The sequence below is a fragment of the Scyliorhinus torazame genome, chromosome 14 (genome assembly GCF_047496885.1).
Source record: "Scyliorhinus torazame isolate Kashiwa2021f chromosome 14, sScyTor2.1, whole genome shotgun sequence".
In the NCBI taxonomy this organism is placed as follows: Eukaryota; Metazoa; Chordata; class Chondrichthyes; order Carcharhiniformes; family Scyliorhinidae; genus Scyliorhinus; species Scyliorhinus torazame.
In genome coordinates this window covers 204814799-204956260 of record NC_092720.1, presented here as the reverse complement: position 1 = coordinate 204956260, position 141462 = coordinate 204814799, and the positions used below count along the sequence as shown (strand labels likewise).

The 141462-nt window shown below is 53.7% G+C and overlaps 1 long non-coding RNA gene across 2 annotated transcripts; it reads right to left on the bottom strand.

Annotated features, from left to right (window-relative positions):
- Positions 1 to 33031: 33031 nt before the first annotated feature.
- Positions 33032 to 109316, bottom strand: LOC140390371 (uncharacterized). Of its 2 annotated transcripts, none has more exons than XR_011934624.1 (4): positions 108983 to 109316; positions 104043 to 104151; positions 46723 to 46988; positions 33032 to 34161 (listed from the first exon to the last, which is right to left on the bottom strand). It is a non-coding gene; the product is annotated as an uncharacterized lncRNA (long non-coding RNA). The 2 variants fall into 2 exon arrangements; XR_011934623.1 differs by having other exon boundaries at positions 46723 to 46976; positions 108983 to 109314.
- Between the last annotated feature and the right edge of the window lie 32146 nt (positions 109317 to 141462).

The following is a 141462-nucleotide window of genomic DNA, read 5'->3' as shown; positions in this document are numbered from 1 at the left end:
TTTACCCATCCTATCCATGTGTTTGTCAAGATGCCTTTTGAACGCCGTTAATGTATCTGCTCCCGCAACCTCCCCTGGCAACGCATTGCAGACACTCACCACCTTCTGCTTAAAAATCCTGCCTCGCACATCTCCTCTAAATTTTGCCCCATGGACCTTAAACCTATGCCCCCTGGTGACTGACCCCTCCACCCTGAGAAAGAGTGCCTGCCCATCCACTCTATCCATGCCCCTCATAATCTTGTGGACCTCTATCAGGTCACTCCTCAACCTCCGTCTTTCTAATGAAAACAGCCTGAGTCTATTCAGCGTCTCCACATAGCAGGCCAGGCAACATCCTGGTAAACCACCTCTGCATCCTCTCCAAAGCCCTCACATCCTGCTGGTAGTGTGGCGACCAGAATTGCGTGCAATATTTCAAGTGCGACCTTACCAAGGATCTATGCAACTGTAGCATGACTTTCCAGTTTTAATACTCGATGCCCCGTCCAATGAATGCAAGCATTCCATATGCTTTCTTGACTACCTTGCCACCTTCAAAGATCTGTGGTCCGGCACACCCAGATCTCTCTGACTTTCTATATTCCTAAGAGGTTTGCCATTTATGATATATTTCCCCTCTATGTTGGACCTAACAAAATGCATTACCTCAGATTTGTCCGGATTAAACCCCATTTGCCATTTCTCTGCCCAAAATTTCCAACCTATCCATGTCCTGCTGTATCCTCTGACAATCCTCAACACTATCTGCCACTCCTCCAACCTTGGTGTCATCCGCAAACTTACTTATCAGACCAGCTATATTTTCCTCCAAACCGTTTATGTATACTACAAACAACAGAGACCCCAGCACAGATCACTGTGGAACACCACTAGTCACAACCACTAGTCACAACGACCTGGAAGAAGGAACTGAGGGCACTTTAGCTAAGTTTGCAGATGATACATATATATGCAGAGGGACAGGTAGTATTGAGAAAGCAGGGGGGCTGCCAAAGAATCGGACAGGCAGGTGAGCGGGCAAAGAAGTGGCAGATCGAATACAGTGTGGAAAAGTGTGAGGCTATGCAACGGAGGTATAGACTATTTTCTTATAGGGAAAAGGCTGAGGAAATCAGAAGCACAAAGGGACTTAGGAGTCCTAGTTCAAGATTCTCTTCAGGTTAACTTTCCGGTTCAATCGGCAGTGAGGAAGGCAAATGCAATGTTAGCATTCATGTCGAGAGGGCTAGAATACAAGACCTGGGATGTACTTATGAGGCTGTACAATGCTCTGGTCAGACCCTATTTGGAGTATTGTGAGCAACTTTGGGCCCCATCTAAGGAAGGATGTGCTGGCCTTGGAAAAGGTCCAGAGGAGGTTCACAAGAATGACCCCTGGAATGAAGAGCTTGTCATATGAGGAGCAGTTGAGGACTCTGAGTCTGTACTTGGGGTTTAGATGGATGAAGGGGGGATCTTATTGAAACTTGCAGGATACTGCGAGGCCTGGATAGAGTAAATATGGAGAGGATGTTTCCACTTGTAGGAAAAACTAGAACCAGAAGTCACAGCCTCAGACTAAAGGGAGGATCCTTTAAAACGGAGATGAGGAGGAATTTCTTCAGCCAGAGGCTGGTGAATGTGTGGAACTCTTTGCCGCAGAAGGCTGTGGAGGCCAAATCATTGAGTGTCCTTAAGACAAAGATAGATAGGTTCTTCCTTAATAAGGAGGCAGGAGTTATGGGGAGAAGGCAGGAGAATGGGGATGTGAAACATATCAGCCATAATTGAATGGCAGAGCAGTCTCGATGGGTCAAATGGCCTAATTCTGTTCCTGTGTCTTATGGTCTTATGGATGTGGAAGGGTGTATCCTTGTAGGAAGACCTAGAACTAGGAGTTCACTTTTTAAAAATAAGAGCTGACCGTTTAAGACAGAGATGATGAGAATCTCTTTCTCTCAGAGGGTTGTGCGTCTCTGGAACTCACTTCCTCAAAAGGCAGTGGAAGCAGAGTCTGGGAATATTTTTATGGGAGAGGTGGATAGATTCTTGACAAACAATGGGGTGAAAGGTAGAGTGTAGGCAGGACAGGTTACAATCTGACTGGCCAGGATCTTATTGAGTGGCTGAGCAGGCTCCAGGGACCAGGGTGGCCTCCTGCTGATCCTTTTTAAAAATATATTTTCATTAAGAATTTTTCAACAACAATATTTTCCACCTTACAAACGACCCCCCCCCCGTAACAAAGAAAATAAAAATAACTCGCGTGGCAAGACATGGACATGGCAAGTCAATAAAATACAGATTTTGTACATTGGATTCTTCCCGTACATGTCAGGTTCCGGATCATTCATGTGCTTTCTTGCTCACATGCCCCCCACAGGAACCCTCCTTCTCCCCCCCACCTCCCTCCCCTCCTCCCCCCACGAACGATGTCCCCCCCTCACCCCCTCTGGGTTGCTGTTGCTGCTGTCCGACCTTCATCTAACGCTCCGCGATATGATCTCGGAACGGTTGCCACCGCCTGTAGAACCCCTGCGCAAACCCTCTCAAGGCAAACTTTATCCTTTCCAACTTGATAAACACAGCCATATCATTTATCCAGGCCTCCACGCTGGGGGGCTTCGCCTCCTTCCACATTAGCAAGATGCTTCGCCGGGCTACTAAGGACGTAAAGGCCAGAATACCGGCCTCTTTCGCCTCCTGCACTCCCGGCTCGTCCACTACTCCAAATAGTGCTAGCCCCCAGCTTGGCTTGACCCGGACTTTCACCACCTTAGATATTGTTCCCGCCACTCCCCTCCAGAACCCCTCCAGTGCCGGCATGACCAAAACATATGGACATGGTTCGCCGGACTTCCTGAGCACCTCCTACATCTGTCCTCCACCCCAAAGAACCTACTCAGCCTCGACCCCATCATATGCGCTCTCTGAACCACCTTAAATTGTATCAGGCTAAGCCTGGCACACGAGGAAGAGGAATTAACCCTACTTAGGGCATCAGCCCATAGCCCCTCCTCAATCTCCTCCCCCAACTCCTCCTCCCATTTACCCTTCAGCTCCTCTACCAAAGCCTCTCCCTCTTCTTTCATCCCCTGGTATATCGCCGACACCTTGCCCTCCCCGACCCATACGCCCGAGATCACCCTGTCTTGAATCCCCTGTGCCGGGAGTAGCAGAGATTCCCTCACCTGCCGCCTCACAAACGCCCTCACTTGCATGTACTTGAAAGCGTTTCCCGGGGGTAGCCCAAACATCTCCTCCAGCTCCCCTAAGCTCGCAAACGACCCGTCAATGAACAGGTCCCCCATTCTTCTAATCCCTACCCGATGCCAGCTCTGAAATCCCCCATCCATCCTTCCTGGGACAAACCGATGGTTGTCTCTGATCGGGGACCACACCGAGGCTCCCGTTGCACCCCTGTGCCGATTCCACTGCCCCCAGATCTTTAGCGTTGCCGCCACCACCGGGCTCGTGGTATACCTTGTCAGCGAGAGCGGCAGCGGTGCCGTCACCAGCGCCCCCAGGCTCGTTCCTTTCCAGGACGCCATCTCCAACCTCTTCCACGCCGCCCCCTCTCCCTCCATCACCCACTTATGGATCATTGCCACGTTGGCTGCCCAATAATAACCACCCAGATTCGTCAATGCCAACCCTCCTCTATCTCTGCTACGCTCCAAGAACCCCCTTTCTTATCCGCGGGGTCTTGCTCGCCCACACAAATCCCGTAATGCTCCTGCTTACCCTCTTAAAGAAGGCCTTGGTAATCACAATTGGGAGGCATTGGAATACAAAAAGAAATCTCGGGAGGACCACCATTTTAACCGACTGTACCCTACCCGCCAGCGAGAGTGGCAACATGTCCCACCTTTTAAAATCCTCCTCTATCTGTTTCACCAATCACGTCAAATTAAGTTTGTGCAGTGCCCCCCAACTCCTAGCTACCTGAATCCCCAAATATCGAAAGCTTCTTTACGCCCTCCTCAACGGTAGGTCCTCTATCCCTCTTCCCTGGTCCCCCGGATGGATCACAAAGAGCTCACTCTTTCCCACATTGAGCTTATAGCCCGAAAAGTCTCCAAAATTCCCGTAGGATCTGCATTACCTCAACCATCCCCTCCACTGGATCCATCACATACAGCAACAGGTCGTCTGCATATAGCGACACTCGATGTTCCTGTCCCCCTCGAACCACCCCCTTCCATTTCCCCGACTCCCGTAACGCCATGGCCAGAGGTTCAATTGCTAATGCAAACAGCAGAGGGGACAGGGGGCACCCCTGCCTCGTCCCTCGATACAGCCGGAAATACTCCGACCTCCGCCGGTTCGTGACCACACTCTTGCCACCGGGGCTTTATACAGGAGCTTAACCCACCTGATAAATTCACCCCCGAACCCAAACCTCCTCAACACTTCCCAGAGATACTCCCACTCTACCCGATCAAAGGCTTTCTCCGCGTCCATGGCTGTCACTATCTCCGCTTCTCCCTCCACTGATGGCATCATTATCACATTTAAGAGCCTTCACACATTAGTGTTTAACTGCCTACCCTTTACGAATCCCATCTGGTCCTCGTGAATCACCCCGGAACACAGTCCTCAATCCTCGTGGCCAACATTTTTGCCAGCAACTTAGCATCTACATTAAGGAGCGAGATCGGTCTATATGACCCACATTGCAGTGGGTCCTTATCCCGCTTTAAGATCAAAGAGATCATCGCCTCCGACATTGTCGGGGCAGGGTCCCCCCCCCTCCCTTGATTCATTGAAGGTCCTTACCAGCAACGGGGCTAACAGATCTACATATTTCCTGTAGAACTCCACCGGGAACCCATCCAGCCCTGGGGCCTTCCCTGCCTGCATGCTCCCCAGTCCTTTAACCAGCTCCTCCACCCCAATTGGCGCCCCCCCGACCAGCCACCTCCTGCACCTCCACCCTTGGGAACCTCAACTGATCCAAGAATCGCCGCATCCCCTCTTTTCCCCCTAGGGGCTGGGACATATACAGTTCCTCGTAAAAGGCCTTAAAAGCCTCATTCACTTTCCCAGCACTCCGCACCGTAGTTCCCCTGCCATCTTTGACTCCACCTATTTCCCTCGCTGCCATCCTCTTACAGAGCTGGTGTGCCAGCATCCGGCTCGCCTTCTCCCCATATTCATATATCGCCCCCTGTGCCTTCCTCCACTGTGCCTCTGCCTTCCCTGTGGTCAACAGGTCGAACGCCGTCTGGAGACTTCGTCTCTCCCTGAGTAGTCCCTCATCCGGAGCCTATGCGTAGCTCCTGTCCACCCTTAAAATCTCACCCACTAACCTCTCCCTTTCCCTGCCCTCGCTCCTCACCCTGTGAGCCCTGATGGAGATTAACTCTCCCCTGACCACCGCCTTCAGCGCCTCCCATACTACCCCCACCTGCACCTCCCCGTTGTCGTTAGCCTCCAGATATCTTTGAATACACCCCTGCACCCTCCCGCACACTTCCTCGTCTGCCAGCAGTCCCACATCCAACCTCCACAACGGGCGTTGGTCCCTCTCCTCCCCCAGCTCCAGCTCCACCCAGTGCGGGGCATGGTCTGAAATGGCTATGGCCGATTACTCCGTTCCCTCCACTTTCGGGATCAGTGCCCTGCCCAAAACAAAAAAATCTATCCGGGAGTAGGCCTTATGTACGTGGGAGAAAAAAGAAAATTCTCTGGCCAAAGGCCTGGCAAATCTCCACGGATCTACTCCCTGGTGGGACCGGCCCCATTCTGTCTGGGGTCGTCTATGTCGGGTAAGCCTCCCATGTAGTATATTAAATTGATGCACTAAGCGTCAAGAACCACAAAGACATGTGAGACTTTAACTAAGGCTTTAATATACTACATGGGAGGCTTACCCGACACAGACGACCCCAGACAGAATGGGGCCGGTCCCAGAAGAGGGTTCTTATACGTAACTCCCGGGGGAGTGGCTAAGGCGGAGCTCTCCGTGGCCAGGTCGGGTTACCTACCAGTGACCGAACCTCTGCAGAGCTACAGTACAATACACAGTATTACAGGGCCACGTTACACACAACTATTATATACTATGTACAATGGTAGGGAAGTACAGTGGTGTATCACCACACTCCCCCCATCTGATCCATAAACCCCCTAAGCACCTTGGCCGCAGCCGGCCTCCTCCCCGTCCTCGATCTGGAACGATCTAATGCTGGGCCCAGCACCGTGTTAAAATCCCCACCCATTATCAAGCTCCCTACCGCCAGGTCCAGAATGCGCCCCAGCATCCGTTTCATGAATCCAGCATCGTCCCAGTTTGGGGCATATACATTCACCAGTACCACCTCCGTCCCCTGCAACCTACCAGTCACCATCACGTATCAGCCTCCCTTGTCTGCTACTATGTTCTTGAGCTCAAATGACACCCGCTTTCCCACCAGTATTGCCACCCCTCTATTCTTCGCATCCAGCCCTGAATGGAACACCTGTCCCACCCATCCCTTCCTTAACCTGACCTGATCTGCCACCTTCAGATGTGTCTCCTGAAGCATGACCACGTCTGCCTTCAGTCCCTTTAGGTGCGCGAACACTCGGGCCCTCTTAACCGGCCCATTTAGGCCTCTCACATTCCACGTGATCAGCCGGATTGGGGGGTTACACACCGCCGCCCCCCCCCCCCCCCCCCCCCCGTTGACTAGCCATCTCCTATCTTAGGCCAGTCCCGTGCTCGCGCCTCCCACTGCCTCGTCCCCCAGGTGGGGAACCCCCGCCCCGACCACCTTTTCCATTTTCAGTTCCCCCTCGGACAGTGCAGCAGCAACCGTAGAATTCCCCCCCCCCCCGCTAGATCCACATCTAGCACCTTTGCTCCACCCATATTACTTCAGTGAGTCAGCTGACCCCGGCTTCCCCCGCCTTCCCGTTGATCTCCCCCGTGTGGGAGTCTCTCCTCCTCCTTACCTTCCTCCACCCCCCCCCCCTTTTGGCGCGGGAAAAAAGCCCGTGCTTTCCTGAGCCAGCCCCGCCCCCTGTGGCGCAGCTCCTGTTGCGGCCATCATCCGAGTTCCCACATCCCGGAGTCTCACCTCCCTCCAGGACCGACGCCCACATTCCCCATCATCATCATTTTGTCTACAGACAGGAAAAAAGGAAATTTTAGGCATTTTAATTAGAACTCTACCCACATCCCCATCCATCATCCCACCCACAACATTTTCTTTACCCATATTTACAACCCAATATACAACCACATCCCCTCAGTTCGAGTCCAGTTTTTCCGTCTGAATAAAGGTCCAAGCCTCTTCTGGCGTTTCAAAATAGTGGTGTCTGTCCTGATAAGTGACCCACAGTCGCGCAGGCTGCAGCATGCCGAACCTGACTCTTTTTCTATGCAGCACCGTCTTGGCCCGGTTGAAGACAGCTCTCCTCTTTGCCACCTCCGCGCTCCAATCCTGGTATACTCGGATCACCGCGTTCTCCCATCTGCTGCTCCGCACCTTCTTGTCCCATCTCAGCACAATTTCTTTATCCACGAAGCGATGGAACCTTGCCACTATCGCCCTTGGCGGCTCATATGCCTTGGGTCTCCTCGCCAGGATCCGGTGAGCCCCTTCCAGCTCCAGGGGGGTCGGAGAGGCCTCCGCACCCATCAGCGAATGGAACATCGTGCTCATGTACGCCCCGGCATCAGCTCCCTCCACTCCTTCGGGAAGACCCAGAATCCGGAGGTCCTTCCTCCTCGACCTGTTCTCCAGGACCTTAATTCTCTCGGCGCACCGCTTCGTGCGCATCCATTTTTACCGCCAGGACCTGGATATCGTCCTCATTGGTGTTCACCTTATCGTTCACCTCAGAAGCTTCACCGCCTGGGTAGTCTGGGTCTCCTTCAGCCCCTCGATCGTCAACAGCATCGGCGCCAGCACCTCCTTTGTCAGCACCTCCACGCATCTCATGAAGAACTCCTGCTGGTCTGGCCCCCACGCTGCTTGCACTCCGCCCACCGCCATCCTCCTCGTTTTGTTCTCTGCTCCATGGCCTCTTTCCTCGTTGCTCCACCACTGCTCCCTGCCAAATATTGTGGGGGGGGAACCTCACTGCTCCTTCCCACACGGGATCAGTCAAAAAAAAAGCTCCGTTGGGGCTCCTCTGGAGAGCCTGAAAGTCCGTTTTCGCGGGATGTGCCGAAACGCGCGGCTTAGCTCCGCATCGCCGCAACCGGAAGTCCGGTGGATATATTCTTGACAAACAATGGGGTGAAAGGTAGAGTGTAGGCAGGACTGAGGTTACAATCTGACTGGCCAGGATCTTATTGAGTGGCTGAGCAGGCTCCAGGGACCAGGGTAGCCTCCTGCTGCTCCTAATCCGTATGGTGTCGGGCGGGATTTTCTGGTCCTTCGCGCCGCCAGGTCCCACTGAAGGTGCACCCCCCAAGGTGGGTTCTCCGGTAGCCATCTTGGACGCCGGAAAACCCGCCACGGTGCTGGGCCCTAATTGAATATCTCAAGGGATCGATGACATCTTCCTGTTCCCGTGGGCGGGATTCTCCAGCTGCACCCGCAAGGCGACCGGAAATTCCCGTCCGCGGTCAATGGACCTTTACAGGGTCCACGTACCGCTCGTGGCGATCTTCCGGCAGAAGAATCCAACACTCTATGTTGGGAAAGTAAAAGGACTGGTTTTGTTTGCCTTCTTCCCATTGTCCCACTTTCAACTCAAGGGTATTGATTCCAATGGGCATGTCCACTGCCTATCTCCCTCCCACTTCACTCAGCAGTTGGTATATCACAGCCTCTCTCCCCACTTTAAATACCCCCTTCCAACCCCAGCTTTTAGTGGCCCTTTATGAATTCTCTGCCTCCGTGCTGCATTTTAGAATACATTGTTTGGCAGAAGGAGCTTTTACAAATGAAGTCTGTCAAACGTTAATGAAACTAATCTCTGCCTAACCTCGAGGTGCACCATACGTACGTCATTCATACGATGTGGCCTCAACGCACCAGTTTTACTTTAATAGATAATAGAAATTATGGGCAGAGTAATCCTTTTGAAAGACTATGGGCGCGATTCACCAAATGGGATCAAAGTCCCATAGCGAGTGCGCTCAGCGGCACCTGCAGTGCTGAGAATCACATGGCTATTCAACGCGACGCATGTTGTATAAGGGGCCGGAACCCACGGCCGAGGCCACACATAGCCGGTTTTGTAAAGTGGGGAGCTCTGCTCACCAGAACTCCACAGTGTAGCGAGAGATCGGGACGGCATTTGGAAATGCCGTCCCGATCTCCAAGGCCCCTGAAGCAATCCCCGACCTCCCCCGCACAACCTGAACACGCTATGGGAGGGCCCCTCAGCCCCTCCCGTGACCCCCCAACACCCACACAGGGCACCCCCAGCCAGATCGCGCAAGGTCAAAAATGGCAGCTGTCACTGCCACCTGGGCACATTGGCAGTGCCATGCTGAGACCCAGGTGGCAAGGTGAGGGTGTCAGGCTGGCATTGCCAGGGTGCCCAGGTGGAACCAGCAGGAGGTGAGCCTTAGATTACAGGATGAAATAGACAGGCTGGTTGTTGTGTTGGGTGTTCTGATTTACAAACAGGCCAACAATGCTGGAAGTGGTGCAACGCTATTTTATTAACTACTCAACTATAATAATACTGTAAACGTGGGTGTAGGCAATACCAGCTTATCTGTGGACCCTGTCCTATCACAAGCTAGGTGAGGCACTCAGCACATGGTGAATGTCTATGATGCAGGCTGTGAGCTCTGTGCTCGGAGCTGGCTGCTGCTAGAATGAGCGGGAACTCTCCTGTGTCCTGTCTTTATAGTGCGTGTGCTCTCACTGGTGATTGGCTGCGGTGTTGTGTATGCTGGTTGGTCCTACTGCATGTCCATCAATGTGTGTGTGTGATTGCACCATGATATGCTGATGTATATCATGACACTGGTTAGATGGGCAAATGGTAGAAAATCACTTGAAAAAATGAAATGCATTTTGGGAAAACTAACAATGCAAGGGAATATGCAATAAATGGTAGGACCCAAGGAAGTACAGAGGACCAGAGAGACGTTGGTGTGCATGTCTATAAATCGCTGAGGACAGCAGGACAAGTGGATAAGGTGGTTAAGCAGGTATTTGGGAAACTTGCCTTTATTAGGTGAGGCACAGAATATAAGAGCAGGGAGGTTAAGCTGGAGCAGTAAAAAGCGCTGGTTAGGCAACAACTGGAGTACGATGTGCATGAGGCTATTCATAAAGGGCCCTCTTCTCAACCTTGCCCCTCGCCTGATCCTCAGGTTAACTCACCAGTAGTCAACTCTTCCCCCTCAATGGGGACTGTGGCGACTTTACCTTTACCTTACTGTGAGTTCTGGTTGCCACATTATAGAAACATAGAACATTACAGCGCAGTACAGGCCCTTCAGCCCTCGATGTTGCACCGACCTGTGAAACCATTCTAAAGCCCATCTACACTATTCCCTTATCGTCCATATGTCTATCCAATGACCATTTGAATACCCTTAGTGTTGGCGAGTCCACTACTGTTGCAGGCAGGGCATTCCACACCCTTACTACTCTCTGAGTAAAGAACCTACCTCTGACATCTGTCTTATATCTATCTCCCCTCAATTTAAAGCTATGTCCCCTCGTGCTAGACATCACCATCCGAGGAAAAAGGCTCTCACTGTCCACCCTGTCCAATCCTCTGATCATCTTGTATGCCTCAATTAAGGATGTGATTGATCTTGGTAGAGTGCAGAGGAGGTGTACCAGGATGGAGTCTGGACTGGAACGTTTCAGCTATCATGAGAGACGGATAAGCAGAGATGCTGAGGACCTGATTAAGGTGTATCAAATTCTGATGGACACAGATAGGGTCGATAGGAGGAAACTTTTTCCCTTAGTGGAGGGGTTGGCAATCAGAGAGAAGAGATTTAAGGTAAGGGGCAGTATGTTTAGACGGGATTTCAGGAACAGCTTTTTCACCGAGAAGGTGGTCGGAATCTGGAACTCACTGCCTGAAAAAGGTGGTAGATGCGGGAAGCTTCACAACATTTAAGAATTATTTAGATGAGTACTTGAACTGGCATAGCCTATGAGGCTATGGGCTAATGTTGGGAAAATTGGATTAGAGTAGATAGGTGCTTGATGGCCACCTGGATATGGTGAGCTGAAGGACCTTTTTCCATGTTGTAAAACTCCTCGGACTCTACTGACCGTGATATTAAAATGTTTGTGTGTGTCTCTTTCCCATCTTTGTTCTTTTCACCTCTCCTAATGCAGGCAGAGCTCCTACAATGTCTCCTTTCGGTCGCTCGATGTTTGACAGCAATATTAAGTCCCATAACCTGGGCAGTATTTCTATTGCGAGACCGAGACAAGGTGAGTAATAAGTGGCAATTTCCCTTCTTCAAGACCACCCTCACCCTCTCTCTCTGCTGAGGATGCTAAGGTTTGTAAGAACAGATTTTAAATTAATTATCCAATTAATTTATTGAGTAATATGATTTAGAATAGATGGAAAAAGGACTAGGATGTTTTACTACCTAAGAGTTCTTTGAGGATGGAACAACCCGGATGAATAAGGGAGAACCGGTAAATCTAATATATCTGGATTTTAATAAGATATTTGATGAAGTTCACAGAAAAGTTGACCATACATGTGACGTGTTCATGGTAATATGTTAGGATGGTTCGAGATTCGGCCAACTAACATGGAACAAAGAGTCTGGATAAGTGAGTCATTTTCAGATTGGCGAACCATATCTAGTGTAACACAGGGATCAGTGCTGGGGCATCAACTGTTTAATATATTCACAATTTGGGTGAATAGACCAAGTATGTTGCAGCCAAATTTGCTGACAATGCGAAGATCTGCAGGAAAGCAAACTGTGAGGACACAAAGAATCTGCAAAGTGATATAGATACATTCAGTGAGTGAGCAAAGAATTGGCAGATGGACAACATTGAGGGAAAATGTAAGATTGTCCACTTTGGTAGAAGAATCACAAAGTAGAATATTATTTAAATGGAGAGAGACTGCAGCATGCTGCATTGCAGATGTCTTCGGACATGAAAGGTTAGCCTGCAGGTACAGCAAGCAATTGGAAGGCAAATGGGATATTGGCCTTTGTCACAAGGTGGATGGAGGATAAAAGTGGGAAGTCTTGCTACAAGCACACAGGGAGTTAGTGAGACCACACCGAGAGGACTGGTTTGGTCTCCTTACTCACAAAGGAATATGTTTCAAGGTAGTTGACAGAAGGTTCACTACGCTGAGTCCTGGGATGAAGAGGTTGCCTTCTGAGGAAAGGTGGAGTAATTTGGTCCATGCTCTTTGGAGTTTAGAAGAATGGGAGGTGATCTTATTGAATCTTATAAGACACTTGACAGGGTAGATGCTGAGAAAATGTTTAACTCATTGTGGGAATCTCAATCTTTGGGGGCATAATTTCAAAATAAGGGGTGTCACCTTGAGACCAAGATGAGGATAAATTTTGTTTCTCAGAGTCTCGTTAATGTTTGGAATTCTCTTCCGCAGGGAGCAGTGGAGACTCGGGCATTGAATACGTTCAAGGCTGAGTTACACAGATTGTTCACCTACAAGGGGGATGGGATTTATGGGATACAGGCAGGAAAGTGAAGTGACAGCCGCAATCAAATCAGCCATGATCTTAATGAATGGCGGAGCAGGCTCAAGGGGCCAAGTGGGCTACACCAGCTTCTATTTCTTATGTTCTTAGCTACTTCATTGGTGGTAAAATGCTTTTAGGTGCAGTCACTGTTACAATATAGGTCATGTGGCAGTCAAATTACACCGACCATGATCCCACAATCAGTATTGAGTTATTGACCAAGATGGTCTGCTCTCGCAATATTGTCTGAGGGAAATAAATAAATCCACACAGAGGAGAACTGCCCCATCTGACCTTCAAATGATGCTCTGGGACTTTTTACACACACTCGAGAGGACATTCTGGGGCTTCAGTTTAACATTTCAGTGCCTCGGACAGTTCACTATTCACTCAGTCGGAGCTGCAGCCCAGGTTTTATGCTCAAGGCTCGGGAGCGGGGCTTGAACCCACAACCTTCTGACTACAGGGGAGTGCAGGCAGTACCTGCTGTGTTATCCAGTCGTAAGGGATGCCTGCATCAAATCCACTGCACGGGCATCACAGGAAGGCAGGTACAGGCAGGTGTGATTGTGACATTCGCCAGTGATGAACTATCGGGGCAAAGGTAAGAGTAGATCATGTGCCAGAGGGCTGCCCTTGTTCATGAAAATCACACAGCAAAAGTTAGTACCTGTAGGAGCATTGGTCAGCTAAACTGCATTTATTTCAATACAAGGAGTCTGATGGGTAAGACTGATGAACTCTGAGGGCTACGCGATCCAAAGGCCACACTGTACCCAAAAAGCAGACTGGCCGAGTGAAGACTGGAGACCCCACTCCCGGGATCTGCATGTACATGGCTCACAATGCTTCATGCAATCTATCGCAATTTCACAAAATGTTGCATTGTAAATTCCGCCCATTGTGGGCGGGATCATTTTTTAGCAAATCTGCTTTTTAAAGCGAGACAACTAGTCTCACTTCACTGTGTAGATTTCTGAGGTACCCAATGCGTGCGATCAATCTCTCTCACCTCGGAGACCTCGAGCCAGCACCTTTCAGCACTGGTCTCCACAATGTGGGATGAGGTTGTATCCTAGCATTTCTGGAACCCTGGCATTGCCATCCTGGCACCCTGGTAGTGTCACCTGGGTACAAGCTTGGCACTGATCAGGTGGCACTGCCTGATCAGTGCCAAGCTTGGATCTGTCAGGTTGGATCTGTGAATGTGCCAAGCGAGCATTTTATGTGCACTGGCGAATTTGGGGGAATTGGGCGTCACGTTGGGGATCGGGATGCCATTCAACATGCTGTCCCGATCTCTCGCTGCACTGAGTTCCGGTGAGCGGAGGCCTCTTATCTTACGCTCGTGCTGTTTTATGGCCATGTGTTTCTCAGCACTGTGAATGCTGAAAACATGCAGCTCCACGCGGGCCCTGTGGAACTTTGTTCCCTTTTAGTTGAATCGTGCACAGGGTGTTGGTCAGCACATGGGATTATGATGTTATTACAATCACAGAAACTTAGTTGAAAGAAGAGCAGGACTGGCAGCTGAACATCCCAGGGCACAGAAGTTTCAGGCGTGATAGAAGGGAAGGTAATAGAGAAGGAAGGATTCCATTATTGATTAGGGAGAACATCACAGCAATACTCAGGGATGATATCTTAATAGGTTCCTCAAATGAAGCCATACGGATAGAACTTACTAATAAAAAGGGGGTGATAGGGTGGCACGGTGGCACAGTGGGTAGCACTACTGCCTCATGGCGTCAAGGACCCGAGTTCAATTCCGACCCCAATTCACTGTCCATAAGACACATGAGCAGAATTAGACCACTCGGCCCATCGAGTCTGCTCCGCCATTCAATCATGGCTGATATGTTTCTCATCCCCATTTTCCTGCCTTCTCCCCATAACCCCTGACCCCCTTATTAATCAAGAACCTATCTATCACTGTCTTAAAGACACTCAGTGATTGGGCCTCCACAGCCTTCTGCGGCAAAGAGTTCCACAGATTCACCACCCTCTGGCTGAAGAAATTCCTCTTTATCTCAGTTTTAAATGATCATCCCTTCAGTCTGAGACTGTGCCCTCGGGTTATAGTTTTACCCACCAATGGAAACATCCTCTCTATCCAGGTCTCATATTATCCTGTAAGTTTCAATAAGATCCCCTCTCGTCCTTCTAAATCCAACGAGTACAGACCCAGAGTCCTCAACCGTTCCTCATATGACAAGCTCTTCATTCCAGGGATTGTTCTTGTAAACCTCCTCTGGACCCTTTCCAAGGCCAGGACATCCTTCCTTAGATACGGGGCCCGGAACTGCTCACAATGCTCCAAATGGGGTCCGACCAGAGACTTATACAGCTGCAGAAGTAAATCCTTGCTCTTGTATTCTAGCCCTCTCAACATGAATGCTAACATTGTATTTGCCTTCCTAACTGCCAACTGAACCTGCATGTTGACCTGTAGAGAATCTTGAACTGGGACTCCTCAGTCCCTTTGTGCTTCTGATTTCCTAAGCCTTTTTCCCTTTAGAAAATAGTCTATGCCTCCATTCATCGTACCAAATATGCATAGCCTCACTTTTTTACACATTGTTATGGGCCAGGGTTTAGAGAACCCCAAAGTGTATCATGGAGTTCACCTGACCCACAACTTTTAATAGATTGTGGTATGGGGAGCACACGGCCCACTCTACAGGTGTGGTACAGCAGAAATGGAAAGTGTTTTTTAAAGCAAAACAATGTTTATTCTATGAACACAAGTGAACCTTTTTAAAACATACAGTGAACATCTTAGCAACCATCAATTCAAATACAACCCTCAAAGAATACAACACTAAGTAATGCTTACACAGTCCTTTTAATACCCAGAAGACTTACAAACAAACAACCTTTTAATAGAAGCACATCAGGTTCAAGTCACTACTGAGAACATTTATAATTCTGAATTCACCAAATGATCAAGAGATAGTCTTTTCATGACAGAGAGAACAGCAGTACACCTGCTCTGTCTGGCTTCAGCTCCAACACTGAAAACGAAACCAAAAAGACACCGACACACCCAAGCTTTCCTCAAAGTGAAACTAAAAAACAGAGCCAGAGCTCAGCTCCACCCACACTCTGACATCACTGCAGTAACATAAGCAGCCAAACATTTCTTAAAGTGACATTCTCATGACAACATTGTATTCCATCTGAGACTTCATTGCCCATTCTCCGAGCCTGCCCAAGACCTTCTGCAGACCCCCTGCTTTCTCAAAACTACCTGTCGCTCTGCATATCTTTCTATCATCTGCAAACTTAGCAACAGTGCCCTCAGTTCCTTCTTCCAGATCGTTAATGTGTATTGTCGTAAGTTGTGGTCCCAACACCTACCCCTGAGGCACACCACTAGTCACCGGCTGCTATCCTGAAAAAGACCCCTTTATCCCCACTCTCTGCCTTCTGCCAGTCAGCCAATCCTCTATCCATGCCACGATCTGACCATTAACACCATGGGCTCTTAACTTATTTAACAGCCTCTTATGCAACACCTTGTCAAAGGCCTTCTGATCAGAATAGACCATGTCCACTGGTTCTCCTTTGTCTAACTTCCTTGTTACCTCCTCAAAGAATGCTAACAGATTTGTCAGACATGACCTTCCCTTAATGAAGCTCTTCTGACTCAGTCCTATTTTATCATGCACTTTGAAGTACTCTGCAATCTCATCTTTAATAATGAACTCTAAAACCTTACCAATGACCCAAGTCAGGCTGACTGGTCTATAATTTCCACTCTTGGGCAGCAAGGTAGCACAATGGGTAGCACTGTTGCTTCACATCTCCAAAGTTCCAGGTTTGATTCCCGGCTTGGGTCACTATGCGGAGTCTGCACGTTCTCCCTGTGTCTGCATGAGTTTCCTACGAGTGCTCTTGTTTCCTCCCACAAGTCCCGAAAGGCGTGCTATTAGGTAATTTGGACATTCTGAATTCTCCCTCTGTGTACCCGAACAGGCACCGGAATATGCCGACCAGGGGCTTTTCACAGTAACTTCACTGCAGTGTTAACGTAAGCCTACTTGTGACAATAAAGATTATTATTATTAGTCTTCTGCCTCCCTCCCTTCTTAAACAGGGGTGTTACATTAGCCATTTTCCAGTCTTCTGGGACCCTCCCTGCCTCCAGTGATTCCTGAAAGATCACCACCAATGCCTCCACAATCTCCTCAGCTATCTCCTTTCGATCCCTGGGGTGTAGTCCATCTGGTCCAGGTGGTTTATCCACCTTCAGACCTTTCAGTTTCCCCAGAACCACCTTCTTAGTGATGGCCACCACACTCACCTCTGCCCCCTGGCTCTCTTGAAGTTCTGGTATCCCGCTGGTCTTCGACTGTGATGACTGATGCAAAGTAATTAGTTAGCTCCTCTACCATTTCTTTGTTTCCTGTTACTACTTCTCCAATCTAATTTTCCAGTGGTCCAATGGCTTTTCCTGGCTCTCCATAACCTTTTATACATTGAAAAAAACTCTTGCTAGCTTATTTTATATAATTAGCTAGTTTACACTCATATTTAATCTTCTCCCCCCTTGCTTTTTTAGTTATCCTCTGCTCGCTTTTAAAGGCTTCCCAATCCTCTGGCTTCCCACTAATCCTCACCTGTTGAATGCTTTTTCTTTTGCTTTTATGTTGTCCTTGACTTCCCTCATCAGTCATGGATGCCTGCTCCTCCCTTTAGCATGTTACCTCCTCCTTGGGATGAATTTCTGTTTATCCTCCCGAATAACCCCCAAAAACCCTTGCCATTGCTGTCCCACTGTCTTATTTGCTGGGCTCCCCTCCCAATCAACTCTGGCCAGTCCTCCCTCATTTCTTTGTAGTTACCTTTATTCAATTGCAATACCAACACATCTAATTCCAGCTTCTGCCTCTCAAACCACAAGATAAATTCTATCATCTTGTGGTCAATCATCTTGCGTTCAAGGTAGACGATCCTGACCTATACAAGAAATCCAGGTACGACCTCCGCAAAGCCATCAGAGATGCCAAGAGAGAATGTCAAACCAAGCTAGAGTCACAGACAGACTCTCGGCGGTTGTGGCAAGGACTAAACAACATAACGGGCTACAAAGCGAAGCTGAACAGTATCTCTGGCAGCAGCGCACCCCTCCCCGGTGAACTCAATGCTTTCTATGCTCAGTTCGAGCAGGTAACCAACAATCCGCTGTTGAGTACTCCAGCAGCCCATAATTCACCCATGACCCACCATCACAGCTTCCAAAGTCAGATTGGCCTTCCTGAAAGTGAACCCTCGGAAGGCGACGGGCCCGGATAGGATCCCTGGTCATGCACTCAGAGCCTGCGCGGACCAGCTGGCAGAGGTATTCGCGGACATCTTTAACCTGTCCCTACTCCACTCCGAGGTCCCCACCTGCTTCAAGAAGACCACCAGCATACCGGTTCGAAAGAAGAACCAGGCAACGTGCCTCAATGACTACCGACCAGTGGCTCTGACTCCAGTCGTAATGAAGTGCTTTGAGAGGTTGATCATGAAGCGCATCACCTCCATACTCCCAGTACGCCTTGATCCACTGCAATTCGCATACCGCTGCAACCGGTCCACATCAGACACTATTTCCCTGGCCCTACACTCATCCCTAGAGCATTTCGAAAACAAGGGCTCCTACATCAGACTCCTATTTATTGACTACAGCTCCGCCTTCAACACCATAATCCCAGCCAAGCTCATATCAAAGCTCCAAAACCTAGGACTTGGCTCCCCACTCTGCAACTGGATCCTCGATTTTCTGACCAACAGACCACAATCAATAAGAATGAAGTGGAGATGCTGGTGTTGGACTGGGGTGAGCACAGTACGAAGTCTTACAACACCAGGTTAAAGTCCAACAGGTTTGTTTCGATGTCACTAGCTTTCGGAGCGCTGCTCCTTCCTCAGGTGAATGAAGAGGTATGTTCCAGAAACACATAGATAGACAAATTCAAAGGTGCCAAACAATGCTTGGAATGTGACCATTAGCAGGTGATTAAATCTGCAGATCCAGTAAGAATGAACAACAACACCTCCTCCACAATAGTCCTCAACACCGGCGCCCCGCAAGGCTGCATACTGAGCCCCCTACTCTACTCCCTGTACACACACGACTGCGTGGCAAAACTTGGTTCCAACTCCACCTACAAGTTTGCTGACGATACGACCATAGTGGGCCGAATCTCGAATAACGACGAGTCCGAATACAGGAGGGAGATAGAGAATCTAGTGGAGTGGTGTAGCGACAACAATCTCTCCCTCAATGCCAGCAAAACTAAAGAGCTGGTAATTGACTTAAGGAAGCAAAGTACTGTGCACACCCCTGTCAGCATCAACGGGGCCGAGGTGGAGATGGTTAGCAGTTTCAAATTCCATGGGGTGCGCACCTCCAAAAATCTGTCCTGGTCCACCCACGTCGACGCTACCACCAAGAAAGTACAACAGCGCCTATACTTCCTCAGGAAATTAAGGAAATTCGGCATGTCCACATTAACCCTTACCAACTTTTACAAATGCACCATGGAAAGCATCCAATCGGGCTGCATCACAGCCTGGTATGGCAACTGCTCGGCCCAGGACCGCAAGAAACTTCAGAGTCGTGAACACCGCCCAGTCCCTCACACGAACTTGCCTCCCATCTATTGACTCCATCTACACCTCCCGCTGCCTGGGGAAAGCGGGCAGCATAATCAAAGATCCCTCCCACCCGGCTTACTCATTCTGCCAACTTCTTCCATCGGGCAGGAGATACAGAAGTCTGAGAACACGCACGAACAGACTCAAAAACAGCTTCTTCCCCGCTGTTACCAGTCTCCTAAATGACCCTCTTATGGACTGACCTCATTAACACTACACCCTGTATGCTTCATCCGATGCCAGTGCTTATGTAGTTACATTGTATATGTTGTGTTGCCCTATTATGTATTTTCTTTGATTCCCTTTTCTTCTCATGTACTTAATGATCTGTTGAGCTGCTCACAGAAAAATACTTTTCGCTGTACCTCGGTACACGTGACGATAAACAAATCCAATCCAATGCCCTCTAAGGGTTCCTTCACCTTAAGTTTCCTAATCAGGTCTGCCTCATTACACATCCACAATCAAGAATTGCTTGTTCCCGAGTGGACTCTACAACAAGCTGCTCCAAAAATCCATCTCGTGGACATTCCACAAATTTGTTTTCTTGGCATCTACTACCAACCTGATTTTCCCAGTCCACCTGCGAATTGACGTACCCTATAATTATTGTAATATTGCCTTTCTTACATGCCTTTTCTGTCTCCTGATTTATTTTCTGCCCCATATCATGTACGGAGTATGCACATTCTCCCAGTGTCTGCGTGGGTCTCACGCTCACAACCCAAAGATGTGCAGGGTAGGGTGACTGGCCATGCTAAATTTCCCCTTAATTGGTAAAAACTAATTAGGTACTCTAAATTTATTTATAAAAAAAGTAAGGGACTCCGAACTGATCCCTGCTGAACACCAGAGATGCACTGCTGAGGCTGTATAAGACTCTTGTCAGACCCCATTTTTGAGTATTGTGAGCAGTTTTGGGCCCAGTATTGAAGGAATTTTGCTGACCTTGGAAAGTGTCCACAGGAGGTTCACAAGAATGATCCGTGGAATGAAGAGCTTGTCGTATGAGAAACGCTTGAGGACTCTGGATCTGTACTCCTTGGAGTTTAGAAGGATAAGGGTGGATGTTATTGAAACTTGCAGGATACTGCGAGGCCTGGATAGAGTGGACGTGGAGAGAATGTTTCCACTTGGAGGAAAAACTAGAACCAGAGGATACTGTTATGGGCGAGGCATTTTCAGAACCGCAAAATGTATCACGGAGTTCAACCAACCTCTCCCTTTAATGGATTTGTTGCTTTTCCTAGCATACGGCTTTTTCCCTTGGTGTGGGATTACAATTATGGACACGTGGGTTTTTAAACGCAAAACACTGTTTATTCCATGAACTCAACTTAACATCTTAAATAAACATTGGATCTCTTAACACCCCTTACTTCAAAGATAACTCAGAAAATATTGCAACAGTAAATAACTCCTTAAAATGTTCCTTCAAACTTCCAAGAGACTGAACACCTTTAAACAGTATCACATCAGGTTAAAGGATATATATATTTTCTGTAGAATGGCAGAGATATATTAGCTTGGTTGACTTCAGCTCCAGCAAAACAGCCAGGCACTTTTAAACTGCTCTCAGCAAAACCAACCAGGCACTTTTCAAACTGAAAACCAAACTGCAAAATGGCTGAACAGAGCTGAGCTCCACCCACTTTATGTCAGCACTGTTTTCTTAAAGGTACATTGCTTAAACATCCAGTTCTTAAAAGCACTCTCGCATGACAATACAATCTCAGACGAAAGGAACGATCCTTTAAAACAGAGATGAGAAGGAATTTCTTCAGCCAGAAGGTGGTGAATCTGTGAAATTCTTTGCTGCAGAAGGCTGTGAAGGCCAAATCACTGAGTGTCGTTAAGACAGAGATAGATAGGTTCTTGATTAATAAGGGATCAGGGGTTATGAGGAGAAGGCAGGAAAATGTGGATGAGAAAAATATCAGCCATGATTGAATGGCGGAACAGGCTCAATGGGCCGAGTGGCCTAATTCTGCTCATATGTCTTATAGTCTTACCACTGGACAATGTCTTCCAGTCACAAAAACAACCTTCAACCATCACCCTCTGCCTCCTACTAACAAGAACCAACAAAGCAAAGAAATATACAACAAATGGTCGCACCCTAGAAAATAGAGAGGATCAAAGGTTTCTTTTGTGTGCAAGTTCACAGATCTCTGAAGACAGCAGGGCAGGTAGATAAGATGCGTAAGAAGGTCTATGGGATTCTTTTATTATGGGACTGTCTATGGGACAGCCTTTATTAACCGAGGCATTGAACAGAGAGATTATGCTGGGACTGTATAAAACGCTGGTTAGGTCCAAGCTAGAGTATTGTGTGCAGTTCTGGTCACCACACTATCAAAAGGAAGTGTTAGCACTGGAGAGGGTGCAGAATAGATTTACCAAGAGGTTGCCTGGGCTGGATCATTTCAGCTATGAAGAGAGGCTGGATGGAGTGGGGCTGTTTTCCCTGGCGCAGAGAAGGCTGAGGGCAGACCTGATTGAGGTGTATACATTTATGAGGGGCGTTGATAGGGTAGAGAGGAAGATACTTTTCCCCTTACTGGAGGGGTCAATAACCAGGGGGCATAGATTTAAAGTAATGGGCTTAGAGGGGGCATGAGGAATAACCTTTTCACCCAGAGGGTGGTTAGAATCTGGAACTCATTGCTTGAAAGGGTGGTAAAGGCAGGAACCCGCACAACTTTTAAACAAGTATTTAGATGAACACTTGAAATACCACAGCATCAAGGCAATGGACCTTGCTGGAAAATGAGATTGGAAGTTAGGTGATTGATGGTTGGCATGAACACGATGGGCCGAAGGGTCAAGAGCCGTGCTGTAAAACTCTATGACTCTCTCTGTGACTCTTAAAATAGGACGAGGAGGATGAGCAGGGGGAGAGTAAATTAGCCAACCAATACTAGGATAAGTATTGGAAAAAGTGGCTTTCATTCCACTTCCTCATCTTTTGCAACCTGCAGTAATTCCTTTCCCCTTCTTCCTGCAGCACCTTGTGAGATTTGAGTTACAATCTCCAACCTTCAGCACCTTGTACATCAGGACCACATGGGCACAATTCATGACCGACTTCTCTGCACTTGTCCTTTCTGGAGTAAAAGATGCTGCCACATCTTGTCAGCTGATGATTACCTTTTTTTTTGAACAATTTTATTGAAGTATTTTTTGGCATTGTAAACAGTTACAGATAACAGAAATGCGCAAACATCAACATAAAACCAATACTTCAATCAAACCATACTGCACATGCCCGCTCCTCTCCCCTAGACACTACCCGCCTATTTATCCCTCCTGCTCTGCTCTAATCTCCCCCCTCCCACCCCCTCTTCCTCAGCCCCTCCCCCTGCTGATGTTCACTCTCCCGCGAAGAAGTCGATGAATGGTTGCCACCTTCGGGCGAACCACAGTACAGATCCCCTCAAGGCGAACTTAATTTTTCCAGACCCAGAAAACTTGACATGTCCGAAAGCCATAGTTCGGTCTTTGGGCGTTTTGAGTCCCTCCATGCCAGCAGTATTCGCCGCCGGGCTATTAGGGAAGCAAAGGCCAGATCATCTGCCTCTTTCTCCCCCAGACCCCGGGTCTCCCAAAACCCCGAAAATTGCCACCCCTGGACTCATCACCACCCTTGTTTTCAGCACCCGGGACATGACCCCCACAAATTCCTCCCAGTACCCCCTAAGCTTAGGACATGCCCAAACATGTGAACATGGTTCGCTGGTCCTCCCGCACATCTAGCGCACTTGTCCTCTACCCCAAAGAATTTGCTCATCCGAGCTACCGTCATGTGGGCCCGGTGAACAACCTTAAATTGAATCAGACCGAGCCTGACACATGTTGCGGTTGAGTTTACCCTACTCAGAGCTTCCGCCCATAGCCCGTCCTCCATCTCCCCGCCAAACTGCTCCTCCCATTTGAGTTTCAGTTCCTCCGTCTGGGACTTTTCCCCCTTCGTGAGCACCTTGTAAATATCCGAGACTCTACTCTCTCCTCCTTCTCCTCTGGAGACTATTCTGTCCTGGATCCCTATTGGCGGGCGGCGTGGGAATGATGGAACCTGTCTGCGTACAAAGTCACTCATCTGTAAGTACCTAAAGTAATTTCCTCTTACCAGCCCAAATTTCTCCTCCAAGCCCCTCAAACTCGCAAAGCTCCCCTCCAGGAACATATCACCCGCCCTCCCCACCCGCACCTGCCGCCATGTTCGAAACCCTCCATCCATGTTCCTGGGGGCAAAGCGATGGTTATCACATATTGGAGCCCAGACAGACGCACCCAGCCGCCCCCCACCGCCCCCCTCCCCCCCCAGATGCCTCCTCCACTGGCCCCATATCCGCAGGGCCGTCCCCTCTACCGGGCTGATGGGAGTGCCTGGCAGGCGACAGCGGTAGGGAAACCGTGGCCAGGGCTGCCAAACTGGGGCCCACTGAACGAAGCCGCCTCCACTCGCTCCCAGATAGACCCCGTACCCACCATCCACTTCCTTATCATGGCTATGTTAGCCGCCCAGTAGTAGTTGATCAGATTTGGCAATGCCAGTCTCCCCTCGCTACTGCTCCTTTCAAGCATCGCCTTCTTCACCCGCGGGGATTTTCCCGCCCAGACAAAGCTCATGATGATTTTGCCAGTCCTTTTAAAGAAGGACCGTGGGATAAAGATCGGGAGGCACTGGAAGATGAACAGAAATCTAGGGAGGATTGTCATCCTTGCAGTCTGCACCCTCCCTGCCAGTGACAGCGGGAGTGCATCCCATCTCTGAAACTTCCTCTTCATTTGTTCCACCACCCTAGTCAAATTTAACTTATGCAACCTGCCCCAGTCTCGTGCCACCTGTATCCCCAAGTACCGGAAACTTTCCTCCACCAGCCTAAATGGCAGCTCCTTCAGTCTATTCTCCTGGTCCCTTGCCTGCACCACAAACATCTCACTCTTGGCCATATTTAATTTGTACCCTGAAAACCGGCCGAACTTCCTCAATGTTTCCAGTATATTTTCCATCCCGGCCAGTGGGTCCAGCACGTACAGGAGCAGGTCGTCCGCATAGAGAGAGACCCTATGTTCCACCCCCCCTTAGTCATTCCCTTCCACCCTTTCGCAGCTCTCAACTCCATCGCCAACGGCTCTATGGTCAGTGCGAACAGCAACGGGGAGAGTGGGCACCCCTGTCTGGTCCGCGGTGTAGTCTGAAATAATCTGACATTATCCTGTTCGTCCTAACGCTAGCTTTTGGGGCTGGTACAATAGTCTGACCCAATTTACCAGTCCCTCCCCGAACCCAAACCGCCCAAGCACCTCCCACAAATAGCTCCACTCCACCCAGTCGAAGGCCTTCTCAGCGTCCATTGCCACCACTACCTCCACCTCCTTGTCAGTCGGGGGCATCATGATCACATTAAGCAATCTTCTCAAGTTAGCTGTCAGCTGCCTGCCTTTCAGAAACCCTGTCTGGTCGTCCCCAATCTCCTCCGGTACACAGTCCTCAATTCTAATCGCCAGGAGCTTGGCATCCACATTGATCAGGGAGATTGGCCTGTATGACCCGCAGGATTCTGGGTCCTTGTCCCGCTTCAGTATCAGCGAGATGGTGGCTTGCGACATCGTCGATGGCAGGGTCCCGCTGTCCCTTGCCTCATTAAAACCCTTGTCAGGACCGGTCCCACTATCTCCGAGAACTTCTTGTAAAACTCTATTGGGTATCCATCCGGTCCCGGGGCTTTCACCGACTGCATGGCCATTAGGCCCCAATACCTCCTCCGCTCTAATTGGGGCCCCCAGCCCTTCCACTAGTCCCCTGCCTACTTTTGGGAAGGCAAGTCCATCCAGGAACCTTTTCATCTCCTCCGGCTCTTCCGGGGGTTCTGAAGTGTACAGCTTACTATAGAAGACCCGAAATACCTTATTCAGTCCTGCCGGGTCCTCCACTCTGCTCCCCTCCCAATTAACCACTCTACTTATTCCCCTGGCCGCCTCCCTCTTCCAGAGTTGCTGCGCTAGCAATCTGCTGGCCTTCTCCCCATGCTCATACGCCACTCCTCTCGCCTTCCTAAGTTGTTCCACAGTCCTACTCATGGATAGCACCCCCAGTTCCGCCTGCAATCTCCGTCTCTCCCTGAGTAGGTCCTCCCCCGTGGACCCCGCATGCTCCTCGTCTATCCGGTGAATTTCCCTAACCAATCTGTCCATTTCTGCTCTGTCCGCCCTGACCCTGTGAGCCCGAATTGAGATCAGCTCCCCCCCTCACTACTGCCTTCAGCGCCTCCCACAGGGTCGCTGCTGAAACCTCCACCGTATCATTCACCTGCAAGTAATTTTGCATACACTTCCGCAGTCTCTCACATATCCCCTCCTCCGACAACAGTCCTACGTCTAACCTCCATTGCGGGCATTGGTAATTCGCCCCCCCGACCTGCAGGTCCACCCAGTGCGGGGCATGGTCCGAGATAGTGATTGCCGAGTATTCCGTATTCTTTACCTCCCCTACACAGTCCCTGCTCAAGATAAAAAATCAATCCTAGAATATACTTTATGAACATGCGAATAAAATGATTCACCCCTTCCCGTCGGCTGTCTGGCTCTCCATGGGTCCACAGCCCCCATTTGCTCCATGAACCCTTTCAGCTCCCTTGCCATTGCTGGAAGTCTGCACGTTCTGGGACATGACCGGTCCAGCCCCGGGTAGCTGATGATTACCTTGACTATGCTGCGATTGACTCACTTCGGTTTCACTGGGCAACAGCAAAAGAAATGCCTTTCTTAGATAGGAGGCTGGGAGGGAGTGAGAGAAATGAATAGAAACCTCACTCTCTCTTTCTCTTTCAGTTAATCCAGGGTTTCTTTGGGAGACGAGATTGATCACTTTTCCTGTACTGCAGTACCGACCTTCTGTCCATAGACAGCACTGCTGCACCTTGAGGAAGACTGGGCCAATTGCCGGCAGAAATGACAGGATTAAATAAATGTTCCTCCTGACCCACAGGAGCGAGGAAGAGTCCCAGATTTAGGCCACACTGTTCAGTTGGACAGATTCACCAGGGGTTGTGGAAGCAGAGACTACAACCGTTCTCAATGTGCCGAGCCTACACTGCATAATAGGAGCAGTGAGGAAACACCATAAAGATACTCCGAATGCAGGTTCCTCTCCAACCTCGCCTGGTCTACAGCAGATGTGTCTCTGTACTCTATTCAGCACATCCTGGTCACCAGGGTCTGAGTTGACCAGGCTTACAGAGCCTTGTGGTCAGTCACTTGATGGTCCTCATGCATACAGTCCGTGCATTCCACAGAGCCAAGCAATCACTTTACGGACACACCTCAATTCAAAGAAACTTTCAAAGAGGAAAACCACCAAAGGGGCTTCACACGGTGCATTACTAATGCAGATGTGCATTAATGCACATCTGCATTAGTGGAAGTGATCCAAAGAAGGAGGGGTGTAAGGGAGGGGCGACTGTAATCCTGGTCAAGGGTTTCAAGGAAGATCTGAAAGGAGGAGAACGAGATGAGGGGATGTTAGATGGGAATTACATTGTGTGGGACCTGGACCAGTGAAGGCGTAGCTTCCAAAGGTGGTTCGAGGAGGGGTTGGGGGAATGCGTAACTGGGCAGAGTCAAAGGAATGGGCTGTTAGGTGGTAGAGAGACAATGGGGAGAGGGAGAGATGAGGCCATGAAGGGATTTAAACACAAGGATGAGAACTTTAATGTGAGGCACTGGGGAACCAGGAGCTGTCAGTACAGCGGGGTTAATCTCAGCAATAAAGTTACATCAGATTTATGTGGGAGCTGAGGAAAGGAAGATAATCCAGCACAAAATATAAACTGCTCTTAAATCCTTATCCAAATAAAGAGATTCTCTCTTTTTTTGTCTCTGATTTCTTTTGCTGATTCCTAAATGTTGAGACATTTTTAGGGACTGATATTCCTGTTCCAGGAGCATCTGAACACAATGTTTTTATTTTGTGGGGGGTGTGTCCGACTGATTTTCCTGTAGCCGCTGCACCCAGGCACTGGGTCAGGTTATATCTTCCCCTCTGAATATTTTTCTTTCCTATCTGGTCAAACATTCAATAGTGAGGAATGTGTAACCCATTCTGAAACGTGGAAGAGAAACAAAATATTGACCTGCAGACATTACCAGTGATAATTGTGTGTGTGTGGATTTCTGTGTATATTGATGTGTCCCTGTCTGAAATAAATGGACAGTGAATAAATATTCGGGCTCTGTGTTGGAAATCTGTGGAATATTATGGGCTTCCCTCGGCACAGGAACAATTCTCACTGATAAAGCCTTTCCCAGCGCATGTTTCCCGCTGGCTGCCCGTTAATTGACCAGCAAGTGTGGTATCATGGGCGGGATTCTCCAGTCCCGTTGCTGCGACTGGAGATTTGGCTGAGCGCCAAAATTTCCATGGTCATTGGCAGCGGCAGTGAAGCAGATCCACAATGGAGAATCCGGGAGCATATCCTGGGGCCGATCGCGGTCTGAAGTTTGTTGTGCCCACTGAGTGCCTGGGCCAGATTGATGGGAAATTCAGGCCTTAATCTCCAATCTCACTGTAAACTCTCTCTCTGAATGGTCACATGTGGAATCTGCCGGAAACTAGTGAAGGTGCTGTGCCCATAACAGATGGTTTGTCATTCCAGTGAGCTTGAGAGGCCGTAGAGATGGCTGGGAAAGGCCATGAGTAGTGGGTGGACGAGTCAGCGGACCCACATGGCGAGGGGTCCCCAGCTACCCCAGACAGGAGACCGACAACCCAAACAACGGCCTCCCCCCTCTCCAACCCCGGCCTGGAGTTGGGCGTAAGACCAAGGAGCTGTTGGCGATGAGGGAGGTGATAAAGGTGGAGATCCAGGTGGCAGTGACGGAGGCGTTGGAAGCTCATGGGAAGACGATTCAGGAGCTTGAGAAGGCGTCGACAGACCAGAGCGACAGGATTGTTGCTCTGGAGTCTGAAATTTAAAGGTTGAGGGCAACCCAGGGAAGCCGAAAGAGGAAGGTCAAAGACCAGGAGAGCCGCCCCGGCACCGAAATATACGGATCGTGGCACTGCCAGGGGGGGGGGAGCGAGGGCAATATGGTCAGGAGAGGCAGCTTCCCCAAACCGCTGGAGATTGACAGGGCACACATTGTATTCCATCTGCCAGACCCTACCCCATTCACTTAACCTATTCAAATCCCTCTGAAGATTTCCGGTATCCTCTTCACTTTTTGCTTTAACACTCATCTGAGTGTCGTCTGCAAACTTGGACACATTGCCCTTGGTGCCCAACTCCAAATCATCTATGTAAATTGTGAACAATTGTGGGCCCACACTGATCCCTAAGGGACACTACTAGCTACTGATTGTCAACCAGAGAAACACCCATTAATCCCCATTCCTTGCTTTCTATTCATTAAACAATCCTCTATCCATGCTACTACTTTACCCTTAATGCCATGCACCTTTATATTATGCAGCAAATGTTTGTGTGGCACCTTGTCAAAAGCTTTCTGCAAATCCAGATAGACCACATCCATTGGCTCCCCGTTATCTATCGCACTGGTAATTGTCATGTGAGAGTACCTTCAAGAAATGGGTGTTTATAAATGGGTATGTATATAAATATCTGTAGTGAGAGTACCTTGAAGATATGGGTGTTTACTACTGCAGTGATGTCAGAGAATGGGTGGAGCTGGGCTGTCTGTCAGCTTTTTGCTTTTGTTTTAGGCTGTTTGCTGCAGGGTGTGTTTTAGTTTCATTTTCAGAGCAGGATAGCTGCAGTCACAGCCAGAAGGTGTATGAGTCTCTCTCTCTGTAATTTAAAAACTGTAAATCGATCCTTTGGTGATTTAAAACTAATAACTGCTCTCAGTAGTGACTTCAACCTGATATGCTTCTGTTTAAAGATTTGTTTTTAAGTCTTATGGTTGTTAAAAGGAACGTAAAAATTACTTAATTTTGTATTCTTTGGGGGTTGTATTTGAATTAATGGTTGCTAAGATGTTCACTGTATGTTTTAAAAAAGGTTAACTTGAGTTCATAGAACAAACATTGTTTTGCTTTAAAATATACTTCTCCATTTCTGCTGTACCACCCCGGTAGAGTGGGCCGTGTGCTCCCCAGACCACAATCTATTAAAAGCTGTGGGTCAGGTGAACTCCATGACACACTTTGGGGTTCTCTAAACCCTGGCCCAGAAAAAACGTCCTAAACAAATTCCACTAAATTAGTTAGGCAAGACCTGCCCTTTATGAACCCATGCTGTGTCTGCCCAATGGCACAATTTCCATCCAGATGCCTCGCTATTTCTTCCTTGATGATAGATTCCAGCATCTTCCCCACTACCGAAGTTAAGCTAACTGGCCTATAATTACCCGCTTTCTGCCTACCTCCTTTTTTAAACAGTGGTGTCACGTTTGCTCATTTCCAATACGCCGGGACCACTCCAGAGTCTAGTGAATTTTGGTAAATTATCACTAGTGCATTTGTAATTTCGCTAGCCATCTCTTTTAGCACTCTGGGATGCATTCCATCAGGTCCAGGAGACTGGTCTACCTTTAGCCCCATTCGCTTGCCCATCACTACCTCCTTAGTGATAACAATCATCTCAAGGACCTCACCTGTCATAGCCTCATTTCCATCACTGCACCCGTTTCCAACCCTGGCTGGTCCGACACCCCGAATATGGCCTCCCGGGGGCCCGGGTCCAGTTTCACGTGCACCACGTTACAAATTACCCTAAAAACCTCCTTCCAGTAATCCTCTAGCTTTGGGCAGGACCAAAACATATGACCATGATTAGCGGGGGCCCCCCCTGCAACGTTCACACACATCTTTTACTCCTTCAAAGAATCGGCTCATCCTCGCCCTCGTGAGGTGTGCTCTGTATACCACCTTCAGCTGTATCAGCCCCAAAGTCGCGCACGAGGTGGAGGCGTTCACTCTCCGGGGCACCTCACACCAGAACCCCTCCTCCATATCCTCTCCCAGCTCTTCCTCCCACTTTGCTTTGAGCCCTTCCAGTGGTGCCTTCTCCTCTTCCAAAGTAGCTCCGTAAACCGCTGACACTACCCCCTTCTCCAGTCCCCCTGTCGTCAGCACCTCCTCCAGCAATGTGGAGGCCGGCTCCACCGGGAAGCTCTGTATCCCCTTTCTGGCAAAATCTCGAACCTGCATGTATCTCAACATTTCCCCCTGCTCCAGCCCATACTTTGCTTCCAGTTCCTTCAATCCTGCAAACCGACCCCGAAGAAACAAATCTTTTAGTGTCTTAATCTCCATCTCCTCTCATTTCTGAAAATTTCCATGCCACCTCCGTGTCTCAAATCTGTGGTTCCCCCGAATCGGCATTTCCCTTGACCCTGCCCCCAACCCGAAGTGTTGGCAAAACTGCCTCCAAATTCTCAATGAAGCTATTATTACCGGACTCCCTGGCTATTTCCCCAGGGCTATCGGGAGCAGCACTGTTGCTAGTGCTTTCAATCCCGACTCCCTGCACAAATCCCCCCCATTCTGACCCACTGGGAATCAACACCCCTGACCCAGCTCCGCACCTTCTCCACATTCGCTGCTCAGTAGTACATCAGGTTCGGAAGACCCAAACCTCCTGCCTGCCTTCCCCTCTGTAGCAGCACCTTTCTAACTCTGGCCACCTTCCCTCCCCAAATGAACAAAGTAATCCTTCGCTCAATCTCTCTGAAAAATGCCCTTAGCAGGAAAATCGGCAGGCATTGAAAAATAAACAGAAATCGTGGCAACACGTTCATTTTAACCGCCTGTACCCGACCTGCCAGTGACAGAGGGAGGCCATCCCACCTTGCCAGATCAGCTTTCACCCTTCCCACCAAACTATAAATGTTGTACCTGCACCCCCCCACCCCCAGGCAACCTGCACCCCCAGGTACCTAAAGTCAGTCCCTGCCCTACGGAATGGCTGCCCCCCATCCCTGCCCCCACCCCCGGCCGAGACACCACAAAATGCTCACTCTTGTCTAGATTTAGTTTGTACCCCGAGAAAGACCCAAACACTTGAAGCAGCTCCAATATTCCCCCTATCGACAGACTCGGTTCCGACACGTATAACAGCAAGTCAGTGACATATAAGGACACCCTTTGCTCTATCCCCCCTGCACTATTCCTTTCCATACCCCCGAACTTCTTAATTCGATGGCCAACGGTTCAATTGCAAGTGCAAACAGCAGGGGGAACATAGGACATCCCTGCCTAGTCCCACGGTGGAGAGAAAAGTATCTCGAGCTGATGTTGTTTGTGTGGACACTCTCCCTCGGCTCCTTATATAGTAGCTTTACCCAGTTCACAAATCTTGGTTCAATCCCAAACCGCTCCAGAACTGCCATTAAGTACCCCCATTCTACCCGGTCAAACACCTTCTCAGCGTCCAATGCCACAACCACCTGTTTCCTTCCCCTCTGCCGGTGCCATAACGATGTTCAATACCCTTCTAAAGTTTTGAAAAGAGCCGCCTCCCTCTCACGAACCCCGTCTGATCTTCACCTATCACCTTCGGGAGGCACTCCTCCAGCCTACCCGCCAGTACCTTCGCCAATACTTTTGCGTCCACATTCAGAGGTGATTATGGGCCTATACGACCCACACTCCATCGGATCCTTATCTTTTTGTAGCAACAGGGAAATCGATGCCTGCCCCAAAGTTTGTGGCAGCACCCCCTTCCCTATCACCTCTTCAAACATCCCCACCATCAGGGGTGCTAGCCTATCCTTGAATTTTTTATAATATTCCACCGGAAACCCATCCGGCCCTGCCAACCATCCCTGACTGTATCCTCCCAATCGCATCCGTTATATCCTGCTCCACTATAACTCCTTCTAATGTAGCCCTGTCCCCCTCCCCTTGGGTCCTCCAACCCATCTAGAAATTCCTGAATCTCACGGTCTCCCCCAGGTAGTTATTTTTCATCTTAACTTTTCTCCTAATTTTCCTTGTCCGTGTACCCATATCTTCATGTAACAACCTGCTGCATTGCTTTCCATTTATGTTTTTACTTCCCATTCTATTCCGTTTAGTATTGCTGGGCCTATTCACTGAGCTCCCCTCAGTCACTGTACCCTGTACTGTCGCCCTTTTTGATTTTTGACTGTGGCTTCTCTGCCTTACATTTCCCCCTTACTGCCTTTTGTTTCTGTCCCTGTTTTACTAACTTCTGACTTCCTGCATCGGTTACCAACCCCCTGCCACATTAGTTTAAACACTCCTCAACCGCTCTAGCAAATAACACCCCTAGGACATCAGTTCCAGTCCTGCCTGATGTAACCCATCCAGTTTGTACAGGTCCCACCTCCCCCAGAACCGGTCCCAATGCCCCAGGAATCTGAAACCCTCCCCGACACCATCCTTTCAGCCACGTATTCATCCTATATATCCTGTCATTTCTACTCTGACCAGCACGTGGCACCGGTAGTAATCCTGAGATCACTACCTTCGAGGTCCGATTTCTTAACTTCCTTCCTAGCTCCCTGTATTCTGCTTTTAGGACCTCATCTCTTTTTTTACCTATGTCGTTTGTACCGATGTGTACCACGACAACTGGCTGTTCACCCTCCCCTTCAAGAATGTCCTGTACCCGCTCTGAAACATCCTTGACACTAGAACCTGGGAGGAAACATACCATCTGTTATGGGCAAGGCCTTTTCAGAACCCCCAAAAATGTATCATGGAGTTCAACCAACCTCCCCCTTTAATGTATTTGTTGCTTTTCCTAGCACACGGCTTGTTCCCTAGGAGTGGGATTACAATTATGGACACGTGGGTTTTTAAACACAAAACAATGTTTATTCCATGAACTCAACTTAACATCTTAAATAAACATTGGATCTCTTAACACCCCTTACTTCAAAGATAACTCTGAAAATATTGCAACAGTAAATAATTCCCTAAAATGTTCCTTCAAACTTCCACGAGACTTAACACCTTGAAAAAGAATCACATCAGGTTAAAGGCTTTACTATTATGAGTTTAAATCACCCAAATGATCCAGAGATAGTCTTTCATGGCAGACATCACAGCACATCCAGCTCACTGCAAAACTCAGACACTCCCCAAGCTCTTTTCCTCCAAACTGCAGCTCTCTGGAAACACACAGACACACACTAGCTGCTTTTTCAAATGCAAACTTCAAAATGGCTGATCTAAAGCCCAGCTCTACCCACTCTCTGACATCACTGTTTTCTTAAAGGTACATTGCTTAAACATCCATGTCTTAAAGGTATTCTCACATGACACCTCCCCCAAGAAAAAAAAAATCAACCATCAACTTCAAGATGGTTTCATTTTTCACTTTTGCACCATCCACTAAGAAATGTACACAGTAAATATACCTTTTCGTTTTTAAAAAAAAAAAACACATGCAAACAGGTATAATAACATAGTCCATTTTTCTTTGTTCTTCTTCCTCCAACCGAAATACTTCTTGATTGACAGTCTCTTTGAACAAAGTCTCTGCACGAGCCATCCATTCCTCTACTCCTCGGCATTTCTCTTTAGAATCAGATACTTTAGTTCAACCTGACCACAGAGTCCCTTGCAATTCTCCAATACAGGAGCATTGGTGATCACAGCTTTCAGGCAGTCAAATGCCTGTTGAAAGTCCGCTGTCCATTGAAATTTTTTAGGTTTCTTTAGCAAGTCCTTCAGTGGAATAATCACGCCACAAAGCTTTTGCACAAAGTTTCGATCAAATTCATTCATATTCACCGCATTGCCTCCCTTCGTCTTGAGGGTATCGGAAACTCCTCAAGGAAAGTGATTCGGGCTTCTCCAAATTCACTTTCGGCTAGGTTCATCACCAAACTAGCCACCTGAAGTCGATCGAAGAACTCCATACGATGTTTTAAATGTTCTTTCCATGTCTGGAAGTTGGAAATAAAAGCAGATTGTCCCACTTTAATGGTGGGACAGGATAAGAGTCCACTCTTGTAACTGCATTCACCTTTCTATAGTCCACACATAACCGTTGGGTACCATCTGGTTTAGGTACCATCACTATGGGTGAGCTCCATTTACTGCAACCCACTTCAATTATGCCATTTTTAAGCATACTCTCAATCTCTTTGTTAACCTGTGCCAATTTTAAAGGATTAAGTCTATATGGATGTTGTTTGATAGGAACAGCATTTCCCACATCTACATCATGTATAGCCATTTTAGAACTTCCCAATTTATCTCTACAAACTTGCCCATGTGATACCAATAACTCTTTCAGGTCAGTTTGTTTTTCCTCTGGAAGGTAACTTAACAATTCATCCCAATTTTTAAGAACATCCTCATTTTCCAATTTAATTTGAGGTATGCCAAATTCACAGTCATCTGGTTTTGGATCGTCACTTCAGTTAGAATCATTAAAACCTCCTTTTTCTCTCCTTCCCTTTCAAAGTACCTTTTAAGCATTCTCACATGACACACTCGGTGAGTCTTCCTTCTGTCTAGTGTTTTTACCACATAATTCACCTCACTTAATTTCCTTTTAATCTGATACAGTCCACAAAACCTAGCTTTTAAAGGCTCCCCTACCACTGGTAACAACACTCAAACTTTATCCCCACTGGCAAAACTACAAACTTTGGATTTCTTGTCCGCTACCCGTTTCATCACATTTTGTGCAACTTTCTTTTTTTTTTAAATAATTTTTATTGAAGTTTTCACAAAATAACAACAAAATGTAAAAGGAACCCAATAGAATTAAATACAAACAGAACAAAACAACCCATTGCCCCTCCCCCTTACACATAAATATTAACACCCGCCGAAACACATAGCAAACATATACACCCCCTCAGATCCCCCAATATAGACAAACAAAAATAAAATAGCTCCCCCCCCTACCCCCAGGGTTGCTGCTGCTGCTGACCATTCTCTACCGTTTCGCCAGGAAGTCCAAGAACGGTTGCCACCACCTGAAGAACCCTTGCACCGATCCCCTTAAGGCAAATTTCACCCTCTCCAATTTAATAAACCCCGCCATATCGTTGACCCAGGATTCCACGCTTGGGGGCCTCGCATCCTTCCACTGAAGAAGAATCCTTCGCCGGGCTACCAGGGACGCAAAGGCCAGAATACCGACCTCTTTCGCCTCCTGCACTCCCGGCTCCTCTGCAACCCCAAATATTGAGAGCGCCCAGCCCGGTTTGACCCTGGATCCTACCATCCTCGACACCACCCTCGCTACGCCCTTCCAAAATTCCTCCAGCGTTGGGCATGCCCAGAACATATGGGTGTGGTTTGCTGGGCTCCCTGAGCATCTAAGACACCTCTCCTCACCCCCAAAAAACCGGCTCATCCTTGTCCCGGTCATGTGTGCCCTGTGCAGCACCTTAAACTGTATGAGGCTGAGCCTCGCGCACGAACAAGAAGAGTTCACCCTCCCTAGGGCATCCGCCCACGTCCCCTCCTCAATCTCCTCCCCCAACTCCTCCTCCTTTCAGCACCTCCATCGAGGCCTCCTCCTCCTGCATCACCTGGTATGTTGCCGAGATCTTCCCCTTTCCAACCCACGCCCCCGAGAGCACCATGTCCTGTACCGTGCGTGGCGGCAGCAGCGGGAATTCCACCACTTGCCGCCTGGCAAACGCCCTTACCTGGAGATACCTAAAGGCGTTTCCCAGGGGGAGCCCGTACTTCTCCTCCAGCTCACCCAGGCTCGCGAACTTCCCATCCACAAACAGGTCCCCCAACCTTCTTATCCCTGCCCTGTGCCACCCCGAAAACCGTCCATCTATTCTCCCTGGGACCAACCGGTGGTTCCCCCGTATCGGGGTCCACACCGAGGCCCCCACTTCCCCCCTGTGCCACCTCCATTGCCCCCAAATTTTGAGGGCAGCCGCCACCACCGGGCTCACGGTATACCTCACTGGCGAGAGCGGCAGCGGCGCCGTTGCCAGCGCCTCAGACTCGTACCCACACATGCCGCCCCCTCCCCCTCCATTACCCACTTGCACACCATCGCCGCATTGGCGGCCCAGTAGTAACCACAGAGATTGGGCAGCGCCAACCCCCCCCATCCCTACTCGGCTCCAGGAACACCCTTCTCACCCTCGGAGTCCCTCGCGCCCACACAAACCCCATGATACTCCTGTTGACCCGCCTAAAGAAGGCCTTCGGGATAAGAATGGGGAGGCACTGGAACAGGAACAAAACCTTGGGAACACCGTCATCGTGACTGACTGCACCCTACCCGCCAGGGACAGCGACAACGGGTACCACATCTTAAACTCCTCCTCCATTTGCTCCAACAACCTTGTGAAATTAAGTCTATGCAGGGCCCCCCAGCTCTTGGCCACCTGGACCCCCAAACCTGAAGCTCCTCTCCGCACATTTTAGTGGGAGCTCGCCAATCCCCCTCTCCTGGTCCCCTGGGTGAACCACAAACAACTCACTCTTCCCCATGTTGAGCTGGTGCCCTGAGAGATCCCCAAACTTCCTGAGGATCCGCATTACCTCCGGCATTCTCCCCCACCGGGTCCGCCACATTTGGCAGCAAGTCGCCCGCATAGAGCGACACCCTATGCTCCTCCCCACCCCGCACCAACCCCCTCCAGTTCCTCGACTCCCTCAGTGCCATAGCCAGGGGTTCAATCGCCAGCGCTAAGAGCAGGGGGGACAGGGGACACCCCTGCATCATCCCTCGATGCAACCAAAAGTACTCAGACCTCCTCTTGTTCGTGGCCACACTCGCCATCGGGACCTCATAGAACAGCCTAACCCACCGGACGAACCCCTCCCCAAACGCAAACCTCTTCAGCACCTCCCACAAGTACCCCCACTCTACCCTATCGAAGGCCTCCTCAGTGTCCATCGCCGCCACTATCTCCACCTCCCTCGCCGGCATCATAAAAACGTTCAGGAGCCTCCGCACATTCGCATTCAACTGCCTCCCCTTCACGAACCCCGTCTGGTCTTCGTGGATGACCTGCGGCACACAATCCTCAATTCTCGTGGCTAAGACCTTCACCAGCACCTTGGCATCTACATTTAACAATGAAATCGGCCTGGAAGACCCACACTGCAGGGGATCCTTGTCCCGCTTCAGGATCAAGGAGATCAGTGCCCGGGACATCATCGGGGAAAACAACCCCATCTCCCTTGCCTCATTGAAGGTCCTAACCAGCAACGGGCCCAACAGTCCACATATCTTTTGTAAAATTCGACCGGGAAACCGTCCGGCCCCGGTGCCTTAATTCCCCCAATCTCCCTAGCTGCATCCCGCTTCCGAAGCTGATGCACCAGCATCCGACTTGCCTTTTCCCAAATTCATAAATCGCCCCCGGGCCTTTCTCCAGTGCGCCTCTGCCTTCCTGGTGGTCAACAGGTAGAATTTGACCTGGAGGCTACGCCTCTCCCTCAACAGGCCCTCCTCCGGCACCTCCGCATACCTCCTGTCTACCCTCACCATCTCCCCCACCAGTCTCTCCCTCTGCTCTCTCCTCTCCTTGTGGGCCCTAATGGAGATCAGCTCTCCCCTAACCACCGCCTTCAGCACCTCCCAGACCATCCCCACTCGGACCTCCCCGTTATCGTTAGCCTCCAGGTATCTCTCTATGCTTCTTCGGACCCGCTCGCTCACCTCCTCGTCCGGCAACAGCCCCACCTCCAAGCGCCACAACTGCCGCTGGTCCCTCTCCTCCCCCAGCTCTAAGACTACCCAATTAGGGACATGATCCAAAATGGCTATCGCCGAGTACTCGGTGTCTTCAACTTTCGCAATCAACGCCCTGCTCATAACAAAAAAGTCGATCCGGGAATAGGCCTTATGAACGTGCGAGAAGAATGAAAATTCCCGAGCCTCCGGCCTTGCAAATCTCCCTTCCCATCTGGTCCATAAACCCCCTCAGCACTTTAGCCGCCGCCGGCCTCCTACCCATCCTAGACCTGGAGCAATCCAGTGCCGGATCCAACACCGTGTTACAGTCCCCCCCCGCATTATCAGGCTCCCCACTTCCAAGTCCGGGATCCGACCCAACATGCGCCGCATAAAACCCGCATCGTCCCAGTTCGGGGCGTTGACCAGCACCACCCTTTCCCCTTGCAGCTTACCACTTACCATTACGTACCTGCCGCCATTGTCTGTCACAATGCTCGACGCTTCGAACGACACCCTCTTTCCCACCAAGATCGCCACCCCCTGATTTTTGGCATCCAGCCCCGAATGAAACACCTGGCCTACCCACCTCTTCCTCAATCTTACCTGGTCTGCCACCTTCAGGTGTGTCTCCTGGAGTATGACCACATCCGCCTTCAGCCCCTTCAGGTGTGCGAACACCCGGGCCCGCTTAACCGGCCCGTTCAGCCCCCTTACATTCCAGGTTATCAGCCGGATCAGGGGGCTACCCGTCCCCCTCCCCCGCCGACTAGCCATAACCCCTCCTCGGCCAGCCACGCGCCCGTGCCCCACGCCTGGCCCGTTCCCCACAGCGGCAGACCCCCGTCCCAGCACCCTCTACTCGCTCCAGCTCCCCCTTGACCATACCAGCAGAAACCCGGTTCCCCCCCCCACCCCCCTCACCCCCAGCTAGGACCCCTCCTAGCTGCATTGCTCCCCCCATTGCACACCCGCAATCAGCTGGCTCCTGCTGACCCCGGCCGCTCATGCCTCTCCTTCGACTCCTCCCATTGTGGGACTTCCCCTCCCCTCCCCCTCCATTACCCACCAGCAGGCTCTCCGCCTCCCCCTTCCATCCCAAGCGCGGGGAAAAACCCGCACTTCCCCACCCCGGCCCCGCCCCCTCCAGCATTCAGCGCGGGAAAAAGCCCGCGCTTTCCACCTGCCTGACCCCGTCTCCTCTGTCGCAGCTCCTTTTACAGGCCCAGTCCCCTCACCCCCGACTCGGGCCTCACCCTCCCCTGCGGGGCCCCATCCCCCCTACCGGCCATCAACCTCCTACTCCGTTTACTTGCCCCCCCTCCAAGAGCCCACCCAACAGACCCAACCAAAACAGTGCCCAAACCACCCAAACCGAACCAAAACTGAACAAGAACAAAGAACCACCCACTCAAAATGTAACACAACAACAGCAATCCCTGACCATCCCCACGCCCAACCCCCCATCCCGACCCTCAGTTTGTGTCCAGCTTCTCGGCCTGAACTAAGGCCCACGCCTCCACCGGGGACTCAGAATAATGGTGCCGATCCTTGTAGGTGACCCACAGACCCACCGGCTGCAGCATGCCAAACTTCACCGCCTTCCTGTGCAGCACCGCCTTTGCCCGGGTGTACCCGGCCCTCTTCTTCGCCACCTCCGCGCTCCAGTCCTGATATACTCGAACCTCCGCATTCTCCCACCTGCTGCTCCTCTCTTTTTAGGCCCACCTGAGTACGCACCCACGATCAGCGAACTGATGAAACCGCACCAACACCGCCCATAGCGGCCCGTTAGCCTTGGGCCTCCTCGCCAGCACTCTATGGGCCCCTTCCAGCTCCAGCGGCCCCTGGAAAGGACCCCACTCCCATCAGCAAGTTTAACATGGTGACCACATAGGCCCCCACGTCCGACCCCTCCAACCCTCCGGGAGGCCCAGGATTTGCAGATTCTTTCGCCTCGACCGATTCTCCATCTCCTCGAACCGTTCCTGCCATTTCTTGTGGAGCACCTCGTGCGCCTCCACCTTTACCGCTAGGCCCAAGATCTCGTCCTCGCTATCTGAGATCTTTTGTCGCACCTCGCGGATCGCCACGCCCTGGGCCGTCTGGGTCTCCAGCAGCTTATCAATAGATGCCTTCATCGGCTCCAGCAGGTCCGCTATGAGCTCCCTGAAGCAGCGCTGGATAACCTCCTGCTGCTCCTGCGCCCACTGCATCCACACTGCCTGGTTCCCGCCCCCCGCCATCTTACTCTTCTTCCCACACACTATCTTTGGCTTCACCACGGCTTTTTTAGTCGCCCCGCTCCTGGTCCAAGCCATACACTGTTGGGGAATGTTGCAGTCTTCTTCCCACACCGGGAAATGTCGAAAAAATGCCATTGGGGGCCCTGAAAATAGCCCAAAAGTCCGTCCCAAGCGGGAGCTGCCGAACGTGCGGCTTAGCTCCGCATAGCCGCAACCGAAAGTCTGATTTTGTGCAACTTTCAAATGTTGTCTAGCCAATTCACCAGCTCTATTTAATCATTTCCTAAAATTTGACATGTAATCCAATAGTGTAATTTCCGAATTCTCACTCACAAAATTTCCTTCATCAATTTAAGTGGTCCTCTTACCTCATGACCAAAAATTAGTTCAAAAGGACTAAATTTGGTAGACTCATTAGGTGCACCCTAATTGCAAACAATACAAATGGAATTCCTTTATCCCAATCCTCTCGATAATCTTGACAATACGCCCTCAACATTGTCTTTAATGTCTGATGCCACCTTTCTAACGCTCCCTGCGATTCTGGGTGGCACGCAGTTGATTTAAATTGTTTTATTCCTAAGCTATCCATAACTTCTTTGAATAACTTTGATGTAAAATTTGATCCTTGATCCGATTGAATTTCTGTGGGTAGTCCATATCTAGTAAAGAATTTAAGTAACTCCTCCACAATCCTTTTAGCTGTAATATTACGTACTGGAATGGCCGCTGGAAACCTAGTAGACACATCCATTACAGTCAAAAGATATTGATTCCCACTTTTTGTTTTAGTAGCGGTCCTACACAATCAATTATGACCCTCGTAAAAGGTTCCTCAAATGCTGGAATGGGTATTAAGGGCGCTGGTTTTATCACTGCTTGAGGTTTCCCTATCACTTGACATGTGAGACATGATTAACAAAATTTAATTACATCTTTATGTAGTCCAGGCCAATAAAAATGTTTTTGTATTTTAGCTTGAGTTTCCCTTATTCCCAAATGACCTCCCATTGGTACCTCATGTGTAACTCGCAACACCTCCTTTCTATACCCTACCGGCAATACTACTTGATGAACTTCTGCCCAGTTTTCATCCGCCTGCAGATGTACAGGTCTCCATTTTCTCATCAAGACATCATTATTACGGTAGTATCACTCTGGTACACGCTCAGATTCCTCTTCCGTATATGCTTTCTGATATATCCGTTTTATTTCTACATCTTTCTGTTGTAACTCTGCCAATTTTCCTGAACTAAAATTATCCGACTCATCCTCCACCTGGTCTTGCTCTTTTTCAACCATCTGATTAAAAATTGTTTCTGATAATTGCACTTCAACTTCATCATCACTCTTTGATTTCTCCTCTTGTCTTAAGCTGTGACTTTGCAACCTTGTTACTACACAACCTGGAAAAATCTCAGGATATTCGTCCTTCAACCCTTCAGTTGTCTGATTTTCCACTGGCTTATCAACCACAGTAGGCATCACTTCCATCTGCGATCCAGCTACATCATTACCCAAGATGAACTCTAATCCTGGACAAGATAGTTTATCTATTACTCCTACGACCACTTCACCACTCTTCACTGGACTTTCCAACCTTACCTTATATAATGGAACGCTACTCCTCTCATCCTGAATTCCACTTATCACCACCTTTTCTGGCAAAATTCTTCCCAAGCTACATAATTCCTCATCTCTTACCATTAAAGATCAACTAGCCCCTGTATCTCTTAAAATTGTGACTTCTTTACCTGCTCCTCCTGATACACATGAGTGAACTTTACCCACACAAATAAATTCTTTAAATACATCTGGGACCTTCTTAACAATTACTTCTTGAACAGGCTGTACAATCGTTTGCACCTCCTTCACTTTCCTTGGGCCTTCCTTTACCACTGTAACAAACCCCACTGTCTTATCCTGTTCTACCACATCAAGCCTTCCCAGTGCTTTTCTTCAACCACCTACACTGACTTTACATGGCCTCATTTATCACAGTGAAAACATCTGAAACTTTTCATTTCTTTTCCACCCTCCTGGATTTCTTTTTTAATCTGAGGTACACTCTCTTTATTGTCTCTCATCAGGTGACTTTTACTTTTACCACTTGAGTATTTTTCATGTCCCCAGTTTCTATCCCTCACCGGCTGAAACTGATGTCGGACACCAATCTTTGATTTATGAACTAATTCATAATCATCTGCCATTTCCGCTGCTAATCTCGCAGTTTTAACCCTCTGTTCTTCCACATGAGTTCTCACTACATCAGGAATTCAATTTTTAAACTCCTCCAAAAGTATAATTTCTCTGAGAGCTTCATACGTTTGGTCTATTTTCAAAGCCCTTATCCACCTATCAAAATTACTCTATTTGAGCCTTTCAAACTCCATGTACGTTTGACCAAATTCTTTCCTTAAATTTCTAAACCTTTGTCTGTAAGCTTCAGGCACTAGCTCATATGCACTTTAGATGGATTTCTTCACCTCCTCATACGTTCCAGATACCTCCTCCGGTAGTGATGCAAACACTTCACTAGCTCTACCTACCAGCTTTGTTTGAATCAGTAATACCCACATGTCCTGTGGCCATTGCATTTGTTTAGCTACCTTCTCAAATGAAATGAAAACAGCTTCTACCTCCTTTTCGTCAAACCTTGGCAATGCTTGGACATATTTAAATAGATCCCCACCACGTCCTCGACTATGACGCTCTGTCTCATTATCCTCATCCATCTCCTCCAACTGTATGTGTCCCTTTGCGTCTGCCAATTTTAACTGATTTTCATGTTCCAGAGCCATTTTCCGAAGTTCAAACTCTCTCTCTTTTTCCCTTTCCTCTCTATCTCTTTCTTTGTTTCTTTCTTCTCTCTCTTTCTCTTTTTCCTCTCAATCTCTTTCGTAGTCAAACCGCTTTAAATCTTTCTCATGTTCCATTTGTTTCATTTGTAACTGAATTTTTTGACATTTCCCATGAGCCAAACTCTATCTCAGGCAACCTTAAATGCTTAACCACCGCCATAATTACCTCATCTTTTCGCATTTTGTCAGGTAATGTTAACTGCAATGTCTTTGCCAGACCCAACAGTCTGCTTTTCGTCTCTGTCCGTAGAGTACTGCGTGTGACAGTCTCCACCCCCAAAAACTTCTGAGCCTCTGAAAGAGCCATTGTCCACAACACATTCACCATTTAAACTAAAATACCACACCGGAAAAGCAACAATCCTTCACTGTCATTAAATTCACAAAAGCAAATCCATAAGATAGACTTTTATCCCCCTCGAGCCCCCAATTGTTATGGGCGAGGCGTTTTCAGAACACCCAAAATGTATCATGGAGTTCAACCAACCTCCCCCTTTAATGTATTTGTTGCTTTTCCTAGCACACGGCTTGTTCCCTAGGGGTGGGATTACAATTATGGACACGTGGGTTTTTAAACACAAAACAATGTTTATTCCATGAACTCAACTTAATATCTTAAATAAACATTGGATCTTTTAACATCCCTTACTTCAAAGATAACTCAGAAAACATTGCAACAATAAATAATTCCTTAAAATGTTCCTTCAAACTTCCAAGAGACTTAACACCTTTAAACAGAATCACATCAGGTTAAAGGCTTTACTATTATGAGTTTAAATCACCCAAATGATCCAGAGATAGTCTTTCATGGCAGACATCACAGCACATCCAGCTCGCTGCAAAACACAGACACTCCCCAAGCTCTTTTCCTCCAAACTGCAGCTCTCTGGAAACACACACAAGCTGCTTTTTCAAACTCAAACTTCATAATGGCTGATCTAAAGCCCAGCTCCACCCACTCTCTGACATCACTGTTTTCTTAAAGGTACATTGCTTAATCATCTATGTCTTAAAGGTACTTTCACATGACACATCCTGGAGTCTCGTTTGCGGCCACAGAAACACCTGTCTTTTCCCCTAGAACTATTGCACTGTCACACTTATCACCCCTCCCCTCTGCAGCAGAACCAACCGTGGTGCCACGAGTTTGGCTGTTGCTGCTTTCCCCTGAGAGGCCATTCCCCTCAGCAGTATCCAAAGCGGTATAATCTGTTCTGCAGGGGAATGGCCACAGGAGATTCCTGCACTACCTGCCTCGCTCTCTTGCTGCAGGCAAACGTAGCTGCAGGCAAGTCGCTTCACCTTGGATGCCCTCGGGTGTCGATCATGGAGGTGCTATAGCAAAGGCGCACAACCGTGTTCCGGGATGACCACACTTGCCCCCACAAAAAAAACGCTGTCCTCTGCACTCAGCTCCAGGAGCTTCATGGTATAGGCCCAGAGATCGTTCGGCTGGACTCTGTTGGGCCCCGTACTGGATCATGGGCTTGACCCGGGATAACTGCAGGTCCGTCTGGCTCCACTCCTTGATGCGAGCCGGCGTGATCGGCAAAGAGTCCATGAAGTGGAGGGCCGCTAACGCTTCTGTGGCCAGAGCGGGTGCCGGTGGCCTCATGGAGAGGGGCATGCAGCTTAATGATTCGGCATGCGGGAAAAAATGAAAAAGAAAAATGAAATGAAAATCGCTGATTGTCACAAGTAGGCTTCAAATGAAGTTACTGTGAAAAGCCCCTAGTCGCCACATTCCGGAACCTGTTCAGGTAGGCTGGTACGGTAATTGAACCATGCTGCTGGCCTGGCTTGGTCTCCTTTCAAAGCCAGCGTTTAGAGCGTTGTTCCAGTGTATACACGTACGCCACTAGGAGTAATGCCCGCCACTGGATCCTGGCAGTGCGATCGGGGGTATCTATTTAATGCGAGCCGCCGTGATGGGCAAAGAGTCCATGAAGTGGAGGGCCGCTATTGCTTCTGTGGCCAGGGCGGGTGCCGGTGGCCTCATGGAGAGGGGCATGCAGCTTAATGATTCGGCATGCGGGATCCGTGTGCCCGAGCGTTGATCCAGTGTATACTCGTACGCCACTGGGAGTAATACCCGCCACTGGATCCTGGCAGTGCGATCGGGGGAATCACCCACTACTCCGTACAGACTGTAAATGCGTGGCCGTAGACCTATTGGTTGAACTTCTGCATGCCAAATACGACAGCCAGGCCCTCCTTTTCGATCTGGGCATAGTGTGCAACACACAAAACCTATCGGCCGCTCCGATTCATCGGCCATCCGGTGTGCGAGAGCGGCCTCGACGCCGTAAGGGGAAGCATCACACATGAGGAAAAGTGTATTTTTCTGGGTCGAAGAGCTTCAGCACCTTTTTGGATGACAGCGCTGCTTGACCTCACGGAAAACCTTCTGCTGCCCTTTCAATAAATGATGGAGTGGGCTAAGCAGAGTGGGCAAGTTAGGGATGAATTATCCAATGTAAATTATGAGCCCTCAGAAAGAGCGGAGCTCAGTCCGACCTTGAGGGATGGGAGCCTATCTCTGCCTTCCACTGGGTGCAGGTTGTGCCTGTCCATCCGGTATGAAGTGGGCTGGCGGTAAAATGCACGATGGCTGCGGCAGCTTCACATCCCACCCTCGTCACCAGGGGGGCCGTAATGCATTTAAGTATAATGAATAAGTAAGGGTAGAAATTGTCAATGAAATCAAGGATACGATCAAACTGGAAAAAAAACATATAATGTGGCAAAGATTAGTGGTTAGCCAGAGGATTGGGAAAGATTTAAAAACTGACAGAAATGACCAAAAATAAATAAAGAGGGAGAAGGTAAACTATGAGGGTAAACTAGCAGTAATATAAAACGGACAGCAAGAGCTTCTTTATGTTTACAAAATGAAGAGAGAAACCAAAGTGAATGTAAGCCCCTGAGAGAATGATAATGGGAAACAGGACATAGCAGGGGTTTAAACAAATATTTTGTGTCAGTCTTCATGATGGAAGACATTAATAACAGAGCAAGGACATTCTTCCTCAGGTAAAGAAACCAAAACTGCACACAATATTCCTTGTGTGGCCTCATTAAAGCCTTGTTTGATTGAAGAAAGACACCTGCAACTGCACTCGAATCCTCTCGCTGTGGAGGCCAAAATGCCACTTGCTTTCTAAATAAATAAACAAATAAATAATCTTTAAAGTAGGCTTACATTAGGGGCTGGTTTAGCACAGTGGGCTAAACAGCTGGCTTGCAAGACAGAACAAGGCAATCAGCACGGTTCAATTCCCGTACCGGCCTCCCCGAACAGGTGCCGGAATGTGGCGACTAGCGGCTTTTCATAGCAACTTCATTGAAGCCTACTTGTGACAGTACACGATTATTATTATTACATTAAATCTGCAATGTGTGAAAAGCCCTTAGTCGCCGCGCCACATTCCAGCACCTGTTCGGATACACAGAGGGAGAATCCAGAATTCTCAGCTGGTAAGGGAATTGAACCAGTGCTGCTGGCCTTGTTCAGCATCAAAAACCAGCCGTCTAGCCCACTGAGCTAAACCAGCCCCCCCTGCACTTCTTTACTGCTTGTTACACCTGCATGCTTACCTTCAGCGACTGGTGTAAGAGGACACCCAGGCTTCGTTGCACATTCTCCACTCCTAATGTATGGCCATTCAGATGATAATCTGCCTTTCCATTTTTGCTAAACAAGTGGATAACCTCTCATTTATCCAAATTATACAGCATCTGCCATTCATTTGCCCACTCACTCAGCTTGTCCAAATCACACTGAAGAATCTCTGCATCCTCCTCACAGCTCATTCTCACACCCAGCTTTGTGTCATCTGTAAATCTGGAGATATTGCATTCAGTTCCCGGTAGCACAGTGGGTAGCACTGCTGCTTCACAGCTCCAGGGTCGCTGGTTCGATTCCTGGCTTGGATCACAGTCTGTGCGGTGTCTGCACCTTCTCCCCGTGTCTGCGTGTGTTTTCTCCGGGTGCTCTTGTTTCCTCCCACAAGTCCTGAAAGACATGCTGTTAGGTAATTTAGACATTCTGAATTCTCCTTCTGTCTACCCGAACAGGCGCCGGAGTGTGGTGACTGGGGGTTTGTCACAGTAACTTCATTGCAGTGTTAATATAAGTCTACTTGTGACAATAAAGATTATGATTAATGATATGCCACGGGTGTTTACTGTACGTTTGGAGTGGAACGCATTGATGCCGCTGTCGAGGCACCGGAGAATTACGATTTGGCGTGAAACCGGTGCCCACCATGATTTTGGCATCAAAACCGGTTCTCCACCCAATCGCATTTCCCAATTCTGGCGTCAGCCGACTGAGAATCCTGCCCCCTCATCTCTTTTCACATCCCAGTTAATCTACTCCGCACCTCATCCATTGCTTCTCTAACACGTTCCACAAAACTGTAGGAAATAATCCAACATGGAGTGAGATGGGGAGATGGAGGCGAAGTGGGAATGTCACTGCAATAGAGATCCAGAGGCCCAGGCTTGTTCTCCGGGGACACGGATACAAATCCAAGCACAGCCGCTGAATTTGAATTCATTGAATGAAATGTGCAATTGAAATCTGGCCTCAGTAATGGTGACCGTGACAACTATTATCGACCATCATAAAACTTCACGAACGCCCTTTCGGGAAGGATATCAGCAACCTTACCCTGGTCTGATCTACAGTCTTGCACACAATCAGGTTTGATCCACCGCCCCCCCCCCCCCCCACCACCACACCCCCCCAACTTAGTTTTCTATTTTATTCTTGTAGAACCATCCCTACTTGGACCGCCCTTTTCATGACCTCTATATCTGAGAATCCATCTGCTCCTGTTAAAATAAATTACGTGCCAAAGGTATTACATTTATGTTAATCCCACTCTGTCAACCCTACTAGCCTGCAGTCTTTCACAATCTTCCTCACAACGTATTACAATTTCCATCAACTCAGAGTCAATAAAATACCGGGGCAAATTCCCCACGGCGAGGTTCACTTGTGCTTTTAAAAGTCGTCAAACTGGCGCCATGGCTGCTGTGGGAGAAAGAGGGGGGTACGGAAAGTGTCCAACATCGCCATAGTTTGCTGACAGTCGTGTCGCTGGCAGTGGGGATTTTTGCCAGGGCCGGGGTGAGTAGCGGAGGCTGGCCAGGAGGTGGGCTGTTGGGTAAGGGTGGACGGGCACGGAGCTCCATTGCCGTGTCCTGCAAGGCGGCCATGCATCTGCGCACACTGCTGACTGCCCACTGTCAACTTGGGGAATAGGCGTCCCCCCCACGTCCCCCCCCCCGCAGGTCACCCCCTAGGTGCCCTCTGGCCCAAGCCGACCCATCAGCAGGATGGGCACACTCCAGCGCAGCCAAGTGCCATTTTGTTGGCTGTGATGGTGTACGTGGAGAGTGATGTATATGTGGCTTCAACTTGTCGGCCTCCCGGGTGTCAATCACGGACCAGGCGAACCCCGCACCATTTTCCATTCGAATCGGTTGTGTTCCACGTGGCGCCGATGCTAGCCCCTCCCCTGTCGCTGAATCACCAGGTGCTGTGCCAGTTTTGCTGTCATGGAAGCCCACGGATCCTGCCCCAGCATCAATACTAGCCTCGGGAACGGAGAAATCCACCGGAAATTGGTGGCAAATTGGGATGTTTTTCAGGAGAACTAAGAAAAGCTAAGGCGTTAATGCCTGGAACAGCCCTTCTTCAAAATTCGGCAATTATCAATTGGCTCTTGCTCCTTGACCAGCGAGAAACAAGAGGGTGCGAATCAGATGAGCTCAAGAGATTTGGGAAAATTATTCAAATTCCTTCAACCGCACAGTTGTTAAAACCTGGAAGCTTTTGCGACAAACCATCACTTAAAATCTTTAAAAGGCAACTAGCTTGCTCTTTGGGAATAAACGAATATTGAAGGTATCAGTAGTCACCAGGAAAGTGGCACCTCAACGGGAGTCGGTGGGTTTGGTGTCTCGAGGAGAGTCGGTGGGTTCGGTGTCTCGGGGAGGGTCGGTGGGTTCGGTGCCTCAGGGAGAGTCGGTGGGTTCGGTATCTCGGGGAGAGTCGGTGGGTTCGGTGCCTCAGGGAGAGTCAGCGCGTTCAGTGTCTCGGGGAAAGCCGGTGGGTTCGGTGTCTCGAGGGGAGTCGGTGGGTTCGGTGTCTCGTCGAGGGTCGGTGGGTTCGGTGCCTCAGGGAGAGTCGGTGGGTTCGGTATCTCGGGGAGAGTCGGTGGGTTCGGTGTCTCGGGGAGAGTCGGTTGGTTCGGTGTCTCGAGGGGAGTCGGTGGGTTCGGTATCTCGGGGAGAGTCGGTGGGTTCTGTGTCTCGGGGAGAGTCGGTTGGTTCGGTGTCTCGGGGAGAGTCGGTGGGTTTGGTGTCTCGGGGGAGAGTCGGTGGGTTTGGTGTCTCGGGGAAAGTCGGTGGGTTCGGTGTCTCGAGGGGAGAGTCGGTGGGTTGGGTGTCTCGAGTGGAGTCGGTGGGTTTAGTGTCACGGGAGAGTCGGTGGGTTCGGTGTCCCGGGGAGAGTCGGTGGGTTCGGTGTCTCGGGGGAAGAGTCGGTGGGTTCGGTATCTCGAGGGGAGAGTCGGCGGGTTCGGTATCTCGAGGGGAGAGTCGGTGGGTTCGGTGCCTTGGCGAGAGTCAGTGGGTTCGGTGTCTCGAGGGGCGATTCGGTGGGTTCGGTGTACCGGGGAGAGTCGGGTTCGGTGTCTCGAGGGGAGAGTCGGTGGGTTCGGTGCCTTGGGGAGAGTCAGTGGGTTCGGTGTCTCGAGGGGCGAGTCGGTGGGTTCGGTGTCCCGGGGAGAGTCGGGCTGGGTGTCTCGAGGGGCGAGTCGGTGGGTTCGGTGTCCCGGGGAGAGTCGGTGGGTTCGGTGTCTCGGGGAGAGTCGGTGGGTTCGGTGTCCCGGGGAGAGTCGGTGGGTTCGGGGTCTCGGGGACAGTCGGTGGGTGCGGTGTCTCGGGGACAGTCGGTGGGTTCGGTGCCTCGAGGGGAGTCGGTGGATATGGTGTCTCGAGGGGAGTCGGTGAGTTCGGTGTCTCGAGGGAAGAGTCGGTTGGGTCGGGGTCTCGGGGGAAGTCGGTGGGTTCGGTGTCTCGGGGAGAGTCGGTGGGTTCGGTGTCTCGGGGAAAGTCGGTGGGTTCGGTGTCTCGGGGAGAGTCAGTTGGTTCGGTGTCTCAGGGGGAGTCGGTGGGTTCGGTGTCTCGGGGAGAGTCGGTGGGTTCGGTGTCTCGGGGAGAGTCGGTGGGTTCGGTGTCTCGGGGAGAGTCGGTGGGTTCGGTGTCCCGGGGAGAGTCGGTGGGTTCGGGGTCTCGGGGACAGTCGGTGGGTGCGGTGTCTCGGGGACAGTCGGTGGGTTCGGTGCCTCGAGGGGAGTCGGTGGATATGGTGTCTCGAGGGGAGTCGGTGAGTCCGGTGTCTCGAGGGAAGAGTCGGTTGGGTCGGGGTCTCGGGGGAAGTCGGTGGGTTCGGTGTCTCGGGGAGAGTCGGTGGGTTCGGTGTCTCGGGGAAAGTCGGTGGGTTCGGTGTCTCGGGGAGAGTCAGTTGGTTCGGTGTCTCAGGGGGAGTCGGTGGGTTCGGTGTCTCGGGGAGAGTCGGTGGGTTCGGTGTCTCGGGGAGAGTCGGTGGGTTCGGTGTCTCGGGGAGAGTCGGTGGGTTCGGTGTCTCGAGGAGGTTCGGTGAGTTCGGTGTCTCGGGGGGGGGGGGGAGAGTCGGTGGATTCGGTGTCTCGACGAGAGTCGGTGAGTTTGGTGTCTCGAGTGGAGTCGGTAGGTTCGGTGTCTCGGGGAGAGTCAGTGGGTTCGGTGCCTTGAGAGGAGTCGGTGGGTTCGGTGTCTCGAGGGGAGTCGGTGGGTTCGGTGTCTCAAGGGGAGTCTGTGGGTTCGGTGTCTCGAGGGGAGAGTCAATTGGTTCGGTGTCTCGAGGGGAGGCGGTGAGTTCGGTGTCTTGGGGAGAGTCGGTGGGTTCGATGTCTCGGGGAAAGTCGGTGGGTTCGGTGTCTCGGGGAGAGTCGGTTGGTTCGGTATATCAGGGAGAGTCGGTGGGTTCGGTGTCTCGGGCAGAGTAGGTGGGTTCAGTTTCTCGAGGGTAGTCGGTGGGTTCGGTGTCTCGAGGGGAGTCGGTGGGTTCGGTGTCTCGGAGAGCCGGTTGGTTCGGTGTCTCTAGGGGAGTCGGTGGGTTCGGTGTATCGAGGAGAGTCGGTGAGTTCGGTGTCTCGGGGGGGGGGAAGTCGGTGGATTCGGTGTCTCGAGGAGAGTCGGTGAGTTTGGTGTCTCGGCGCGAGTCGGTGGGTTCGGTGTCTCGAGGGGAGAGTCGGTGGGTTCGGTGTCTCGAGGGGAGTCGGTGGGTTCGGTGTCTCGAGGGGAGTCGGTGAGTTTGGTGTCTCGGCGCGAGTCGGTGGGTTCGGTGTCTCGAGGTGAGAGTCGGTGGGTTCGGTGTCTCGGGGAGAGTCGGTGGGTTCGGTGTCTCGGGGAGAGTCGCTGGGATCGGTGTCTCGGGGAGAGCCGGTGGGTTCGGTGCCTAGGGGAAAGTCGGTGGGTTCGGTGTCTCGGGGAGAGTCGCTGGGATCGGTGTCTCGGGGAGAGCCGGTGGGTTCGGTGCCTGGTAGAGTCGGTGCGTTCGGTGTCTCGGGGAGAGCCGGTGGGTTCGGTGTCTCGAGGGGAGAGTCGGTGGGTTCGGTGTCTCGAGGGGAGTCGGTGGGTTCGGTGTCTCGGGGAGAGGCGGTGGGTTCGGTGTCTCGGGGAAAGTCGGTGGGTTCGGTATCTCGAGGGGAGAGTCGGTGGGTTCGGTGTCTCGAGGGGAGTCGGTGGGTTCGGTGTCTCGGGGAAAGTCGGTGGGTTCGGTGTCTCGGGGAAAGTCGGTGGGTTCGGTGTCTCGGGGAGAGTCGGTGGGTTCGGTGAGTCGAGCAGAGTTGGTGGGTTCAGTGTCTCGAGGGGAGTCGGTGGGTTCGGTGTCTCGAGGGGAGTCGGTGGGTTCGGTGTCTCGAGGGGAGTCGGTGGGTTCGGTGTCTCGAGGGGAGTCGGTGGGTTCGGTGTCTCGAGGGGAGTCGGTGGGTTCGGTGTCTCGGAGAGTCGGTTGGTTCGGTGTCTCTAGGGGAGTCGGTGGGTTCGGTGTCTCGAGGAGAGTCGGTGAGTTCGGTGTCTCGGGGGGGGGGGGGTCGGTGGATTCGGTGCCTCGAGGAGAGTCGGTGAGTTCGGTGTCTCGGTGCGAGTCGGTGGGTTCGGTGCCTAGGGGAAAGTCGGTGGGTCCGGTATCTCGGGGAGAGTCGGTGGGTTCGGTGTCACGGGGAGAGTCGGTGGGTTCGGTGTCATGGGGAGAGTCGCTGGGATCGGTGTCTCGGGGAGACTAGGTGGGTTCGGTGTCTCGAGGGATGTCGGTGGGTTCGGTGTCTCGGGGAGAGTCGGTGGGTTCGGGGTCTCGAGGGAAGTCGGTGGGTTCGGTGTCTCGGGGAGAGTCGGTGGGTTCGGTGTCACGGGGAGAGTCGCTGGGATCGGTGTCTCGGGGAGAGCCGGTGGGTTCGGTGTCTCGGGGAGAGTCGGTGGGTTCGGTGTCTCGGGGAGAGTCGGTGGGTTCGGTGTCTCGGGAGAGCCGTTGGATTCTGTGCCTCGGGGAGAGTCGTTGGGTTCGGTATCTCGGGGCGAGTCGGTGGGTTAGGTGTCTCGGGGAGAGTCGGTGGGTTCGGTGTCTCGGGGAGAGTCAGTGGGTTTGGTGTCTCGGGCAGAATTGGTGGGTTCGGTGTCTCGAGGGGAGTCGGTGGGTTTGGTGTCTCAGGGAGAGTCAGTGGGTTTGGTGTCTCGGGCAGAATTGGTGGGTTCGGTGTCTCGACGGGAGTCGGTGGGTTTGGTGTCTCGAGGAGAGTCGGTGGGTTCGGTGTCTCTCGGGGATTCGGTGGGTTCGGTGTCTCGAGGAGAGTCGGTGAGTTTGGTGTCTCGGGGAGAGTCGGTGGGTTCGGTGTCTCGGGGAGAGTCGGTGGGTTCGGTGTCTCGGGGAGAGTCGGTGGGTTCGGTGTCTCGGGGAGAGTCGGTGGGTTCGGTGTCTCGAGGGGAGAGTCGGTGGGTTGGGTGTCTCGAGTGGAGTCGGTGGGTTTAGTGTCACGGGAGAGTCGGTGGGTTCGGTGTCCCGGGGAGAGTCGGTGGGTTCGGTGTCTCGGGGGAAGAGTCGGTGGGTTCGGTATCTCGAGGGGAGAGTCGGCGGGTTCGGTATCTCGAGGGGAGAGTCGGTGGGTTCGGTGCCTTGGCGAGAGTCAGTGGGTTCGGTGTCTCGAGGGGCGATTCGGTGGGTTCGGTGTACCGGGGAGAGTCGGGTTCGGTGTCTCGAGGGGAGAGTCGGTGGGTTCGGTGCCTTGGGGAGAGTCAGTGGGTTCGGTGTCTCGAGGGGCGAGTCGGTGGGTTCGGTGTCCCGGGGAGAGTCGGGCTGGGTGTCTCGAGGGGCGAGTCGGTGGGTTCGGTGTCCCGGGGAGAGTCGGTGGGTTCGGTGTCTCGGGGAGAGTCGGTGGGTTCGGTGTCCCGGGGAGAGTCGGTGGGTTCGGGGTCTCGGGGACAGTCGGTGGGTGCGGTGTCTCGGGGACAGTCGGTGGGTTCGGTGCCTCGAGGGGAGTCGGTGGCTATGGTGTCTCGAGGGGAGTCGGTGAGTTCGGTGTCTCGAGGGAAGAGTCGGTTGGGTCGGGGTCTCGGGGGAAGTCGGTGGGTTCGGTGTCTCGGGGAGAGTCGGTGGGTTCGGTGTCTCGGGGAAAGTCGGTGGGTTCGGAGTCTCGGGGAGAGTCAGTTGGTTCGGTGTCTCAGGGGGAGTCGGTGGGTTCGGTGTCTCGGGGAGAGTCGGTGGGTTCGGTGTCTCGGGGAGAGTCGGTGGGTTCGGTGTCTCGGGGAGAGTCGGTGGGTTCGGTGTCCCGGGGAGAGTCGGTGGGTTCGGGGTCTCGGGGACAGTCGGTGGGTGCGGTGTCTCGGGGACAGTCGGTGGGTTCGGTGCCTCGAGGGGAGTCGGTGGATATGGTGTCTCGAGGGGAGTCGGTGAGTCCGGTGTCTCGAGGGAAGAGTCGGTTGGGTCGGGGTCTCGGGGGAAGTCGGTGGGTTCGGTGTCTCGGGGAGAGTCGGTGGGTTCGGTGTCTCGGGGAAAGTCGGTGGGTTCGGTGTCTCGGGGAGAGTCAGTTGGTTCGGTGTCTCAGGGGGAGTCGGTGGGTTCGGTGTCTCGGGGAGAGTCGGTGGGTTCGGTGTCTCGGGGAGAGTCGGTGGGTTCGGTGTCTCGGGGTGAGTCGGTGGGTTCGGTGTCTCGAGGAGGTTCGGTGAGTTCGGTGTCTCGGGGGGGGGGGGAGAGTCGGTGGATTCGGTGTCTCGACGAGAGTCGGTGAGTTTGGTGTCTCGAGTGGAGTCGGTAGGTTCGGTGTCTCGGGGAGAGTCAGTGGGTTCGGTGCCTTGAGAGGAGTCGGTGGGTTCGGTGTCTCGAGGGGAGTCGGTGGGTTCGGTGTCTCAAGGGGAGTCTGTGGGTTCGGTGTCTCGAGGGGAGAGTCAATTGGTTCGGTGTCTCGAGGGGAGGCGGTGAGTTCGGTGTCTTGGGGAGAGTCGGTGGGTTCGATGTCTCGGGGAAAGTCGGTGGGTTCGGTGTCTCGGGGAGAGTCGGTTGGTTCGGTATATCAGGGAGAGTCGGTGGGTTCGGTGTCTCGGGCAGAGTAGGTGGGTTCAGTTTCTCGAGGGTAGTCGGTGGGTTCGGTGTCTCGAGGGGAGTCGGTGGGTTCGGTGTCTCGGAGAGCCGGTTGGTTCGGTGTCTCTAGGGGAGTCGGTGGGTTCGGTGTATCGAGGAGAGTCGGTGAGTTCGGTGTCTCGGGGGGGGGAAGTCGGTGGATTCGGTGTCTCGAGGAGAGTCGGTGAGTTTGGTGTCTCGGCGCGAGTCGGTGGGTTCGGTGTCTCGAGGGGAGAGTCGGTGGGTTCGGTGTCTCGAGGGGAGTCGGTGGGTTCGGTGTCTCGAGGGGAGTCGGTGAGTTTGGTGTCTCGGCGCGAGTCGGTGGGTTCGGTGTCTCGAGGTGAGAGTCGGTGGGTTCGGTGTCTCGGGGAGAGTCGGTGGGTTCGGTGTCTCGGGGAGAGTCGCTGGGATCGGTGTCTCGGGGAGAGCCGGTGGGTTCGGTGCCTAGGGGAAAGTCGGTGGGTTCGGTGTCTCGGGGAGAGTCGCTGGGATCGGTGTCTCGGGGAGAGCCGGTGGGTTCGGTGCCTGGTAGAGTCGGTGGGTTCGGTGTCTCGGGGAGAGCCGGTGGGTTCGGTGTCTCGAGGGGAGAGTCGGTGGGTTTGGTGTCTCGAGGGGAGTCGGTGGGTTCGGTGTCTCGGGGAGAGGCGGTGGGTTCGGTGTCTCGGGGAAAGTCGGTGGGTTCGGTATCTCGAGGGGAGAGTCGGTGGGTTCGGTGTCTCGAGGGGAGTCGGTGGGTTCGGTGTCTCGGGGAAAGTCGGTGGGTTCGGTGTCTCGGGGAAAGTCGGTGGGTTCGGTGTCTCGGGGAGAGTCGGTGGGTTCGGTGAGTCGAGCAGAGTTGGTGGGTTCAGTGTCTCGAGGGGAGTCGGTGGGTTCGGTGTCTCGAGGGGAGTCGGTGGGTTCGGTGTCTCGAGGGGAGTCGGTGGGTTCGGTGTCTCGAGGGGAGTCGGTGGGTTCGGTGTCTCGAGGGGAGTCGGTGGGTTCGGTGTCTCGGAGAGTCGGTTGGTTCGGTGTCTCTAGGGGAGTCGGTGGGTTCGGTGTCTCGAGGAGAGTCGGTGAGTTCGGTGTCTCGGGGGGGGGGGGGGGTCGGTGGATTCGGTGCCTCGAGGAGAGTCGGTGAGTTTGGTGTCTCGGTGCGAGTCGGTGGGTTCGGTGCCTAGGGGAAAGTCGGTGGGTCCGGTATCTCGGGGAGAGTCGGTGGGTTCGGTGTCACGGGGAGAGTCGGTGGGTTCGGTGTCATGGGGAGAGTCGCTGGGATCGGTGTCTCGGGGAGACTAGGTGGGTTCGGTGTCTCGAGGGATGTCGGTGGGTTCGGTGTCTCGGGGAGAGTCGGTGGGTTCGGGGTCTCGAGGGAAGTCGGTGGGTTCGGTGTCTCGGGGAGAGTCGGTGGGTTCGGTGTCACGGGGAGAGTCGCTGGGATCGGTGTCTCGGGGAGAGCCGGTGGGTTCGGTGTCTCGGGGAGAGTCGGTGGGTTCGGTGTCTCGGGGAGAGTCGGTGGGTTCGGTGTCTCGGGAGAGCCGTTGGATTCTGTGCCTCGGGGAGAGTCGTTGGGTTCGGTATCTCGGGGCGAGTCGGTGGGTTAGGTGTCTCGGGGAGAGTCGGTGGGTTCGGTGTCTCGGGGAGAGTCAGTGGGTTTGGTGTCTCGGGCAGAATTGGTGGGTTCGGTGTCTCGAGGGGAGTCGGTGGGTTTGGTGTCTCAGGGAGAGTCAGTGGGTTTGGTGTCTCGGGCAGAATTGGTGGGTTCGGTGTCTCGACGGGAGTCGGTGGGTTTGGTGTCTCGAGGAGAGTCGGTGGGTTCGGTGTCTCGAGGAGAGTCGGTGAGTTTGGTGTCTCGGGGGGGAGTCGGTGGATTCGGTGTCTCGAGGAGAGTCGGTGTGTTTGGTGTCTCGGGGAGAGTCGGTGGGTTCGGTGTCTCGGGGAGAGTCGGTGGGTTCGGTGTCTCGGGGAGAGTCGGTGGGTTCGGTGTCTCGGGGAGAGTCGGTGGGTTCGGTGTCTCGGGGAGAGTCGGTGGGTTCGGTGTCTCGGGGAGAGTCGGTGGGTTCGGTGTCTCGGGGAGAGTCGGTGGGTTCGGTGTCTCGGGGAGAGTCGCTGGGTTCGGTGTCTCGGGGAGAGCCGGTGGGTTTGGTGTCTCGGGGAGAGTCGGTGGGTTCGGTGTCTCGGGGAGAGTCGGTGGGTTCGGTGTCTTGGGGAGAGTCGCTGGGTTCGGTGTCTCGGGGAGAGCGGGTGGGTTCGGTGCCTCGGGGAAAGTCGGTGGGTTCGGTATCTCGGGGAGAGACGGTGGGTTCGGTGACTCGGGGAGAGTCGCTGGGATCGGTGTCTCGGGGAGAGCTGGTGGGTTCGGTGTCTCGGGGAGAGCCGGTGGGTTCAGTGCCTCGGGGAGAGCCGGTGGGTTCGGTGTCTCGGGGAGAGTCAGTGGGTTCGGTGTCTCGGGGAGAGTCGGTGGGTTCGGTGCCTCGGGGAGAGTCGGTGGGTTCGGTGTCTCGGGGAGAGTCGGTGGGTTCGGTATCTCGAGGGGAGTCGGTGCGTTTGGTGTCTCGGGGAGAGTCGGTGGGTTCGGTGCCTCGAGGAGAGTCGGTGGGTTCGGTGTCTCGGGGAGAGTCGGTGGGTTCGGTGCCTCGGGGAGAGTCGGTGGGTTCGGTGTCTCGGGGAGAGTCGGTGGGTTCGGTGTCTCGAGGGGAGTCGGTGCGTTTGGTGTCTCGGGGAGAGTCGGTGGGTTCGGTTTCCCGGAGAGTCGGTTGATCCGGTGTCTCTAGGGGAGTCGGTGGGTTCGGTGTCTCAAGGAGAGTCAGTGGGTTCGGTGTCTTGGGGGCAGGGGGGGGAGTCGGTGGGTTCGGTGTCTCGGGGAGAGTCGGTGAGTTTGGTGTCTCGGGGGGGGCGGGGGAGTCAGTGGATTCGGTGTCTCGAGGACAGTCGGTGAGTTTGGTGTCTCGGGGAGAGTCGGTGGGTTCGGTATCTCGAGGAGAGCCGGTGGGTTCGGTGTCTCGGGGAGAGCCGGTGGGTTCGGTGTCTCGGGGAGAGTCGGTGGGTTCGGTGTCTCGGGGAGAGCCGGTGGGTTCGGTGCCTCGGGGAGAGTCGGTGGGTTCGGTGTCTCGGGGAGAGCCGGTGGGTTCGGTGTCTCGAGGAGAGTCGGTGGGTTCGGTGTCTCGGGGAGAGTCGGTGGGTTCGGTGTCTCGGGGAGAGTCGGTGGGTTCGGTGTCTCGAGGAGAGCCGGTGGGTTCGGTATCTCGGGGAGAGTCGGTTGGTTCGGTGTCTCGGCGAGAGTTGCTGGGATCGGTGTCTCGGGGAGAGCCGGTGGGTTCGGTGCCTCGGGGAGAGTCGGTGGGTTCGGTGTCTCAAGGGGAGTCGGTGGGTTCGGTGTCTCGGGGCGAGCGGTGGGTTCGGTGTCTCGGGGCGAGCCGGTGGGTTTGGTGCCTCGGGGAGAGTCGGTGGGTTCGGTATCTCGGGGAGAGTCGGTGGGTTCGGTGTCTCGGGGAGAGTCACTGGGTTCGGTGTCTCGGGGAGAGCCGGTGGGTTCGGTGCCTCGGGGAGAGTCGGTGGGTTCGGTGCCTCGGGGAGAGTCGGTGGGTTCGGTGTCTCGGGGAGAGCCAGTGGGTTGTCTCGGGGAGAGTCGGGGGGTTCGGTGTCCCATGGAGAGTCGGTGGGTTCGGTATCTCGGGGAGAGTCGGTGGGTTCGGTGTCTCGGGGAGAGTCGGTGGGTTCGGTGTCTTGAGGGGAGAGTCGGTGGGTTCGGTGTCTCAAGGGCAGTCGGTGGGTTTGGTGTCTCGAGGGGAGAGTCGGTGGGTTCGGTGTCCCGGGGAGAGTCGGTGGGTTCGGTGTCTCGAGGGGAGAGGCCGTGGTTTTGGTGTTTCGAGGGGAGAGTCGGTGGGTTTGGTGTCTCGGGGAGAGATGGCCGGTTCGGTGTCCCGAGGAGAGTCGGTGGGTTGGGTGTCTCGAGGGAAGAGTCGGTGTCCCGGGGAGAGTCGGTGGGTTTGGTGTCTCGGGGAGAGTCGGCGGGTTCGGTGTCCCGGGGAGAGTCGGTGGGTTCGGTGTCCCGGGGAGAGTCGGTGGGTTCGGTGTCTCGGGGAGAGTCGGTGGGTTTGGTGTCTCGGGGAGAGTCGGTGGGTTCGGTGTCTCGGGGCGAGTCGGTGGGTTCGGTGTCTCGGGGACAGTCGGTGGGTTCGGTGTCCCGGGGAGAGTCGGTGGGTTTGGTGTCTCGGGGCGAGCCGGTGGGTTCGGTGTCTCGGGGAGAGTCGGTGGGTTCGGTGTCTCGGGGAGAGTCGGTGGGTTCGGTGTCTCGGGGAGAGTCGGTGGGTTTGGTGCCTCGAGGGGAGTCGGTTGGTTCGGTGCCTCGAGGGGAGTCGATGGGTTCGGTGTCTCGAGGGGAGTCGGTGGGTTCGGTGTCTCGAGGGGAGAGTCGGTGGGTTCGGTGTCTCGGGGAGAGTCGGTGGGTTCGGTGTCTCGAGGGGAGTCGGTGGGTTCGGTGTCTCGAGGGGAGAGTCGGTGGGTTCGGTATCTCGAGGAGAGTCGGTGGGTTCGGTGTCTCGAGGGGAGTCGGTGGGTTTGGTGTCTCGAGGGGAGTCGGTGGGTTCGGTGTCTCGGGGAGAGTCGGTTGGTTCGGTGTCTCGAGGAGAGTCGGTGGGTTCGGTGTCTCGAGGGGAGAGTCAGTGTCTCGAGGGGAGAGTCGGTGGATTTGGTGTCTCGAGGGCAGAGTCGGTGTCTCGAGGGGAGTCGGTTGGTTCGGTGCCTCGAGGGGAGTCGGTGGGTTTGGTGTCTCAAGGGGAGTCGGTGAGTTTGGTGTCTCGAGGGGAGTCGGTGGGTTTGGTGTCTCGAGGAGAGTCGGTGGGTTCGGTGTCTCGGGGAGAGTCGGTTGGTTCGGTGTCTCGAGGAGAGTCGGTGGGTTCGGTGTCTCGAGGGGAGAGTCAGTGTCTCGAGGGGAGAGTCGGTGGGTTTGGTGTCTCGAGGGCAGAGTCGGTGTCTCGAGGGGAGTCGGTTGGTTCGGTGCCTCGAGGGGAGTCGGTGGGTTTGGTGTCTCAAGGGGAGTCGGTGAGTTTGGTGTCTCGAGGGGAGTCGGTGGGTTCGGTGTCTCGGGGGGAGTCGGTGGGTTTGGTGTCTCGGGGGGAGTCGGTGGGTTCGGTGTCTCGAGGGCAGAGTCGGTGTCTCGAGGAGAGTCGGTTGGTTCGGTGTCTCGGGGAGAGTCGGTGGGTTCGGTGTCTCGGGGAGAGTCGGTGGGTTCGGTGTCTCGGGGAGAGTCAGTGGGTTCAGTGTCCCGGGGAGTTTCGGTTTGTTCGGTGTCAAGGGGAAAGTCGGTGGGTTCGGTGTATCGGGGAGAGTCGGTGGGTTCGGTGTCTCGAGGGGAGAGTCGGTGGGTTCGGTGTCCCGGGGAGAGTCGGTGGGTTCGGTGTCTCGGGGAGAGTCGGTGGGTTCGGTGTCTCGGGGAGAGTCGGTGGGTTCGGTGAGTCGAGCAGAGTTGGTGGGTTCAGTGTCTCGAGGGGAGTCGGTGGGTTCGGTGTCTCGAGGGGAGTCGGTGGGTTCGGTGTCTCGAGGGGAGTCGGTGGGTTCGGTGTCTCGAGGGGAGTCGGTGGGTTCGGTGTCTCGAGGGGAGTCGGTGGGTTCGGTGTCTCGGAGAGTCGGTTGGTTCGGTGTCTCTAGGGGAGTCGGTGGGTTCGGTGTCTCGAGGAGAGTCGGTGAGTTCGGTGTCTCGGGGGGGGGGGGGGGGTCGGTGGATTCGGTGCCTCGAGGAGAGTCGGTGAGTTTGGTGTCTCGGTGCGAGTCGGTGGGTTCGGTGCCTAGGGGAAAGTCGGTGGGTCCGGTATCTCGGGGAGAGTCGGTGGGTTCGGTGTCACGGGGAGAGTCGGTGGGTTCGGTGTCATGGGGAGAGTCGCTGGGATCGGTGTCTCGGGGAGACTAGGTGGGTTCGGTGTCTCGAGGGATGTCGGTGGGTTCGGTGTCTCGGGGAGAGTCGGTGGGTTCGGGGTCTCGAGGGAAGTCGGTGGGTTCGGTGTCTCGGGGAGAGTCGGTGGGTTCGGTGTCACGGGGAGAGTCGCTGGGATCGGTGTCTCGGGGAGAGCCGGTGGGTTCGGTGTCTCGGGGAGAGTCGGTGGGTTCGGTGTCTCGGGGAGAGTCGGTGGGTTCGGTGTCTCGGGAGAGCCGTTGGATTCTGTGCCTCGGGGAGAGTCGTTGGGTTCGGTATCTCGGGGCGAGTCGGTGGGTTAGGTGTCTCGGGGAGAGTCGGTGGGTTCGGTGTCTCGGGGAGAGTCAGTGGGTTTGGTGTCTCGGGCAGAATTGGTGGGTTCGGTGTCTCGAGGGGAGTCGGTGGGTTTGGTGTCTAAGGGAGAGTCAGTGGGTTTGGTGTCTAGGGCAGAATTGGTGGGTTCGGTGTCTCGACGGGATTCGGTGGGTTTGGTGCCTCGAGGAGAGTCGGTGGGTTCGGTGTCTCTCGGGGATTCGGTGGGTTCGGTGTCTCGAGGAGAGTCGGTGAGTTTGGTGTCTCGGGGGGGAGTCGGTGGATTCGGTGTCTCGAGGAGAGTCGGTGTGTTTGGTGTCTCGGGGAGAGTCGGTGGGTTCGGTGTCTCGGGGAGAGTCGGTGGGTTCGGTGTCTCGGGGAGAGTCGGTGGGTTCGGTGTCTCGGGGAGAGTCGGTGGGTTCGGTGTCTCGGGGAGAGTCGGTGGGTTCGGTGTCTCGGGGAGAGTCGCTGGGTTCGGTGTCTCGGGGAGAGCCTGTCTCGGGGAGAGTCGGTGGGTTCGGTGTCTCGGGGAGAGTCGGTGGGTTCGGTGTCTTGGGGAGAGTCGCTGGGTTCGGTGTCTCGGGGAGAGCGGGTGGGTTCGGTGCCTCGGGGAAAGTCGGTGGGTTCGGTATCTCGGGGAGAGACGGTGGGTTCGGTGACTCGGGGAGAGTCGCTGGGATCGGTGTCTCGGGGAGAGCTGGTGGGTTCGGTGTCTCGGGGAGAGCCGGTGGGTTCAGTGCCTCGGGGAGAGCCGGTGGGTTCGGTGTCTCGGGGAGAGTCAGTGGGTTCGGTGTCTCGGGGAGAGTCGGTGGGTTCGGTGCCTCGGGGAGAGTCGGTGGGTTCGGTGTCTCGGGGAGAGTCGGTGGGTTCGGTATCTCGAGGGGAGTCGGTGCGTTTGGTGTCTCGGGGAGAGTCGGTGGGTTCGGTGCCTCGAGGAGAGTCGGTGGGTTCGGTGTCTCGGGGAGAGTCGGTGGGTTCGGTGCCTCGGGGAGAGTCGGTGGGTTCGGTGTCTCGGGGAGAGTCGGTGGGTTCGGTGTCTCGAGGGGAGTCGGTGCGTTTGGTGTCTCGGGGAGAGTCGGTGGGTTCGGTTTCCCGGAGAGTCGGTTGATCCGGTGTCTCTAGGGGAGTCGGTGGGTTCGGTGTCTCAAGGAGAGTCAGTGGGTTCGGTGTCTTGGGGGCAGGGGGGGGAGTCGGTGGGATCGGTGTCTCGGGGAGAGTCGGTGAGTTTGGTGTCTCGGGGGGGGCGGGGGAGTCAGTGGATTCGGTGTCTCGAGGAGAGTCGGTGAGTTCGGTGTCTCGGGGAGAGTCGGTGGGTTCGGTATCTCGAGGAGAGCCGGTGGGTTCGGTGTCTCGGGGAGAGCCGGTGGGTTCGGTGTCTCGGGGAGAGTCGGTGGGTTCGGTGTCTCGGGGAGAGCCGGTGGGTTCGGTGCCTCGGGGAGAGTCGGTGGGTTCGGTGTCTCGGGGAGAGCCGGTGGGTTCGGTGTCTCGAGGAGAGTCGGTGGGTTCGGTGTCTCGGGGAGAGTCGGTGGGTTCGGTGTCTCGGGGAGAGTCGGTGGGTTCGGTGTCTCGAGGAGAGCCGGTGGGTTCGGTATCTCGGGGAGAGTCGGTTGGTTCGGTGTCTCGGCGAGAGTTGCTGGGATCGGTGTCTCGGGGAGAGCCGGTGGGTTCGGTGCCTCGGGGAGAGTCGGTGGGTTCGGTGTCTCAAGGGGAGTCGGTGGGTTCGGTGTCTCGGGGCGAGCGGTGGGTTCGGTGTCTCGGGGCGAGCCGGTGGGTTTGGTGCCTCGGGGAGAGTCGGTGGGTTCGGTATCTCGGGGAGAGTCGGTGGGTTCGGTGTCTCGGGGAGAGTCACTGGGTTCGGTGTCTCGGGGAGAGCCGGTGGGTTCGGTGCCTCGGGGAGAGTCGGTGGGTTCGGTGCCTCGGGGAGAGTCGGTGGTTTCGGTGTCTCGGGGAGAGCCAGTGGGTTGTCTCGGGGAGAGTCGGGGGGTTCGGTGTCCCATGGAGAGTCGGTGGGTTCGGTATCTCGGGGAGAGTCGGTGGGTTCGGTGTCTCGGGGAGAGTCGGTGGGTTCGGTGTCTTGAGGGGAGAGTCGGTGGGTTCGGTGTCTCAAGGGCAGTCGGTGGGTTTGGTGTCTCGAGGGGAGAGTCGGTGGGTTCGGTGTCCCGGGGAGAGTCGGTGGGTTCGGTGTCTCGAGGGGAGAGGCCGTGGTTTTGGTGTTTCGAGGGGAGAGTCGGTGGGTTTGGTGTCTCGGGGAGAGATGGCCGGTTCGGTGTCCCGAGGAGAGTCGGTGGGTTGGGTGTCTCGAGGGAAGAGTCGGTGTCCCGGGGAGAGTCGGTGGGTTTGGTGTCTCGGGGAGAGTCGGCGGGTTCGGTGTCCCGGGGAGAGTCGGTGGGTTCGGTGTCCCGGGGAGAGTCGGTGGGTTCGGTGTCTCGGGGAGAGTCGGTGGGTTCGGTGTCTCGGGGAGAGTCGGTGGGTTCGGTGTCTCGGGGCGAGTCGGTGGGTTCGGTGTCTCGGGGACAGTCGGTGGGTTCGGTGTCCCGGGGAGAGTCGGTGGGTTTGGTGTCTCGGGGCGAGCCGGTGGGTTCGGTGTCTCGGGGAGAGTCGGTGGGTTCGGTGTCTCGGGGAGAGTCGGTGGGTTCGGTGTCTCGGGGAGAGTCGGTGGGTTTGGTGCCTCGAGGGGAGTCGGTTGGTTCGGTGCCTCGAGGGGAGTCGATGGGTTCGGTGTCTCGAGGGGAGTCGGTGGGTTCGGTGTCTCGAGGGGAGAGTCGGTGGGTTCGGTGTCTCGGGGAGAGTCGGTGGGTTCGGTGTCTCGAGGGGAGTCGGTGGGTTCGGTGTCTCGAGGGGAGAGTCGGTGGGTTCGGTATCTCGAGGAGAGTCGGTGGGTTCGGTGTCTCGAGGGGAGTCGGTGGGTTTGGTGTCTCGAGGGGAGTCGGTGGGTTCGGTGTCTCGGGGAGAGTCGGTTGGTTCGGTGTCTCGAGGAGAGTCGGTGGGTTCGGTGTCTCGAGGGGAGAGTCAGTGTCTCGAGGGGAGAGTCGGTGGGTTTGGTGTCTCGAGGGCAGAGTCGGTGTCTCGAGGAAAGTCGGTTGGTTCGGTGCCTCGAGGGGAGTCGGTGGGTTTGGTGTCTCAAGGGGAGTCGGTGAGTTTGGTGTCTCGAGGGGAGTCGGTGGGTTTGGTGTCTCGAGGAGAGTCGGTGGGTTCGGTGTCTCGGGGAGAGTCGGTTGGTTCGGTGTCTCGAGGAGAGTCGGTGGGTTCGGTGTCTCGAGGGGAGAGTCAGTGTCTCGAGGGGAGAGTCGGTGGGTTTGGTGTCTCGAGGGCAGAGTCGGTGTCTCGAGGGGAGTCGGTTGGTTCGGTGCCTCGAGGGGAGTCGGTGGGTTTGGTGTCTCAAGGGGAGTCGGTGAGTTTGGTGTCTCGAGGGGAGTCGGTGGGTTCGGTGTCTCGGGGAGAGTCGGTGGGTTCGGTGTCTCGGGGAGAGTCGGTGGGTTCGGTGTCTCGGGGAGAGTCAGTGGGTTCAGTGTCCCGGGGAGTTTCGGTTTGTTCGGTGTCAAGGGGAAAGTCGGTGGGTTCGGTGTCTCGGGGAGAGTCGGTGGGTTCGGTGTCTCGAGGGGAGAGTCGGTGGGTTCGGTGTCCCGGGGAGAGTCGGTGTCTCGAGGGGGGAGTCGGTGGGTTCGGTGTCTCGAGGGGAGAGTCGGTGGGTTCGGTGTCTCGGGGAGAGTCGGTGGGTTCGGTGTCTCAAGGGGAGAGTCAGTGGGTTCGGTGTCTCGAGGGGAGAGTCGGTGGGTTCGGTGTCTCGAGGAGAGTCGGTGGGTTCGGTGTCTCGAGGGGAGAGTCGGTGTCTCGAGGGGAGAGTCGGTGTCTCAGGGGGAGTCGGTGGGTTCGGTGTCTCGGGGAGAGTCGGTGAGTTCGGTGTCTCGAGGGGAGTCGGTGGGTTTGGTGTCTCGAGGGGAGTCGGTGGGTTCGGTGTCTCGAGGGGCGAGTCGGTGGGTTCGGTGTCTCGGCGAGAGTCGGTGGGTTTGGTGTCTCGAGGGGAGAGTTGGTGGGTTCGGTGTCTCGAGGGGAGTCGGTGGGTTTGGTGTCTCGAGGGGAGTCGGTGGGTTCGGTGTCTCGGGGAGAGTCGGTTGGTTCGGTGTCTCGAGGAGAGTCGGTGGGTTCGGTGTCTCGAGGGGAGAGTCAGTGTCTCGAGGGGAGAGTCGGTGGGTTTGGTGTCTCGAGGGCAGAGTCGGTGCCTCGAGGGGAGTCGGTGGGTTTGGTGTCTCAAGGGGAGTCGGTGAGTTTGGTGTCTCGAGGGGGGAGTCGGTGGGTTCGGTGTCTCGAGGGCAGAGTCGGTGTCTCGAGGGGAGTCGGTTGGTTCGGTGTCTCGGGGAGAGTCGGTGGGTTCGGTGTCTCGGGGAGAGTCACTGGGTTCGGTGTCTCGGGGAGAGCCGGTAGGTTCGGTGCCTCGGGGAGAGTCGGTGGGTTCGGTGCCTCGGGGAGAGTCGGTGGGTTCGGTGTCTCGGGGAGAGCCAGTGGGTTGTCTCGGGGAGAGTCGGGGGGTTCGGTGTCCCATGGAGAGTCGGTGGGTTCGGTATCTCGGGGAGAGTCGGTGGGTTCGGTGTCTCGGGGACAGTCGGTGGGTTCGGTGTCTTGAGGGGAGAGTCGGTGGGTTCGGTGTCTCAAGGGCAGTCGGTGGGTTTGGTGTCTCGAGGGGAGAGTCGGTGGGTTCGGTGTCCCGGGGAGAGTCGGTGGGTTCGGTGTCTCGAGGGGAGAGGCCGTGGTTTTGGTGTTTCGAGGGGAGAGTCGGTGGGTTTGGTGTCTCGGGGAGAGATGGCCGGTTCGGTGTCCCGAGGAGAGTCGGTGGGTTGGGTGTCTCGAGGGAAGAGTCGGTGTCCCGGGGAGAGTCGGTGGGTTTGGTGTCTCGGGGAGAGTCGGCGGGTTCGGTGTCCCGGGGAGAGTCGGTGGGTTCGGTGTCCCGGGGAGAGTCGGTGGGTTCGGTGTCTCGGGGAGAGTCGGTGGGTTCGGTGTCTCGGGGAGAGTCGGTGGGTTCGGTGTCTCGGGGCGAGTCGGTGGGTTCGGTGTCTCGGGGACAGTCGGTGGGTTCGGTGTCCCGGGGAGAGTCGGTGGGTTTGGTGTCTCGGGGCGAGCCGGTGGGTTCGGTGTCTCGGGGAGAGTCGGTGGGTTCGGTGTCTCGGGGAGAGTCGGTGGGTTCGGTGTCTCGGGGAGAGTCGGTGGGTTTGGTGCCTCGAGGGGAGTCGGTTGGTTCGGTGCCTCGAGGGGAGTCGATGGGTTCGGTGTCTCGAGGGGAGTCGGTGGGTTCGGTGTCTCGAGGGGAGAGTCGGTGGGTTCGGTGTCTCGGGGAGAGTCGGTGGGTTCGGTGTCTCGAGGGGAGTCGGTGGGTTCGGTGTCTCGAGGGGAGAGTCGGTGGGTTCGGTATCTCGAGGAGAGTCGGTGGGTTCGGTGTCTCGAGGGGAGTCGGTGGGTTTGGTGTCTCAAGGAGAGTCGGTGGGTTCGGTGTCTCGGGGGGAGTCGGTGGGTTCGGTGTCTCGGGGAGAGTCGGTTGGTTCGGTGTCTCGAGGAGAGTCGGTGGGTTCGGTGTCTCGAGGGGAGAGTCAGTGTCTCGAGGGGAGAGTCGGTGGGTTTGGTGTCTCGAGGGCAGAGTCGGTGTCTCGAGGGGAGTCGGTTGGTTCGGTGCCTCGAGGGGAGTCGGTGGGTTTGGTGTCTCAAGGGGAGTCGGTGAGTTTGGTGTCTCGAGGGGAGTCGGTGGGTTTGGTGTCTCGAGGAGAGTCGGTGGGTTTGGTGTCTCGAGGAGAGTCGGTGGGTTCGGTGTCTCGGGGGGAGTCGGTGGGTTCGGTGTCTCGGGGAGAGTCGGTGGGTTCGGTGTCTCGGGGAGAGTCGGTGGGTTCGGTGTCTCGGGGAGAGTCGGTTGGTTCGGTGTCTCGAGGAGAGTCGGTGGGTTCGGTGTCTCGAGGGGAGAGTCAGTGTCTCGAGGGGAGAGTCGGTGGGTTTGGTGTCTCGAGGGCAGAGTCGGTGTCTCGAGGGGAGTCGGTTGGTTCGGTGCCTCGAGGGGAGTCGGTGGGTTTGGTGTCTCAAGGGGAGTCGGTGAGTTTGGTGCCTCGAGGGGAGTCGGTGGGTTCGGTGTCTCGGGGAGAGTCGGTGGGTTCGGTGTCTCGGGGAGAGTCGGTGGGTTCGGTGTCTCGGGGAGAGTCAGTGGGTTCAGTGTCCCGGGGAGTTTCGGTTTGTTCGGTGTCAAGGGGAAAGTCGGTGGGTTCGGTGTCTCGGGGAGAGTCGGTGGGTTCGGTGTCTCGAGGGGAGAGTCGGTGGGTTCGGTGTCCCGGGGAGAGTCGGTGTCTCGAGGGGGGAGTCGGTGGGTTCGGTGTCTCGAGGGGAGAGTCGGTGGGTTCGGTGTCTCAAGGGGAGAGTCAGTGGGTTCGGTGTCTCGAGGGGAGAGTCGGTGGGTTCGGTGTCTCGAGGAGAGTCGGTGGGTTCGGTGTCTCGAGGGGAGAGTCGGTGTCTCGAGGGGAGAGTCGGTGTCTCAGGGGGAGTCGGTGGGCTCGGTGTCTCGGGGAGAGTCGGTGAGTCCGGTGTCTCGAGGGGAGTCGGTGGGTTTGGTGTCTCGAGGGGAGTCGGTGGGTTCGGTGTCTCGAGGGGCGAGTCGGTGGGTTCGGTGTCTCGAGGGGAGAGTTGGTGGGTTTGGTGTCACGAGGGGAGTCGGTGGGTTTGGTGTCTCGAGGGGAGTCGGTGGGTTCGGTGTCTCGGGGAGAGTCGGTTGGTTCGGTGTCTCGAGGAGAGTCGGTGGGTTCGGTGTCTCGAGGGGAGAGTCAGTGTCTCGAGGGGAGAGTCGGTGGGTTTGGTGTCTCGAGGGCAGAGTCGGTGCCTCGAGGGGAGTCGGTGGGTTTGGTGTCTCAAGGGGAGTCGGTGAGTTTGGTGTCTCGAGGGGGGAGTCGGTGGGTTCGGTGTCTCGAGGGCAGAGTCGGTGTCTCGAGGGGAGTCGGTTGGTTCGGTGTCTCGGGGAGAGTCGGTGGGTTCGGTGTCTCGGGGAGAGTCACTGGGTTCGGTGTCTCGGGGAGAGCCGGTGGGTTCGGTGCCTCGGGGAGAGTCGGTGGGTTCGGTGCCTCGGGGAGAGTCGGTGGGTTCGGTGTCTCGGGGAGAGCCAGTGGGTTGTCTCGGGGAGAGTCGGGGGGTTCGGTGTCCCATGGAGAGTCGGTGGGTTCGGTATCTCGGGGAGAGTCGGTGGGTTCGGTGTCTCGGGGACAGTCGGTGGGTTCGGTGTCTTGAGGGGAGAGTCGGTGGGTTCGGTGTCTCAAGGGCAGTCGGTGGGTTTGGTGTCTCGAGGGGAGAGTCGGTGGGTTCGGTGTCCCGGGGAGAGTCGGTGGGTTCGGTGTCTCGAGGGGAGAGGCCGTGGTTTTGGTGTTTCGAGGGGAGAGTCGGTGGGTTTGGTGTCTCGGGGAGAGATGGCCGGTTCGGTGTCCCGAGGAGAGTCGGTGGGTTGGGTGTCTCGAGGGAAGAGTCGGTGTCCCGGGGAGAGTCGGTGGGTTTGGTGTCTCGGGGAGAGTCGGCGGGTTCGGTGTCCCGGGGAGAGTCGGTGGGTTCGGTGTCCCGGGGAGAGTCGGTGGGTTCGGTGTCTCGGGGAGAGTCGGTGGGTTCGGTGTCTCGGGGAGAGTCGGTGGGTTCGGTGTCTCGGGGCGAGTCGGTGGGTTCGGTGTCTCGGGGACAGTCGGTGGGTTCGGTGTCCCGGGGAAAGTCGGTGGGTTTGGTGTCTCGGGGCGAGCCGGTGGGGTCGGTGTCTCGGGGAGAGTCGGTGGGTTCGGTGTCTCGGGGAGAGTCGGTGGGTTCGGTGTCTCGGGGAGAGTCGGTGGGTTTGGTGCCTCGAGGGGAGTCGGTTGGTTCGGTGCCTCGAGGGGAGTCGATGGGTTCGGTGTCTCGAGGGGAGTCGGTGGGTTCGGTGTCTCGAGGGGAGAGTCGGTGGGTTCGGTGTCTCGGGGAGAGTCGGTGGGTTCGGTGTCTCGAGGGGAGTCGGTGGGTTCGGTGTCTCGAGGGGAGAGTCGGTGGGTTCGGTATCTCGAGGAGAGTCGGTGGGTTCGGTGTCTCGAGGGGAGTCGGTGGGTTTGGTGTCTCGAGGAGAGTCGGTGGGTTCGGTGTCTCGGGGGGAGTCGGTGGGTTCGGTGTCTCGGGGAGAGTCGGTTGGTTCGGTGTCTCGAGGAGAGTCGGTGGGTTCGGTGTCTCGAGGGGAGAGTCAGTGTCTCGAGGGGAGAGTCGGTGGGTTTGGTGTCTCGAGGGCAGAGTCGGTGTCTCGAGGGGAGTCGGTTGGTTCGGTGCCTCGAGGGGAGTCGGTGGGTTTGGTGTCTCAAGGGGAGTCGGTGAGTTTGGTGTCTCGAGGGGAGTCGGTGGGTTTGGTGTCTCGAGGAGAGTCGGTGGGTTTGGTGTCTCGAGGAGAGTCGGTGGGTTCGGTGTCTCGGGGGGAGTCGGTGGGTTCGGTGTCTCGGGGAGAGTCGGTGGGTTCGGTGTCTCGGGGAGAGTCGGTGGGTTCGGTGTCTCGGGGAGAGTCGGTTGGTTCGGTGTCTCGAGGAGAGTCGGTGGGTTCGGTGTCTCGAGGGGAGAGTCAGTGTCTCGAGGGGAGAGTCGGTGGGTTTGGTGTCTCGAGGGCAGAGTCGGTGTCTCGAGGGGAGTCGGTTGGTTCGGTGCCTCGAGGGGAGTCGGTGGGTTTGGTGTCTCAAGGGGAGTCGGTGAGTTTGGTGCCTCGAGGGGAGTCGGTGAGTTCGGTGTCTCGGGGAGAGTCGGTGGGTTCGGTGTCTCGGGGAGAGTCGGTGGGTTCGGTGTCTCGGGGAGAGTCAGTGGGTTCAGTGTCCCGGGGAGTTTCGGTTTGTTCGGTGTCAAGGGGAAAGTCGGTGGGTTCGGTGTCTCGGGGAGAGTCGGTGGGTTCGGTGTCTCGAGGGGAGAGTCGGTGGGTTCGGTGTCCCGGGGAGAGTCGGTGTCTCGAGGGGGGAGTCGGTGGGTTCGGTGTCTCGAGGGGAGAGTCGGTGGGTTCGGTGTCTCAAGGGGAGAGTCAGTGGGTTCGGTGTCTCGAGGGGAGAGTCGGTGGGTTCGGTGTCTCGAGGAGAGTCGGTGGGTTCGGTGTCTCGAGGGGAGAGTCGGTGTCTCGAGGGGAGAGTCGGTGTCTCAGGGGGAGTCGGTGGGCTCGGTGTCTCGGGGAGAGTCGGTGAGTCCGGTGTCTCGAGGGGAGTCGGTGGGTTTGGTGTCTCGAGGGGAGTCGGTGGGTTCGGTGTCTCGAGGGGCGAGTCGGTGGGTTCGGTGTCTCGAGGGGAGAGTTGGTGGGTTTGGTGTCTCGAGGGGAGTCGGTGGGTTTGGTGTCTCGAGGGGAGTCGGTGGGTTCGGTGTCTCGGGGAGAGTCGGTTGGTTCGGTGTCTCGAGGAGAGTCGGTGGGTTCGGTGTCTCGAGGGGAGAGTCAGTGTCTCGAGGGGAGAGTCGGTGGGTTTGGTGTCTCGAGGGCAGAGTCGGTGCCTCGAGGGGAGTCGGTGGGTTTGGTGTCTCAAGGGGAGTCGGTGAGTTTGGTGTCTCGAGGGGGGAGTCGGTGGGTTCGGTGTCTCGAGGGCAGAGTCGGTGTCTCGAGGGGAGTCGGTTGGTTCGGTGTCTCGGGGAGAGTCGGTGGGTTCGGTGTCTCGGGGAGAGTCACTGGGTTCGGTGTCTCGGGGAGAGCCGGTGGGTTCGGTGCCTCGGGGAGAGTCGGTGGGTTCGGTGCCTCGGGGAGAGTCGGTGGGTTCGGTGCCTCGGGGAGAGTCGGTGGGTTCGGTGTCTCGGGGAGAGCCAGTGGGTTGTCTCGGGGAGAGTCGGGGGGTTCGGTGTCCCATGGAGAGTCGGTGGGTTCGGTATCTCGGGGAGAGTCGGTGGGTTCGGTGTCTCGGGGAGAGTCGGTGGGTTCGGTGTCTTGAGGGGAGAGTCGGTGGGTTCGGTGTCTCAAGGGCAGTCGGTGGGTTTGGTGTCTCGAGGGGAGAGTCGGTGGGTTCGGTGTCCCCGGGAGAGTCGGTGGGTTCGGTGTCTCGAGGGGAGAGGCCGTGGTTTTGGTGTTTCGAGGGGAGAGTCGGTGGGTTTGGTGTCTCGGGGAGAGATTGCCGGTTCGGTGTCCCGAGGAGAGTCGGTGGGTTGGGTGTCTCGAGGGAAGAGTCGGTGTCCCGGGGAGAGTCGGTGGGTTTGGTGTCTCGGGGAGAGTCGGCGGGTTCGGTGTCCCGGGGAGAGTCGGTGGGTTCGGTGTCCCGGGGAGAGTCGGTGGGTTCGGTGTCTCGGGGAGAGTCGGTGGGTTCGGTGTCTCGGGGAGAGTCGGTGGGTTCGGTGTCTCGGGGCGAGTCGGTGGGTTCGGTGTCTCGGGGACAGTCGGTGGGTTCGGTGTCCCGGGGAGAGTCGGTGGGTTTGGTGTCTCGGGGCGAGCCGGTGGGTTCGGTGTCTCGGGGAGAGTCGGTGGGTTCGGTGTCTCGGGGAGAGTCGGTGGGTTCGGTGTCTCGGGGAGAGTCGGTGGGTTTGGTGCCTCGAGGGGAGTCGGTTGGTTCGGTGCCTCGAGGGGAGTCGATGGGTTCGGTGTCTCGAGGGGAGTCGGTGGGTTCGGTGTCTCGAGGGGAGAGTCGGTGGGTTCGGTGTCACGGGGAGAGTCGGTGGGTTCGGTGTCTCGAGGGGAGTCGGTGGGTTCGGTGTCTCGAGGGGAGAGTCGGTGGGTTCGGTATCTCGAGGAGAGTCGGTGGGTTCGGTGTCTCGGGGAGAGTCGGTTGGTTCGGTGTCTCGAGGAGAGTCGGTGGGTTCGGTGTCTCGAGGGGAGAGTCAGTGTCTCGAGGGGAGAGTCGGTGGGTTTGGTGTCTCGAGGGCAGAGTCGGTGTCTCGAGGGGAGTCGGTTGGTTCGGTGCCTCGAGGGGAGTCGGTGGGTTTGGTGTCTCAAGGGGAGTCGGTGAGTTTGGTGTCTCGAGGGGAGTCGGTGGGTTTGGTGTCTCGAGGAGAGTCGGTGGGTTCGGTGTCTCGGGGGGAGTCGGTGGGTTCGGTGTCTCGGGGAGAGTCGGTTGGTTCGGTGTCTCGAGGAGAGTCGGTGGGTTCGGTGTCTCGAGGGGAGAGTCAGTGTCTCGAGGGGAGAGTCGGTGGGTTTGGTGTCTCGAGGGGAGTCGGTGAGTTTGGTGTCTCGAGGGGAGTCGGTGGGTTCGGTGTCTCGGGGAGAGTCAGTGGGTTCGGTGTCTCGGGGGGAGTCGGTGGGTTCGGTGTCTCGGGGGGAGTCGGTGGGTTCGGTGTCTCGAGGGCAGAGTCGGTGTCTCGAGGAGAGTCGGTTGGTTCGGTGTCTCGGGGAGAGTCGGTGGGTTCGGTGTCTCGGGGAGAGTCGGTGGGTTCGGTGTCTCGGGGAGAGTCAGTGGGTTCAGTGTCCCGGGGAGTTTCGGTTTGTTCGGTGTCTCGAGGAGAGTCGGTGGGTTCGGTGTCTCGAGGGGAGAGTCGGTGGGTTCGGTGTCCCGGGGAGAGTCGGTGTCTCGAGGGGGGAGTCGGTGGGTTCGGTGTCTCGAGGGGAGAGTCGGTGGGTTCTGTGTCTCAAGGGGAGAGTCAGTGGGTTCGGTGTCTCGAGGGGAGAGTCGGTGGGTTCGGTGTCTCGAGGAGAGTCGGTGGGTTCGGTGTCTCGAGGGGAGAGTCGGTGTCTCGAGGGGAGAGTCGGTGTCTCAGGGGGAGTCGGTGGGTTCGGTGTCTCGGGGAGAGTCGGTGAGTCCGGTGTCTCGAGGGGAGTCGGTGGGTTTGGTGTCTCGAGGGGAGTCGGTGGGTTCGGTGTCTCGAGGGGCGAGTCGGTGGGTTCGGTGTCTCGAGGGCAGAGTCGGTGTCTCGAGGGGAGTCGGTTGGTTCGGTGCCTCGAGGGGAGTCGGTGGGTTTGGTGTCTCAAGGGGAGTCGGTGAGTTTGGTGCCTCGAGGGGAGTCGGTGGGTTCGGTGTCTCGGGGAGAGTCGGTGGGTTCGGTGTCTCGGGGAGAGTCGGTGGGTTCGGTGTCTCGGGGAGAGTCAGTGGGTTCAGTGTCCCGGGGAGTTTCGGTTTGTTCGGTGTCAAGGGGAAAGTCGGTGGGTTCGGTGTCTCGGGGAGAGTCGGTGGGTTCGGTGTCTCGAGGGGAGAGTCGGTGGGTTCGGTGTCCCGGGGAGAGTCGGTGTCTCGAGGGGGGAGTCGGTGGGTTCGGTGTCTCGAGGGGAGAGTCGGTGGGTTCGGTGTCTCAAGGGGAGAGTCAGTGGGTTCGGTGTCTCGAGGGGAGAGTCGGTGGGTTCGGTGTCTCGAGGAGAGTCGGTGGGTTCGGTGTCTCGAGGGGAGAGTCGGTGTCTCGAGGGGAGAGTCGGTGTCTCAGGGGGAGTCGGTGGGCTCGGTGTCTCGGGGAGAGTCGGTGAGTCCGGTGTCTCGAGGGGAGTCGGTGGGTTTGGTGTCTCGAGGGGAGTCGGTGGGTTCGGTGTCTCGAGGGGCGAGTCGGTGGGTTCGGTGTCTCGAGGGGAGAGTTGGTGGGTTTGGTGTCTCGAGGGGAGTCGGTGGGTTTGGTGTCTCGAGGGGAGTCGGTGGGTTCGGTGTCTCGGGGAGAGTCGGTTGGTTCGGTGTCTCGAGGAGAGTCGGTGGGTTCGGTGTCTCGAGGGGAGAGTCAGTGTCTCGAGGGGAGAGTCGGTGGGTTTGGTGTCTCGAGGGCAGAGTCGGTGCCTCGAGGGGAGTCGGTGGGTTTGGTGTCTCAAGGGGAGTCGGTGAGTTTGGTGTCTCGAGGGGGGAGTCGGTGGGTTCGGTGTCTCGAGGGCAGAGTCGGTGTCTCGAGGGGAGTCGGTTGGTTCGGTGTCTCGGGGAGAGTCGGTGGGTTCGGTGTCTCGGGGAGAGTCACTGGGTTCGGTGTCTCGGGGAGAGCCGGTGGGTTCGGTGCCTCGGGGAGAGTCGGTGGGTTCGGTGCCTCGGGGAGAGTCGGTGGGTTCGGTGTCTCGGGGAGAGCCAGTGGGTTGCCTCGGGGAGAGTCGGGGGGTTCGGTGTCCCATGGAGAGTCGGTGGGTTCGGTATCTCGGGGAGAGTCGGTGGGTTCGGTGTCTCGGGGAGAGTCGGTGGGTTCGGTGTCTTGAGGGGAGAGTCGGTGGGTTCGGTGTCTCAAGGGCAGTCGGTGGGTTTGGTGTCTCGAGGGGAGAGTCGGTGGGTTCGGTGTCCCCGGGAGAGTCGGTGGGTTCGGTGTCTCGAGGGGAGAGGCCGTGGTTTTGGTGTTTCGAGGGGAGAGTCGGTGGGTTTGGTGTCTCGGGGAGAGATTGCCGGTTCGGTGTCCCGAGGAGAGTCGGTGGGTTGGGTGTCTCGAGGGAAGAGTCGGTGTCCCGGGGAGAGTCGGTGGGTTTGGTGTCTCGGGGAGAGTCGGCGGGTTCGGTGTCCCGGGGAGAGTCGGTGGGTTCGGTGTCCCGGGGAGAGTCGGTGGGTTCGGTGTCTCGGGGAGAGTCGGTGGGTTCGGTGTCTCGGGGAGAGTCGGTGGGTTCGGTGTCTCGGGGCGAGTCGGTGGGTTCGGTGTCTCGGGGACAGTCGGTGGGTTCGGTGTCCCGGGGAGAGTCGGTGGGTTTGGTGTCTCGGGGCGAGCCGGTGGGTTCGGTGTCTCGGGGAGAGTCGGTGGGTTCGGTGTCTCGGGGAGAGTCGGTGGGTTCGGTGTCTCGGGGAGAGTCGGTGGGTTTGGTGCCTCGAGGGGAGTCGGTTGGTTCGGTGCCTCGAGGGGAGTCGATGGGTTCGGTGTCTCGAGGGGAGTCGGTGGGTTCGGTGTCTCGAGGGGAGAGTCGGTGGGTTCGGTGTCACGGGGAGAGTCGGTGGGTTCGGTGTCTCGAGGGGAGTCGGTGGGTTCGGTGTCTCGAGGGGAGAGTCGGTGGGTTCGGTATCTCGAGGAGAGTCGGTGGGTTCGGTGTCTCGGGGAGAGTCGGTTGGTTCGGTGTCTCGAGGAGAGTCGGTGGGTTCGGTGTCTCGAGGGGAGAGTCAGTGTCTCGAGGGGAGAGTCGGTGGGTTTGGTGTCTCGAGGGCAGAGTCGGTGTCTCGAGGGGAGTCGGTTGGTTCGGTGCCTCGAGGGGAGTCGGTGGGTTTGGTGTCTCAAGGGGAGTCGGTGAGTTTGGTGTCTCGAGGGGAGTCGGTGGGTTTGGTGTCTCGAGGAGAGTCGGTGGGTTCGGTGTCTCGGGGGGAGTCGGTGGGTTCGGTGTCTCGGGGAGAGTCGGTTGGTTCGGTGTCTCGAGGAGAGTCGGTGGGTTCGGTGTCTCGAGGGGAGAGTCAGTGTCTCGAGGGGAGAGTCGGTGGGTTTGGTGTCTCGAGGGGAGTCGGTGAGTTTGGTGTCTCGAGGGGAGTCGGTGGGTTCGGTGTCTCGGGGAGAGTCAGTGGGTTCGGTGTCTCGGGGGGAGTCGGTGGGTTCGGTGTCTCGGGGGGAGTCGGTGGGTTCGGTGTCTCGAGGGCAGAGTCGGTGTCTCGAGGAGAGTCGGTTGGTTCGGTGTCTCGGGGAGAGTCGGTGGGTTCGGTGTCTCGGGGAGAGTCGGTGGGTTCGGTGTCTCGGGGAGAGTCAGTGGGTTCAGTGTCCCGGGGAGTTTCGGTTTGTTCGGTGTCTCGAGGAGAGTCGGTGGGTTCGGTGTCTCGAGGGGAGAGTCGGTGGGTTCGGTGTCCCGGGGAGAGTCGGTGTCTCGAGGGGGGAGTCGGTGGGTTCGGTGTCTCGAGGGGAGAGTCGGTGGGTTCTGTGTCTCAAGGGGAGAGTCAGTGGGTTCGGTGTCTCGAGGGGAGAGTCGGTGGGTTCGGTGTCTCGAGGAGAGTCGGTGGGTTCGGTGTCTCGAGGGGAGAGTCGGTGTCTCGAGGGGAGAGTCGGTGTCTCAAGGGGAGTCGGTGGGTTCGGTGTCTCGGGGAGAGTCGGTGAGTCCGGTGTCTCGAGGGGAGTCGGTGGGTTTGGTGTCTCGAGGGGAGTCGGTGGGTTCGGTGTCTCGAGGGGAGAGTCGGTGGGTTCGGTGTCTCGGCGAGAGTCGGTGGGTTTGGTGTCTCGAGGGGAGAGTTGGTGGGTTCGGTGTCTCGAGGGGAGTCGGTGGGTTCGGTGTCTCGAGGGGAGTCGGTGGGTTCGGTGTCTCGGGGAGAGTCGGTTGGTTCGGTGTCTCGAGGAGAGTCGGTGGGTTCGGTGTCTCGAGGGGAGAGTCAGTGGGTTCGGTGTCTCGAGGGGAGAGTCGGTGGGTTCGGTGTCTCGAGGAGAGTCGGTGGGTTCGGTGTCTCGAGGGGAGAGTCGGTGTCTCGAGGGGAGAGTCAGTGGGTTCGGTGTCTCGAGGGGAGAGTCGGTGGGTTCGGTGTCTCGAGGAGAGTCGGTGGGTTCGGTGTCTCGAGGAGAGTCGGTGGGTTTGGTGTCTCGGGGCGAGCCGGTGGGTTCGGTGTCTCGGGGAGAGTCGGTGGGTTCGGTGTCTCGGGGAGAGTCGGTGGGTTCGGTGTCTCGGGGAGAGTCGGTGGGTTTGGTGCCTCGAGGGGAGTCGGTTGGTTCGGTGCCTCGAGGGGAGTCGATGGGTTCGGTGTCTCGAGGGGAGTCGGTGGGTTCGGTGTCTCGAGGGGAGAGTCGGTGGGTTCGGTGTCACGGGGAGAGTCGGTGGGTTCGGTGTCTCGAGGGGAGTCGGTGGGTTCGGTGTCTCGAGGGGAGAGTCGGTGGGTTCGGTATCTCGAGGAGAGTCGGTGGGTTCGGTGTCTCGGGGAGAGTCGGTTGGTTCGGTGTCTCGAGGAGAGTCGGTGGGTTCGGTGTCTCGAGGGGAGAGTCAGTGTCTCGAGGGGAGAGTCGGTGGGTTTGGTGTCTCGAGGGCAGAGTCGGTGTCTCGAGGGGAGTCGGTTGGTTCGGTGCCTCGAGGGGAGTCGGTGGGTTTGGTGTCTCAAGGGGAGTCGGTGAGTTTGGTGTCTCGAGGGGAGTCGGTGGGTTTGGTGTCTCGAGGAGAGTCGGTGGGTTCGGTGTCTCGGGGGGAGTCGGTGGGTTCGGTGTCTCGGGGAGAGTCGGTTGGTTCGGTGTCTCGAGGAGAGTCGGTGGGTTCGGTGTCTCGAGGGGAGAGTCAGTGTCTCGAGGGGAGAGTCGGTGGGTTTGGTGTCTCGAGGGGAGTCGGTGAGTTTGGTGTCTCGAGGGGAGTCGGTGGGTTCGGTGTCTCGGGGAGAGTCAGTGGGTTCGGTGTCTCGGGGGGAGTCGGTGGGTTCGGTGTCTCGGGGGGAGTCGGTGGGTTCGGTGTCTCGAGGGCAGAGTCGGTGTCTCGAGGAGAGTCGGTTGGTTCGGTGTCTCGGGGAGAGTCGGTGGGTTCGGTGTCTCGGGGAGAGTCGGTGGGTTCGGTGTCTCGGGGAGAGTCAGTGGGTTCAGTGTCCCGGGGAGTTTCGGTTTGTTCGGTGTCTCGAGGAGAGTCGGTGGGTTCGGTGTCTCGAGGGGAGAGTCGGTGGGTTCGGTGTCCCGGGGAGAGTCGGTGTCTCGAGGGGGGAGTCGGTGGGTTCGGTGTCTCGAGGGGAGAGTCGGTGGGTTCTGTGTCTCAAGGGGAGAGTCAGTGGGTTCGGTGTCTCGAGGGGAGAGTCGGTGGGTTCGGTGTCTCGAGGAGAGTCGGTGGGTTCGGTGTCTCGAGGGGAGAGTCGGTGTCTCGAGGGGAGAGTCGGTGTCTCAGGGGGAGTCGGTGGGTTCGGTGTCTCGGGGAGAGTCGGTGAGTCCGGTGTCTCGAGGGGAGTCGGTGGGTTTGGTGTCTCGAGGGGAGTCGGTGGGTTCGGTGTCTCGAGGGGCGAGTCGGTGGGTTCGGTGTCTCGGCGAGAGTCGGTGGGTTTGGTGTCTCGAGGGGAGAGTTGGTGGGTTCGGTGTCTCGAGGGGAGTCGGTGGGTTCGGTGTCTCGAGGGGAGTCGGTGGGTTCGGTGTCTCGGGGAGAGTCGGTTGGTTCGGTGTCTCGAGGAGAGTCGGTGGGTTCGGTGTCTCGAGGGGAGAGTCAGTGGGTTCGGTGTCTCGAGGGGAGAGTCGGTGGGTTCGGTGTCTCGAGGAGAGTCGGTGGGTTCGGTGTCTCGAGGGGAGAGTCGGTGTCTCGAGGGGAGAGTCAGTGGGTTCGGTGTCTCGAGGGGAGAGTCGGTGGGTTCGGTGTCTCGAGGAGAGTCGGTGGGTTCGGTGTCTCGAGGAGAGTCGGTGGGTTCGGTGTCTCGGGGAGAGTCGGTGAGTCCGGTGTCTCGAGGGGAGTCGGTGGGTTTGGTGTCTCGAGGGGAGTCGGTGGGTTCGGTGTCTCGAGGGGCGAGTCGGTGGGTTCGGTGTCTCGAGGGGAGAGTTGGTGGGTTTGGTGTCTCGAGGGGAGTCGGTGGGTTTGGTGTCTCGAGGGGAGTCGGTGGGTTCGGTGTCTCGGGGAGAGTCGGTTGGTTCGGTGTCTCGAGGAGAGTCGGTGGGTTCGGTGTCTCGAGGGGAGAGTCAGTGTCTCGAGGGGAGAGTCGGTGGGTTTGGTGTCTCGAGGGCAGAGTCGGTGCCTCGAGGGGAGTCGGTGGGTTTGGTGTCTCAAGGGGAGTCGGTGAGTTTGGTGTCTCGAGGGGGGAGTCGGTGGGTTCGGTGTCTCGAGGGCAGAGTCGGTGTCTCGAGGGGAGTCGGTTGGTTCGGTGTCTCGGGGAGAGTCGGTGGGTTCGGTGTCTCGGGGAGAGTCACTGGGTTCGGTGCCTCGGGGAGAGCCGGTGGGTTCGGTGCCTCGGGGAGAGTCGGTGGGTTCGGTGCCTCGGGGAGAGTCGGTGGGTTCGGTGTCTCGGGGAGAGCCAGTGGGTTGTCTCGGGGAGAGTCGGGGGGTTCGGTGTCCCATGGAGAGTCGGTGGGTTCGGTATCTCGGGGAGAGTCGGTGGGTTCGGTGTCTCGGGGAGAGTCGGTGGGTTCGGTGTCTTGAGGGGAGAGTCGGTGGGTTCGGTGTCTCAAGGGCAGTCGGTGGGTTTGGTGTCTCGAGGGGAGAGTCGGTGGGTTCGGTGTCCCGGGGAGAGTCGGTGGGTTCGGTGTCTCGAGGGGAGAGGCCGTGGTTTTGGTGTTTCGAGGGGAGAGTCGGTGGGTTTGGTGTCTCGGGGAGAGATGGCCGGTTCGGTGTCCCGAGGAGAGTCGGTGGGTTGGGTGTCTCGAGGGAAGAGTCGGTGTCCCGGGGAGAGTCGGTGGGTTTGGTGTCTCGGGGAGAGTCGGCGGGTTCGGTGTCCCGGGGAGAGTCGGTGGGTTCGGTGTCCCGGGGAGAGTCGGTGGGTTCGGTGTCTCGGGGAGAGTCGGTGGGTTCGGTGTCTCGGGGAGAGTCGGTGGGTTCGGTGTCTCGGGGCGAGTCAGTGGGTTCGGTGTCTCGGGGACAGTCGGTGGGTTCGGTGTCCCGGGGAGAGTCGGTGGGTTTGGTGTCTCGGGGCGAGCCGGTGGGTTCGGTGTCTCGGGGAGAGTCGGTGGGTTCGGTGTCTCGGGGAGAGTCGGTGGGTTCGGTGTCTCGGGGAGAGTCGGTGGGTTTGGTGCCTCGAGGGGAGAGTTGGTGGGTTCGGTGTCTCGAGGGGAGTCGGTGGGTTCGGTGTCTCGAGGGGAGTCGGTGGGTTCGGTGTCTCGGGGAGAGTCGGTTGGTTCGGTGTCTCGAGGAGAGTCGGTGGGTTCGGTGTCTCGAGGGGAGAGTCAGTGGGTTCGGTGTCTCGAGGGGAGAGTCGGTGGGTTCGGTGTCTCGAGGAGAGTCGGTGGGTTCGGTGTCTCGAGGGGAGAGTCGGTGTCTCGAGGGGAGAGTCAGTGGGTTCGGTGTCTCGAGGGGAGAGTCGGTGGGTTCGGTGTCTCGAGGAGAGTCGGTGGGTTCGGTGTCTCGAGGAGAGTCGGTGGGTTTGGTGTCTCGGGGCGAGCCGGTGGGTTCGGTGTCTCGGGGAGAGTCGGTGGGTTCGGTGTCTCGGGGAGAGTCGGTGGGTTCGGTGTCTCGGGGAGAGTCGGTGGGTTTGGTGCCTCGAGGGGAGTCGGTTGGTTCGGTGCCTCGAGGGGAGTCGATGGGTTCGGTGTCTCGAGGGGAGTCGGTGGGTTCGGTGTCTCGAGGGGAGAGTCGGTGGGTTCGGTGTCACGGGGAGAGTCGGTGGGTTCGGTGTCTCGAGGGGAGTCGGTGGGTTCGGTGTCTCGAGGGGAGAGTCGGTGGGGTCGGTATCTCGAGGAGAGTCGGTGGGTTCGGTGTCTCGGGGAGAGTCGGTTGGTTCGGTGTCTCGAGGAGAGTCGGTGGGTTCGGTGTCTCGAGGGGAGAGTCAGTGTCTCGAGGGGAGAGTCGGTGGGTTTGGTGTCTCGAGGGCAGAGTCGGTGTCTCGAGGGGAGTCGGTTGGTTCGGTGCCTCGAGGGGAGTCGGTGGGTTTGGTGTCTCAAGGGGAGTCGGTGAGTTTGGTGTCTCGAGGGGAGTCGGTGGGTTTGGTGTCTCGAGGAGAGTCGGTGGGTTCGGTGTCTCGGGGGGAGTCGGTGGGTTCGGTGTCTCGGGGAGAGTCGGTTGGTTCGGTGTCTCGAGGAGAGTCGGTGGGTTCGGTGTCTCGAGGGGAGAGTCAGTGTCTCGAGGGGAGAGTCGGTGGGTTTGGTGTCTCGAGGGGAGAGTTGGTGGGTTCGGTGTCTCGAGGGGAGTCGGTGGGTTCGGTGTCTCGAGGGGAGTCGGTGGGTTCGGTGTCTCGGGGAGAGTCGGTTGGTTCGGTGTCTCGAGGAGAGTCGGTGGGTTCGGTGTCTCGAGGGGAGAGTCAGTGGGTTCGGTGTCTCGAGGGGAGAGTCGGTGGGTTCGGTGTCTCGAGGAGAGTCGGTGGGTTCGGTGTCTCGAGGGGAGAGTCGGTGTCTCGAGGGGAGAGTCAGTGGGTTCGGTGTCTCGAGGGGAGAGTCGGTGGGTTCGGTGTCTCGAGGAGAGTCGGTGGGTTCGGTGTCTCGAGGAGAGTCGGTGGGTTTGGTGTCTCGGGGCGAGCCGGTGGGTTCGGTGTCTCGGGGAGAGTCGGTGGGTTCGGTGTCTCGGGGAGAGTCGGTGGGTTCGGTGTCTCGGGGAGAGTCGGTGGGTTTGGTGCCTCGAGGGGAGTCGGTTGGTTCGGTGCCTCGAGGGGAGTCGATGGGTTCGGTGTCTCGAGGGGAGTCGGTGGGTTCGGTGTCTCGAGGGGAGAGTCGGTGGGTTCGGTGTCACGGGGAGAGTCGGTGGGTTCGGTGTCTCGAGGGGAGTCGGTGGGTTCGGTGTCTCGAGGGGAGAGTCGGTGGGTTCGGTATCTCGAGGAGAGTCGGTGGGTTCGGTGTCTCGGGGAGAGTCGGTTGGTTCGGTGTCTCGAGGAGAGTCGGTGGGTTCGGTGTCTCGAGGGGAGAGTCAGTGTCTCGAGGGGAGAGTCGGTGGGTTTGGTGTCTCGAGGGCAGAGTCGGTGTCTCGAGGGGAGTCGGTTGGTTCGGTGCCTCGAGGGGAGTCGGTGGGTTTGGTGTCTCAAGGGGAGTCGGTGAGTTTGGTGTCTCGAGGGGAGTCGGTGGGTTTGGTGTCTCGAGGAGAGTCGGTGGGTTCGGTGTCTCGGGGGGAGTCGGTGGGTTCGGTGTCTCGGGGAGAGTCGGTTGGTTCGGTGTCTCGAGGAGAGTCGGTGGGTTCGGTGTCTCGAGGGGAGAGTCAGTGTCTCGAGGGGAGAGTCGGTGGGTTTGGTGTCTCGAGGGGAGTCGGTGAGTTTGGTGTCTCGAGGGGAGTCGGTGGGTTCGGTGTCTCGGGGAGAGTCGGTGGGTTCGGTGTCTCGGGGAGAGTCAGTGGGTTCGGTGTCTCGGGGGGAGTCGGTGGGTTCGGTGTCTCGGGGGGAGTCGGTGGGTTCGGTGTCTCGAGGGCAGAGTCGGTGTCTCGAGGAGAGTCGGTTGGTTCGGTGTCTCGGGGAGAGTCGGTGGGTTCGGTGTCTCGGGGAGAGTCGGTGGGTTCGGTGTCTCGGGGAGAGTCAGTGGGTTCAGTGTCCCGGGGAGTTTCGGTTTGTTCGGTGTCTCGAGGAGAGTCGGTGGGTTCGGTGTCTCGAGGGGAGAGTCGGTGGGTTCGGTGTCCCGGGGAGAGTCGGTGTCTCGAGGGGGGAGTCGGTGGGTTCGGTGTCTCGAGGGGAGAGTCGGTGGGTTCTGTGTCTCAAGGGGAGAGTCAGTGGGTTCGGTGTCTCGAGGGGAGAGTCGGTGGGTTCGGTGTCTCGAGGAGAGTCGGTGGGTTCGGTGTCTCGAGGGGAGAGTCGGTGTCTCGAGGGGAGAGTCGGTGTCTCAGGGGGAGTCGGTGGGTTCGGTGTCTCGGGGAGAGTCGGTGAGTCCGGTGTCTCGAGGGGAGTCGGTGGGTTTGGTGTCTCGAGGGGAGTCGGTGGGTTCGGTGTCTCGAGGGGCGAGTCGGTGGGTTCGGTGTCTCGGCGAGAGTCGGTGGGTTTGGTGTCTCGAGGGGAGAGTTGGTGGGTTCGGTGTCTCGAGGGGAGTCGGTGGGTTCGGTGTCTCGAGGGGAGTCGGTGGGTTCGGTGTCTCGGGGAGAGTCGGTTGGTTCGGTGTCTCGAGGAGAGTCGGTGGGTTCGGTGTCTCGAGGGGAGAGTCAGTGGGTTCGGTGTCTCGAGGGGAGAGTCGGTGGGTTCGGTGTCTCGAGGAGAGTCGGTGGGTTCGGTGTCTCGAGGGGAGAGTCGGTGTCTCGAGGGGAGAGTCAGTGGGTTCGGTGTCTCGAGGGGAGAGTCGGTGTGTTCGGTGTCTCGAGGAGAGTCGGTGGGTTCGGTGTCTCGAGGAGAGTCGGTGGGTTCGGTGTCTCGGGGAGAGTCGGTGAGTCCGGTGTCTCGAGGGGAGTCGGTGGGTTTGGTGTCTCGAGGGGAGTCGGTGGGTTCGGTGTCTCGAGGGGCGAGTCGGTGGGTTCGGTGTCTCGAGGGGAGAGTTGGTGGGTTTGGTGTCTCGAGGGGAGTCGGTGGGTTTGGTGTCTCGAGGGGAGTCGGTGGGTTCGGTGTCTCGGGGAGAGTCGGTTGGTTCGGTGTCTCGAGGAGAGTCGGTGGGTTCGGTGTCTCGAGGGGAGAGTCAGTGTCTCGAGGGGAGAGTCGGTGGGTTTGGTGTCTCGAGGGCAGAGTCGGTGCCTCGAGGGGAGTCGGTGGGTTTGGTGTCTCAAGGGGAGTCGGTGAGTTTGGTGTCTCGAGGGGGGAGTCGGTGGGTTCGGTGTCTCGAGGGCAGAGTCGGTGTCTCGAGGGGAGTCGGTTGGTTCGGTGTCTCGGGGAGAGTCGGTGGGTTCGGTGTCTCGGGGAGAGTCACTGGGTTCGGTGCCTCGGGGAGAGCCGGTGGGTTCGGTGCCTCGGGGAGAGTCGGTGGGTTCGGTGCCTCGGGGAGAGTCGGTGGGTTCGGTGTCTCGGGGAGAGCCAGTGGGTTGTCTCGGGGAGAGTCGGGGGGTTCGGTGTCCCATGGAGAGTCGGTGGGTTCGGTATCTCGGGGAGAGTCGGTGGGTTCGGTGTCTCGGGGAGAGTCGGTGGGTTCGGTGTCTTGAGGGGAGAGTCGGTGGGTTCGGTGTCTCAAGGGCAGTCGGTGGGTTTGGTGTCTCGAGGGGAGAGTCGGTGGGTTCGGTGTCCCGGGGAGAGTCGGTGGGTTCGGTGTCTCGAGGGGAGAGGCCGTGGTTTTGGTGTTTCGAGGGGAGAGTCGGTGGGTTTGGTGTCTCGGGGAGAGATGGCCGGTTCGGTGTCCCGAGGAGAGTCGGTGGGTTGGGTGTCTCGAGGGAAGAGTCGGTGTCCCGGGGAGAGTCGGTGGGTTTGGTGTCTCGGGGAGAGTCGGCGGGTTCGGTGTCCCGGGGAGAGTCGGTGGGTTCGGTGTCCCGGGGAGAGTCGGTGGGTTCGGTGTCTCGGGGAGAGTCGGTGGGTTCGGTGTCTCGGGGAGAGTCGGTGGGTTCGGTGTCTCGGGGCGAGTCAGTGGGTTCGGTGTCTCGGGGACAGTCGGTGGGTTCGGTGTCCCGGGGAGAGTCGGTGGGTTTGGTGTCTCGGGGCGAGCCGGTGGGTTCGGTGTCTCGGGGAGTGTCGGTGGGTTCGGTGTCTCGGGGAGAGTCGGTGGGTTCGGTGTCTCGGGGAGAGTCGGTGGGTTTGGTGCCTCGAGGGGAGTCGGTTGGTTCGGTGCCTCGAGGGGAGTCGATGGGTTCGGTGTCTCGAGGGGAGTCGGTGGGTTCGGTGTCTCGAGGGGAGAGTCGGTGGGTTCGGTGTCTCGGGGAGAGTCGGTGGGTTCGGTGTCTCGAGGGGAGTCGGTGGGTTCGGTGTCTCGAGGGGAGAGTCGGTGGGTTCGGTATCTCGAGGAGAGTCGGTGGGTTCGGTGTCTCGGGGAGAGTCGGTTGGTTCGGTGTCTCGAGGAGAGTCGGTGGGTTCGGTGTCTCGGGGAGAGTCGGTTGGTTCGGTGTCTCGAGGAGAGTCGGTGGGTTCGGTGTCTCGAGGGGAGAGTCAGTGTCTCGAGGGGAGAGTCGGTGGGTTTGGTGTCTCGAGGGCAGAGTCGGTGTCTCGAGGGGAGTCGGTTGGTTCGGTGCCTCGAGGGGAGTCGGTGGGTTTGGTGTCTCAAGGGGAGTCGGTGAGTTTGGTGTCTCGAGGGGAGTCGGTGGGTTTGGTGTCTCGAGGAGAGTCGGTGGGTTCGGTGTCTCGGGGGGAGTCGGTGGGTTCGGTGTCTCGGGGAGAGTCGGTTGGTTCGGTGTCTCGAGGAGAGTCGGTGGGTTCGGTGTCTCGAGGGGAGAGTCAGTGTCTCGAGGGGAGAGTCGGTGGGTTTGGTGTCTCGAGGGGAGTCGGTGAGTTTGGTGTCTCGAGGGGAGTCGGTGGGTTCGGTGTCTCGGGGAGAGTCAGTGGGTTCGGTGTCTCGGGGGGAGTCGGTGGGTTCGGTGTCTCGGGGGGAGTCGGTGGGTTCGGTGTCTCGAGGGCAGAGTCGGTGTCTCGAGGAGAGTCGGTTGGTTCGGTGTCTCGGGGAGAGTCGGTGGGTTCGGTGTCTCGGGGAGAGTCGGTGGGTTCGGTGACTCGGGGAGAGTCAGTGGGTTCAGTGTCCCGGGGAGTTTCGGTTTGTTCGGTGTCTCGAGGAGAGTCGGTGGGTTCGGTGTCTCGAGGGGAGAGTCGGTGGGTTCGGTGTCCCGGGGAGAGTCGGTGTCTCGAGGGGGGAGTCGGTGGGTTCGGTGTCTCGAGGGGAGAGTCGGTGGGTTCGGTGTCTCAAGGGGAGAGTCAGTGGGTTCGGTGTCTCGAGGGGAGAGTCGGTGGGTTCGGTGTCTCGAGGAGAGTCGGTGGGTTCGGTGTCTCGAGGGGAGAGTCGGTGTCTCGAGGGGAGAGTCGGTGTCTCAGGGGGAGTCGGTGGGTTCGGTGTCTCGGGGAGAGTCGGTGAGTCCGGTGTCTCGAGGGGAGTCGGTGGGTTTGGTGTCTCGAGGGGAGTCGGTGGGTTCGGTGTCTCGAGGGGCGAGTCGGTGGGTTCGGTGTCTCGGCGAGAGTCGGTGGGTTTGGTGTCTCGAGGGGAGAGTTGGTGGGTTCGGTGTCTCGAGGGGAGTCGGTGGGTTCGGTGTCTCGAGGGGAGTCGGTGGGTTCGGTGTCTCGGGGAGAGTCGGTTGGTTCGGTGTCTCGAGGAGAGTCGGTGGGTTCGGTGTCTCGAGGGGAGAGTCAGTGTCTCGAGGGGAGAGTCGGTGGGTTTGGTGTCTCGAGGGCAGAGTCGGTGCCTCGAGGGGAGTCGGTGGGTTTGGTGTCTCAAGGGGAGTCGGTGAGTTTGGTGTCTCGAGGGGGGAGTCGGTGGGTTCGGTGTCTCGAGGGCAGAGTCGGTGTCTCGAGGGGAGTCGGTTGCTCCGGTGTCTCGGGGAGAGTCGGTGGGTTCGGTGTCTCGGGGAGAGTCGGTGGGTTCGGTGTCTCGGGGAGAGTCAGTGGGTTCAATGTCCCGGGGAGTTTCGGTTGGTTCGGTGTCAAGGGGAAAGTCGGTGGGTTCGGTGTCTCGGGGAGAGTCGGTGGGTTCGGTGTCCCGGGGACAGTCGGTGGGTTCGGTGTCTCGGGGAGAGTCGGTGGGTTCGGTGTCTCGGGGAGAGTCAGTGGGTTCAATGTCCCGGGGAGTTTCGGTTGGTTCGGTGTCAAGGGGAAAGTCGGTGGGTTCGGTGTCTCGGGGAGAGTCGGTGGGTTCGGTGTCTCAAGGGGGAAGTCGGTGGGTTTGGTGTCTCGAGGGGAGAGTCGGTGGGTTCGGTGTCTCAAGGGGGAGTCGGTGGGTTCGGTGTCTCGAGGGGAGAGTCGGTGGGTTCGGTGTCTCGAGGGGAGAGTCAGTGGGTTCGGTGTCTCGAGGGGAGAGTCGGTGCGTTCGGTGTCTCGAGGAGAGTCGGTGGGTTCGGTGTCTCGACGGCAGAGTCGGTGGGTTCGGTGTCTCGGGGAGAGTCGGTGGGTTCAGTGTCTCGAGGGGAGTCGGTTGGTTCGGTGTCTCGGGGAGAGTCGGTGGGTTCGGTGTCTCGGGGAGAGTCGGTGGGTTCGGTGTCTCGGGGAGAGTCAGTGGGTTCAATGTCCCGGGGAGTTTCGGTTGGTTCGGTGTCAAGGGGAAAGTCGGTGGCTTCGGTGTCTCGGGGAGAGTCGGTGGGTTCGGTGTCTCGAGGGGAGAATCGGTGGGTTCGGTGTCCCGGGGAGAGTCGGTGTCTCAAGGGGGAGTCGGTGGGTTCGGTGTCTCGAGGGGAGAGTCGGTGGGTTCGGTGTCTCGAGGGGAGAGTCAGTGGGTTCGGTGTCTCGAGGGGAGAGTCGGTGGGTACGGTGTCTCGAGGAGAGTCGGTGGGTTCGGTGTCTCGACGGGAGAGTCGGTGCCTCGAGGGGAGAGTCGGTGGGTTCGGTGTCTCGAGGGCAGAGTCGGTGTCTCGAGGGGAGTCGGTTGGTTCGGTGTCTCGGGGAGAGTCGGTGGGTTCGGTGTCTCGGGGAGAGTCGGTGGGTTCGGTGTCTCGGGGAGAGTCAGTGGGTTCAATGTCCCGGGGAGTTTCGGTTGGTTCGGTGTCCCGGGGAAAGTCGGTGGGTCCGGTGTCCCGGGGAGAGTCGGTGTCTCAAGGGGGGAGTCGGTGGGTTCGGTGTCTCGAGGGGGGAGTCGGTGGGTTTGGTGTCTCGGGGAGAGTAGGTGGGTTCGGTGTCTCGAGGGGAGAGTCGGTGGGTTCGGTGTCCCGGGGAGAGTCGGTGTCTCGAGGGTGGAGTCGGTGGGTTCGGTGTCTCGAGGGGGGAATCGGTGGGTTCGGTGTCTCGAGGGGAGAGTCAGTGGGTTCGGTGTCTCGAGGGGAGAGTCGGTGGGTTCTGTGCCTCATTGGGAGATAATAACTGGGACAAAGTTTCAGATTAGCTGCTGAATTGCAGGTTAGATCTAACCCTGTTGGATGAAGCAACAAAATTTAACTAATCTCAACATCAGGTAAACTTTAAACATGTTCTTGCTCAGTGAACTCGTGTGTGTTGCCCTTTTAAAGTTGTTGGGACCTTTGACGATGTGAGTCGCGTTGCGATGACTGTTTAGCAACTAACCCGTGGTGGTGTCTTGTGCAAATGGATGCTGAAGAAACCTGGTTCTCAATCTGTGGAAATGATTAAAATCTAACTGATCTTTGTGATGTTCTGCACGCCCTGAGCGACAGGACTTGTCCCTAATAATTGCAGAAGGAAACACCCGATGTAACAATGGAGAAAGAATGTAATTTAATTCACATCATAGGCATATGACAGAGAATATACAGCACAGAAACAGGCTGTTTAACCCAAATATTCTCTGCTGGTGTTTACAATCGAAGTGTCTCCTCCCATTCCATCTGCTTTCCAGTTTATTTCTAGAAGCATCTGAACAATTCATTTCATCCACTTCCTTGGCAGCAGATTTTACAGTCACCTCGGCCGACGATGCTGTTTTCAATAATTTGTTCACCAGAATCTCTGGATCCATTTTCTTTTCTACTCCATGGGGTGTAACCTGGTACATCGAGTTCCTTTGTGTTGGAGCCACTCCTGATGTGCTCATGCCACAATAAAGTACTGCAGATGCTGGAAAGCTGCAATAAAGACATGAAGTGCTCAGCCGGTCAGGCATCATCTATCTGGGAAAGACACCAGGTTAACGTTTCGAGCAGATGATCTATAATGTACAAAGCCTTCCATGACCAATTGCAAATATTGGAACTTCCAACATAGCAGAGGGAACTTGCCCCATTGTGCCTCTGCTGGTCCTTTGAAAGATCTGTCCAGTTAGTCCCATACTCGCTCTCTCGCCTGCTCTGTCCCTAGAGTCCTGCAAAGTTTGTCTTTTCAAGTATATCCTGACTCCCTTTGAAAACAAAATCTTCATCTTCTCTCTCACCTGTCCCCTTGCCAATTCTTCTTCCTTGGCCATCACTCGCTAACGAGTATGACTGTCCACCTACGAAACTCCGTGTTACTGGGCATGGGTTCTGTGGTTCCTTGAATGGATGATGAGCCCGATCCTAGGGCAGCATCTTCAACCACACACTTGGCAGGTGTTTCCAGGTGTTGGGATTGGTCCTTGGACCCTAGATCGCTGGCATTCCTTTCTTGGGCTCCTTTTCCAGACATCAACTTGCCGTTGGGTGTTCTCGAAGAATTGTGTCCCTTCAATCAGGAGGTTCCTCCAAGTAGGTCTCTTCTGAGCAACGGTCTCTCAGGCATTGGTGTCTGTGTTGCATTTGTCATGTGACATGGTTGTTTAAGCAATGTACCTTTAAGAAAACAGTGATGTCAGAGAGTGGATGGAGCTGAGGTCAGGTCAGCCATTTTGCAGTTTAGTTTTTAGTTTCAGTTTTTAAAAGTGCCTGGCTGGTTTTGCTGAGAGCAGCTTCAAAGTGCCTGGCAGTTTTGCTGTGAGCTGATTAAAAGGAGAAAGCCAGTTTGAGACAGCAGCTTGAGAAGTTCTGGTTTGCTGTGAGTTGCTTGAAGGGAGAATGCCAGTTGGAAAAAAGCAGGTTGTGTGTGTCTGTGTGTGGCCAGAGAGCTGCAGGAAGAAAGCAAGGTGCTGGAGCTGAAGTCAACCAAGCTAATATATCTCTGCAATTCTACAGAAAAAATATATATCCTTTAACCTAATGTGATACTGTTTAAAGGTGTTAAGTCTCTTGGAAGTTTGAAGGAACATTTTAAGGAATTATTTACTGTTGCAATATTTTCTGAGTTATCTTTGAAGTAAGGGGTGTTAAGAGATGTTTATTTAAGATGTTAAGTTGAGTTCATGGAATAAACAGTGTTTTGTGTTTAAAAACCCACGTGTCCATAATTGTAATCCCACACCTAGGGGAAAAAGCCGTGTCCTAGGAAAAGCAACAAATCCATTAAATGGAGAGAGGTTGGTTGAACTCCATGATACATTTTGGGGTTCTGAAACGGCCTCACCCCATAACACATTTCTTGCGGTAATCCTTTGTCCTCTTGTTCTGGAGTCTTCTTTGAGCTGGACAAAGAAGATTTACTTTGGCAGTCGGGGCTCTGACATCTTAAGAATGTGGGTGGTTCAGAGGAATTGGGTTTTTGGATGATCATCGCCTCGATGCTTGTGCCAGCAGCTCCTTCAAGTACGCTGATGTTAGTACGCCTGTACTCCCAACTGATATGGAGAATCCGTCTCAGGCAGCATTGATGGTACCTCAAAGTACCCAGTGGGTGAACTTAAGGTTTGTACTGAGTGCTGAATTTGGTGCATTTGAGTGCTATAGTGAGAGTTTGGTGACTGAGGGAGTATAAGGCTTCATCTTTATCTAAAGTCTAGTCTTTCTTTTATTTAGTTAATTAATTTAAAAGTTGCTGTTTGGTTTAGAAGAAGGTGAATTTTCAATCAGCTGTAAACAAAGCTTCTACTTGTAGGCACTTGCAGCTGGAGCTTGTTAATTAGTTAATTGGATTAGGCCAGTTTTCAGAGGCTAGATTCACAGTATAAAAGTGATCCCCTACAGTGAAGACTTTGTTTGCAATGAGTGCTGAATTTGGTGTATTTGAGTGCTATCGTGAGAGTTTGGTGACTGAGGGAGTGTTGAATTTGGTGCATGGAGTGCTATAGTGAGAGTTTGGTGACTGAGGGAGTGCTGAATTCGGTGCATTTGAGTGCTATAGTGAGAGTTTGGTGACTGAGGGAGTGCTGAATTTGGTGCATGGAGTGCTATAGTGAGAGTTTGGTGACTGAGGGAGTGCTGAATTTGGTGCATTTGAGTGCTATAGTGAGAGTTTGGTGACTGAGGGAGTTAGGTGAGGAGGGAGTAAGGTGCTCCTTTAATTTTGTTTCCTACATTTCTGCAAAGAGTGAGAAGAGAACCAGGAGTTTACAGAGAGTGCAGCTGACTGGGAGCAGAGTCGGAGGGCGGAGATCCAGTTGGTCCACAGGGCAGCTATATTCTGTAAGGTAAGAGGGGATGGAGGCTAGGCCAGTTGCATGCTCCTCCTGTAGGATGTGGGTGGTGAGGGATACCACCGCTGTCCCCACTGACTATACCTGCGGGAAGTGCACCCAACTCCAGCTCCTCAAAGACCATGTTAGGGAACTGGAGCTGAAGCTGGATGAACTTCGGATCATCCGGGAGGCAGAGGGGGTGATAGAGAAGAGTTACAGGGAGGTAACCACACCCAAGGTACAGGACAAGAATAGCTGGGTTACAGTCAGGGGAAAAAAAAACAACCAGGCAGACAGTGCAGGGATCCCTCGTGGCCGTTCCCCTTCAAAACAAGTATACCGTTTTAGATGCTGTTGGGGGGATGACCTACCAGGGGAAGGCCCTAGCGGCCAGGTCTCTGGCACTGAGTCTGGCTCTGGGGCTCAAAAGGGAAGGGGGGAGAATAGAAAAGCAATAGTTGTAGGAGATTCAATGGTTAGGGGAATAGATAGGAGATTCTGTGGTCGTGAGAGAGACTCCCGGAAGGTATGTTGCCTCCCGGGTGCCAGGGCCAGGGATGTCTCGGATCGTGTCTTCAGGATCCTGAAGTGGGAGGGGGAGCAGCCAGAAGTCGTGGTGCACATTGGTACCAACGACATAGGTAGAAAAAGGGGTGTGGAGGTAATAAACAAGTTTAGGGAGTGAGGCTGGAAGTTAAAAGCCAGGACAGACAGAGTTGTCATCTCTGGTTTGTTGCCGGTGCCACGTGATAGCGAGGCTTGGAATAGGGAGAGAGTGCAGCTGAACACGTGGCTGCAGGAATGGTGTAGGAGGGAGGGCTTCAGGTATATGGATAATTGGAGCGCATTCTGGGGAAGGTGGGACCTGTACAAGCAGGATGGGTTGCATCTGAATCAGAGGGGCACCAATATCCTGGGAGGGAGGTTTTCTAGTACTCTTCGGGAGGGTTTAAACTAATTTGGCAGGGGAATGGGAACCGGATTTGTAGTCCAGCAACTAAGGTAGCCGATATTCAGGACGCCAAAGCGTGTAATTAGGCAGTGGGGAAGGGAACACTGACAAAGGAGAGTACTTGCAGGCACGGAGATGGGTTGAAGTGTGTATACTTCAACGCAAGAAGCATCAGGAATGAGGTGGGTGAACTTAAGGCATGGATCGGTACTTGGGACTACGATGTGGTGGCCATCACGGAAACTTGGATAGAAGAGGGGCAGAAATGGTTTTTGGAGGTCCCTGGTTATAGATGTTTCAATAAGATTAGGGAGGGTGGTAAAAGAGGTGGGGCGGGTGGCATTGTTAATTAGAGATAGTATAACAGGTACAGAAAGGCAGTTCGAGTAGTATCAGCCTACGGAGGCAGTATGGGTTGAAGTCAGAAATAGGAAAGGAACAGTCACCTTGTGAGGAGTTTTCTATAGGGCCCCCAATAGTAGCAGAGATGTGGAGGAACAGATTGGGAAACAGATTTTGGAAAGGTGCAGAAGTCACAGGGTAGTAGTCATGGGTGATTTTAACTTCCCAAACATTGAGTGGAAACTCTTTAGATCAAATAGTTTGGATGGGGTGGTGTTTGTGCAGTGTGTCCAGGAAGCTTTTCTAACACAGTATGTAGATTGTCCGACCAGAGGAGGGGCAATATTGGATTTAGTACTTGGTAATGAACCAGGGCAAGTGATAGATTTGTTAGTGGGGGAGCATTTTGGAGAGTGACCACAATTCTGTGACTTTCACTTTAGTAATGGCGAGGGATAGGTGCATGCAACAGGGCAAGGTTTACAATTGGGGGAAGGGTAAATACGATGTTGTCAGACAAGAATTGAAGTGCATAAGTTGGGAACATAGGCTGTCAGGGAAGGACACAAGTGAAATGTGGAACTTGTTCAAGGAACAGTTACTCTGTGTCCTTGATATGTATGTCCCTGTCAGGCAGGGAAGAGATGGTCGAGTGAGGGAACCATGGTTGACAAGAGAGGTTGAATGTCTTGTTAAGAGGAAGAAGGAGACTTGTGCAAGGCTGAGGAAACAAGGTTCAGACAAGGTGTTGGAGGGATACAAGATAGCCAGGAGGGAACTGAAGAAAGGGGTCAGGAGAGCTAAGAGAGGGCATGAACAAACTTTGGCGGGTAGGATCAAGGAAAACCCCAAGGCCTTTTACACATATGTGGGAAATATGAGAATGACTAGAGCGAGGGTAGGTCCGATCAAAGACAGTAGCGGGAGATTGTGTGTTGAGTCTGAAGAGATAGGAGAGGTCTTGAACGAGTACTTTTCTTCTGTATTTACAAATGAGAGGGGCCATATTGTTGGAGAGGACAGTGTGAAACAGACTGGTAAGCTCGAGGAAATACTTGTTAGGAAGGAAGATGTGTTGGGCATTTTGAAAAACCTGAGGATAGACAGGTCCCCCGGGCCTGACGGGATATATCCAAGGATTCTATGGGAAGCAAGAGATGAAATTGCAGAGCCGTTGGCAAAGATCTTTTCGTCCTCACTGTCAACAGGGATGGTACCAGGGGATTGGAGAGTGGCGAATGTCGTGCCCCTGTTAAAAAAAGGGACTAGGGATAACTAGATATGAATGCAGAATACAGGGTTAACGGTAGAGTTCTTGGCAATGTGGAGGAGCAGAGAGATCTTGGGGTCTATGTTCATACATCTTTGAAAGTTGCCACTCAAGTGGATAGAGCTGTGAAGAAGGCCTATGGTGTGCTCGCGTTCATTAACAGAGGGATTGATTTAAGAGCCGTGAGGTGATGATGCAGCTGTACTGTGTACAGTATTGGTTGCCTCATTTTAGGAAGGATGTGGAAGCTTTGGAAAAGGTGCAAAGGAGATTTACCAGGATGTCGCCTGGAATGGAGAGTAAGTCTTACGAGGAAAGGTTGAGGGTGCTAGGCCTTTTCTCATTAGAACGGAGAAGGATGAGGGGCGACTTGATGGAGGTTTATAAGATGATCAGGGGACTAGATACAGTAGACAGTCAGAGACTTTTTCCCCGGGTGGAACAAACCATTACAAGGGGACATAAATTTAAGGTGAATGGTGGAAGATATAGGGGGGATGTCAGAGGTTAAGTTCTTTACCCAGAGAGTAGTGGGGGCATTGAACGCACTGCCTGTGGAAGTAGTTGAGTCGGAAACATTAGGGACCTTCAAGCAGCTATTGGATAGGTACATGGATTACGGTAAAATGATATAGTGTAGATTTATTTGTTCTTAAGGGCAGCACGGTAGCATTGTGGATAGCACAATTGCTTCACAGCTCCAGGATCCCAGGTTCGATTCCGGCATGGGTCACTGTCTGTGTCCCAGTGTCTGCATGGGTTTCCTCCGGGTGCTCCGGTTTCCTCCCACAATCCAAAGATGTGCAGGTTAGGTGGATTGGCCATGATAAATTGCCCTTAGTGTCCAAAATTGCCCTTAGTGTTGGGTGGAGGTGTTGACTTTGGGTAGGGTGCTCTTTCCAAAAGCCGGTGCAGATTCAGTGGGCCGAATGGCCTCCTTCTGCACTGTAAATTCAATGATAATCTATGATTAATCTAGGACAAAGGTTCGGCACAACATTGTGGGCCGAAGGGCCTGTTCTGTGCTGTATTTTTCTATGTTCTCTCCAGGGCCTTGAGGTGACGTCTGTACGTAATCCAGGTTTCTGACCAAATATAGAAGGGTTGGAAGAACAATTGCCTTCCGCACTGGGGTCAACATGAGTGTCATGGTCATCAAAGACTCGTGCTTGGGCATTGGAAGAGGAGCAATGGATACAATGTTGGATCTCCGCATCAATGTCAGTCTGACAGGAGAGGTAGCTCCCAGGTATGGGAAATGTTCCACATTTGGTAGGATTTCTCCATTATATTGATAGAGGGAGAGACTTGATCTTGCCCTGGGACGATTCTTCTTGTGGTTGAGGCTGAGACCGATTCTTCCGTGTGCTTCCATGAAGGTGTCAATCATGGCATGGAGACTCTTCTGAGGGAGTGGAGATAACACTGTATTCTGCCTACTGAAGGTCCATGGGCTGTGTCATTCTATTCTTGGATCCCAACTGGTTGAGGTTGAAATGTTTTCCACCCATCCTGTAAACAAAGTCCATTCCACTGGGAAACTTGTTCTCGTCAAGGTGCAGGATGAAGGAGATGGAGAAAAAGATGGGGGCGATGACACATGCCAGCTTGGCTCCATTCTTGACGTCAAAGGCTTTAGTCTTATTTTGGTAGGTGAGGACTGTTGCCGACATCTTGTGGTGGAGGAGTTGGGGGATGTTAATGAATTTCTCCGGACAGACAGCCTTTGACAAGGTTTTTTACAGTGCTTCCCGATTGATCAAAAGTCTTGGTCAGATACATGAAGGACATGCAGAGTGGTTGATGTTGTCTTCGCATTTCCCTTGAAGCTGTCGGCAGCAAAAATAATTTCTGCTGTAACGAGGTTTAGTTGGAAGCCACAATGGCTTCCCTTTAAGGATTTCTTGAGAGACCGTGAGAAGGTGAGTAGCGAAGATTCAGGCGATGATCTTCCCAGCAATGGCGAGTAGGGTGATTCCTCGATATTTCCCACAAGTCAACTTTGTCTCTTGTTTTGAAGATGGTGGCGATGATAAAAATGAGCACAATAGTGAGGAAGGATGTCAGCTCTGACCATGTGGAATCTGTATTGTTAGGTCTGAGAAACACCAGGGGGGCAAAGAATATTAGTTGGGGTTGTATCTCGACCCCGGTGGTGATGTTGGGAATGACGTTAAACAGGAAATTAGAGACACACACAATAAAGGAACATCTGTAATTACGGGTAATTTTAATCTGCTTTGGGTAAATTAAATTAGTCACAATGTCGTAGAGGATGAATTTTCGGAGAGTATATGTTAAGGAACCAACTAGAGAACAGGCCATCCTAGACTGGGTAATGTATAATGAGAAAGGAGTCATTGGCACTGCAGTTGTGTGAGACCATTTGGGGAAGAGTGACCATAACATGCTAGAATTTTGCATCAAGGTGGAGAGTGGCATTGTTGATAAGACTAGGGTCCTGAATCTTAATAAAGGAAACTACAATGATATGAGGCGCAAGTTGGCTATGATAGATAGGGAAATATTACTGAAAGGGATGACAGTGGATAGCTAATGACAAACATTCAAGGAGAGCATGGGTGGCTGCAATAATTGTTGATTCCTGTCCCGCACAAAAGTAAAGCAGGAAAGGTGGTTCAATCATGGCTTACAAGGGAAATTTGAGATAATATTAGATCCAAAGAAGAAGCATACAAATTGGCCAAGAAAAACAACAGACTTGAGGATTGGTAGCAGTTTATAATTCAGCAAAGGATGACCAAGGGATTAATTAAGAAGCGGACAATAGAGTACAAGAGTAAGCTTGCGGGAAACTTAAAAATATAACTGTAAACGTTTCTTTAGGTATGTGAAGAGAAAAAGATTGGTGAAGACAAATGTAGGTCCCTTTATAGTCATAAACAGGGAAATCTATATTGGGGAACAAAGAAAAGGCTGACCAACTAAATTCATACTTTTGGTTCTGTCTTCACTAAGGAGGACACATATAAGGCACCAAGAATATAGGATTTAGTGAGAGGGAGGACCTGAAGGAAATCAGTCTCGGCAGTGAAACTTGCCCTTTCCCCATGCAGGATGAGCAGAGTGGATCCTGAAGAGGGCTACTTAGTCATGAAGAAAGGTGCCAAAATGCTCTCCTGTTTCTATTCCAAGAGTGAGACGACTGAATCAAACTCCACTACCTACGTTTTGGGCCAAAACCAGGGAATTCCAGATCTCACGGACATCTTATAACGTGGGAATGCTGTTGCACATCAGCAGATACGGTGTTTGATAGAGCGGAAGTTCAGTAGCAAGGAAACCTCGATGATTGGGATCTCCCTACTGCTGGAGCCTTAGGCTGCGATGGCGGATGTTGATACCATACAGGTATTTCCCTCCTGATCTGCCGTAGAGGGCTTGCTTTGTCTGGTTCCTCCCCTCCAACCTCACCTTCATGCATGACCCTGGCAGGAGTTTAAAACTCCCAACAGCATTGCTCTTGGGATCAAAGTGGCAATCCAAGGAAAGGATTGCCAATTACCTTAAATCTGTGTCTTCTGGAACTCGCCCTCCTGCCGAAATAGCATGTTTGCCTTTGTTTCTCCATGAAAATCCTCCACAATTTCAACACCTCTGTTAAAAAACATTCAAATAAAGTTCGTACCACACACGCACCAAGCCATGACCATCACCAGCAAGAGAAAATCTAACCACTACTCAACATTAAACAGGATTGCCATCGTTGAATTATCCCAAATCCGCATCGTGGGTCGTACCAGCCATATAAATACTGTTTATTCTGTGCTGAGTAACCCGCCTCCTAACTCCACAAAGCCACCATTCACAAGGCATGACTCGAGTGTGATTGAATATTCTCCACTTGCCTGGATGAGCACACCTCCAACAAGACTTTTAGAAGCTCAACAGCATCTCGGACAAAGCAGCCCACTTGACCAGCACCCCATCCACCACCTGAACTATTCACACCCTTCCAAGTAATTCAGTGGGTGAAGTGATTGAGAGGTTTGCGAGCCAGTGTGGATTTATATACTGCAATTCCTTTTCTGTGAGGTTGTGAAATGATCTTTTTCCACCCAAACTCTCCTGACTTGCAAAACGTATCAGAATCTCCCAGTTTCTGCGCAAGTTTAATATCAGTCACGTGTACATTTTACACAACGTTAATAACGTATGAGAATCTTCCAGTTTCTGAGCAAGTTTAATATCACAGTCATGTGTACATTTTACACAAAGTTAAAAATAAATTACTGTGTACATTTTACAATCTGATTACCTCACGCTGAATATTTCAGCAACATTGACTGAAGATGAAGGGTGACATCTTTATTGAAAGCCCAAAAAATTATTTCACTGACTTGACAATTTCTGCCCACGGACCTCTTGAGATCTTCCCATGGTTTCAATTTCCATAAGTAGATAATATTTCTGTCAACGCACACTCTCGCCAACTATGACCCCGTCATTCTACCACCTCTCTTTCTCTGCCCCTTCTAAAGAAACTTGGTTGACATAAATTTAATTACTTGTGTGCTAATCTGAGTAATAAATTCAACATAGTTCTAAATAACCATAGATTGTTTTCCCCTTTGACAGGGGGAACTAACTTGTGGTGATTTAACCTGAGGATCACCACACCTCAGGTAAGAGCCAAGGTCAAGAAGGTGAGGCCTTCTTAAATGACCTCAGCCGGTACAGCTGCACTCTTGGCCTCTTTCTACATCACAACCCAGCTGTCCAGACCCACCACAAGGTAATAGTACCTTTAGAAATAGCATTGTTATAGAATACAAAATAATTAAGCTCAGGCAACACATGCAAAGTACAAATTTCTAGTTTGTACTGAAATGTTGACTCAGCTTATTGACAATCCTTGATGGAAATGCTGCATGTCTGGACCTCCACTTATGACTCCCCTAGCGATGGTGTTGTCACCAGAGCTGAGATGTAGTGCTGTTTCACCTTCCTCTTACTATCCAACGAGGTGAAGTAAAATGGCCACAGCGGGGAACCCTGGAATTCACAAGTCACTGCAAGGGTCCTTTAAATTTGGGAATTATTTTTCCACAGTCTCTGTCGTTGACATTGCATGTTGACTGTGTGGCTACATTTGAAATGAAGAGTTTAACATGCCGAGCTCTTGGGCACAAAGCCCCATCTGATCCATTCTCTGCAATCTGCTGGACTGTTCTTTGGAATGACCCCCAAGTGGAGTACTGCTCTTAACTGGTTAATGTAAACTATGTATAAGTGTCTGTCTGTCGCTCATGCATTTCTGCTGTGACCATCCCAGGTGTTGCGTTCATATCACTAAGATATTTAAAAGAACAAACGAGCAGTCATTTGGAACGTCCAGGTAGCTATCCGAGATCATAGTGTTCTGGAGTCAGAACGTTAATTGACCTTGTTGATCTGGTCCCCAGGCACCAGTGTGTCGCGCTGACACGGCTGGATACAGCTCCTTTGGTTGGGTGTGGCCTAACTCTGGCTCCCTGCTCTTGAGTTGGGCAAGGTGCTTCCGTGCCATCAGTTTGCACGTCTACACGAGGTATGAAACCGGTCTGGGCCGCTGTACCACTGTCCCTGGAAACCAATGTGCACCTTCCCAAGTTTTGAATGCACACCCTTATTTGAAATACATGGACCGCCTGCCTTGGCATCGATTCTGCAGGTCCTGACCACGTTGTACTTGCCCGCCAATAACAGGGAATGCAAGGTTGAGGTGGACCCTGAGCCTCCGTCCAATCAATAGTTCTGCCGATGCTACGCCGATTGCAGCATGCAGCGTGGTCTGGTAGCTACACAGAAATCTTGCTGGTTGCGTTCCATGGATACTGTGGTCAGTTTCTTCATCCATCTCTTGAAGATCTGCAGCCCTTGCTTGGCCAGCCCGTTTGAGGAAAGGTGGTACAGGGCTCTGAGGATGTGCCGCACCCCATTTGCCTTCATAAGATGCTCAAATTCGACAGCGGTGAAGGGGGTACCATTGTCCATGACCAGCACTTCGGGAATGCCGTGGCTGCTGAAGGAGAGCTGAAGCCTTCGACGTAGTGGATGACATCTAATTGAATGGGTGTCTACCATGAGTAAAGACATTGGCCCTTGGAATGAACTGCATAACATGAAAGAATGGTTTCCCTGGTCGGGAGAAAATAGTAAAGCTCGCATCATTTCTTCTAGTTTCATTTTATAAAATCTTTTGAAACACAGCCAACCATTCAGCCATTTGATTTTGTGCTCATTTATTTCTTCACACAGGCCTTCTAACCTAGTCCCACTTTCCTGGTGGCTACCGATACCTTCAATATTCCTTTATTCCCAAAGAGCAATCTTAGTTAGGCCACACTTGGAGTAGAGTGTTCAATTCTGGTCGCCACACTACCAGCAGGATGTGGAGGCTTTAGAGAGGCAAAAGAGATTCATCAGGATGTTGCCTGGTGTGGAGGGCATTAGCTATGAGGCGAGGTTGAATAAACTCGGTTTGTTCTCACTGGAATGACGGAGGTTGAGGTCTACAAAATTATGAGGGGCATAGACAGGGTGGATAGTCAGAGACTTTTTCCCAGGGTAGAGGGGTCAATTACTCGGGGGCATAGGTTTAAGGTGCGAGGGGCAAGGTTTAGAGGAGATGTACGAGGCAAGTTTTTTACACAGAGGGTATTGGGTGCCTGGAACTTGCTGCCGGAGGAGGTGGTGGAAACAGGGATGATAGTGATGTTTAAGGGGCACCTTGACAAATACATGAATAGGATGGGACTAGAGGGATAAGGACCCCGGAAGTATAGAAGATTTTAGCTTCGACGGGCAGCATGGTCGGCACGGGCTTGGAGGGCTGAAGGGCCTGTTCCTGTGCTGTACTTTTCTTTGTTCTTTGCTCTCGCTTGTCAAGGAGAGTCAATTGATAATTGCCTAATTTTGAAGAACTCTACCGGTCATAGAATTTACAGTGCAGAAGAAGGCCATTTGGCCCAGTGAGTCTGCACCGGTCCTTGGAAAGGGCACCCTACATAGGCGCACACCTCCACCCTATCCCAGTAACCCCGCCTAACCTTTTGGACACTGAGGACAATTTAGCGTGGTCAATCCACCTAACCTGCACATCTTTGGATTGTGGGAGGAAACCACAGCACCCGGAGGAAACCCATACAGACAGTGCGGAGTCAAACCTGGGATCCTGGAGCTGTGAAGCAACAGTGCTAACCACTGCACTACCGTGTCACCCTCAGCTTTTTTCAGCTCTCCTGAAAAACATTCAAATTTGTCACCAATTTCCATAAAACGTATTATCTCGAATTCAATTCCGTTTACAGTCAGTCTGTTCACAATCATTGTTTACAATCATTGTCTGTCTTTTCATACTCACTGTCTGTTCACATTCATGTCTGTCTATTCACATTCATTAAATGTTAACGCTTACTGTGTGTACATGACGAATGTGATATAAAATAGTTACTTTAGAGATATTAGTTACTGTAATGTAAAGATAGGCCAGTCTCATTCTGGTGAGTTCACAGACAAAGGATTTCAGACCGCATGGCAAAGCAAGGAGGAGGTGTGTCCACCAAAGGAGGAGAAAAGGATGCTGGGTAATAAGGGGGCCAGAGGAAGGGATGAGAAGTGAGCCAATCAGAATGTATGACCAGGTCAGGAGGGGTATAGGATGACCTATGGGAATCGAGTATGTGAAACTTGATACCATTTGAATTTATTTGCAGAAATCCCTTTGTCTCTTTGTTCCTTCGCTTTCCGGGGTGTAGGAGACTAGATGTGTCTTATGCCTCTGTGAAATGAATCAGGCTTGCAAGCCAAATAAAATAACTAATGCTGTACCTGCAAATCCATCGACTTTTATTGAGGCCAGACTGACGGGTAAAGAAATTTGATTTGTCATACACACTCACTGTCTGTTCACAATCTGCATATTCACACTCACTGACTGTTCACAATCACTGTTCACATTGACCATCCATTTACACTTAGTCTGTTTGCACTTCATGTCCAAAATAATACCCCACACTCACTGTTTGTTCACAATCACTGCACACTCATTGTCTTTCTGTTCACACACTGCATATTCACACTCACAGTCTGTTCACAATCAATCTTCACATTCACTGTTCACACTGACTGTCCATTTACACTCAGCCTCTTCATAATCTTTGTTCACACTGACAGTCCATTTACAGTCACTGTTCATAATCACTGTTTACACACATTGTCTCTTCATACTCACTGTCCACTTTAATGTCTGTCTGTTCATACTCATTGCATGTTAACACTCACTGCATGTTCACACTTACTGTCTGTTCACAATTACTATACACACTGGCTGTTCACACTCCCTGTATGTTCACACTCACTGTTCATACTCACTGACTGTTCACAAACTTTGTTCATGCTGACTTTATGTTTACATTCAGTCTGTCACAAACACTGTTCACAATCACTGTCTGTTCACAATCACTGCACCAACAGTCCATTTGCAATTAGTCAGTTACACTCACTCTGTTCACAATCGCTGTTCACACTGACTGTCCATTTTCAATCACTGTTCATGCTTACTGCCTGTCTATTCACAATCACGTCACACTCACTATAGATGTACACAGTCTGTTGACAACCCCTGTTACCACTCATTGCCTCTTTGTTCACATTCACTGATCACACAGACTGTCCATTTACACTCAGAGCTGGATTTTTCGGCTGTGCCAGCCGCGAGATTGCCACAACGGGATGGGGACCATGTAAAGATCCTTTGACCTCAAGCGATTCCCGCCGTGCCGAATCTCCGGTGCCGGAGAATTGGGCAGCCGGCAGGGGCGGGATTCACGCCGCCGCCCCCCCGGCAATTCTCCGACCCGGCAGAGAATCCCGCCAACTGTTCCTGAAATCAATGCCCGGGGGAAGCAAGGCCAGATTTGCAAGTTTGTTTTCAAGGATGAGAGGGTTGTCCTATGATGAGTGGATGTGTAAATTGAGCCGATATTCTCTGGAATTTGGAAGAATTGAAACGTATGTGAGTCTGATAAGTGGCCTGTAGGGTGGACACTGAGAAGTTGTTTCACTGGGCTGGGGAATCTGGATCACAGGGGCACAATCTCAGCATAAGGGGTTGATCATTTAGGACTGAGACGAGGTGCAAATTCTTCATGACTCTTTGGAGAAGGTTCCAGATGTTCCATCGCTGAGTATGTTTAAGGCTGAGAAACGCATCCTTTCGGTGGCTTGGGAATAAAGGGAGAGAGAGGGAGTGGGCAGGAAAGTGAAGTCGAGGCTGAAGATCAGTCATGGTCGTATTGATTGTCGGAGCAGCCTCAAGGGGCCGAGTGGTCTACTCCTGCTCCTATCCCTTACATTGCTAGTAGAAGTGGGAAAGGTTGTGGGTGATTTATTGATGTGTGATGCTGTGTGGAGGAGTAAAGGAGGATCTGCTCGAGTCAGAATTCGGGGGAGGTTGCACAATTTGAGAAGGGGGTGGGGGAGTGTTGTAGAAAATAACCAAAGTAATCCTGTACCATTTTTCACCATTATTTTGCCTCAATCAGTGACGGCTTTTGACAGGATTTGCAACATGTACATTACAAGGTTTCGATAAACGATGACCAAACAGGTGTAGCTTTCCCAATGACACGGGCGAATTGTCTTTTCAAAACGGGAGAACGACCAGTAAAGATTGGTACCTGCGGTTTGGGTGTGAAGGATAGAAATGGGAGTTTGGCCCCACAGACCCTTCCTCACTGAGGAACATTATTTCCTCCTGATTGCCCCTCTGCAGTGTGGCTCAATCTGATTGGGAAATGCGGTTAATAATTGGCCTCCTGTCTATAAAACCCAACATCAAGGAGTCAGAACTCGGGAGTCCAGAACTTGGTGTCCACTCTGAAGGCTGTAAATTTGAGAATCAGCCAATCCAATTTGTTTTGGAAAATACTGATTATCTTTTGTACAGTCATGTTCCAGCAACTGTGGGAAATATTTCTCTGTCTGGTCTTTCTCTTCCAACAATGTAAATTTGTTGAATCTGTGCCCACTGGAATCCTCAACACAGACGGAGTAAGAAACAAATAAGACCAGATGGAAAGGCAGCTTCTCTCCAAAGACACGGTGGCGGCCTGGACGGGTTAACATGCAATCGAGCCAGGCAGGGATTGGGGTTGAATTTCAGACCTCTTCTGATGGCAGACCGGGGGTGATCTGAAGTGAGCCTCTGTGCCTGGGGAAAGGACGGAGAACTCAGCTTTGAGTCCTAGCTGCTAGATTGCTACCCTGCTGGAGGAATGTGTGTGAGTGTGTGTGTGAGCATAGACGAGTGTGATGCCCTGTATTAAGCACTCTGCAGTTGCCATGCAAGTCACCGTAGGCCGTGAGGTGAAATAGATAGCAACAAACTTTGGCGCCAAGCCACACACAAGGAGATATTAGGTCAGGGATCAAAGAGGTTTAAGGAGCATCTTTAAAAGAGGGAGGTGAGTGAGTTAGGAAGGGAATTCCAGAGCTCATGACCCAGGTTTTCTTTTCTCAATTCTTTGATGGAATGGGGACATCACAGTCGCTAATTGTATCACAGTGATTAGCACTGTTGCTTCACAGCGCCAGGGTCCTAAGTTCGATTCCGGCTTGGGTCGCTGTCGGTGTGGAGCCGGCACATTTTTCCCGTGTCTGCATGGGTTTCCTCCAGGTGCTCCGGTTGCCTCCCACAAGTCCTGAAAGACGTGCAGTTAGGTAATTTGGACATTCTGAATTCTTCCTTCGTGTACCGGAACAGGCGCCGGAATGTGGCGACTTGGGACTTTTAATGGGAACTTCATTGCAGTGTTAATGTAAGCCTACTTGTGACAAAGATTATTATTATTAATTACCCTTGATAGTGGCATGCTAAGAGTCAACCACATTGCTGTGGACCAGATAAGGACGGCAGATTTCCTTCCCAAAAGGGCATCAGTGAACCAGATAGGTTTTTACGACATTCAACAATGGTTTCATGGTCATCATTTGACTTTTAATTCCAGATTTTTATTGAATTCAAATTCCACCCTCTGAAGTGGCTGGATTTGAATCCGGGTCCCCAGTCATTACCCTGGGTGTCTGAATTACTAGTCCAGTGCCAATACCAGTATGGCAGCGCCACCCCTTTGTTACGACATCCTGAACGAGTGTGTGGTCAATTCCGGCTCACATCCGAATTCCTAACACAAGTGAATTAACTAATAAGGGCAGCATGCGGCGCAGTGGTTAGCACTGGGACTGCGGCGCTGATAACCCGGGTTCAAATCCAGGCTCTGGGTCACTGTCCGTATGCAGTTTGCACATTCTCCCCCATGTCTGCGTGGGTTTCACCCCACAACCCAACGATGTGCAGGTTAGGTGGAGTGGCCACGCTAAATTGCCCCTGATTTGGAAATAAATAATTGGGTACTCTAAATTTATTTTAAAAAGAAGAAACAAAAGAGATTGCAAAAGGGTTTTTTCACAACTCACCCTTGTAAGGAACGCTCTTGTGAATCCTTGTTGGAGTCTTGTTTCCGTTTTAATTCCTGTTCTTTTGGCTGTTATAATTCCTGCACCGGGGCATTGCTGGAACCTACAGCTTTAATTTTAAAAAAGCAGTTGCAGGATATGCTGATATCAGTGGTGATATGTCTTGACAGACTTGGCTCGCAAACAATTAGCTCCATTGCAAACACAGGGCTAAACAGATACTCAATGCAGATTGGTCTGGATTATTCTAGAACGTCCTGCTGGTCCCCGTCTCTCTGTTTTTGCTTAGAGTTTTGTTTGGAACCTGCAGAACTTAGCAGAATCCTTAAGAGTCTCTCTCCCAGAAGAGGGGGCATTCTCTCTCAAATCTTAGATGGAACTCCCTTCTGGTACACAGAGCAGGAAGTGAGTGCTCAAGGCCTGAAGACAGAGCAGGGGAAGGGGAACTTTCCAGATTCCTCGCCCATTAAAGGTACCAGACCACTCAAAGGCCTCACAATAATTGATGCTCTGATATTCTGTTTATCTGAGACAAGCTGTTGGTACGTCAGCTGAAGCCGGCCACAAATCAGAAACTGAGCAGTCCTGAAGTGCAACTTCCGGGGGTAAGGCTCAGCCCAACACAGGTTAGATTGTGTGCCCAGAAGGGTTTCCATAGCCTGAGAGCCCAGCCTGAGTGGTCCACCATGAAGACCCAAACCAAACGACACTTCACATTCTGAAGGGAGCACAGCTTACAAAGACCTGAACCCCAGCAGCAAAGATTCTCAAATCTCTCATACCTCTTAACTCCTGTTATTTATTAACCTATCCGACCCGTTACCATGTGTCTGTCTTCTGAGTGTCTGGGTGGAGGGTCGGACAGAGTTTTGGGAACAGGTAGACCGATAGAGTATTACTCCATTATTTATTCATTTTTTATTCTTGTTATAAATAAACAGTTTGTAATGTTTTACTTAGTCTGGCGCCTCTAACTCACTGGAGCAATCAAGGGTTAACGATTTCTGGAAAATGCACAAATTATTGATTAATTCACTTATGTTGGGACTCCGGGGTCTGTGAGGTGGGAAATGACCGCACACTCACCCAGGGTGTCGTAACAGAAGCAAATTTGGGGTACAGAGTAAATGATAAAGAGACACCAGGGGCGAAATTCTCCCCCAACGGCGCGATGTCCGCCGACTGGCGCAAAATACGGCGCCAATCAGACGGGCATCGCGCCGGCCCAAAGGTGCGGTATGCTCCGCATCTTTGGCGGCCTAGCCCCAACATTGAGGGGCTAGGCCGACGCCGGAGGGACTTCCGCCCCGCCAGCTGGCGGAAATGGCGTTTGTTGCCCCGCCAGCTGGCGCGGAAATGCGGCGCATGCGCGGGAGCGTCAGCGGCCGCTGACAGTTCCCCGGCGCATGCGCGGGAGCGTCAGCGGCCGCTGTCAGTTTCCCGCGCATGCGCAGTGGGGAGAGTCACTTCCGCCTCCGCCATGGTGGAGGCCGTAGCGGAGGCGGAAGGGAAAGAGTGCCCCCACGGCACAGGCCCGCCCGCGGATCAGTGGGCCCCGATCGCGGGCCAGGCCACCGTGGGGGCACCCCCCGGGGTCAGATCGCCCTGCGCCCCCCCCCCAGGACCCCGGAGCCCGCCCACGCCGCCTGGTCCCGCCGGTAAATACCAGGTTTGATTTACGCCGGCGGGACAGGCAATTTCTGGGCGGGACTTCGGCCCATCCAGACCGGAGAATCCAGCGGGGGGTCCCGCCAACCGGCGCGGCCCGATTCCCGCCCCCGCCCAATCTCCGGTACCGGAGACTTCGGCGGGGGCGGGGGCGTGATTCACGGCAGCCTACGGCCATTCTCCGACCCAGCGGGTCGTCGGAGAATGACGCCCCAGGTTTGTAATATTGTAACAGGGTGGCTATGGAAGCTGCTAAGCAATTTCACCAAGTGGAAAACGTAGCCCTGGTTTATTTGGAGGAGGTTCGCAAAGACCCGCTTATCGAATTGGCAAGGGAATGAAAACTAGTCCTACCAGCTAGAGCTAATAAGGCGGAGGTACTTGACGCGATTGCTCAACTTTTGAATTTGAAGGAAAAACCAGCAACACAGCCTAGGCCAGATCAACAATCGTTAGAATTGGCGAAAATCCAGTTACTGATGAAAGAGTTGGAAATACAACAAAAACAGAGAGAATTTGAAAATGGAAATGAGGAGAGAGAATGAGAGAAAATAAAGAGAAAGGGAGAGAGAGCAAAAGGGAAAAGAAACGGAGCTGCAAATGAGGAGGCTGGAATGAGAAAAAGACTTCCAGCTTAAGCCGCTGGTAATGAGTGGAGAGCTGCCAGAACATAGAAGGGAGGCTCGTCCGAGAACGGAACTCAGTGGTGATGTGTTTAAGTTTATACAAGGGGCTGGATTCTCCGCCCCGCCGCGCCACATTTCTGCACCGACCCGCCGGCGGGATTCTCCGTTACGCCGGCCGGTCAATGGGATTTCCCATTGTGGGGCAGACCCACGCCGTCGAGAAACCCTGGGCTACGGCAAAATGGAGAATCACGCCGGCGGCGAATCTCACCCAGGCTCTCCCAAAATTAAAACAGAAAGAGGTGGAAACGTTCTTTGGGGCTTTTGAGAAAATCACAACCCAAATGGAGTGGCTAAAAGGGACGTGGACATTACCTCTGCTGAGTACATTGACAGGGTGAACACAGGAAGTTTAGCTACCTTGTCAGAACAGGGGTCCAGAGATTATGCCATGGTAAAAAAGGCTATTCTAGATTCATACGAACTGGTTCCTGAAGCATATAGGCAAAAAATTCAGAATTTGAAGAGTCTGCTGGGACAGACTTATGCAGAGTTTGAAAGGGGTAAGCAGAACAATTTTAATAGCTGGGTACGAGCATTGGAAGTTGAGACTAACTATGAGACTGAGAGAGGTAATTCTCTTAGACGAGTTTAAGAATTCCATACTTTCAGATTTCAGAATAATATCCAATAAGTTACTAACAAAACACGAGGAAGCTGTCAGTGAGAGTTGAAACATGTCCTCTGAATATAACCTCATACCAGGGTTGTCATAGTAACTTTGGATAACTGAGGGAGTCAGGGCTTCATGTGGTTTGGCCGGGATCCTCTGATCCAAATCCACCGTACCGCCAATGCCATTGAGAACGGAGAATGGGGCACTCAGCCAAATTCAGGGCTATCTTTTAACGTCAGTGCTGATGACCTACATTGACCACACACACACATGGGAGTGAGTTACAGACTGGAATTTATTGGAGGGGTTCAGAGAGTTTGTATATATAATGAATAACTGGGAGTGAGTTATAGACTGGAATCTAATCGAGGGGTTCAGATTGTTTCTATCTAGAATAATGGATACCCGGGAGTGAGTTACAGACTGGAATCTAATCGAGGGGTTCAGATGGTTTATATATAGAATAATGGATACCTGGGAGTGAGTTACAGACTGGAATCTAATCGAGGGGTTCAGATAGTTTGTATATATAATGGATCCCTGGGAGTGAGTTACAGACTGAAACCTAATCGAGGCGTTCAGATGGTTTATATATAGACTAATGGAAACCTGGGAGTGAGTTACAGACTGTAATCTAATCGAGGGGTTCAGATAGTTTCTATATAGAATAATGGATACCCGGGAGTGAGTTACAGACTGGATTCTAATCGAGGGGTTCAGATGATTTATATATAGAATAACGGATACCCGGGAGTGAGTTACAGACTGGATTCTAATCGAGGGGTTCAGATGATTTATATATAGAATAATGGATACCCGGGAGTGAGTTACAGACTGGAATCTAATCGAGGGGTTCAGATAGTTTCTATCTAGAATAATGGATACCTGGGAGTGAGTTACAGACTGGAATCTAACCGAGGAGTTCAGATGGTTTATATATAGAATAATGCAGTGTTCTTCAAACTTTTTTTCCGGGGACCCATTTTTACCAACCGGCCAACCTTCAGGACCCAACCCGTCCGACCTTCGCGAACCACGCCGGCCGAACTTCGCGACCCACGCCGGCCGACCTTCGCGACCCACGCCAGCCGACCTTCGCGGCCCACACCGGCCGACCTTCGCGACCCAACCCGGCCGACCTGAGCGACCCACACCGGCCGACCTTCGCGACCCAACCCGTCCGACCTTCGCGAACCACGCCGGCCGACCTTCGCGACCCACGCCGGCCGACCTTCGCGACCCACGCCGGCCGACCTTCGCGACCCACACCGGCCGACCTTCGCGACCCAACCCGGCCGACCTTCGCGATTCACGCCGGCCGACATTCACGATTCACGCCGGCCGACATTCGCGATTCACGCCGGCCGACCTTCGCGACCCACGCCAGCCGACCTTCGCAATTCACGCCGGCCGACCTTCGTGAACCACGCCGGCCAGCCTGAGAGACCCACGCCAGCCGACCTTCGCGACCCACGCCGGCCGACATTCGCGACACACGCCGGCCGACCTTCGCGACTCACGCCGGCCGACCTTCGCGACCCACGCCGGCCGACCTTCGCGACCCACGCCGGCCGACCTTCGCGACCCACGCCGGCCGACCTTCGCGACCCACGCCGGCCGACCTTCGCGACCCACGCCGGCCGACCTTCGCGACCCACGCCGGCCGACCTGAGCGACCCACGCCGGCCGACCTTCGCGACCCACGCCGGCCGACCTTCGCGACCCACGCCGGCCGACCTGAGCGACCCACGCCGGCCGACCTGAGCGACCCACGCCGGCCAACCTGAGCGACCCACGCCGGCCGACCTGAGCGACCCACGCCGGCCGACCTGAGCGACCCACGCCGGCCGACCTTCTCGACCCACGCCGGCCGACCTTCGCGACCCACGCCGGCCGACCTTCACGACCCACGCCGGCCGATTTTCACGACCCACGCCGGCCGACCTTCGCGACCCACCATTTTCTCTTACCTTGTTTGCTGCTGATAAAAATGGAGGAAATGGTTTTGGGTCCCTTTGGCCCTCGTACACGCTCCTCCAATGGAACCTGTTGGATGAAGGTGAAGCCTTCCGGTGCCGGAAAGTATGGAGTCTCCAACTGTACAAAGTTCTGAATTTTCTTCCGTAAAATTTTATTAAATAAAATCCCCCGAACTTGTAAAAAAACATTTATTTCAATGAATAAAATAAATGACTAAAACACCCCCGAAGTTGTTAAAGAAAAAGAAATGAATAAAGTAAATGAAAAAAATAAAAATTAAATGAATAAAATAAATGAATAAAATGAATTTAAAAAACCCCAAACTTGTCAAAACAAAAAGCGGCGACCGTTTAAAAAAATAGCGGCCGCATTGCGCATGTGGGGGGGGGGGCTATGCGCATGCGCGCCGATGGTAGTGCGCGCATGCGCAATGCGGCAGAATTTTGATTTACGTGCTCGCGGCCATTTTATAAAAGGGCGGCTGGCGCGCGGGGATTTGCGCGATCGGGAGCGGCTCGGCGGCCCTCCTGCTCCCCGCCGCGGGCCCCGCCCCCCGCCCGCGGGCCCCGCCCCCGCCCGCGGGCCCCGCCCCCCGCCCGCGGGCCCCGCCCCCCGCCGCGGGCCCCGCCCCCCGGGTCCCGCCCCCAAGTGTGAAGAACACCGGATTAATGGATCCCTGGGAGTGAGACACAGACTGGAATCTATTTCGGGGTTCAGTTTATTTACATTGAGAATAATAGATTGAGAATTGATGAATGATGCAAAAGAGCCCATTCGGTTCATTGGGCCTGAGCATCCATCCAATTCCACTCACATGGGGCGGGACTTTCCCTTTCTGAGACTTGACAGAATTTGTGGACACGTCAGGAAAACTAGCGCCGCCCCTGCTCCGTCTCCACTACTGTTAAGGGGCTCGCACTGGCGCCACGTGGAACACAATCGATTCCAATGGGAAACGGTGCCGGATTTGCCGGCTCCGTGATTGACACTCAGGAGGCTGACAAGCTGCAGCCGCAGAGACCCACTTCACTCCCCACACACACCATCCCAGACAACAAGATGGCAGCAAGACTCGCGGCCCCATGTTTCGGGGACGCAGAGCCCGAGACCCGGCTGGATGCCGTGGCGGAGAGGAGGATGACCCTGTACCCCGGCCCAGGAAGGAGGATTCCAGCCGCCACTGTTCACCGTGCCTGGGTGGTCGAGGCAGTCAGCACCATGGGCAATGCCATCCAGACCGGCCAGCAGTGCCACAAAAACTGCACGACGCCCACACGATGGGTAGACAGTACTGTGCCCCGGCACAAACCCCCGTCCCACACACCCTTACCCCAACACCTCCCCCACCCCTACCAGGAGGACGGGCAAACCCCCACGCTGCACCACATGCCGGGCACCCATACTGGCCACCATGGCCAACTGCCCTGGCCACGGAGGCCACGAGCGACCTAATCCCTGGGCTGCAGGCGTCGGAGTCTCTAACACTGTTTCCACTCCCCCAGCCCAAGATAAGGCCGCGCACAATGGCCAGGACTGGGAGAAGACAGGAGGGGGGCCCCAGGACCTCCAGCCCCTCACTGTTGCTGAGCAGAAGGCCAGAGGAAAGGGAGGTTGCTGAGGTGGAGTTCAGTCGCAGGCGAGGAAGTGAGACCCCGCTTAGTTGCGGTTCCCCGTGACATGTGTGTCAACCCCCACTAACACCACCCTCACCCCCACCACCCCAACACCAGCCTCACAACACCCGCACACCATCCCCTCACCACCCACCCCACACCACCCGCACCCACACACTCACCACTCTCCGTCCCGCGGATGAATCATGAATCTTGTCTTGTGTCTGGCAGGACCTGCTGGTGATGGGGCGGGTCCATCTGGTATCCCCCGCCCCCAGCCAGTGCCACAGCCGGATTCCCCCCGTGAGCCGAGCAGTGATGTGCGCAGCTCGGACACCAGCCCTCCACCCGAGACACAGGACACCCCAGAGCTCGGGGCGGAGGATGACACTGACTTTCCGTCACAGCGTCTCCAACACCCTCCACCATCCCAGAGACACTCACCTCGGTTGGGCACTTTAGTGAAGAGGCTCCTGGGACACTATGTTGCTCACTCACAGCTGCTCCAGTACAGCAGGTGGAGGTAGGAACACCCAAGGGTGCGTCGGATCGGAAGGCAGCCGATCCCAGAGACTAGCTGCCGTCCGGTCGGGTTTCGGGCCTCTGGAACTGACAGTCCCATCAATCGTGGAGCTGCTGTCGCAGAGCCAGAGACGACATGAGAGCATCCACCACCTGCAGATGCAGTTGGAGGAGTCCAACCGCTTGCAGGAGCAGGAGGTGGTGCCGACAAAGCATGCCACCCAGGCCAACACTGCATGGATGGCGACCAGGTTGGAGACATTGGGGTGGCGGTTTGGCTATGGATCAGTACGTGCAAGGCCTGGGGCATTCTGTGCGGGGGCTGGCCGAGGCAGGTAGCCATGTGTCAGAGCCACCTGGACATCGCAGCGGTGCTCCTGAGCATAGCCCAGTCAGAGCAGACCGTGGCTGAGAATATCGGTGGCATTGCTGACATGGCACAGACACAGAGGGAGCTGGCCCAGTCCCAGAGGGAGATGGCGCATTCACTGGCTGATGTGACACACGCAAAAGGTGGTGGTACTCTGGTTGAGACCAGAGCGGGCCTCCAGGACTTGCAGTGCCAGGTCGCAGGGGAGCCTCAGGGGGTAGCTCCGCTTGCACCCCAGTCCCATGGAGTAGCCCGGGGGCCATCGGGCACCCCGAGGGAAGAGGAGGTGGTGGGGTCCGTGCCGGTGACTCCTGTCCCTGGTGAATCTGGTGGGCAGCGGACGTAACAGGGTGGCACCACGTCACCTGGGACACCCGAGTAGCAGCCGGGCCCATCCAGGCCCGGTCGACCCAGAAGACGCCCGCCAGCGGGGACCGTTGTCGCAGGGCGCGAATCACAGCAGGCTGCCTTCACTCCTGCTATACCATCTGGGGAACCACCTAGAACTAGCTTTCCGACCCGTAAGGCCAGAAAGTTTGACACCAGTTAAATTGGCTCAGGTGTCGGGCACAGTTTAGTTAGGCATGTATATTTACATAAGAACTAGGAACAGGAGTAGGCCATCTGGCCCCTCGAGCCTGCTCCGCCATTTAATGAGATCATGGCTGATCTTTGTGGACTCAGCTCCACTCTCCAGCCCGTACACCATATCCCCGAATCCCTTTATTCTTTAGAAAGACATCTATCTTTTTCTTAAAAACGTTTAAAGAAGGAGCCTCAACTGCTTCACTGGGCAAGGAATTCCAGAGATTCACAACCCTTTGGGTGAAGAAGTTCCTCCTACACTCCGTCCTAAATCTACCTCCCCTTATTTTGAGGCTATGCCCCCTAGTTCTGCTTTCCCCGACCAGTGGAAACAACCTGCCCGCATCTATCCTATCTATTCCCTTCATAATTTTATATGTCTCAATAAGATCCCCCCGCATCCTTCTACACTCCAATGAGTACAGTCCCAGTCTACTCAACCTCTCGTCATAATCTAATCCCCTCAACTCTGGGATCAACCTAGTGAATCTCCTCTGCACTCCCTCCAGTGCTAATATGTCCTTTCTCAGGTGAGGAGACCAAAACTGAACACAATACTCCAGATGTGGCCTCACCAACACCTTATACAATTGCAGCATAACCTCACTAGTCTTGAACTCCATCCCTCTAGCAATGAAAGACAAAACTCGATTAGCCTTCTTAATCACCTGTTGCACCTGCACACCTACGTTTTGCGACTCGTGCACCAGCACACCCACATTAAACATGTTCACATTAAACACCCGTTATCACTGTTACAACCTGCCGCGATGCTCTGTCAGATAGGTGTAAGGGGTGGGCTGGTCTGGGCTGGCCAGAGGATAGGGGGGCAATGGGCAGACGTTGTGGGTGGCCTGGGCTCCCCCAACCGTACCCACCACCGTCACCCCAGGGATTCGATGGGACTGTGTGTTGGAATGGGAAGCTCGCATGCAGGGATCTCCCAGGTGGATGGTGGAAAGAGCTACCGTGGGCAGGAGTCAGACATTGTTAAACGATGCGGAGCACTAGAGCTCATCGCAGAGCAGGTTGTCATCCTACATCCCATGGACCAGAGCCGCACGGTAGCATGGTGGTTAGCGCCGTTGCTTCACAGCTCCACGGTGCCAGGTTCGATTCCCGGCTTGGGTCACTGTCTGTGCGGAGTCTGCGCGTTCTCCCCGTCTGTACGTGGGTTTCCTCCGGGTGTCCCGGTTTCCTCCCACAGTCCAAAGATGTGCAGGTTAGGCGGATTGTCCATGCTAAATTGCCCTTAGTGTCCAAAAGAGTTAAGTGGGGTTCCTGAGTTACGGGGATACGGTGGTGGTGTGGGCTTGGGTAGAGTGCCCTTGCAAGGGCTGGTGCAGACTCGATGGGCTGAATGGCCTCCTTCAGCACTGTAAATTCTATTACCCACACCCCATGGTGTGGCAGGGAGGGGTTGCAGGCGGGAGAGTGTGGGGGTCGGATGCCGTTTCCGTGACCCTGGCCAGTCCCCCCCCCATTGGTGAACCTGAAGGCAATCCCGTGCACATTGGCCCTGGCGTACACGTCGTGCGGCCTCCCTTGCGTGCTGGGGCGCCATGTCCTGCCTATCCGCCCCCTCCCCTACATCCTCCTCGTCTGAAGAGTGCTGACGTTCCTCCTCCAGCATATCACCCCTCTGCTGCGCGATGTTGTGGAGGACGCAGCAGGCCTCCACGATGTGGCCGTTCCTCTCAGAAACATACTGTAGGGCCCCTTCAGAGCGGTCCAGGCACTTGAACCGCATCTTCAGGAGGCCGAAGTACCGCTCGACCATGCTCCTGGTCGCTGTAAGAGCACCATTGTAGCAGGTCTCGGTCTGTGGCCTCCGGATACGCCTGTCATCTTCAGGTGTTTGTCGCGGGACGTCCATCCCGCCGATCACCCCTCTGTGACAGTGTGCATGCACCTGTGCACCCAGGTCTGTGAGATCCCGGACGGGTCCCCACGCAGCGTCTGGAAGGAACCCCCCTCACGTAAAGGTTCAGGGCAACCGTCACCTTGACGGCCACTGGGAGCAGGTGTCCTCCCCATACCCCCAGCAACAGGATGGCCGCCATAATTGTGGTTTCTTTGTCTTTGTGTTGCTTATTTCAGGGTGGTTGGCAAAGTGTTCACAAAGACATCTTACAACTACATCACGAATTCCCCCAATATACAAACCCCCCATTAAGCAATAATAAACTCAGTAGAAAACACAAAGTACACCCCCCCCTCTGGGTTGCTGCTGCTGCTGACCACCTCCTAACGCCCCGCTAGAAAGTCTAGGAACGGTTGCCACCGCCTGAAGAACCCTTGCACAGACCCTCTCAAGGCAAATTTTTCTCTCCAATTTAATGAATCCTGCCATGTCGCTGATCCAGGATTCCACGCTTGTGGGCCTCGCATCTTTCCACTGTAGCAGAATCCTCCGCCGGGCTACCAGGGACGCACAGGCCAGAATACCGGCCTCTTTCGCCTCCTGCACTCCCGGCTCGCCTGAGACCCCAAATAGTGCAAACCCCCAGCTCGGCTTAACCTGGGTGTTCACCACCTTAGACACCGTCCTCGCAATGCCCCTCCAGAACCCATCCAGCGCCGGGCACGCCCAGAACATGTGGGTGTGATTTGCTGGGCTCCCCGAGCACCTCACACACATGTCTTCCACCCCAAAGAACCTGCTCAGCCTCGTCCCTGTCATATGCGCTCTGTGAAGAACCTTAAATTGTATCAGGCTAAGCCTGGCGCAAGAGGAGGATGAATTAACCCTACCCAGGGCGTCCGCCCACGCACCCTCGTCTATCTCCTCCCTAAGCTCCTCCTCCCATTGATCCTTTAGCTCCTCCACCGAGGTCTCCTCCTCCTGCATCGCCTGGTAAATCGCCGAGACCCTGCCTTCTCCAACCCACATCCCCGAGAGAACCCTATCCTGGATCCTACGTGCTGGAAGCAGCGGGAACTCCCTCACCTGCCGTCTTACAAACGCCCTTACCTGAAAGTACCTGAAGGCATTTCCGGGGGGAAGCCCGAATTTTTCCTCCAGCGCCCCAAGGCTCGCAAACGTCCCATCTAAAAACAGGTCCCCCATCCTTCTAATTCCTACTTTGTGCCAGCTCAGGAACCCTCCATCCATTCTCCCCAGGACGAACCAAGATCGGGGACCAAACCGAAGCCTCTACCTCTCCCCTGTGGCGTCTCCACGACCCCAAAATTTTCAAAGTCGCCGCCACAACTGAACTCGTGGTGTACCTAGTCGGCGGCAGCGGTGCTGTCACCAGCGCTCCCAGACACATGCCCACACAGGACGCCATCTCCAGCCTCTTCCACGCCGCCCCCTCCCCCTCCATTACCCACTTGCGTATCATCGCCACATTGGCAGCCCAGTAATACCCACACAGATTAGGTAACGCTAACCCTCCTCTGTCCCTACTCCGCTCCAGAAACACCCTTCTCACCCTCGGGGTCTTTTTCGCCCACACAAATCCCATGATGCTCCTGCTGACCCGCTTAAAAAAGGCCTCCGGGATCAGGATGGGGAGGTACTGGAATATAAAAAGGAACCTCGGGAGCACAGTCATTTTCAACGACTGCACCCTACCCGCCAGGGAGAGTGGCAGCATATCCCACCTTTTAAACTCCTCCTCCATCTGCTCCACCAGTCGCGTCAAGTTGAGCTTGTGTAGGGCCCCCCAGCTCCTGGCCACCTGGATCCCCAGGTACCGAAAACTCCTTTCCGCCCTCTTAAATGGAAGCTCGTATATCCCGCTTCCCTGGTCCCCTGGGTGTACCGCGAAGAGCTCACTCTTCCCCATGTTGAGCTTATACCCGGAAAAGTCCCCAAACTCCCTGAGGATCCGCATCACCTCCGGCATCCCCCCGCCCCACTGGGTCCGCCACATACAGTAACAGGTCATCGGCATACAACAATACCCGGTGTTCCTCTCCCCCCCTCCCCCCGGACCAGCCCCCTCCAGTTCCTGGACTCCCTTAGAGCCATAGCCAAAGGCTCAATTGCCAATGCAAATAGCAAGGGGGATAGGGGGCACAGTACAGCCGAAAGTATTCTGACCTCCTCCGATTTGTGGCCACACTCGCCAACGGGGCTTCGTAAAGTAGCCTAACCCAACTCATGAACCCCTCCCCAAACCCAAACCTCCTCAACACTTCCCAAAGGTATCCTCACTCCACCCTATCGAAGGCCTTCTCTGCGTCCATCGCCGCCGCTATCTCCGCTTCCTCCTCCACTGCAGGCAGCATGATTACGTTAAGGAGCCTCCGCACATTGGTATTCAGCTGCCTTCCCTTCACAAAACCCGTCTGGTCTTCGTGAATCACCCCCGGGACACAGTTCTCAATTCTGGTGGCAAACACCTTCGCTAACAGCTTCACGTCCACGTTGAGAGATTGGCCTATACAACCCACATTGTAATGGGTCCTTGTCCCGCTTCAAGATCAGCGAGATCAGTGCCCTGGACATCGTCGGGGGTAGGGCCCCTCCCTCCCTCGCCTCATTGAAAGTCCTCACTAATAGAGGGCCCAGCAAGTCCATGTGCTGCCAGTAAAATTCCACCGGGAACCCATCTGGCCCCGGTGCCTTCCCCGCCTGCATACTCCCCAGCCCCTTAGTCAGCTCCTCCAGCCCTACTCGGTGCCCCAAGCCCAGCCACCTGCTCCTCCTCCACCCTCGGGAACCTCAGCCGACCCAAAAATCGAAGCATCCCCCCCTCCGTCAGGGGCACAGACCTATACATCTGGACAAACATACCACGGAGAACGAGCGCCAGACGGCCATACTCTTTACGGCCTGTGGACCGCATACATTCGGGGTCATACGGGGTCTTCCGTTCATGGCGACGGCGATACACAAACATTTAACCAGCTTGTGACACTTGTCGCGCACGCTTTAACCCAACCCCGTTGATAATCGTTCAAAGATATTGGTTTAATACGGCGGAGATATCCTCCGGTGAGTCTGTTACCGGGTTTGTGTTTTGGCACAGAAGAGAGCTGAGTTTTGTGAGTATGAAACTGTTTTGTTCGAGATGCTCTGCGATCGCTTGGTCTGCGGTATGAATAACATGGAAACTCAGACAAAGCTTTTGGGTGAAGTCTCCCTACCATTTCAGCAGCCACTGCAGATCTCCCTGTCCCAATAAAGCGTGGAACATGACTCCCAAGAGATAGAAGGGATGGAGGGGAATGTTTTGAGGCGTCCCCCCTCACGTGGTATCGCCACAGCCCGGACTGAGCACCACTGCCCCTCTGGCTTCTCGGCAAAGATCCGGCCGTCAAGGTGTGCGACCCCCCTGGACTCAGCTGAAGGCGATTCCGACCCCTGTGCTACGTGTGGATGCCAGACTAGGCATACCCATCAGCAACAGTGACAGTGAACACAGCTTCAAGACTAGACCATTACCTCGCATCAAGGATTTATGTGCAACATTGGCCACTGGCTGTACATTCACAAAATTCAACATAGAATCAGAGAATTCTTACAGTGTAGAAGGAGCCATTCGGCCCATCGAGTCTGCATTGACCCTCTGAAAGAGCACCCTACCTTGGCCCACTCTCCTGCCCTATCTCCATAAACCCACCTAGCCTGCACATCCCTGGACATTTAGGGGCAATTTAGCACGGCCAGTCCACCTAACCTGCACATTGTTGGACTGTGGGAGGAAACCGGAGCACCCGACAGAAACCCACGCAGACATGGGCAGAAGGCACAAACCCCACATAGACAGTCACCAAAGGTCGGAATTGTAGCCGGGACCCTGGCACGGAAATATGTCATGATTAATACCCACAAAGTCCTACTAGCAGAATTTAGGGAGCTAGGAGCCAAGTTAAAAAGTCGGACCTCAGAGGTAGTAATCTCAGAATTGAGTGTGCAAACTCTTCCAACACGTTGTGGAGAACATCCTGCATGGATTACCGCGAATTGCAGTTTACTTGGGTGACTTGTTAGTCACCGGGGTCATGGAACAAGAACATTTGCAGAACCTCGAGGTGGTGTTGAAGCGGTTTTCCAAATACGAGGTTCACCTGCGTTGCGTGAAGTGCGTGTTTCAGGTGACGAAAGTGGTATATTTGGGATATCGGGTGGATCAAGATGGCCTGCGCCCAGACACCGAGAAGGTAAGGGCATTGGGGCTGTTTTGTCCCATCGATTGGACGAAGGCCGTGAGCATCTGATTGCTTTCGCCTCCCGGACGTTGACTGCGGCTGAAAGAAAACATGCCCGGATCGAAAAGAAGATCTGCCACTTGTATTCGGTGTAACGAGATTTTGTTAATACATCTATGGCCGCCATATTATAGTGTCATCGATCATAAGCCATTGCTAGGCCTCTTCTGTGAAGAAAAGACGATCCCACCAATCGCATCTGCAATTCAGTACTGGGCTCTGTTATTGGCTGCACAATACTCTTTTGAGCACTGCCCAGGATGCCAGAATGCACACATTCAATAAGCCAACTTCCCCTCCCATATTCCCTTGTGCCCTAACATGTCGATCGTTGCTCTGCCTTCCGGACTGACACAGTTTTCCCTTCTATATTTAACTGTGCATTGTAATGTTCCTTGTATTGTTCTCCAAGATAGCAAAAGGTGTAGGGCGGGATTCTCCGAAGCCGCGCTAGCTGGGAAAATCGGTGTTCGCGCGACGCCGGTCCGAGACCGGTGCGCGATTCTCCGAGCTGCGGAGAATCGGCGCCGTTCGCTCCGGCGTGTTTGGCGCTGCGCCAGTCGCTATCCGCGACTGGACCGCCGATTCTCCGGCCAGGATGGGCCGAGCAGCCGCGCATGAACGACCTACCCCAGAACCCCGGTACCATGTTGGTGATGGGCCGCAGCGCTCCACGAGGCTACCATGCATGTGTCGGTTGGCACCAGTGCCACTGCGCATGCACGGATCCCGTGGCGCCCAGTTCGCGCCAGGTTATGCGGCTGGAGTGTCGGGAACCACTCCAATGTCGTGCTGGCCCCCTGTAGGGGCCAGAATTCGACGTGGGAGCGGCCTGTTCACGCGACGGCGTTTGCGACGGTGTGGACACTCTGCCTCCATTTCGGAGAATCCCGCCTGTACTTACAAAGTGCTTACAAAGAACATTAAGCTATGTATTTAAAACAAAGCTAGTTTATTTTACACTACTTGAAATGGTTTGCACACTCTACTGAGTAATAGCTAACAAAATAATAGTATTGAATCTATGTTACAGTAATCTATTATGTCTCTCTAATACAACCAACACTCTAACTCAACCTCACACTCTCCTTCTCAATCAGCTTCTCCCAGAATGCTTCGAGACGCAGCCTTTTATAAGATGACTTAATGATGCCATCTAGTGTTATTTTATTTTTTTTAGAATTTACAGTGCAGAAGGAGGCCATTCGGCCCATCGAGTCTGCACCGGCTCTTGGAAAGAGCACCCTAACCAAGGTCAACACCTCCACCCTATCCCCATAACCAGTAACCCCACCCAACACTAAGGGCAATTTTGGACACTTAAGGGCAATTTATCATGGCCAATCCTCCTAACCTGCACATCTTTGGACTGTGGGAGGAAACTGGAGCACCCGGAGGAAACCCACGCACACACGGGGAGGATGTGCAGACTCCGCACAGACAGTGACCCAACCGGAATCGAACCTGGGGCCCTGGCGCTGTGAAGCAATTGTGCTATCCACAATGCTACCGTGCTGCCCATGAACATGCCCATTATATACATGAACATCATCTTGTTAACCCTTTAATCGCCTTAGATTATACATATCATTACATGCATGACTCCGTACTCTACCCTACACTAGACAACCCATCTCCCTCCAAATTAGTTAAACGCCCCCCAACAGCATGAACAAACCTCCCCGCTAGGATATTGGCCCCATTCCGATTCTAGCGGAACTCAATGTGGAAGTAAAACCAATGCATCAATTATCTCACCAGCCACTTCTTGACACCCTCGGAGGAAATCCAGCAGGACCCAAAGACTTGCCAACCCACAGTTCCCTTATTCTTTTTGTAGCCTTTTGCCTCATCTGTTGGTTTGGTCTGTTTCTGTGCTGAAATAACCTTCTAATACTTTGTAACCTCTGTTAGCCAGGTTAACTTTGTCTGCAATCTCCATGGAGTTTGCCTGATGGGGTTTGTTTTTCTTTTTACTTCTGCAGTACTCGGGACAATGGTACTACCATGCGGCGGCTGCGACCACATTAGAGTTTCTGAATGATTTCAGTGACATTGACAGCGCAATCTTCGTGTTCACATCCATGGACAGCAACACACTGAAAATGAAAGGAGCGGTCCGGAAAACCCCGTGCGTACTTCACTGTTTCTCTGGGCTTGGGTTGACCACACTTGTGCCTCTCAACGTGGTTGAACCGCCAGCACAGGCACGATGGACCGAATGGACTCCTCCCTTTGTGCTGTACATACAAACAAACATACGAATGAGCAGATTGAGTCAGCCATTCAGTCCCTCACACCGGCTCCGCCATTCAGTAGGATCAAGGCTGAGCTGATTGTAGCTTCGACTTCTCTTTCATTCCTACCGCCTATACCCTATGACTCCCTTATCGATAAACAATCTATCTAATTCAACCTTAAAAATATTCAATAACCCTGCTTCAAATGTTTCCTGGGGAAGAGAGTTCCAAAGACTCACGCCCCTCTGAAGAAAAGATTTCTCTTCTTCAAAGTGAACCTCCTTTTTTAAAACTGTGTCTCCCGGTTCTAGTCTCTCCCACCAGGGGAAACATCCTTTCATTGTCCACCCTGTCAAGTCCCCTCAGGCCCTTATGTCCAGGATTTTTGGGAAGGTATGGTTTCCCAACATGTCTGTCCCAGAGAGAATTTGGGCTCCAAGGAGCATTAATTGACCACAGGGAGGAGTTCCACCCCTCACTCCAGAGGAAGTCCCACCTTAGAGGGAGAGATGCTGGACTATCTGATTGGCTCTCCAGACTCTGCAGCGCCAGAAGATGCAGTGGACAGAACTGGAACTACATGCCTCAACCCAGGGATTGTTGTTGGAGCCTCAAACCAGGGATTCCGGGAAGAAGAATGTTTGGTCTCAGGGCAGCAAGAGTCGCAAAGGCTTGGGGATTGGACAGTGGGGAATTGGCATTTTGGGGGAGTGGCTTGGAAAGGAGGGAGGAAGCGCCTGAAGTTATTGGAGCTTCAGTAGCATTTGGGTGGTTGGTGGAGTGGGAGTGGGGGGGAGCTAAATGTGGAGGAGCCCCCCCAGACTTCCCACCAGAGTTCTGAACCTGATTATTGTAAGACTTACTGCATAGTTGGAAACTTTGAACCAGCCTAAAACATTGAGGCCGTTTGTACTTTGCAACACCCCCATAAAATTGCAGAGGTCAGGTCAGACAGAACCCAGAAGGATGTCCATCCAAAGTTTATACTCATTGTCTTACCACCGCTCCCCCCACCATCTACAAACCTAGCAGCGAAGACACATAAAATACAGGCTTATGTGTTGCAATAAAATCTTATTTTTCTGAACTCCAAGAGATATAGTCCAATCTGTCCAATCTTTCCTCATAAGATAACTTCCTTATTCTAGGAACCTTCTCTGAACTGCTTCTAATGCAATTATATTCTTTCTCAAGTAAGGAGACAAAACTGTACACAGTACTCCAGATGGAGTCTCACCAAGGTCTGACACAACTGCAGCAATACCCTATTTTAAATTCTATTTCCTTTGTAATGAACAAGGGCCACCATTCTTCCGTTTTGAGTCTATGTCCTCCCGCCAGCGGGAAAACCCGAGTGTTTCCCATTCCCACTGGGAGCACTGCTCACAAGCCATTCAACGCCACATAGAAACTTTTTTTCAGAGGGTCTGTTTTTACGTTGGACTTATTTGTAATCTATTGGATCTTTATCTGAATCGGAGGAAAAGACCCGATGCTGCCGCGATTAGCAGTGGGCCAGAAGATTGGGATTTTTTGTTTTATCCATTTACGGGATGTGGGCATCGCTGGTTAGGCCAGCATTTAATGCCCATCCCTAGTTGCCCTTCACAAGGTGGTGCTGAGCTGCCTTCTTAAACCGCTGCAGTCTCTGAGTTGTAGGAACACCCACTGTGCTGTTCGGGAGGGAGTTCCAGGAAGATGCCCCAGCGACAGTGAAGGAACGGTGATATATTTCCAGGTTGCTGAGTGACTTGAAGGGGAACCTCCAGGTGGTGGGGTTCCCAGGTATCTACTGCTCTTGTCCTTCTAGATAGCACTGGTGGTGGGTTTGGAAGAAGTTGTCTAAGAAACCTTGGTGAGTTACTGCAGTGCATCTTGTCAACAAAGAACAAAGAACAAAGAAATGTACAGCACAGGAACAGGCCCTTCGGCCCTCCAAGCCCGTGCCGACCATACTGCCCGACTAAACTACAATCTTCTACACTTCCTGGGTCCGTATCCTTCTATTCCCATCCTATTCATATATTTGTCAAGATGCCCCTTAAATGTCCCTATCGTCCCTGCCTCCACTACCTCCTCCGGTAGTGAGTTCCAGGCACCCACTACCCTCTGCGTAAAAAACTTGCCTCGTACATCTACTCTAAACTTTGCCCCTCTCACCTTAAACCTATGCCCCCTAGTAATTGACCCCTCTACCCTGGGGAAAAGCCTCTGACTATCCACTCTGTCTATGCCCCTCATAATTTTGTATACCTCTATCAGGTCGCCCCTCAACCTCCTTCGTTCCAGTGAGAACAAACCGAGTTTATTCAATCGCTCCTCATAGCTTATGCCCTCCATACCAGGCAACATTCTGGTAAATCTCTTCTGCACCCTCTCTAAAGCCTCCACATCCTTCTGGTAGTGTGGCGATGGTACACATGGCTGCCACTGTTGTCGGTGGTGGAGGGTTCGAATGTTTGTGCAATCAAGCGGGCTGCTTTGTTCTGGATGGTGGTGAGCTTCTTGAGTGTTGTTGGAGCTGCACTCATCCAGACAAGTGGAGAGTATTCCATTACAGTCCTGACTTGTGCCTTGTAGATCGTGGACAGGCTTTGGGGGTCAGGAGGTGAGTTACTCGCCGTAGGCTTCCTAGCCTTTGACCTGCCTTTGACCTGGCTTGGTGGTAGTGGTAGAGTGGGGGATATGCCGGACCATGAGTTGCAGATTATGGATGCATACAATTTTGCTTCTGCTGATGGCCCACAGCGCCTCATGAATGCCCAGTCTTGAGTTGCGTTACGGGCGAGGTGTTTTCAGAACCCCAAAACGTATCATGGAGTTCAACCAACTTCTCCCTGTAATGGATTGTTGCTTTTGAAGCACACGGCTTGTTCCCCAGGTGTGATATTACAATTATGGACATGTGGATTTTAACACAAAACAATGTTTATTCCACGAAATCAGCTTAACCTGTTCAATAAACATTGGATCCCTTAACCCCACTTACTTCAAAGATAACCCCGAAAATAATACAACACTAAATAATCCCTCAAAATGTTCCTTCAAAAGGCTTCAAGCCTTCAAAACAGTAACACACCAGGTCACAGAATATAGATATTTTCTGTTAAATGGCAGAGATATATCAGCTTGGTTGACTTCAGCTCCAGCACCTTCCTTTTCTTCCTGCAGCTCTCTGGAAACACACAGTCACACACAAGCTGCTTTTTCAAACTGGCTTTCTCCCTTCAAGCAGCTCACAGCAAACCACAACTTCTCAAACTGCTGTCTCAAACTGGCTTTCTCCTTTTAAGCAGCTCACAGCAAAACAGCCAGGCACTTTTAAGCTGCTCTCAGCAAAACCAGCCAGGCACTTTTCAGCTGCTCTCAGCAAAACTGAAACCAAAAGCAGAAGTGAGCTCGGCTCCCCCCAACCTCTGACATCACTTCAGTAATATGATCAACTCCATTCCTTAAAGGTGCATTGCTTAAACATTCACTTCTTAAAGGTACTCTCAAATGACACCTCCCCCCAAGAAAAAGAAAACCATCAACTTCAAGATGGTTTCATTTTTCACTTTTGCACCATCGACTAAGAAATGCACACAGTAAAAATACTTTTTTGTTTCACAAAAAAAACAACACATGCAAACAGGTATAATAATATAGTCCATTTTTCTTTGCTCTTCTTCCTCCAACCGAAATACTTCTTGATTGACAGTCTCTTTGAACAAAGTCTCTGCACGATCCATCCAATTCTCTACTCCTCGGCATTTCTCTTTAGAATCAGATAATTTAGTTTAATCTGACCACAGAGTCCCTTGCAATTCTCCAATACAGGAACATTGGTTACCACAGCTTTCGGGCAGTCAAATGCCTGTTGAAAGTCTGCTGTCCATTGAAATTTTTGACGTTTCTTTAGCAAGTCCATCAGTGGAGCAATCACTCCACAAAACCTTTGCATACAGGTTCGATCAAAATCATTCATGTTAAGAGATTGCATTGTCTCCCTTCGTCTTGAGGGTATCGGAAACTCCTCAAGGAAAGTGATTCGGGCTTCTCCAAATTCACTTTCGGCTAGGTTCATCACCAAACCCGCCTCCTGAAGTCGAACGAAGAACTCCATATGATGTTTTAAATGTTCTTTCCATGTCAAGAAGTTGGAAATAAAAGCAGATTGTCCCACTTTCTCAATGCAATCCTCCAAACGTGGGATAGGATAAGAGTCCAAATTTTTAAGAACATCCTCATTTTCTAATTTAATTTGAGTTATATCAAATTCACAGTCATCTGGATTTGGTTTGTCACTTTGAGTTAGATCATTACAATCTCCTTTCTCTCTCTTTCCCTTTCAAAATACCTTTTAAACATATTCACATGACACACTCGGTAAGTCTTCCTTCTATCTGGTGTTTTTACCACATAATTCACTCACTTAATTTCCTTTCAATCTGATACGGTCCACAAAACCTTGCTTTTAAAGGCTCACCTACCACTGGTAACAACACGTAAACTTTATCCCCACTGGCAACACTACGAACTTTGGATTTCTTGTTGGCTACCCGTTTCATTACATTTTGTGCAACTTTCAAATGTACTCTCGCCAATTCACCTGCTCTATTTAATCATTCCCTAAAATTTGACACGTAATCCAATAGTGTCATTTCCGATTTCTCACCCACCAATTTTTCCTTAATCAATTTAAGTGGCCCTCTTACCTCATGACCAAAAATTAGTTCGAAAGGACTACATTTGGTAGACTCATTAGGTGTATCCCTAATTGCAAACAATACGAATGGGATTCCTTCATCCCAATCCTCTGGATAATCTTGACAATACACCCTCAACATTGTCTTTAATGTCTGATGCCACCTTTCTAAGGCTCCCTGCGATTCTGGATGGTACGCAGTTGATTTAAATTGTTTTATTCCTAAACTATCCACAACTTCTTTGAATAACTTTGAAGTAAAATTTGATCCTTGATCCGATTGAATTTCTGTGGGTAGTCCATAGTTAGTGAAGAATTTAAGTAACTCCTCCACAATCCTTTTAGCTGTAATATTACGTACTGGAATGGCCTCTGGAAACCTAGTAGAGACATCCATTATAGTCAAAAGATAGTGATTCCCGCTTTTTGTTTTAGGAAGCGGTCCTACACAATCAATGAGGACCTTTGTAAAAGGTTCTTCAAATGCTGGAATGGGTATTCAGGGCACTGGTTTTATCACTGCTTGAGGTTTCCCTATCACTTGACATGTGTGACATGATTGACAAAATTTAACTACATCTTTATGTAGTCCAGGCCAATAAAAATGTTTCTGGATTTTAGCTTCAGTTTTCCTTCTTCCCAAATGACCTCCCACTGGTATCTCATGTGCAACTCACAACACCTCCTTTCTATACCCTACCGGCAATACTACTTGATGAACTTCTGCCCACTTTCCATCCAGCTGCATATGTACAGGTCTCCATTTTCTCATCAAGTCATCACTTTTACAGTATTAACACTCTGGTATACTCTCAGATTCCTCTTCCGTATATGCTTTCTGATATATCCGTTTTATTTCTACATCTTTCTGTTGTAACTCCGCAAATTTTCCTGAACTAAAAATATCCGCCTCATCCTCCACCTGTTCCTGTTCTTTTTCAACCACCCGATCAAAAATCGTTTCTGATAATTGCACTTCAACTGCATCTTCACTCTTTGATTTCTCCTCTTGTCTTAACCTGTGACTTGTGACCTTGTTACTACATAATCCGGAAAAGTCCCAGGATATTCGTCCTTCAACCCATCAGTTGTCTGATTTTCCACTGGCTTATCAACCACAGTAGGCATCACTACCACCTGCGATCCAGCTATATCATTACCCAAGATAAATTGTATTCCTGGACAAGATAGTTTATCTATTACTCCTACTACCACTTCACCACTCTTCACTGGACTTTCCAACCTTACCTTATATAATGGAACGCTACTCCTCTCACCCTGAATTCCACATATCACCACCTTCTCTGGCAACATTCTTCCCAAACTACATAATTCCTCATCTCTTACCGTTAAAGATCGACTAGCCCCCGTATCTCTTAAAATTGTGACTTCTTTACCTGCTCCTCCTGATACACATGAGTGAACTTTACCCACACAATAAAATTCTTCAAAGACATCTGGCAACTTCTTAACAATTACTTCTTGAACAGGCTGTACAATCATTTGCACCTCCTTTGCTTCCCTTGGGCTTTCCTTTACCACCCTGACAAAACCCACTGTCTTATCCTGTTTTACCACATCAGCCTTTCCAGTGCTTTTCTTCAACCACCAACATTGTGACTTTACATGGCCCAGTTTATTACAGTGAAAACATTTAAAACTTTTCATTTTGTTTCCACCCTCCTGGATTTCTTTTTTAATCTGAGGTACACTCTCTTTATTGTCTCCCATCAGATCACCTTTACCTTTACCACTTGAGTATTTCTCATGTCACCAGTTTCTGTCCCTCACCGGCTGAAAATGATGTCGGAAACCAATCTTTGATTTCTGAACTAATTCATAATCATCTGCCATTTCCGCTGCTAATCTCGCAGTTTTAACCCTCTGTTCTTCCACATGAGTTCTCACTACATCAGGAATTTAATTTTTAAACTCCTCCAAAAGTATAATTTCTCTGAGAGCTTCATACGTTTGGTCTATTTTCAAAGCCCTTATCCACCTATCAAAATTACTCTGAGCTTTTCAAACTCCATGTATGTTTGACCAAATTCTTTATTTAAATTTCTAAACCTTTGCCTATAAGCTTCAGGCACTAGCTCATATGCACTGAAGATGGATTTCTTCACCTCCTCACGGATTGCCGGTGGGGCCTGTGAATCCTCGATGCCGAGGAATCTGGCCTCCAAAGGTATGAACATATTTGCATGAGTTTAGAGACTCATTTAAACATGTGAGTCTGGCTCATTTCCAGTGTTGGTGTGATGCCGATCACACCGGCTGCCGGCTGGCACAGGCCGGGCGCATCGTGCTCCATTCGGTGCCTGACACGAACCACGTTTCAGGCCTCTCCTGTTATTCTCCATGCAATAGCGGGAGGAGCCGGGCACAATGGCGCGTTAGAATTCCCCCATGAAATCAGACAGTAAAGTTTCTACAAGCAGATAAAAAGGAAAAGAGGATGAGACTGGGGAATTAATGGGAAGCAAGGAAATGGCAGAGATTTTGAACAAACATTTCGTATCTGTCTTCACGGTAAACACCTCAAGAATATTAGAAAATCAGGAGGAGGGAGGAATTAAACTATTCACAATCACTGGAGAAAAGCTGCTGGGAAAAGCATTGGGGCTGTGGACAGTGAGTTCAATCGAGGAGCTAGGAGAGTGAACAGGAATATGACTTTCTGTTGTTGCTTCACAGATTTATGGAATGTACACCTATACAGAAAACCTTTCGCATTAACAAGCTGACTAACCAACTGGAAGGTGAGCTCACGACATGAGGCAGCAGTGCCAACCACTGTGCCGCCTTGTCGCCCCTGTCGAGCACAAATCTGTGTTTTCAATTTAACAGACCCTCTGGGGTTGGGTGGAAAAGTGGGTCTGTCACTGCTTCCTCCTACACTGGGACTGGGTTCGGACAGTGGGCCAATATTGACCTTTCCCCCTCTGGGACTGGGTGGGACAGTGGGTCAGACACTGTCCTTTCTCCCTCTGGGACTGGGTGGGACAGTGGGTCAGACACTGTCCTTTCTCCCTCTGGGAATGGGTGGGACAGTGGGACAGACACTGCCCTTTCTCCCTCTGGGAATGGGTGGGACAGTGGGTCAGACATTGTCCTTTTCCCCTTTGGGAATGAGTGGGACAATGGGTCTGACACTGTCCTTCCCCCTCTGGGACTGGGTGGGACAGTGGGTCAGACACCGTCCTTTCCCCCTTTGGGACAGGGTGGGACAGTGGGTCAGACACTGTCCTTTTCGCCTCCGGGACTGGGTGGGACAATGGGTCAGACACTGTCCTTTCTCCCTCTGGGACTGGGTAGGGCAGTGGGGCAGACACTGTCCTTTCTCCCTCTGGGACTGGGTGGGACAGTGGGTCAGACACTGTCCTTTCCCCCTCTGGAACTGGGTGGGACTGGGTCAGACACTGTCCTTTCCCCCTCTGGAACTGGGTGGGACAGTGGGACAGACACTGTCCTTTCCCCCTCTGGGACTGGGTGAGACAGTGGGTCAGACATTGTCCTTTTCCCCTTTGAGTCTGGGTGGGACAGTGGGTCAGACATTGTCCTTTCCCCCTTTGGGTCTGGGTGGGACAGTGGGTCAGACACTGTCCTTTCCTCCACTGGGACTGGGTGGGGCATCTTGACAAATACATGAATAAGATGGGAATAGAGGGATACGGACCCCGGAAGTGTAGATGATTTTAATTTAGACTGGCAGCATGGTCGGTGTAGGCTTGGAGGGCCAAAGGTCCTCTTCCTGTGGTGTACTTTTCTTTGTTCTTTGGGACAATAGATCAGACACTGTCCTTTTCCCCTCTGGGACTGGGTGAGACAGTGAGTCAGACACTGTCCTTTCCCCCTTTGGAACTGGGTGGGACAGTGGGTCAGACACTGTCCCCTCTCCCTCTGGGACTGGGTAGGACAATGGGTCAGGCACTGTCCTTTCCCCCTCTGGGACTGGGTGGGACAGTGGGTCAGACACTGTCCTTTTCCCCCTCTGGGACTGGAGAGGACAATGGGTCAGGCACTGTCCTTTCCCCCTCTGGGACTGGGTGGGACAATGGGTCAGACATTGTCCTTTCTCCCACGGGGACTGGGTAGGGCAGTGGGTCAGACACTGTCCTTTCCCCCTCTGGGACTGGATAGGACAGTAGGTCAGACACTGTCCTTTCCCCCTCTGGGACTGGGTGGGACAGTGGGTCAGACTCTGTCCTTTCCTCCTCTGGGACTGGATAGGACAGTGGGTCAGACACTGTCCTGTCCCCCTCTGGAACTGGGTGGGACAGTGGGTCAGACACTGTCCTTTGCCCCTCTGGGACTGGATAGGACAATGGGTCAAACACTGTCCTTTCCCCCTCTGGAACTGGGTGGGACAGTGGGTCAGACACTGTCCTTTCCCCCTCTGGGACTGGATAGGACAATGGGTCAGACACTGTCCTTTCCCCCTCTGGGACTGGGTGGGACAGTGGGTCAGACACTGTCCTTTCCCCCTCTTGGACTGGGTGGGACAATGGGTCAGACACTGTCCTTTCCCCCTCTGGAACTGGGTGGGACAGTGGGTCAGATATTGTTCTTTCCTCCTCTGGGACTGGATGGGACAGTGGGTCAGACGCTGTACTTTCCCCCTCTGCGACTGGATAGGACAATGGGTCAGACACTGTCCTTTCCCCCTCTGGGACTGGGTGGGACCGTGGGTCAGACATTGTCCTTTCCCCCTCTGAGACTGGGTAGGGCAGTGGGTCAGACACTGTCCTTTCCCCCTCTGGGACTGGGTGGGACAGTGGGTCAGACTCTGTCCTTTCCTCCTCTGGGACTGGATAGGACAGTGGGTCAGACACTGTCCTGTCCCCCTCTGGAACTGGGTGGGACAGTGGGTCAGACACTGTCCTTTGCCCCTCTGGGACTGGATAGGACAATGGGTCAGACACTGTCCTTTCCCCCTCTGGTACTGGGTGGGACAGTGGGTCAGACACTGTCCTTTCCCCCTCTGGGACTGGATAGGACAATGGGTCAGACACTGTCCTTTCCCCCTCTGGGACTGGGTGGGACAGTGGGTCAGACACTGTCCTTTCCCCCTCTTGGACTGGGTGGGACAATGGGTCAGACACTGTCCTTTCCCCCTCTGGAACTGGGTGTGACAGTGGGTCAGATATTGTTCTTTCCTCCTCTGGGACTGGATGGGACAGTGGGTCAGACGCTGTACTTTCCCCCTCTGGGACTGGGTGGGACCGTGGGTCAGACATTGTCCTTTCCCCCTCTGGGACTGGGTGTGACAATGGGCCAGGTATTGACCTTTCCCCCTCTGGGACTGGATAGGACAGTGGGACAGGCACTGTCATTTCCCCCTCTGGGAATGGGCGGGACAGTGGGTCAGACACTGTCCTTTTCCCCCTCTGGGACTGGGTGGGACACTGGGTCAGACACTGTCCTTTCCCCCTCTTGGACTGGGTGGGACAATGGGTCAGACACTGTCCTTTCCCCCTTTGGAACTGGGTGGGACAGTGGGTCAGATATTGTTCTTTCCTCCTCTGGGACTGGATGGGACAGTGGGTCAGACGCTGTACTTTCCCCCTCTGGGACTGGATAGGACAATGGGTCAGACACTGTCCTTTCCCCCTCTGGGACTGGGTGGGACCGTGGGTCAGACATTGTCCTTTCCCCCTCTGAGACTGGGTGTGACAGTGGGCCAGGTATTGACCTTTCCCCCTCTGGGACTGGATAGGACAGTGGGACAGCCACTGTCATTTCCCCCTCTGGGAATGGGCGGGACTGTGGGTCAGACACTGTCCTTTTTCCGCTCTGGGACTGGGTGGGACAGTGGGTCAGACATTGTCCTTTCCCCCTCTAGGACTGGGTGAGACAGTGAGTCAGACCCTGTCCTTTTCCCCCTCTGGGACTGGGTGGGCCAATGGGTCAGACACTGTCCTTTTCCCCCTCTGGGACTGGGTGGGACAGTGGGTCAGACATTGTCCTTTCCCCCTCTGGGACTGGGTGGGACAATGGGTCAAACATTGTCCTTTCTCCCTCTGGGACTGGGTGGGACACTGGGTCAAACACTGTCCTTTCCCCCTCTGGGACTGGGTGAGACAGTGGGTCAGACACTGTCCTTTCCCCCTCTGGGACTGGGTGTGGACAGTGGGTCAGACATTGTCCTTTCCCCCTCTGGGACTGGGTGGGACAGTGGGTCAGACACTGTCCTTTCCCCCTCTGGACTGGGTGGGGCATCTTGACAAATACATGAATAGAATGGAAATATAGGGATACGGACCCCGGAAGTGTAGAAGATTTTAATTTAGACTGGCAGCATGGTCGGTGTAGGCTTGCAGGGCCAAAGGTCCAGTTCCTGTGGTGTACTTTTCTTTGTTCTTTGGGACAATAGTTCAGACACTGTCCTTTCCCCCTCTGGGACTGGGTGGGACAATGGATCAGACACTGTCCATTCCCCCTCTGGGACTGGGTGGGACAATGGATCAGACACTGTCCTTTCCCCCTCTGGGACTGGTTGGGACAATGGGTCGGACACTGTCCTTTCCCCCTCTGGGACTGGGTGGGACAGTGGGTCGGACACTGTCCTTTCTCCCTCTGGGACTGGGTGGGACAGTGGGTCGGACACTGTCCTTTCTCCCTCTGGGACTGGGTGGGACAATGGGTCAGACACTGTCCTTTACCCCTCTGGGACTGGGTGGGACAATGGGTCAGACACTGTCCTTTCTCCCTCTGGGACTGGGTGGGACAATGGGTCAGACACTGTCCTTTCCCCCTCTGGGACTGGGTGAGACAGTGAGTCAGACACTGTCCTTTCCCCCTCTGGGACTGGGTGGGACAATGGGTCGGACACTCTCCTTTCCCCCTCTGGGACTGGGTGGGACAATGGGTCAGACACTGTCCTTTACCCCTCTGGGACTGGGTGAGACAATGGGTCAGACACTGTCCTTTCTCCCTCTGGGACTGGGTGGGACACTGGGTCAAACACTGTCCTTTCTCCCTCTGGGACTGGGTGAGACAGTGGGTCAGACACTGTCTTTTCCTCCACTGGGACTGGGTGGGACAGTGGGTCAGACACTGTCCTTTCCCCCTCTGGGACTGGGTGAGACAGTGGGTCAGACACTGTCCTTTCTCCCTCTGGGACTGGGTGGGACACTGGGTCAAACACTGTCCTTTCTCCCTCTGGGACTGGGTGAGACAGTGGGTCAGACACTGTCTTTTCCTCCACTGGGACTGGGTGGGACAGTGGGTCAGACACTGTCCTTTCCCCCTCTGGGACTGGGTGAGACAGTGGGTCAGACACTGTCCTTTCCCCCTCTGGGACTGGGTGAGACAGTGGGTCAGACACTGTCCTTTCCCCCTCTGGGACTGGGTGAGACAGTGGGTCAGACATTGTCCTTTCCCCCTTTGGGTCTGGGTACCCACTGTCCTTTCCTCCACTGGGACTGGGTGGGGCATCTTGACAAATACATGAATAGGATGGAAATATAGGGATACGGACTCCGGAAGTGTAGAAGATTTTACTTTAGACTGGCAGCATGGTCGGTGTATGCTTGGAGGGCCAAAGGTCCTAAATCTAAATAATGAGGACGGGCTTCAATCACTAGACTGCCATGACCTTGGCTATCAGAGATTAAGAAATGAGCTAATTCAGATGGTTGACAGGGTTGGTAAAGGGAGACTGTTTCCTTTTTGGGGGAGAGTTTTAGAAAAAACTTGGGTTTTACCTTAAAATTAGAGCAAGGTTGTTCAGGCTTATATCTCCAAGCACTTCTTCATCTGTAGGTCTCTCTCTCCCTCTGTCTCTCTCTCTCTGACTCTGTCTCTCTCGCTCTATGTTGAGGCTGGGGTTTAATTGAACATTTCAGAACTGAAATTGACATTGGACTAGGGCTAAAGAAATCACTGCTTGGGTCTCAGCTGGAGGATTCTGCCTAATTCTGGGCACCACACCTCAAGAAGGATGGCAAGACCTTGTCGAGGGTACAGGCGGGGTCTACAGGAGGATGAGGAACTTCACTTGGAAAGCTTAGACAATCTGAGCTTGTCCCCCTCACAGCAGAGGAGAGTAAGGACAGACCCAATGGAATCATAGAATCATAGAAGTTACAGTGAAGAAGGAGGCCATTCGACCCATATAGTCTGCACCGGCCCTTGGAAAGAGCACCCTACCCAAGCCCACACCTCCACCCTATCCCCGTAAACTCGCCAACCTTTTTGGACACTAAGGGCAATTTAGCATAGCCAATCCACCTAACAAGCACGTGTTTGGACTGTGGGAGGAAATCGGAGCACAGCACCCGGAAGAAACCCACACAGACACGGGGAGAACGTGCAGACTCCGCACAGCCAGTGACCAAGCCAGTGCTAACCACTGCCCTCCCGTGCTGGATGTATTCAAAATTATGTGGGGTTTCGATATGGGCAAATAGGAACAAACTGTTTCTCTGGAAAGCGGGTGTAATGACTGAGGCCTGGGGCGGAATTCTCCGACCCCCCCCCGTCGGGTCGGAGAACACCCGGGGGGTGGCGCAAGTCCCGCCCTGACGCCGGCTGCCAGATTCTCCGCGCCGGTTTTGGGGCGGGGCGGGGTTCACGCCACGCCGGTCAGCGCCCCCTCCCACCGGCCATTCTCCGGGCCCCAATGCGCCGAGCAGCCGTCGGTTTTTGGCCAGTCCCGCCGGCGTGGATTTGACATGGTCCCACATGGCGGGAACAGGCAGGAAGGTCGGCTGGGCCGGTCGTGGGGGGATACGACCCGGGGGGGGGGGTGGCCACGCGGTGGCCTGGCCCGCGATCGTGGCCCACCGAGCTCCGGGCAGGCCTGTGACTTGGGGGTGGTGATACACAAGGGGTAAATGTACATACACTACACCTAGCTAGACACTAGAGGGAGCATCAGAGACAGCATGACATGCAGGCATACAGCCAATGGGACAGCAGATTAGGACAGAACCAATGGCTAGCCAAGACACCCAGATGTGACACTGCCACAGGGGGGCATTACACACACCCATATATAAGAACACAGCACACATGATCTTTCTCTTTCCAGTGGAGACACTTAGTGAGTACAGACAGGGTTGATTGGAACACATCACACCCATCGCGTGGACTGTAGCAGACTGGTTCGTCAGTCTGAGTAGCTATAGCAGGATTAGCAGGAGAGTCGAATCCAAGTAGGAGAATTGTTAATAGTTTAATAAATGGGTTAAGTCTGAACCTTCCTTTGTCAGAGTGTACATCAAGGAAGCAGCTTATGCAACGTCAAGAGCATATCAAAACAGTGGGGGCGCTTCCTTCCGCGCTGGCCCCTGTAGGGCTCTGCCATGACGGAGAAGACACCCCCCTGCACATGCGGCAGACGCGGGATCACGTCGGCCCTTTGGCGCATGCTGGGACTCACGCAGTACCTTCGGCGCCGGCTGCGCAGCACCAACCCCTCCGCCGTCCACCTAGCCCCGGAAGTGCGGAGAATTCCGCTACTTCCGGTTGGCCTGACGCCGGAGTAGTTCCCGCCGTTTTTAACGCCGGCGTCGGGCCATTGCGCCAATTCCAGAGAATTCCGTCTCAGGTCTTTGAGATTGGCCAATTGGAATGCGAGTTCCCTGATTAGCGGGCCAATCAGGATACCTCTTTGTATATAACAGGGAGTGTCAAATCCTCTGCACTGCCTGTGTAGACAGCAAGTTGAATGCACATGGTCGTACTGCTGTTGTTTTTGTTAATAAAAGGGATTCTGGTGAAGGGACTTCTACCTCCGTTGTCCGATTACAGCGGGTCGGCCAAGGAAAGTCACAGATTTAAAATAATCAGCAAAGGAACTGGAGAGGAAATGAGGTTATTTTTATGCTCTGGTTTGTTCAGATCTGGTATGGATCACCTGAAAGAGTGGCCTGATTTGCAGGGTTACGGGATAAATTCTGGGAAGTACGATGAAATGGGACTGTTGTTTCAAACAGCGAGCACAGGAATGATGGGCTGAATGGCTTCCAGTGCTGAAAGATTCTATCATTCTACCCAAGGCCAGTAAATGGGGTTAAGCTGCCGACCAACCTTGCATACCTGGAATGGGCAGGTTGTCTTATGAAGAGCAAAGCCCGTATCTGCTGGGGTTCAGAAGAGGAAGAGGTGACTTGATTGAAACAAGATCCTGAGGGGTCTTGACAGAGTGGAAGACAGAGGATTGGGAAGCCTTTAAAAGCGGGCATAGGACAACTAAAAAATCAATTGGGGGGAGAGGATGAAATATGAGTGTAAGGTAGCTGGTAATATAGCAGAAGATAGCACGCGTTTTTATTCCATATATTAAAGGCAAGAATCGACATTGAACCACTGGAAAATGAGGCTGGAGAAGTGGGAATAGGAAACAAAGAAATGGCAGAGGAACTGACTAGTTACTTTACATCAGTCTCAAGGTCGAAGACACCACTAGGATACCAGAAATTCAGGAGAATCAGGGCATAGAAGTGAGTGTAGTGGCCATCACTAAGAAGAAGATTCTGGGGAAACTGAAAGGTCTGAAGATGGATAAATCACCTGGACCAGATGGACTACACCCCAGGGATCGAAAAGAGATAGCTGAGGAGATTGTGGAGGCATTGGTGGTGATCTTTCAGGAATCACTGGAGGCAGGGAGAGCCCCAGGGGACTGGAAAATGGCTAACGTAACACCCCTGTTTAAGAAGGGAGGGAAGCAGAAGACAGGAAAGTCGGGCGAGTTGGCCCGACTTTGGTCATTGGTAAGATTTTACCGTCCATTGTTAAAGATGAGATCGCGGACTATTTGGAATGCATGATAAAATAGGACTGAGTCGGCATAGCTTTGTCAAGGGAAGGTCATGTCTGACAAATCTGTTCAGAAGTCAGACAAAGGATAATCAGTGGACATGATCTATTTAGCTTTCCAGAAGGCCTTTGACAAAGTGCCGTATCGGAGGCTGTTAAATAAGTAAGAGCCCACGGTGTGAAGGGTAAGATACTGGCATGGATAGAGGATTGGCCGACTGGCAGAGAGTGGGGGCAAAGGGGTCGTTTTCACAATGGCAGCCGGTGACCAGTGGTGTGCCTCAGGGAACGGTGTTGGGACAGTTTTTCACAATTGTACATAAACAAAGAACAATACAGCACAGGAACAGGCCCTTCAGCCCTCCAAGCCTGTACCGGTCATGATATCAACCTTTGCCAAAACCCCCAGCACTTCCTTGTGCTCTATCCCTCTTTACCCATCCTATCCATGTGTTTGTCAAGATGCCTTTTGAACGCCGTTAATGTATCTGCTCCCACAACCTCCCCTGGCAACGCATTGCAGACACTCACCACCTTCTGCTTAAAAATCCTGCCTCGCACATCTCCTCTAAATTTTGCCCCATGGGCCTTAAACCTATGCCCCCTGGTGACTGACCCCTCCACCCTGAGAAAGAGTGCCTGCCCATCCACTCTATCCATGCCCCTCATAATCTTGTGGACCTCTATCAGGTCACCCCTCAACCTCCGTCTTTCTAATGAAAACAGCCTGAGTCTATTCAGCCTCTCCACATAACAGGCCAGGCAACATCCTGGTAAACCACCTCTGCATCCTCTCCAAAGCCCTCACATCCTGCTGGTAGTGTGGCGACCAGAATTGCGTGCAATATTTCAAGTGCGACCTTACCAAGGATCTATGCAACTGTAGCATGACTTTCCAGTTTTAATACTCGATGCCCCGTCCAATGAATGCAAGCATTCCATATGCTTTCTTGACTACCTTGCCACCTTCAAAGATCTGTGGTCCGGCACACCCAGATCTCTCTGACTTTCTATATTCCTAAGAGGTTTGCCATTTATGATATATTTCCCCTCTATGTTGGACCTAACAAAATGCATTACCTCAGATTTGTCCGGATTAAACCCCATTTGCCATTTCTCTGCCCAAAATTTCCAACCTATCCATGTCCTGCTGTATCCTCTGACAATCCTCAACACTATCTGCCACTCCTCCAACCTTGGTGTCATCCGCAAACTTACTTATCAGACCAGCTACATTTTCCTCCAAACCGTTTATGTATACTACAAACAACAGAGACCCCAGCACAGATCACTGTGGAACACCACTAGTCACAACCACTAGTCACAACGACCTGGAAGAAGGAACTGAGGGCACTTTAGCTAAGTTTGCAGATGATACATATATATGCAGAGGGACAGGTAGTATTGAGAAAGCAGGGGGGCTGCCGAAGAATCGGACAGGCAGGTGAGCGGGCAAAGAAGTGGCAGATCAAATACAGTGTGGAAAAGTGTGAGGCTATGCAACGGAGGCATAGACTATTTTCTTATAGGGAAAAGGCTGAGGAAATCAGAAGCACAAAGGGACTTAGAAGTCCTAATTCAAGATTCTCTTACGGTGTTTTTAAAAAATATATATTTATTAAAGTTTTTTAACACAATTTTTCACCCTTACAAACAATAGCCCCCCCCCCCTCGTAACAAAATAGAAAGAAATCGCACATAGCAAGATATATACATGGTAAAACGATATGTTACATAGCTTTGTACGCTGGCTCTCTCCCGTACGTGCCAGTTTCCCAAATCTTTTATGTGTTCTCTTGCTCAAACACCCCCGAGGCAAACCCCCTTCCCCTCCTCCTTCCCTCCCCCCCCTTCACAAGACATCATTCCCCCCCCCCCCCCCAGGTTCTGCTGCTGCTGACCGACCTTCCCCTAACGCTCCGCGAGATAGTCTAGGAACGGTTGCCACCACCTGTAGAACCCCTGCGCAGACCCTCTCAAGGCAAACTTAATCCTCTCCAGCTTTATGAACCCAGCCATATCGTTTATCCAGGCCTCCAAGCTGGGGGGCTTCGCCTCCTTCCACATTAGCAAGATCCTTCGCCGGGCTACTAGGGACGCAAAGGCCAGAATGCCGGCCTCTTTCGCCTCCTGCACTCCCGGCTTGTCCACTACTCCAAATATTGCTAGCCCCCAGCCTGGCTTGACCCAGACTTTCACCACCTGGGATATTGCTCCCGCCACTCCTCTCCAGAACCCCTCCAGTGCCGGGCATGATCAAAACATATGGACATGGTTCGCTGGACTCCCTGAGTACTTTCCATATCTGTCCTCTACCCCAAAGAACCTGCTCAACCTCGCCCCCGTCAAGTGCGCTCTGTGAACCACCTTAAATTATATCAGGCTGAGCCTGGCACACGAGGAGGAGGAATTAACCCTACCTAGGGCATCAGCCCATAACCCCTCCTCAATCTCCTCCCCCAGCTCCTCCTCCGATTTACCCTTCAGCTCCTCTACCAATGCTTCCCCCTCTTCTTTCATCTCCTGGTATATTGCCGACACCTTGCCCTCCCCGACCCATACACCCGAGATCACCCTGTCTTGAATCCCCTGTGCCGGGAGCAGTGGGAATTCCCTCACCTGCCGCCTGACAAACACCCTCACCTGCATGTATCTAAAAGCATTTCCCAGGGGTATCTCAAACTTCTCCTCTAGTGCCCCTAGGCTCGCAAACGTCCCATCAATGAACAGGTCCCCCATTCTTCTAATCCCATCCTCCCCGGGACAAACCGGTGGTTACCCCTGATCGGGGACCACACCGAGGCTCCCATTGCATCCCTGTGCCGTCTCCACTGGCCCCAGATCCTTAGCGTTGCCGCCACCACTGGACTCGTGGTATACTTTGACGGCGAGAGCGGCAACGGTGCCGTCACCAGCGCCCCCAGGCTCGTTCCTTTACAGGACGCCATCTCCACCCTCTTCCATGCCGCCTCCTCTCCCTCCATCACCCACTTGCGAATCATCACCACATTTGCTGCCCAGTAGTAGCTCCCTAGGTTCGGCAGCACAAACTCTCCTCGGTCCCTACTGCTTTCCAGAAACCCTCTCCTTACCCTCGGGGTCCTATTTGCCCACACAAACCCCATAATACTCCTGCCTACTCGCTTAAAAAAGGCCTTGGTGATCACGATGGGAAGGCACTGAAACACAAAAAGAAACCTCGGAAGGACCACCATTTTGACCGACTGCACTCTACCCGCTAGCGAGAGCGGTAACATGTACCATCTTTTGAAGTCCTCCTCCATCTGCTCCACCAACCTCGTCAGATTCAGTTTATGTAGGGCCCCCCAACTCCTGGCTATCTGGATCCCCAGGTACCGAAAGCTCCCCTCCGCCCTCCTCAGCGGTAGATCGCCTATCCCCCTTTCTTGGTCCCCTGACTGTACTACAAAAAGCTCACTCTTCCCTACATTGAGCTTATAGCCCGAAAAATCCCCAAACTCCCTTCAAGTCTGCATGACCTCCACCATCCCCTCCACTGGATCCGCCACATATAGCAACAGGTCATCCGCATAAAGCGACACCCGATGCTCTTCTCCCCCTCGGACCACCCCCCTCCATTTCTTAGACTCCCTCAATGACATAGCCAAGGGTTCGATCGCCAATGCAAACAACAAGGGGGACAGGGGGCACCCCTGCCTCGTCCCACCGTACAGCTGAAAGTACTCCGACCTCCGCCGATTCGTCACCACACTCGCCACCGGGGCTCTGTAAAGGAGCTTAACCCAACTAATAAACCCTCCCCCGAACCCAAACCTATGCAGCACTTCCCAGAGGTACTCCGACTCTACTCGGTCAAAAGCCTCCTCCGCGTCCATAGCTGCCACTATCTCCGCCTCTCCCTCCACCGATGGCATCATTATCACGTTTAAGAGCCGCCGCACATTGGTGTTTAGTTGCCTGCCCTTTACAAATCCCGTCTGGTCCTCGTGGATCACCCCCGGGACACAGTCCTCGATCCTCGTAGCCAGCACTTTTGCCAGCAACTTAGCATCCACGTTGAGGAGCGAGATCGGCCTGTACGATCCACATTGCATTGGGTCCTTGTCCCGCTTTAGGATCAAAGAAATCGTCGCCTCCGACATTGTCGGGGGCAGGGTCCCTTCCTCCCTTGCCTCATTAAAGGTCCTCACTAGTATCGGGACCAACAGGTCTACATACTTCCTGTAGAACTCCACCGGGAACCCGTCCGGTCCCGGGGCCTTCCCTGCCTGCATACCCCCCAAACCCTTGCTCAGCTCCTCCAACCCAATTGGTGCCCCCAAACCAGCCACCTCTTGCTCCTCCACCCTCGGGAATCTCAGTTGGTCTAGGAATCGTCTCAGCCCCTCTTCCCCCGCTGGGGGCTGGGATATGGACAGCTCCTCATAGAAGGCCTTGAATGCCTCATTTATTTTCGTCGCGCTCCGCACCGTGGCCCCCCTTCCATCCTTGACTCCCCCTATTTCCCTCGCTACCATCCTCTTACAGAGCTGGTGTGCCAGCATCCGACTCGCCTTCCCCCCATACTCGTAGGTCACCCCCTGCGCCTTCCTCCACTGTGCCTCTGCCTTCCCTGTGGTCAACAGATCAAACTCCGTCTGTAGACGTCGTCTTTCCCCAAGTAATCCCTCCTCAGGGGCCTCTGCGTATCTCCTGTCCACTCTTAAAATCTCCCCCACTAACCTCTCCCTTTCCTTGCCCTCTATCTTCTCCCTATGAGCCCTGATGGAGATTAGCTCTCCCCTGATCACCGCCTTCAGCACCCCCACCCGCACCTCCCCATTGTCGTTGGCCTCCAAGTACCTTCCGATGCACCCCCTCACCTTCCCACACACCACCTCATCTGCCAGCAGTCCCACATCCAGCCGCCACAGCGGACGTTGGTCCCTCTCCTCTCCCAACTCCAGTTCCACCCAGTGCGGGGCGTGATCCGAAATGGCTATGTCCGAATACTCCGTTCCCTCCACTTTCGGGATCAGCGCCCTGCCCAGAACAAAAAAATCTATCCGGGAGTAGGCTTTGTGCACGTGGGAGAAAAAAGAAAATTCCCTGGCCTGCGGCCTGGCAAACCTCCACGGGTCCACTCCCCCCATCTGATCCATAAACCCCCTAAGCATCTTGGCCGCCGCCGGCCTCTTTCCAGTCCTCGATCTGGAGCGGTCCAGTGCTGGGTCCAACACCGTATTGAAATCCCCACCCATTATCGGGCCTCCTACCTCCAGGTCCGGAATGCGCCCCAACATGCGCTTCATGAATCCGGCATCATCCCAGTTCGGGGCGTATACATTTACCAATACCACCCACGTCCCCTGCAACTTACCGCTCACCATCACATATCGTCCTCCGTTGTCCACTACGATATTCTTGGCCTCAAACGACACCCGCTTCCCCACCAATATTGCCACCCCTCTATTCTTCACGTCCAGCCCCAAATGGAATACCTGTCCTACCCATTCCTTTCTTAACCTGACCTGGTCCGCCACCTTCAAATGTGTCT